The 141428-nt window shown below is 45.4% G+C and overlaps 5 protein-coding genes across 8 annotated transcripts; 1 reads left to right on the forward strand and 4 right to left on the reverse strand.

The window, feature by feature from the left end:
* Positions 1–1770: 1770 nt before the first annotated feature.
* SPPL3 (signal peptide peptidase like 3) lies at positions 1771–57877 on the forward strand. 2 transcript variants are annotated; one of them, XM_059863968.1, is made up of 11 exons: positions 1771–2061; positions 34408–34485; positions 40087–40181; positions 42958–43077; positions 46371–46449; positions 47177–47289; positions 52177–52283; positions 53223–53386; positions 54576–54775; positions 55834–55943; positions 56664–57877. In XM_059863968.1, exons 1-11 carry the CDS (start codon positions 2039–2041, stop codon positions 56733–56735), a joined length of 1161 nt encoding a protein of 386 aa, XP_059719951.1. In that variant the 5' UTR covers positions 1771–2038; the 3' UTR covers positions 56736–57877. The 2 variants fall into 2 exon arrangements, with proteins under 2 accessions (XP_059719951.1, XP_059719952.1); XM_059863969.1 differs by having other exon boundaries at positions 1774–2061; positions 40087–40175.
* Positions 57878–61867: 3990 nt separating this feature from the next.
* Positions 61868–69317, reverse strand: ACADS (acyl-CoA dehydrogenase short chain). Of its 2 annotated transcripts, XM_059863966.1 has the most exons (10): positions 69238–69317; positions 68769–68929; positions 67138–67287; positions 66879–66990; positions 66350–66501; positions 65907–66077; positions 64582–64719; positions 64230–64325; positions 63832–63888; positions 61868–63200 (listed from the first exon to the last, which is right to left on the reverse strand). In XM_059863966.1, exons 1-10 carry the CDS (start codon positions 69290–69292, stop codon positions 63048–63050), a joined length of 1245 nt encoding a protein of 414 aa, XP_059719949.1. In that variant the 5' UTR covers positions 69293–69317; the 3' UTR covers positions 61868–63047. The 2 variants fall into 2 exon arrangements, with proteins under 2 accessions (XP_059719949.1, XP_059719950.1); XM_059863967.1 differs by lacking the exons at positions 61868–63200; positions 63832–63888 and adding an exon at positions 63911–63977.
* Positions 69318–69414: 97 nt separating this feature from the next.
* On the reverse strand, positions 69415–76220 carry UNC119B (unc-119 lipid binding chaperone B). Its single transcript, XM_059863208.1, has 5 exons — positions 75978–76220; positions 75371–75484; positions 74745–74856; positions 74368–74540; positions 69415–73511 (listed from the first exon to the last, which is right to left on the reverse strand). Exons 1-5 carry the CDS (start codon positions 76183–76185, stop codon positions 73399–73401), a joined length of 720 nt encoding a protein of 239 aa, XP_059719191.1. The 5' UTR covers positions 76186–76220; the 3' UTR covers positions 69415–73398.
* Positions 76221–77600: 1380 nt separating this feature from the next.
* On the reverse strand, positions 77601–90159 carry MLEC (malectin). The gene is made up of 5 exons (XM_059863858.1): positions 89946–90159; positions 86477–86655; positions 84964–85140; positions 84747–84804; positions 77601–83573 (listed from the first exon to the last, which is right to left on the reverse strand). The coding sequence occupies exons 1-5, from the start codon at positions 90133–90135 to the stop codon at positions 83344–83346; spliced, it is 834 nt and encodes a 277-aa protein (XP_059719841.1). The 5' UTR covers positions 90136–90159; the 3' UTR covers positions 77601–83343.
* Positions 90160–95004: 4845 nt separating this feature from the next.
* On the reverse strand, positions 95005–121585 carry CABP1 (calcium binding protein 1). Of its 2 annotated transcripts, XM_059863733.1 has the most exons (7): positions 120822–121580; positions 103582–103758; positions 100005–100035; positions 99197–99340; positions 97830–97939; positions 97274–97421; positions 95005–95537 (listed from the first exon to the last, which is right to left on the reverse strand). In XM_059863733.1, exons 1-7 carry the CDS (start codon positions 121422–121424, stop codon positions 95512–95514), a joined length of 1239 nt encoding a protein of 412 aa, XP_059719716.1. In that variant the 5' UTR covers positions 121425–121580; the 3' UTR covers positions 95005–95511. The 2 variants fall into 2 exon arrangements, with proteins under 2 accessions (XP_059719716.1, XP_059719717.1); XM_059863734.1 differs by lacking the exon at positions 103582–103758 and having other exon boundaries at positions 120822–121585.
* Positions 121586–141428: the final 19843 nt, after the last annotated feature.

The following is a 141428-nucleotide window of genomic DNA, read 5'->3' on the forward strand; positions in this document are numbered from 1 at the left end:
GGATCTGGATGCTGAAGTGACACAACCTGCATCACTTGTTTTGAAAGCATAAAGATACAGGGGGAGAAACCCTCAGAGTCCAGCACCATCTTAATAAAAGCCTTGTTTAACTGGAGCACATGAGCCCCAGGCCCCCCTCCATCAAAACCAAGTAAACCTGTGTTGCAGGTGCATCATCTTCCTGCTGCAGCTCCCCAAAACTTCAGGTGGCTGCAACACTTTGCAGTTTCCTCTGTATTGACTGATGAGCCGAGCTAGCAGGGATGAAGCTATCTGCCTGGGATTACACAGCAACTGGTGACACAACAAAGATGAACAGAGACACTCCTTACTTTTAATCCTCTGTCATGACCACACACCAGCCAAAGGTTTTCCCATTTGAGAGAATAAATGAGATGGACAACATGAAAATATTTCATTCAATCTACCAACAGAAACAAACTAAAGTGAGCTCCAAATTCCAGAGGCATCTGGCATCCCTGTAGATGCAGTGAAAATGTCCCAGTGTCCCATTATTTTTTGGAAGATTTTAACAAAATTCTATCGAGGCATAGAATTTCTTCATGCTTGTTTTTAAAACAAATACCTATTTTTACCAGTCCCTGGCATTTGTTCTTCTATTTATATTTGATGCAGTTACGTCACCTCTAGCTGTATGTTCAAACTGGCTGTTGTCCCTCCCACACTGAAAGGGACAATGAGCAGGAATACACAGCCGGACTGGAACAATTGATCCAAGCTCTGCAAAGCTCCACTTGCACAAAATTACCGCAAGTGAACTCCCAGGAGGTAAGGATTTCTCACGTGAGCAAACCCAGCAAAAAGCACTGGTCCTGCATTTGGCAGGAGCACAATGAAGGGCTGAGGGTTTGGCAGCAGACACCAGACCGATATCAACGCAGCAGTTGCTCTGCCTGAGACTCGCACAGGTTTAATATCAGGCTGGTGATAAAATGAAGCACATGATTTTTATCTGGTCAAAGTATCTGGAATGTTATTTTCCTTCCCTAAAAAAAAGAACCCAACATTTTGAGCATTTGATCCTATGGATATTACTTGGTTTCAAAGACTCACAAATACAGCAATCTCTAGGAACACCTGTGCATGTGATGAATTAACACGGCAGTTAGGAATTATTTCACCCGAGCGGTGCATTTAGCGCCCAGCCCGCGCCACAGCGCTCTCCCGGGCAGGCAGGGGCTGCCGCGGTCTGGGGACAGCAGCGCCGAGCCGGGGCAGGGGGAGCGGCCCGGGGTCGCTCTCTGGCCGCGCTCGCCCTGCCCGGCACCCCGCGAGCCGGGGGAGCTGCCCCGCTGCGGGAAAGGAAGCACCGGCTCGGGATTCACCTCGGGAACCGCGGCTCCTCGCCGGAAGCCCCCAGCCCCAAAACCCGCCCGCAGCTCCCGCAGCTTTTCTGCCGGAGGAAGCTCCATCCACCCCGCTCTTCTCCCGGCCCCCCGAGCGGCGAGGCTCCGGCGGGGTGTCCGCGGCGAACCCGCCCGCCCGCGCGGGGGCCGACCCCGAGCAGCGGCACCGCCCGCCGCCTCCCCGCGCCCCACAGCGCCTGCGCGCGGCCGGCGGCACGTGAAGGTGTTGTGGGCACGTGACCCCTCGCGCCGCTCGGGCCCCGCCCCTCCGCGCGGCTCCGCCCCCGCCGTGCGCGAGCGCGGGCACGCGGCGCGGCCTGGCCCGGCCGCCCGGTGCCGCCGCCTCCCGCCCCCGCCCCGCCCCGCGCTGCCGTCGCCGCCGCCGCCGCCGCCCCGCCGGCCATGAGGCCCCGCCGGCGCCCTAGCGCGGCCCCGCGTCGCGGCTGCTGAGCCTCCGCCCGCCCCGCCACCACCATCGCCCTTCCCGCCCGCGCGGGGACCCCCCCTCGGCTCCCCTCCCTCCTCACAGCCGCCGCCATGTTGGGCCGGGAGCCGCAGCGGGGCCGCCACTGAGCCCCGGAGCCTGCGAGGAGGAGGCGGAGGAGGAGGCGGAGGAGGAGCCCGGGCCCGGCCGCTCCGCAGAGCCCAGCGCCGGCCGCCCAGCCGCAGCCATGGCGGAGCAGACCTACTCCTGGTGAGCCGTGGGGCCGAGGCCGCGGGGGGCTCCGACCCGGCCGGGCCGCGTCGAGCGCAGCCCCAGGCGGGGCCGGTGTCCCGGGCGGGGGGGGACCGGCGGGGGGGGCTGCGGCGGGGGCCGGGGCGTGAAGGAGCACGCTGGTGGAGGGGCTGCGGGCTGAGGGTTCGGCGCGGCTGAGGAGGAGGGATTAGGGGGAAAGGAGGAGGGACGGGGCGGCCGGGCTGTGCGGATCCCCCCCGCCAGCAGCCGGGCAGCAGGAGAGGATCGCCGGGAGCATTGGCGCGGCTGTCACCCCCTGTCCCGGAGGGCTCCCTGGGAGCTGATCTCTGCACGGCCGGCGCTGCGATCCGCCGGGCCTGGAGAGGGACGGGAGCTCGTTCACGGCTGCTAGGCTGCAGGTCACCTCTGCCTAAAGGGAGATTTATGCCAGCGGAGGCTGGTAAGTCGGTGGCATGTGTGTGTGTTTTCACCAGGCGACAATAGGCTTGGTCCGTGTACAGGAAATAAACCGACGAGGAAGAGACCAGTTCCTGTGGAAAGACATGAAGTATAGTAAATGAGAGGGCATTTTTTTCTGTGTCCTGACACTGTCTCGGGCCTAGCTGGCAGTGGATAAAGGAGACGAGGTGCAGTTTCTTCCTATAAATTTGGGTGTTTTGTTCTGTTGTGGATCCTCAGATAATTTGCCTGTGCATCATCTCTGTTGACCTGACCACTGCAGCAATTTATTGTGATAGTCTCACTGCATTTTAAATCCAGTGATGTCATCCAGAGTTGTTTCTTAGATTTTTTTGAAAGAAGTTACTTGTTTTGAAATAAGTCCCTTATTATAAAAAGAATTAAATCTTAGTTTTTGACCTTGGTGTGTGCTGAATCTGGAGAAGGGCTTGAGCATGAAACAGACATCCCTGTTTTGAATGGTCCCATTACTTTTCAAAACTTGGAACCCAGTGGGGATTTCTGTTCTGACACATGTTGAGACTTTGGCAGCCCCTTCTTCCCTCTCGTGTCTCTTCTCTGTCAAGAACCAGCATTTGTATCGGTCTTCTGCTTTTTAGATGTTCTTACTTTGTTTCACAAGCTCAGTTCAGGCAGTGGTCTGGTCTGCTTTAAAATAGCTGTGAAAAGACAGCTCTTTTGACTTAAAAGATCGTTTACATATTGACACAGTAAATGAGTATTGGTACAGATTTAGGCAGTTTAATGTAGTTCAGTTAAATGTGTCTTAGTGTGTTTTAATTTCAGAATGAAATGATAAATTCATAAACTCTTGGATTTGTCAGCTTTCTGGAAAGAAGTAAATGAAACAAAATGTCAGTTATACATTATTTTAATCTTAGCTCATTTGCAGTTTTGAATGAGTGTTTTTGCCATAGTAATAGTCTAAAGGGAGGATTTTTAACAGAGGCTGAGAGAAGGATTTGCTCTTCTGTAGGTTGTGTATTTTAGGGGAATGAAATTGTCATTTAAGGTCTTCACTGTGCTAGGTGGATCTGAAGAATGGAAGTTCTTTCTTACAGTACTGAGGTTGTAGCAGAATGAGGACATGATGTGTCTTAAAACCCTATAATTTTAGGTCTTTGTTCTCTGTGGTGTCCTCATGGATCTGAGGTTTCTGTCACTTTGCATTTTTACCTGTACTCAGCCTTGCCTGGGAGCTATGGGAGCAGTGGACAGAGCAAAAATCCAATTTCAGTCATGCTCTCTGTGGGCATCTCATTACTTACACTTCTAACAACAACTTCTCATGGTTTATTTACAGTTGTAGTGATGCAGCTCAGAACTGGCCAGTGCTTGAGCACTTTGAGGAGAAATGTGCATTTGTCACCTGGGGAGGCTGGTGCTCGTGTGCAGCAGAGCTGTGCCCAGGGGCTGCTGCAGGAGCTCTCTTTGGAAGTTGGCTGATCCCGTCCTGTCCATTTGCCAGACTCTGTGTTGCAAAGGCAGCTTTCCAAGAACAGGTTGTTGTGTGGTGCAGTGTCCAGCTCTTGTACACATACCTTATTTCACATCTGAAAATGCCTCATCTGGCATTCAGAACAATCCTTTCATGCCCTGTCTCTGCAGGGATGTGAACTGGTTCCCAGCTGCAGTGGCACTTCCCTTTTGTCCAGGTGCACGAGTCTTGGCTCCATCTTTTTGTCCCTACCTGTCTGCATGCATTGTTGAGCCACTGTAGCTTCATAAGGTATGATAAAAGCTTATTGTGGGTTTGATTTTTTGAAAAAAAAAGTCTCAGTTGGGTTAAAAATACTTGGAAAAAAGGTACTTGCCAGCAGTGACTAGTGGACATGAGCATTGGCAAACATGGAAAACAGGGCTGATTTCAGTGACTGACAGTCTTGGTAATGATGATGTTTTCAAGAGATGAGAACTAATTCTCATATCGCTTTATTTATTGGTTTGTGAATATCATTCTGAGATTTAAGGTAGGTTTATATATTTCTTTTAAATTCCATGTGAACTGCATGCAATTACTTTCTTTTATTAAGATACTGTAAGAAGGAGAGACTTATGCTTTTCCCCCATCTCTTTTATAGTTTTTAATACACCAGTTATCTTTTGACACTGTTCCTGTAAGGTATTTCTTCTGACAGCTTCTTTATTTCTTCAGTAGTGCCCACACCTATAACCATCTGTACTTCTATTTAACTTTTTTAGTATCTTAAGTCATCTTGCTGAGCCAGTATTTCAGATAGAGGTGTCTTATCCTGAAAGAAGGCTCTGCTGAGAATTTTGCTGGTGAAGAAGAATACTGTCATCCTGGAAAAACTAATTTTAATGTGAAATGTGGGATATGTCCCAGATGGAAATACTCTTTCAAAGAATATAGACTTTTTAAAAAGAAAGGGTGTTCAAATCAAATGCTTGTCAGCAGTGAGTAGAGAAACTTTATTTGTCAAATTCCTGCAATAATAAAAGGAAAGGAGAGCTGTGTACAGGACTGCTGCCTGGCAAGGTTGCTCATGATTTTGTAGATTAAATAAGAGCTAAAATTAGTTTTCTGCAAGTGGAATAGAATGGGAGAGGAAAGAGGTTGTTGAATACCCATTTTCCCCTTGCTTCCTGTCTGTGCTCCAGCAAGGAAATGGAACAGGGTAGTGACAAAAGTTTCTGCTACAGCAGAGGAGGGAATAAGCATGGCCAGAGCAGTGTATATATATATGTGTGTGTGTGTGTGTGCATGTGTGTGTGTAAGAGATTAGTAAATACCAAGAAATTTATCTTCAGGCACCAAACTGTTGGAAGTGTGACAGCAGATGAGTATGGAAGCAGCAGGACCTAGATCATTGCTTTGTGAAATACTTGGGCTATCTTTAATTATTAGCATTTTGTGGTGATTTTTTTGTGCTGGAGCCTATTGAGAAGGCACAGCACCATTCCTATCTTGTTTATCTTCAGTTAGTAGGTGTTTAGTGTTTTTCAAGGCCTGATGTAACACCCCCTCCCTTTTTACTGCTGCCCAGTCTGGCAATAGAGATTGCTTTGTTCTTTTTTGTTTTGCCCTTTGAATGCACAAAAGATATTCACAGCTTCCTTCATTAGTGAAGAGCAAAGAAGGGGATTTCTACACCAAAATTGAATGTGTTTTTAATATTTCCTTTCCAAGATTGTTGTCTAAGGGTAATTTGGATTGCCATGCGTGCGTGCCCTCTCAGGGTGGTGACTAGGAGACAGACTGGGAGGGCAAGCTAAGAACAAAAAAAGAAGGCACTGTATTGAGTCACTAATCTTAAGAACAACTGAACTCCCTCTTAAATGTTATAATCAGTGGGATGATTCTTGTATTAGCCATCAAATGTTTCATGAGTGAAATGGTGATATATTTAGAAGCTTCTCTTCATAATGCAAAGGGTGTGGAAATTAAATCTAATGATGTGTCAGAGTAATCAATAAAACTACTGGCTTTTGGAATAAGTGTAAATGTACAGTGCTGTCTTTGCTCCTGGGAGAATTCAAATTGGTTGATGTTAGAAGTCTTTCTGGATTCAGAGGTCTGAGAATTTGCTTTGATTGCAGTTAAGCATTTAGCATGCTGCTGCCATGAATTAAAATGCAGTTTCTTCCAGAAGTCTCAGGTGGTGCTTTCAAGTCTCAGTTGGCTGGATTAGGTGTGTATGTGGGAGGGCAGAGAGTAAGAGGAGCTGCAGCTTGTTGACAGAATTTGTCAAATACTAGTAAAACAATTTTTTGCATTCAAGGTTTTTTTCCTTGTTTGCTCAGTTTAGGTTGGGAGACCTTAACTAATTAAGGTGTTTTGAGGACGGGAGGCAGTTTACAACAGAAACCAAATAATTTACCTGAATTTTTCAAATACTACACTTGATAGGCAGCAGATTGCAAAGCACATAGATGAAATTCTGTTGTGCTGCTGTCAAAAATCTGTCATGAAATCCTGGCATGCAAATGTGGAGTTTGGCCCTTAATCTTGCATTTTTCAGGAACTGAAATTACCAGCCACATTCCATGTTGGGGATTGTTAGGAGCCTCCTGAGAACAAGGATGTCATTGTATGAATGTGCATGAGAAAAGTGACTTAAACCTCAGTAAATTTGAGAATATCAGGTTTAGAGTTCATATGTTTGTCTTTCAGGACTAGTCTGACTTCACTTGTTTGTTACCCTCCCTGGAGCTTTTGCTATCTCGGGCTGTGTATCATGTAGACAGGGCACTGTCTGCAGCACTGGGCTGGAAGACAAATAAAGCAAGGAGCATGGGATAAGTAGAAGTTTACAGTAACTTGAATGTACATGTGTATAGTGACTGATAAGCACAAGGAAAAAATCCTCCTGTCAGTGTTTGCTAATTGTAAGGCTGTATTTACTAATATTTTAGTAATTCTTGAAGAAAAAAATTAAAGTGAAGAACAGAAATCAATATTCTCTTGGTGCTGGTGTGCAGTACCTCTTTTAATTAAGATTTCTGTCACCTATTTTAATTAAGATTTCTATCAGTTCTGCATTTAACCTTTTCAGGGTACTGTGGTAATAAAAGTTAATGGTTCCTTTAGTTTTACCCTGTGGCTGGAGATCTGGGCTAGGATGCAGGAGATCAGTTCAATCCCCCAGGGTTTCTGGCCTTGCATCTCTCACCTTCTAGGGGAGTGTTCTCATCACCAAACTATGTGTTATTCAGAGGTTGAGCTTTGTGTGTCCACTTAAATCTCTTTCACTTCATATAAAATACTGTAAATATTTGCTGGGCCAAGAGGCAGGCATGCCTTTCTGTCTGGGATTGGCAGAGACCTGGATTCCCTGTCTGGATAAAAACCTGCTTTGGAAGACTGAAGGGTCTGTAGTTTGTGGAGTAGTTCAGGCTGCTTTTCTAGGGATGAAAGGTAGAATTTCCATGGACAGAAGATGACCTGAATATGACTTCTTGTCACAGGTGAATGAGTGCTTAGGTGTGTGGATCCACCAGTATCAATACTTGTTGTGGTTTGTGTGAGGTTTGATGGACCTGAGAACATCTCTCTCTTCTGCTGAAATGTAGGATCCAATAAATTGCTTATTTTGTGCACTTTGAGATTTTGGTATGAGTTAAGCAGCCTGATGCTGTTGGAATTTGAGGAATTTTATGGTGACCACCAGGCAAATTAATTGAGGATATTGAGTTAAGTTGTGTTTTGGTGAATACCACCATTTTAATACTAGATTCAGTTGCTGACAACTCAGTCATTTGTCACTGAAACACAGTGCCAAAAAATGGGTATTTAGGAAAACTTCCTACAAAAAGTACTTTGAAAAATGTGTCATGCTTTTTAAAATACAGTCATTTTTATTTCCTGAAATTTGAAAGAAGAGCAGAGCAGACTCTGGTCTTTTTCAATATCTTAGCTATTTTATGTCATTATTTTGATAATGGGATGTGTCAACATCTGTAGCATGGGTGCCATTGTCTTTATTGTCCTTTGACATTTTATGATGACTCTAAGCATTGTAATATATCTAAAAGCAAACAATTGGCACAAATTGTTTAGTCAAAACAGTCTAATTTGATTCTGATGGCATATGAGGGAAGTTTCCACGAGGAACCAAGGGTGACATTTGTGGCACAAGCAGTGCACGTTTTCTTTGTGCTGCTCCGTGGCTGCAGTGGCAGTGATGAGGACTGAGGGGTGCAGGAGTGGAGCAGGAGCTGCTGCACGGCTGGACGGGATCCAGGCAGTCAGACCCACTCTGCAAGGTGATGATTTAATAAGATTAATGGAGCATATGTGTCATTGCAACACTTGCTGATTCCCTTTCTCTTCAATTCTTCCAAGGGTGCTTGTGCCGATGATCTCTTCTTTGCAATCTTTTGGTGTCTGTGCCTGAGATACTCTGATCTGCCAGGCACAGCTCTCCCTCCCCGTGTGCCTCTCGAGAGCAGCTCAGCTCTCACGATACATTAAGTGTCTCCCTGTCTGCTAGAACCACCAGGATGACATTATCCCAGAGCTCATTAATTGTGTAGCTGTGTTGCTGTCATCTTCATTATTAGATGCTGTTGAGTATTTCTTTTTAGGGCCAGACCCGTGCCTCAGGTCTCAGATTCCCTTGGATAGCCTCCATATCTGCGTGTCACATTAAGGGGCACGGTGTAGACAGGGCGAAAGGTCTGCTGGCTCTTTGGAGGGATACTTTGTAACTGATAACCAACCAAGTAAACATTGTTAATATCCTACAACAACTAGGACTCAAAATAATGTATGAAATAAGGCTGAAGTGACTTTTTTTTCCCAGAATGTCAGAATGGAGGTACTTTAAACCATCACAGCCAGTGTCATAAAGTAGGGAGAATGCACTAAGGAGATGATTCTCTACTGTACAGTGTTATGTTTAAGGTTCCATTACTGAAGTTGACAATGTGAAAGTTGGAGAGATAAAATCATCTCTCAGAGTTTGTGTATGGTAGCATTTTCCCTGACCAGTGGAATTAAAAGGAAAATTACACTGTTTGACTCTCAATTTTTCCTACTGTGACTCCAGGTTTGGATGTTCTTCCTTTACTTCCTGTAGCTCGTTCATAGACTTTTGACCCAAAAAGTTATTTTCCCATGCAGGTGGGTATGTATCAAAGACTGGGAAAGGAGTCTCTTCCATTTTTATGCCATAGCCTTGTTCCTGCAGGCACTTCCACAGCGAAGGTTGTGTGGGAGAAGCAGGAGGAGACCCAGGGGGTTTCACCCTCTGTTTATACACAGTCTTTAACTTTAGCCAGGAGTTGGCAAGCTTACCTTACTTATTCAAGAAATAAGCTTGATTTCAGTTCATCTAAAAGGAAAAAATAGTTCAGTGTAAACTACTGACTGTTAAAGGTAAGCATCCTGCAGTCCTCTCAGTTGTACTCAGTGCTTCTCTGCTTGCTTACTTTGGAAGTCCAAATTTCCTTCTTCATTCCTATGTACTCTGCTGTTTTTTTGGACAGAAGTATCTTTAAAGAAAGTCCTTTTGTTCATCTGATAACTAACCAGCAGGTGACTTCTAGTAAATTTGCAATGATACATAATTTTAAGAATATTTCAAACTATTTCAGAAGTTTAGAGATCAACAGAAATGTTAAGAATTTATAATGTTTGACTGAAACACAGAAGTCTGGGAGCTCTGCTTCCACCATTTTCTCATGTCAGTAGTACTGCAAATAGCAGCTTCATGTTAGAATAGCAAAAACTTGTACATGTGGATTCATGGTGCAGTGTGGTTTCAGGTGGTTCAAAAAATCAAATTATCTCAGCATGTAAATTTGGTGCATGTTTCTCTACAGTCCAGACGGTTTTGCAGAGGGGTTCTCTGCATGGGTTAAGCTAGCAGCAAGTGTATATCCTCAGGATTTATTATAATTTTAGTCATTACTGGAATAATAAGCCCAGCTGACTCCAGTTGAGATAGCCCAGCTTGGACAAGAAGCAGCATTACAAAATGTTTGAGCTCTGCAGTAGCACAATTAACAGGACAGAGGTGAACGCAGCAGCTGAATTATGGCTCCACTCACTTCTGGTGGCTGTGGCTCCTGGCCATCTGACATCCCTTCTGGTCAGCTAGACAGCCCAGGCTTAAAACTTGATTTAGATTTATCTGGAAACTTTAGTAGTGGCTAGATATTCAACAGTGCATTCTGAGTAATGATTGTAGTTAGTATCAGCTGGCTGTTGATACAGATCTATTGGCTGTGTAAGACCAAAGCTCAATGGTGAGTTGTTACACAGTGATTTTACTCGAGCCACTTTCAGGTTACAGTTGTGATTTATCTCACCTTCATCTCTGTCAGACCCATTTGGCAAGATAAAACAGGTGTAGTGTGACTTAGACTTATTTAGTCAATGGGAAGTCCCTTCTCTAGGTCACTGTTAGCTAAAGGTGAGGTAGGTGAAGTAGCAGGAGGCAGAGGAGCAAACAGAGCTGGCTTATGTGGTTTTCTGTAGCCTGTGTTGCAGACGGGTGAGGTGAGGTGTGTCTGTCTTGCTTTCTAGGTTTGATGGTGCAAGGTCGTGCTGGTCCTTTTTAGAAGTTCAGATTGATGGCTGTGTGCTGGAGGAGAGATGATCTGCTCCCTGAACTCTCCTTGAGGTGGCTGATCCTGCACCTTCACTGGAATAGCTGCTTGAATAGCAACAGTTACCACAAAGGGCTAAAAGCTCCCATGGGGAACATTATGAGCTCTGCAGGGTTTTGAAGATGAAGAGTAGAATCTAATTAAGCTTTATGGTGAAAATAGTTTAAAGAGTGCTTTTTTCCTCAAGAAAAAGGAAACTTTAAAGCTAAATAGTGAAGAGCTGAACTTTTTTTTTCTTTAATTTTCTGCTAAGTTGACTACTTCTAAAGCAGATGCAGCTGTAAGCAGTTACAGATGGTACAGAGCAGAAAGATAGTCTTTATCATACTTAAGTGCCTTAGAAGAACCCCAGTGTTAGTATTCCAACTAGTTATCTTTCTCTTTATTTTTATATTTTTGCAGATTAAAAAGGTATGCTACCTTAAAGCTGAATCAAAAGATGAAAAGAGTCTGCCATAAACCAAAAATATTTCTCTGCAGGGTGCTGTACTGGAAAAAGTTTCATAAGATTTCCAAAACACCTCTTTAATGAATGTTCCTACTTTTTGTTGTCACAAGAAAAGCTTCTTAGCTATTTGGGCAAGAGTTTGTTGAAAAGACTCTCTCTGTTCTGCTACCTGTTTTTTGCACCTGGAACTGACTCAGCTGCCATAACCCTGGCCCTTGGGTGTGTGAATGTTCTGTGCTTCTGCACACACTTTGTGAGGCAGCAATCAGGCCTCAGCCAGTTCAGCTCAGGGAAACTCAAGACCTTTTTTTTTTTTTTTTTTTTTTTTTTTGAGTTTGCCTCTCAGTAGGAGGTGGCAAAAGCAGGGTGTCTGTTTTGATGGTCAGTATTTTGTATTTTCATGCCAGCTGAATCCCCTTGTGACTTGGTGCAGTTGTGAATAGTCAAGTTCATTTTGGAATCTCACCAGCCATCATCTGACAACATGAATTTGTCTTAATACAGGGCCAGCATGATTAAAGCTGCTTGAATCTGGCTAGACAGACTGGTTACTCTACAGCTTTGACACAGGAGTGTACTTTTACCACTGTCACTGAAGAGTCATAGTTGGGTGCTGATGGTGTTGACTCATTCTTTTATGGAATGCTGATAAAATAATGTTTCATTCTACCCAGGCAGTGATAAAGTATGTAATCCTGTACTGTGTGAGTAAAGGAACTCGTCAGTAGCATTCAGAGCTGCTCTTTCTGACAAGGTCATATTGGTCAATTTGACTTTGGCTTGTTGATTGTAAGGCATGACTGGTAAATGCTTTGATTGAACTATTAGTTGTTAGATTTAATTTTTTATCTGACTTCTGAATACATTGCTAAAAAGAGTTTGGATTTCTAAGCACGTAATCAATAAATACCAGTCTCAGTGTCAGAGCTGTGAGGTGTGGTTTTGGATTGGCTTTTAAAGTCAACAGTCCAGTCAGTATAGGTGAGAAAACATCCTGTTTTCTGATTTCTGTGATAAAAACAACCAACCTCTTTCATACTATAAAGCCCGGTATGTCTTGATAACTTAAAAAAAAAATATTAGTATCATGGTATTCTGCATATTTTTAAATTAAGTACAAGAATTGCTGTGGAAATGAAACCTCCAAATAAGACTTTTGTATATATATTGGGATAGAAGGATGGGTTTTGTCTAGGAAGAAGTGTAGTGTTCAGATCAATATCCTCCATACCTGAGGGGACTCTGTAATGTCTTTGTACACTAAGTTTTGGGTGAATGTTCTTCCATCAGTTAGGCCTGCTGCTTTTTTTAACCTGTGTAATCTACCAAGTGATGATTCCTAGTTTAGGGAAGAGGTAGAGACCCTGGAGTCTTTGCTGTGGTATCTTCTGTTCTAGGTGTTAACCCAGTAGTGCCTGCATGTATGTATGTGTTAACCTTTTGTCACATTCATTGCCAAAACCACCTGTATCTCACAGATAAACCAGCTGTGTGGTTCTGGTACAAGTATTCCTGCTCTTTCTTGCTCTGAACCACTGTTTTTCTTCAGTTGTTGCATTTGCTTTATGAGGAGGCAGTGACTTAGCCAGGAGATAGGATTTGCAGCACATTCTGCTGTCAGAGTTCTGCTCTGCATGACCAACTCTGTCACTTACAAAAGAAATGTTATGAATGTGAATAAACCCTTCTATTAGTCCTTCACTGCAGTGAGTATTATACTCCAGATGGTTAGAGCAAAGTTAGATGAAAGAATTTCTCTACTGCTGGTATGTTGAGAGTGACCAAGTCCAGAACTGGGCACGGGCTTTGTGGTGGTCTGGGACAGGTTGATCTCCTGGAGTGCAGCTTTGATTAGAACCCTGGGATGCCTGTGCAAGATGAAGAGCAGGGCTGCAGTAAAGAGCCTGGGGATAAAGGATGGAGCTGGTAAAGGTAAAGAAGTTAAGCAGGAATTTGCACAGAGTGTCTTTAGGTAATACTTTGAGAGCAAGTTAGGCCACTCAAGTATCATCTGTTTGGCTTGACTGAAACTGTACACATCAGAGAGGATCAGCTTCATCTTCTGGTTTTGGCTTCTGGATAAGTGCAAGTGATCAATTATGGCATCAAGTAGGAGTGTTCCTCTGTGTGCTTGTTAGGAAACCTGCTGTACTTTTTGTGTGTGTTCTTTCTGTGTTGCTTCAGATGGAGATACATCCTTTGTTGTGAACTTTATTGGTTTAGTCTCTTACCCACCTCTCTGCATGCCATAAGAAGTCAGATTACAGATTTAGTAAATTTTTTGTCATAAATATTGAAGTAGTCCTTTTGCACAGTGTGTTGTTCCCTGTCCAAGCAAAGCTGCCAAAACTATTACACATTTGTCTTACAGAGCATTGCAAAAAGATGTTCAAGGTGAAGTTGTTCATGAGGTCCTCAGAGGCGACACAGCCTGTCCTGTCTGTGCTGGGCTATTTGTGCTGTTCAGCTGGGGCAGTGGCAGCTCTTGGATGGAGCAGTGAGCTCTGCTCCCACCTTGGCAGGTGTCAGACGGGCTGAGCGTGCAGAGTCTGTGCTGCTCTGCCTGGGCTCAGGGACAGTCTGAGCACAGCATTGCTGTGGGGCTCTTGGCAGAGCAGTGCAGGCCAACAAGAATTGCCCTGTATATCCCGAGAGTCCTCCCTTTCTGCCACATAATAATCTGTTTTCTTTTGTCCTTTTTTGACGCTTGCTGGCACCGTGACAACCATAACATTCTGTGTATGATGGAACATTGTCAATAAATATGCCCAGGATGATGTGCCTGCCTCAGCTGCACTTTAGATGAACTTAGCCCTGGATCTGCAGCACGTTCTGACTCTTGGGTATTGTGGCTGTTAGAGGGCCAAGGGAAGGGTGGAGTTGGGCAATTAATTGTGTAGAGTTTTTAGGTTGAACAACCTTATTCAGAAAAATGGCACTTCTGGACTTGGATGGCTGACAGTGTCTGGGATGAGGCTGAATTGCATTGATAGAAGACAGGCTGTGTTTTCTTGTGTTAAAGACTCAATTGTCTGGAACCTGGTTCAAATAACTTACTGCTCCAGTTCTGGAAGACACTAATACAGTTCCTTTCATTAGGGTAAAGTGTGAAAATTTGTTATCCCTTGTTGCTAATAGAAGCCCTTATTTTGCTTCTTGTGGTTCTGCTATTGGAAGTTTCTGTAATGGAATTTTTCAGTGCTGTTAGACACCTGGCTGCTGAATGTCCTGTATCTTGGTACTGCCTAGGAAATGGACAGCTCTGGAGGAACAGGATTCTAGAACTCCATGACAATCTATTTATTGTGTCTATATGACTAATTTGGAAAGGCTGCAGTGCTATAGTCTTTCCAAATTTGTTGAAGTGTGATCACAGAACCTCCTGACCCCTCTGGACCCTGAATAATGCCCCAAATCGTCCAAAGAGATCCAACTTCTCCTTCATTTCTGTGGCTGCTAATTCTTTTGATGACAGTTTGTAAAGAGAGAGGAAGAAAGGAAATAATTTAAAAATAGTTGTAAGAATGATGTGAATTCATGGATCTCAGCTAGTGTGGCACCTTATCAGGGGAGTGATGCCCTTTATTTTTTCTGTGCAAGCACTGTAAAAATGAAACAAGTATTTAGATTTTCTTGTAGTTGCAGACACCTGAGGACAGTAACTCTGCAAAATGTCCAACTGATAGAAATTCATAGTGCTCTTGTTTTGGAAACAAAAGTTGCTTTGAGTAGTAGATGTTTTGTAACTAAAAGTGTCTTGGGTACACACACACACACACACACACACACACACACACACACACACACACGTTGAGATATTTTTAGTAATCAATGCTGAGTGGATGTTTTCTTGACGGTGGGGAATTTTTAGCGTGTTGTAACTAGGCCTCTTTTTTTCTTTTATAAAAAATCTTACTAAACTTAAGGATATGCCACCCACCCATTTGTGATACAAGGCAAGTGGGCTAAGACCAAATGGTGATAAAAATCCTGCACCACTCTAATGCCATTTGAAATTTTCCTCACAAAAGTAGTCTTCTTTCTAGTTGCTTTGTAAGATTTAAATGTATCAGAAATTGTTTTTGATTTTGTAACTAAGGAATTTACCAAACTGAAGTGGGTTCCATTCTTTCCAAGAGGAGAGATCCCATGAATGGGAAGGTGTGCTGGGTAAGGCTGAAGGAAGGTGGTGTGTTTTGGTTGCTGTGTGGTTGTGGTGTGGTTCTGAGTTCCTCCTGAAGGTTTGCTCTGGTTGAGATCAGTGACAGACCCTCCTTGCTGCCAGCCAAACTGTGCCTTCCCTGCTAGAAAGGCAGGAAAACTCTCTGAAGCAGAAAATATGAAGAGAATGGCTGAGAAGCCCTTTTTGTCTCTGTGTTGGCTGGATTTAAGGTCTGTGTTGTTTTCATGACAGTAAGAGAGAATTGGAAGGGCATGCTATCAGCAGAGTTTAGTGACTGGGTAATCAGTGACCTGCTTTGGTTATTAGCAAGGGGTGGGTTCTGTACCGGGTGTAATTTCCACACCAGGGCACATTCCATGCAGTCCCACTGGAGATGAGGAGCCGGTGTTTGTTTGGTGCAATGGTTTCTGTGCTTTGGGGCATTTCCTTGGGCTGGGGGCTTTTTGTCATGTTTCCTTCTTTATTTTAGGGATTGATAATTGTTTAAGCCCTTAAAAGAAAATAATTGCTCCTGAATGGCTTATGCTATGATATCAGAAGCCTGTCATCAACTGCTACAGACACTGCTGTTTTGCCACAATTTGCCTGTGACAATTTTCTGAACATTGTTAGAAACTTACTCGGTTGTGCTTGGACTTTTCCAGGCATAGTTATATTTCTCATAGCTCGCCATGAGAAGCATCACAGCATTCATGTACCTGTATTGTGTTTTGAAAAGAAATTTTTCACTTGTGCAATAGTCTGGCTTTGGATGTGGTAGAGAAGCTTATATTTTTATTTGTCTTTTCCTAATAATGTCTCAGGAGGTGCATCTCCAGCCAGTGTCTTGCTTGAACTTTCAGGGAAATTATCATTCAGTGCTTTGAATATCTCCCTATTACCATGGCAAATAATTCATGCTGCTAATTAAGACACTGCTGGAATTGCACACAAAGATGGGCAGGGAATACAGCTTACTTATTCTCACAATTTATCTGTCTTATAAATTTATAGGACAGCTGCTGCCAAGGTGGCTCACGGTTTACCAATGAAATAAATCACCTGCTTCATGGTATTTCTCCTGAAGGGAGGGTGGAAGAGCCAGACTTGTTTTGTCTGGTGCACATGGAGGCACGGGGCTAGGAGCAGCACGGTGCTCCTGCCAAATTTGTGTTCCACAAGAGAGAAGCACATTGAGAGAGACCCTTCTGCTCAGAACTGAGAGCTTGAAACTGGGAAGGCCATGAGTTCCCTGTAGAACTGAGGACTGGCAGTTTCATGCTGAGCAGAGTTTCTTACACAGGTCTTGCAAACCCCAAGGAGACTCTTTTGTAACTGTGAAATGAATGGGAAGCCATTGCACAATCTGGCAAATGAGGAATAAATCCAGCAGACTGTTTTTCTGGTGGTTGGAGTTAGAAAGAGAAAGAGAAATTAGACCTGATTCAGGTATGTGTTAAACACCAGGGAAGTGTCAGCACTGAAGAAAGCTGGTGCCAGTGTCTTTGTTGTCCATGTGTAATAGTGGAGACTCTAAAAGGAACAATTCTGTGCTATGTTGTGACTGTGTATCATAAGCCAGAGACTATTTTTGCTTTTTTTCCTTTTCCTGTTGTTGTAAGATGAGTTAAATTCCATCTTGTCTGAAATTTGGTGGGTAATTTGTATACTTTCTTCTCTTTTTGGAAACAGTTATTACTAAATCTCATTTGATAGAAAAATGTGAAAATCATCAGCTTTACCAGTGGCATTGTGGTAGTTCATACTGCACCTTGTCTGGAACTGAGTTGTACTGCCATTGCACACTTACTGCAGAAAATCAAATGCCTGATATTGAAAAAGAATGTTTTTCTAGTCTTCTCAATAAAAGATAATGTTTTCCTTTGTAAGGGCCTATGTGATTAGATGTTTATCCTCTGTTCCCAGGAGAGCAGACATTGTGGTTCATATTTTCTGTTTTGTGAAACAAGATTTCATATAGCTGACTACATCTCTGGAATCTATGTCATTCTCCCCCTAAAATGAACTGAAAGCAAATTGGCTTTCTAAAACATGAAAGGAGCCTAGAGCAAACTCTTTGTCATCACATTCCTGGTCAAATCCAGCATTTGCCTTCCACTGAGTTTCTAATATTTAGTAATGTCTGTGGTTTCCCATGGGGTTGCTTAGGTGAATGTAATAAGTGAGAGGTGTTGAAAGAGAGAAGAGTGAAGACTTCATCATGAGCTGAATTGAGCAAAAACTCTTGGGGGTTGCATGCATGTTTTGCATGTAGTTCTTTAAAATCATGCTATTTTTAATCCAGTGTTTCTGTCCTTCACAATTATTAATCAGAGACAGAAAATACCACCTATTGTACAAAACCTGTGTAAACTAATTGAAGTCTTGCTGGTATATACCAGAAACATACCAGAAATTATGGGGTGATTATTCACATGGACTAAATGTTAAACTTCAGCTCCAGGACTGCATAAATACCTGAAGGGAATGGGGAGAGCAGAGGACACTTGTCAGCCCTGGGCAGAAATGTGTCCTTCTCCACTGGCTGTGTGGGGAGCTGGTCTTGGAAGTGAAGGGTTTCAGGTGCCCCCAGAAGAGGGACTTGGATAACCTGTGTCCATTTGTCTGAACATGACAAATTTATGGGTAGCATGGCAGTTCCAGAAAAAGGGAACTGTTCCCATCTACCTGCTGAGGTGCCAGCAAATGCTGGCTGCTGGCTGAGAACTTGGCTCTGACTTGCAGAAGTGCAATCTCAACATGTCCTGCAGCATTGCTAATAAATGTGAGCCCTTGCCTTAAGAGGTGCATGGTTCTGTATGTGTTTGGTGGTTTTGGGGTTGAAAATGTGTTTTCCAAGAGTTATACTGTTATATTTAAAAGAAATTTTGGGAGATATTAGACAAAAATCTGGACAAACTAGTGTTCAGTCTTGAGTAAAAAAAGTTCACAGTGAAGTAAAATTCTCTTCATTTTTTCATCTACAAATCGTATCTGTCACCTTTTTGTCACATTTTTCTCTCTTTCTCATCTTAAAATGTTGCCCAACTTTGTTAATTTTGCATAATTATTTGCCTTCCCTTGCATTCTAAATACTTTTATTTAGAACTGTCTTAACAAATAGACAACAAAACAAGCAGGGAAAATGTCTGAACCTTTGAGCTGTTGTGATTTTTGTTGTTCTGTACAACAGAAGTTGCAGTTGCCTGTGCATAAAATCTTAAAAAGTCTCCCCAGTGCCAAACAGTGATGAGAGAGTATTTTAAAAACAACTTAAAAATTGTGTTAGCTACATCCTTGTGGTGCTTTACTTCTTAGCAAAAGCAGATTTCAAATAAAACATAAAGGATGATTAAGGGATATTTTAAAATTTTTCATTTTACTTTGTTCACTCTGTACAGTCAAATCTGAATAATGTTATGAAAGTGAAATAGCATTTTAATATTATTTTGGTCTCAAAATACCATATTGTTTTTAGGTGCAGGAATCAACAGGTGGCAAACTCACCGTGAATTGTGTCTAAATTTAGTAGGTGTCTTCAACAATCAACCAAAAATCCTAATGTTCAAGTCAGCTTTGTCATCTTGCTGCTACATTTTCCTGAGTTTAACTTTTGTTGGAGTGAGTCTGTGTTCTAGTTCTGATGTGAGTGCTTTTGCCTAAAGGGTGCTCTGGAATTATGACTGTTCCAAGGGTGAACTTGGTTATTTTTAGGAAGGTTAAACATCTGGATGTTCACTACAGAATCTTTTCCAAAAAAGCATTTTGTTTCTGAGCAAGAAATATCAGCAGAAATATAGCTACAGCACAAGAGAGTGTAATCTCTGCCTTCCCAGGGCACTTGGGTATTTTCAGACTGGTCTGTTGCCTAAAGTACCCCTGGGATTAGGAGGATATTGGGAGGATTTAGCTCGGTAGTATTTTTGTGGGTGGCTTTGAGACATTGGAATCCAGAGCTGGGATGAAACCAAGGGGAGGTGCCTAATTAGGAGTGGTTATGGGGGACACAAGGATTATATTTGAAATGTTGCTAAGACTCCAGGTGTTTGCATTCTGGCTGGAAAAAAAAAAAAAAGGTTGAGATCAGTTGATTGGAGAAAATTGTTCTCTATCAGTATTAAACAGTTTTCTGAATTCAGAAATTTAAAAAATGGTACAGGCACCATATAGGATTTGGAGTAGAAAATTTAAGTAGTATGTCATGATTTTAAGTCTTTCCCATATATGTTGTATGTGTATGGGAAAAAACCCTTGAGGTAAATTGTGCAAGTTAAATGAATTAAAACTGAAATGACTTCAAAAAGAGGCTGACTTCTCTTTTATGAGCTGTCTTACAGCCTTGATTATACACAATACTGCTTTTAAAATGGATCCTGCCTGCCTAGTTTGAATGGCTAGATCAAAAGTCTTATGAAAATATGCTAATGTGTTATGAAAATATTGATTGCTGAAACATTGCATTTCCAGCTCAGGGTTATTTTTCTCCCATGGCAGTTTCCAGGTGCTGCTTAAGAGACCTGTGGCAACCCCTTTTCTGTTTTCTCAGTACATTTTGAATGTCCTTAGCTCTGTACTCTTTCCTTAAGCAGGAAAACTTCAGATTTTCAAATGTAAGTTACTGTTCTAGTTTTCTAATACTGTTGACAAAATGGTAAAGCTGCTTCTGGTGGGAGGCAATTTTTAAAAGTAATGATACATAGATGTTTTATGTACCCCTTGAGAATATCACAACTCTTGTGTGTACATGCTGAAAGGTTTCTGTCTCTCCAGCTGTGTATTTATTGGTGTGATAAGAGACTGCTCCTCCCCACAAATACAGTTTGATTTCACTTGTTTGAATGTTGATAGTGGAAGACTGTTGCCAAGTTGAAAAGATTGTTTTGTTTACTTGAAGTGTTAAAATCTGGTCACTCACTTTGATTTGTGTTTTGTTATTGGCTCCATACATTACATGAAAATGTGAATTGAAACAGATGGTGAAGGATCAGCATTTAGGCTTCCAGCATGTAAAATTTCCTGGAAAGCTGAGTCTTCTACTAAGGCATCAGCAGCCTGTGTTCAAAACCACATCATGTTTGTTTTATAGCTCCTGGATGCCAGGCATATATTAAGTTGTTCTGAGGCTGCTGCTGCAAGGACATCCCCATTGAGCCCAGCAGTTCTGTGTTTTTCCTAAAAGAATTGAGCTGTTAATTCCCTAATCCTTGGGGAAATGATTTTAAGTTAATGTCAAAATTGGAGGCCATTGCTTTTGTGGGTTCAGAATTTATACTAAAGTGTCTGTTCACTCTTTTCAAAGCAATCCTGTTAAAGATGGAAAGAATAGAAGGTAACCTGGCTTGCATTTATGTGTTTTCCTTTCTTTCCATGTGGTTGGAAGTGTCGTGATTTTTACCAACTCCTGAAAAATCTGATCTGGCTGCTCCTGTCAGGGCTGGACTGGCGTTTTGTCTGGGTTCAGTTTATGCTGGTAAAGATGTAATCTGACTCTGCTGTGACATTTAATGAATACTGAGGGAAAAACTTCTTTTTAGAAGTGGATCTCCGCTCTGCTGTGTTGCAGTTTCTCTAGCCTAAAACACCCATTAAAGGAGTACAGTTTGAATTAATGAAATGTGTATTTAGAATCACTGCTGCAAATTAGTGGACGACCTGAAACAGGAGAGAACTTACTTTTCTGTGTAATGTTATCTCAGTGCCTTTACCTAGAAATTTGCTTTTTGAAAGGCAAACATTTTGTCCAGTAAAAATAGTATTTTGGTTTTGTTTGGGATTTCTAGTAATTTTCTAGCATGGCTATCCCTGGGTTTGCAGAATATTACAGACTCAGCCTGTGTGTTGTCTGATGCTGCATCTGGGGTGCACAGTTCAGTTCTTTGTTTGTAGAAGGAGAATGATACATGATGAAATGACAAAATCTCTCTGATGAAACTAGTTCAGTTTTCAAGTGGCTGTAATTTGATGCTGGTCAAACAGAGATTTCATTTGGTCCTGTACATGAAGACTCCTGTACTTCAGTTTGTCCAAAAGGTTTTTGTGGTGCAATATTGAAGACATGGCAGCTGCTGTTGAGAAAATGTGCTGTTAATAAGCATTTCAGCATTTGGAAGCCCAGCTCAGCATGTGAGATGCCTCTAATAATCTCTGAACATTATCATTTAATTAAACCTCTACTGTTAGAATAAGCGAGTACAAAAGAGCAGTAGGACATGTTCTCCTTCTTTTTCTTGTTTCTCAAGACTGAAAAGAACATACTGGGTAATACATTTGGAACTGGTCCACTTGGTTTTTGTGTTCCTTGGGTTTTGGTGTCCCCTCCCCAAAAAAAAGCACAGTGGGTGAAACTTGGAAGAACTGCCACTTCTTGTGTTGTCACTAGTGTTCTGTGACTATGGAGATGTTAATTGGAAAAAGAAATTGGATTTGAGGGGGAAATTGGATCAGTTTACAGTTTGGTGGTGGGAAAGAGTATAGGTTCCCCTGTTGTGAGTAACACTATTTTAAGTCATTTTAATCTCATAGTTCTTCCACTTAGTGTTTCCTTTTGCCTGTGGGTTTCTCCCCTTACTGTGTATTTTTCTAGACTAAATAAACTCAGTTCCTATCTCTCCTAGTCATCTTAGAAACTCTTCTCTGCACTCATCCCAGTGACAGGCTAATAATTCTGCTCACACTGAAGCTAAATTCGTACCCCAGCCTGCCTTCCCCCTCAGCAGTCCTCTCTCCCTTCTGTGCTGGATGGATTGTGTGCTCTTACACCACATGACTCAAAAAAATGAAAATTGAGAGAACACCTCTGGAAAAAAAAAGCGTCTGTCCAAAATACTGGCATTAATAGGTTCACTAGTGTGGGGAAATCATAATGCTCATAATGTAAAACCCTAACTGACTTCTGTAGTAAATCATGTGCAGTTTTGTCAGGGTGATTGCATTAGGGTCTGTTTATGTGTGTTTAGGGCAGTGCTAACAATGGAAGCTGAAGTTCTGTTTCCTGCTTCATGGTACCCTGAGTCAGCCAGCCCTTGGCACAGATACCTGCCTTGCTTGGCTGTATTTGTGTGTAGTCTCATCTTGGTGCTTTATGCTCGGAAATTTTCTTCCTCAAATAAACACACATCTGCTTGTTTGGGTTGTCCTGTGCTAAGTAAAATAGTAATTTCTGCCCATTGATTAAGAGACTTTGTGGAGTGTGTCCTGTGCTTGAAAGTGTGAGTTGCATCAGAACAGGAGGAAATTCCCAGTTTTAAACTTAATTTCCCCCTTTGTACTGCCTCAGTTATAACTGAACTAAGCATGGGAATTGTGGTGGGTTCAAACAGGCCTTTGTGCATTCTCTCTGGGTGGGATCCTTCAGTAGTGAAAAGCTGCTCTTTGACATATTGGTGGTGTAGGCCCTAATTTATTTCCTGTTTAAAGGAGTTTAGTATTTGTAAAGAAGTTGCCTTGCATTTGCTATTCAAAAAGCAAATTATGTTGCTTTTTTATTTCAGAGTTTTATTTCTAATTTTGTGAATAGCAGTGCATTATTCTTAAGAAATGAAGTACTGGAATTATGAAATATTATCATTACAGTATTACAGGTGTGAGATTTTACTTCAGTCTTTTCGTTCTAGCTCCATGGAAGTTTTGGTTTTTGCTTTTGTTGTTGTTTTGTTGGTTTTTCTTTTTAAGTCCTTGGCTTTTCACTTAAATAGCAAAGTAGTAGGTGTGTTTCAGTCAGTGCTTCTGCTTCAGGGAGGAAAGGAAACATACCTTGCATCTTCTGGATTCATTGCTGGTAGTTCCTTCACCCACTTGAAGCTCACCAGCACTTTTTTTTTTTTTTTTGTTTTTGCCCCACCAGCACTTTTTTATCATGTTTGTATGTTTGGAAGATGGACTTGTTCAACTTAGTTTGACTTCTGTGCCTGTGTCTGCCAAAGGAACCTGATACTCTTACAGAGCTTTGGGTCTATTACAGGCCCAAGGAACTTCTTGGAGTTCTTGACATGAGCAAGTGTAGAGCTGAAGTCTTCCTATCCCTCTTCTCTAAATCCCTCTTCTCTAAATTTAGAAAAAGTTAAAAGTCCAAGTGTCATGGTTTGAAAATACTCAAAAGTAAGGCTACGTCCAATTTTATGAGCTTGTTTTGATGTTCTCTGACTATTTGAGAGAGGTTGGATTTGGTTCTGTTTATTTTTCAAGTGAAAATATAATTTATTGTGCCTGTAGACTGTTACAGAACACACTGTCAGAGGTGGTACATTAATTGTTTGGCAATAACTTGCAAAGTAAATATGAATCTCCTAATTGTGAGGCACATAGGAGATGGAATAGCAGTGAGGACTGGGACAAATATTTAACTCCAAATTACAGAAACTCCCATGTTTTATCAGCTTACAGCACAGGGTCCTCTGAGATCTGTTGGCTGAGTGTAGAATTGTGCTGTGGCAGCTGTGTTAACAGCACTGAGTCATGGGAGAAATTGCTTGTCAGTGTTGGGCTTCTGCAGGAGCAGCAGCCCTGAGCCCAGCTGGGAGAGCTGTGCCCAAGCTGGGGCTGGCAGCAGCATCTCCTGGGGCACTTCAGGGCATTCCTGTGTGGGAGAGGCTGGGACTCCCTCTCCTGGGGCACTTCAGGGCATTCCTGTGTGGGAGAGGCTGGGACTCCCTCTGCAAGGGAAATGTATTTTATTGTCAACTGGATGTAGGGAGCATCCTCCTGTTTTATGTCATTATAGTCATTCTAATGCACTTTTCTGTTAAGTATAAAAATCACAGAGATCAAAACATAGATGGGAGCCTAGGGTGATGATTCTAGGGAAGTTTTTATTTTTTTCCTGAAATTAGAAGTGCCATAAAATGAAACCCAGCACTGAGCAACGTTCTGTGTAATGCAGAGCTTCACCATCAAGTGATTGAAAACTCCAGGTTGCATATATGACTGGGATATAAATTGATACCTTTATAATCCAAAGAGGTCTTAGCCATCAGAATTGCAGAAAACTTTCCTGTGCCAAGGATAACCTTTGATGTTTCCAGATGGCCCTTTCTGAAGCACGATGTTATTTGGATCACGATTAGGCTGTCGAGCATAAAGCTGTAGACAGCGTGCACAGTGGTACTTTGTAGACTTTAATTACAGTAACCACACCCTTGATTTGCCTTTTTTCCTGATGCAAAAAAGGCTGGTTTTTGAAAATTCCTACAGTTGAAGGTGGTAATTTAGATAAAAGAGCTGTTTCAGCAAGTCTTTGGAGTAGGCTAAATATTGGACTGACCTTTGCAGAGTTCACTGGTCTGTTGGAATCTGAAAATTTACATAAAGAAATATACTTGTGGCTCTGGAAAGAGAGGATTGTGTGTAACAGATCTTGATTTGACCTCCTCTCTTCTCCCTCCTTCAGTCCTTCTCTTGATTATTTGTGGAGGGGGAAACAGTTTTCTCCCTGAGGAAAGTCTCCTCCCTGTGTGGTCAGTTCTTTCTTGCAGCTAAGCTGCAATTCCCTTGCTTTGTCAGCTGCCTCATACATGTATTTATGTGCATCCTCATAGTTAGAGATTTACATCTTGTTCTGATATTTGCTGCTTTTAATTCTTCCTCAAAAACATTGTATTTGTATTTCTGTTTGGCAATTTTTATGGTACTGCAGCACAATTTGAATCTAACCTCTGCAGTAAACTGAAGTCTTTTGGAAAGTGGTAGACAGTTAAGGACAATACAGGTCTTTAATTAGTTTAGCAATTTGGTTCTTCATTTTTTTCTCATCCTCAAACATCTTTTTAAAAAGCTGATAGTTTGGCCCTTGCAAATGCAGTATGGCTTCTTTGTGCACCTCACTGAATGCTCTGTTTGTTGTTGATGCTGGGTTTACTGTTAGTGAATGGCCAGTGCCTCGAGGTGTTGTACCGTGGTGTAGCTCTGCTGCTGGAGCAAAGTTGTCTGCAGTTTATTGGTGAAAGCCAAATGTGAAAGGACTGAAATAGCACACAATATTATAAAATGTTATATATTGCAGCAACTACAGTACTTATGGTCTGTTTTGAAAATTAACTTAATTAAAGCAGTGCTTACTTCTGCATGGAAGGTTGGTTACAGGAAGGTAGGAAGGTTAGTTTTGTTTCATTTATGTCAGCTCCAGCAAAGCTTGGATTACAGGTGTGTGTATTACAATGTGCTTAGTGAGATCTAACTGTAAGCTGTTCCCAGAAGGATTTTAGTCCCACCTTGTTCATGGCCACATCCTGACTCCTTTTCTCTTTGTGTCACACCTGCTGCTTGTGCAGCTGCTGGCCTGAATCAAAACTTGCTTCACAAAACCAGGGCTGTGATGGTTTTTTCTGCTTCTTTATTCTTCTCCTGTCCGTGAATAAGTTTTAGTACCAAAACCCAAGCTAATTGCAGTGGCAAGTGTTTGAAAAAGCAGGTTTTGTTTGCAAAACTCTTAATGCCACTGAATCAGAGGTGAGCAAACTGAAGTTGATACAATTTGCAGTGGAGCCTGTTGGGCTTTCCTTGCCTCAAGCTTTCGATTTTCAAACCAACATAGGCAAATCCTGTCAGAAACTGGGGTCCTTCAGGTTTAATTGTCAAGAAGGTATAAAAGTAACAATAGTTTTAGGAAACAGAACCAGGGCTGTGCCTTGGCTCAGCAGTTTGCTGAGGCTGGTCTGCAGCAGGATGCCAGTGTTGTAGAAGAAGTTGCCTGATCTGGTACAGCTCAATTAAAACAAACGTGGCACAATTAAAATATAAAATCAGGTAAAACATTTGCTACTAGCAAGCTCTGTATCTTGATATCAAATGTGGTTTTTCACATATTCTTGTTCAGTTTAACTCGTTGAAATGATACTCCTCCTTCAGTGGAGGTCCCCTATTGCAGACATCATTGTATAGATGTACTTTTCACATTTGCAAACTCCTGGTGATACAATTTCAAAATCTTGCTCCTGGAGAGGATTCCTTGGCTGGTGGTCACATATATTTGGCAGCAAAAGCATGCTCTGCTTTTTATGACTGCTTGGTTTTTCTTTCTTTGAGAAAAAAAGGAGGGAAGGTTCCCAGATCTTTTTTCATTTGACAAGTTTAGAGCAAAACTCTTGACCCAGTCTAAATCAACCAACCAACCCTCCTCCATAACATAAGGAATGTCAAAAAAGTATTTTGAGTGTGTATTTAGGTAAGAGATAAAAATTAGGTATCCAGGCTCCCATTCCAGTGTGGAATAAAAAGGGCAGTGTTTTCTGTGACAACAATGTCAAAGACAATCCATATGATTGTTGGATTTTTGGATATATATTTTAGTTCAGGCTACTTCATACTCAGATATCTGTGTCCAGTACAACTTATTTGAAGCTGTACTGGTTAATTTTTCTCCATTAACCACTGATTGCAAATTTTGCTCCCAAATATCCTGTTGACTCTGGTTCCACTGGAGCTCTGGGGACATCAGGAGCTGAAAGTATTTCTGAGGTAGGTGGGCACTATCCTGTGTTGGTTTGGAATAATGCTCCTTTGGACTGAAGTGTTGTTGTGCTTCCATGCAGGGACTGGAAGTTGTGCTCCCATTCCTGCAAGGAAATGAGTGCTCCAAGCTGAATGTGAAATCTGGAAATCTTCCAGTGGCTGTAATTCCAAAAAACTGTGAAACATGTTATTCTTTGTTCTGTTGGCAAACAGTGGGGTGAGCCAAAGGAGTAGCTCAGAGAATGTTTTTAACAGAAACTATTTTTTTTTTCAAGACTCTGTCTCCTGATGCCTTATTGAATACTTCAGTTTCCTCTCAAAGTGAGCTCAGAGGAGTGTTTGCTCTTAGCAATTTAGTTGGGAGCTTAGAATTTGGTCTTGCAGAGATAATTTAGGAAAACAGCTTTCTGGAAAGAATAGAAGAGGTGCTTGGGATTTAAAATTGTATGGGTAGAAAAAGAATATATGTATGGTATTTAATAGTGTGAAAATGTTGTTCTGGGACATCTGCCTGGTAAACAGCAGAATTGTTCTCTGGTTACAGTTTGAAATGCCTGCCTGAGCCCTAACAGAGTCTGTGTAGGAAAGTCTGGTTTTAGTGGGACATTTCCTATTACTCTTTTCTCTTTGTTTTGTTTTGTTTCGCTTTGGACTTGTTTTATTTTCTGACATAACCCATGTTTCCATGATTTACTCACACTTAGGGTGACAATCAGATCTGCATGTGACAACGAGATGAAATTGTAAACTTACTTTGGAAAACAAGCTATTCCTTTAACAGGAGTGAAGCCATAGCAATTTGTTTGCTTTTCCTGTGAATCACACTAAAGAATGGAAGAGTGTTGAGATATGTTTACAGCTGTGGGTGCCATGACTTCACACTTCAAATTATACCTTTAACTTTACACTCAGATTTAACTTTGGTTTGGCAGCAAGCCTAATGGAGGCTCTTAAATATGTATATATCTTACACACATAAGGCAGCTGAAAGAGGCTTTTTAGTCATACCCTTGACCTGGAATCCAGGAAAGGAAAGAAGCAGTGTTGCTTTTACCTGTGGAGTGAGTCCACCCCCAGCCAAAATGAGTATTTGTGCAATTAACTGTAATTGATCTTCATGTCCATGGCAGTGCTCTTCTTTCATGTGCTCTGGAGTCCTTGAGTTTGATTTGTGCTCTTAATAAATAATTCTACAGTGGCAGCTCACAACTGCCAGGTACATGAGCACCAGAAATGAATTGCTCTTTGCAATAAATTGCCCTAATCACTGAGTAACCACACACTCTTTTTAAGGAATAAAATAGTAGAATGTTTTGAAAGCTTACAAAGCAGGTAGATTCAGGAAAATCTTTTCCTCCTGAGTGGCACATTCTTGCATGATCCAAAAAAGCCACAGTCACTGGGTCAGTGCAGCAGTGTGAGGGTCAGTGTTGTTTTCTATGTGGAGTAAATAGCTGTACAAACCTGCTGTGGGGCAGAGGAAGTGCAGAAATACTTTTCAACTTGCTTCAAGTTTACCAACTGCTATTTCTTGGCTTTCTGTGTTTCTGTTGCTAAGACAATCACTGATGGAATAAACACACTAAAAATGCTTTGAAATACATGAAACCCTTGGGGGCAGGGGAATGGAAATTTTCTCCATCCTCGATTTTGACATTGAACACCAGATTTCCAGCAGAAGTTGGTTGTTCTGATTTGGTTTAGGTTGGTTTTTTTTTTTTTTTTTTTTGGTGTTATATTGGGGATTTTTCTATTTCCCTTTGGAAGAGTTGCCCATCAGCTGAGATGGGACCCTCACACTGAATGTGTGCCCTCAGCAAGTTCTGGGAATGAATGAGGAGTATAGAGCAGGGAGGGAGAGGCAGAGGGAGGTGCCCTGTCATCACTCTTCCAGTGCTGGTACCTACCTTTGAGGAATTTTCTTTTGAAGAGTTGGGATGGATGTTGTGTTGGGTGTGGATTAGTGTCACTTACCTTGTGAGGAGACAGCTGACATTTGGTTTTAAGGGTGGTATTTGAAATGCAAATGAAGAGTACCATATTGATTGGGTAAATAGTCATGGATTTAATGTGGGCTGAGAAATATTTGCAGTTTTGTGTGGTCACTTCTCAAGCAGCCACATCCTTCAGAAACTGAAATATGCAAGTGGAAATATCCCTTCATGTTTGGATCCACTTCGCCCCAGATGTGGCCAGTGTGAAAAGCTCTCCATGAGTTTTGAAAAGGACTTTTCAAAGGAGAAAAGTTGTGGACAAAAATTCTAGTCAGAAGGACTTACATGTCAAGAAAGTCCCTTAATTTTTCACCAATTAGTTTTTTAGCAACAGATGAGGTAAGCACCTATCATGACTGATTGTCTCTCCCCAGAGTAAGATCAGTGAATTAAATTATCTCCTTGCATTCCCCGTGTGAATTTGTGATTCTGTGATGTCTGCAAGTTGTAGATTTGGTCCCATTAAACACAGCAAAAACTTTTCTATTTTAATCCATTTGTACTCAAGCCTATCTAGCATGCTCACCATCCTTTTATAGTCTTGTTTTCCTCAATCTTGTGAACTCTTGGATGTTTTGATCACTGATTAAAAAGCCAGCATGATGAAATGCAATCTCTCTTCATGTGAGCTTTAGTGAACTTAGTTCATCTGCTGCACTTCCCAAGTCATTGTGATTCATTTGTTGCTCTATTATTTGCATTCTTGTATAGGTGCAGTAAGTATGCAGGGAAGGTTTGTCTTGCTGCTGTTACAGCAGCTTTTGTGTGAGAATGATTCATGTCCAAGGCCTTTAGTGTGCATTGCTATGGCAACCTCAGGGCACAGGCCTCTCATTGCCCCCTTGGCAGAATTCTTCACAATAATTTCTCTTGTACCTGGAAGTCAGGAGTGATATTTACACATTGATGGGCTGAATTTTTATGATTATACATTTAGCAGGCATCTTGTGCAAACAGGGGTTTTTATTCCAAATACATAAAATTTCCCTAATATCTTGAGCAATAATTTTGGGGTACTTAAGCTAATGCTGCCACTGACAAGTCTTTTCTCTTTGATTTTATGTCCAGAGATGGGCCAGATCAGGAGTCTGAATCACTTGAGAAACTTTTCCATTTGTTCATTATTATTCAGGGAGACACGTCCCTCAGTCTGGTTTTGTGTGTGATTTTGCAGATGGTTATGCAGAGATGAGATGAAGAACAGGTGATTGGAAAAGGTGAGAAGTTGCTTTTGTGATGGCTGTGTTGGCTTGTGGTAATTTCAGATTGCCCATGACAAGTGGGTTGTGTAGAGGGGAATGCTCTACACTGTCATCTGGAGACACCTTTGGTTCCTAGTTTGGGTCTTCATTGAACAAAACGAGTTGCACATTCTTACTGCTCAACACAGAGGGCAAAAAGAATCACCAGACTGTGCCTGAAGTTTCCTTCTGGAGGTTTGGAAGGACTGTTATCCAGAAACTGCTTGTCTTTTGATGATAAGGAAGAGCTGAAACCTGAAAACCAGTGCTTGTATTGACTGGGTGATTTTCTTGAGTGGAAATACAAAAGAAAAAAACCCCAAAAGGTACATAAGAGGAAAACAGTAGGCAGATGGCAGAGACTTTGTAGGGTAAATGTCCTCAAAGACAGGTGAGCTTGGACCTAGAGGGACAGGGGCAAAGAGCTTGACCTGCAGCTGCTGCTTCAGGGGGAAGAGCTTCCAAGTGTCTTCAGTGGGGTGCCATTACTGTTGTTGTGACAACGTGGATTAGCTGGTTACCATCTTCCCTGGCTGGGAATGAAGTGGGTCTCTGTTCCCTTGGGAATACAGAAGTTATTCATTTTTTCCCAGAAGAGGGGAGAGTGCTGCTTGGAACACCAGCTCTCAGTGCTGTGGTATTTTGCATGGTTACTGCTTGGGAGTGCTGGTGTGTCCCAGTGGCTGGGCATCCCTGGAATTGTTCTGTAGGTAAAGGTCTATGGAGCACTCTGTGCCAGGCTGGACAGCTCTGCTGGCATTGTTGTCTGGACAATGCTCTCACTGTGAGGCTCTGGGGCAGACACACAGAATATGTTATGGAACAGTGCTTGCTGTGTCTCTGGCTTGGCATGCCTTAGCAGGCTCTGTGTTGGGAGCACTTGCCCATCAAGCTGCCAGAAATAGATGCCTGATGGCAGAGAATTCATGAAAATTGATCTCAGCCATGTAAAGATGCATGTTCAGAGTGAGAGCTCAGGTTATAGAGGAAGCAATGGGGAAGTCACCTCTCAGTAGCTGGCTGAGAAAACGGTCTTAAGGCACTTGAGTGCTTGGTTTTATTAAGTACTAGGGTGTAATAATTAGTTACTTGTTACTTAACTAAGCAAGAATCTGATAGCTTTATTAATAGTAAGTCTTAAAGCAGCTTCCTTACCTGGGTGTTGAATTTCAGGTGTGGTAGTGCATGAATCCTGAAAAATGTATTTCCTTGGGAAAACCCATGTTGTCTTTGTATTTTGAGCAGTGCTCTGCACATATGCCAGAGTTTGGGAATGAGCTGGGAGTTGTTCTTGTAACAGGAGACACAGGTGAACTGCACTGAAGTCAGTCTTCAAAAGAGCCTTTAACATGGCCTTATCCAGTATTAATTTTCAGATTGAGGATGAAGAATATTTTCTTTGTAGATTGTCATGTTGTAAGTACTGAGAATTGCACCTAAAGTCAGTACTTAAGTCAAAGCATAACTGTGCACAAGCTTGTTACAGACATTTTCTGTGCATAAGTTTCCATTACTTGTTCCAAGATTGAAGAGTATTACAGAAATACCTGGTTAGAAGGAAGCTGGTTTCATTTTTATATGTGCAGTGGAAGGCTGCTTCAGTGTGACTGCAGCTCCTGAAAACTGCCATTGGTGTGGGCTCTGGCTTTGGCTGATGCCTCTTGAGAGGAGCGTGGTACTGATGCCCTTTGGCTGTGAGAGCACATCAACGTGCATACTTGAAATATGCCTATGGGAGAATTCTGTTCTGTGCATGGGGAATCTGTTGGGCTTGTAGAAGGGTATTTAAATTTCAGTTAAAATTACAAATTGGTTTGCAAGACACTGGCATTTTGAATAGTATTAAAAACTTGGAAGTAATCTTACTTTTTGATTCTTTCTTGTGATAGTCATTTGTTTATTACGTCTAACCTAGATCAATGTGTTAGGAAGTATTTATTTGGGATCAAGGATTTTTAGTCTCTTAACAAACTGTCCATCCAGTCATTGGTTAGGATTTTAGGAAGCAGTTCTGGTTTCAGGTCTTGTGCAATACTTTAAATAATGTAGGGAAATTTAATGTTTAAAAGATGTGTGGTTTTATTACAATGAGATTCACTTTGGCATTGTCAAATTATCCTTCAAGTTTGCTTGTGGGTTACTTGTGTTGGAAACTTTGGATGGAATCTGGACGTGCCTGAGCTGCTCTCTTGGTTCAGCCTGTAACACTCAGTGTGTTTTGCCTTGTTTTTTTCCAGCTGCCCGAGGAGGAAGGAAAGTGTGACTGTATCTCCCTGGCCCTGTTTGCTGGAGTATCAGTGAATATGAATTTCCCCAGACCATTATCCTGGTAGCCACACTGAGCTTTTAGGTTGTCCTGTTACAGGATCTCTGTGGGGGGTGGTCAGGAAACATCTGATTACTCTGTTGCACTTCACTTGTGCAGCATGGAAGGACTTTAATTCTCATTTCTGCCTTGCCCAGAATCAGCAGGTTGCAGTCCTGAGCACCGGTGCAGCCTGTCAGCAGGGTTGGGATGTGTTGGATCATTGTTTACCACGGGTTTGCATTTCTTCAGTTTCTTCATCAAACCAGAGGGCTCTCAGTTTCAATACAAAACTGATGGATTATGCACAGGGCTGATCCATGGTCCATGTATCATCTCTATTTTATCTGCTTTATGAATCGTTTTAGCATTTACAGTGCTGTTGTGACTAACAGTTAAAATTATGACAAAATGGCATTTTAATTATCATAGCCTCCAGTGTTGTCACTGAATGAAGAATTGTGTAGAAAACATTGTTCATCTCAAAAGTATTTGCTGATTTGTGAAGATAAAATTTTATGAACATAAGTTAATAAAATTCAGTTTAATCCATTCTGAAATTCCATTCATTTTGTTTTTCTCATAAATGTGGAGTTCCTGAGTATTCTTTTAATAGACTAGTTCCACTATTTATTCTCAAATCCAAGCAATGCAAAGCTTTCCTTTCCCTTTGTGCAAGGCTGGGTGAGGGAATGCTTCCCTCTGAAGTCAGAGCTAGAAACAGGACATAAACCCAGTGTGATTGTCCTCAGGCTGTCTCCTTTGATGTGAGTTTAGCTGTGCCCATGGCATGAAAATAATGTGCTGTGAACTGTATTATGTATAACCTGAACATTTATATGTGCACTGGTTGTAAGTGCTGAGTTGTTATGTTGCATGTATTTGCAATTCACTGTATTGATCTTCATGGATGCTTTTTAGGGCTCTGTTCCACAGCCTGGTAACTAAAGGTCATGCATACAAAGAAAATACAATACTTAAAGCTTAAGATTGTCTTTATGTGTTGGCCAACATTATGAGCAAATAAGATACCTGATTTTCACTTTTAATGTGGAGATATGTGGAAGTTATTAATGGTAATTAAGCAAAGCAGTTTCTAATTTCTTAAAAGCTTATTGCACTAGTATATAATTCCATCTAGAAGAGGCAGTCTGTTTGTCAGTGATGTTTAATATTGAGTTTCTGTAGTAGCAGATTCATATTTGTGTTTATATATTAAACAAAAGTATTTTAAATTGTGTTTCTAGTGGTTTGGTAATTATCCCTAAATTGCTTTTGAATTGGGAATGGGATGAGTGTTTCTTTAACTGTCTCGTATCTTCAGTTTTTATTTGCTCAGTGGTACTTAATTTAGAACAATCATGTAATTCAATTATCTTTGTTCCATATCCATGGCCTTGCTGAAATTAGGCTTTTTGGTTGGTTTCAGAAATATTCAGTTATGTCTTTTGTAGGATAAGGCTGATGCAATTAATGTAGAGTATTATTCTTGTTGTTTTCCATTACTTTAGTACAAGTTATGGAAAAGCTGTTGGGAGTTGCAGAGTGACTCCCAGAGCCTCTCCTTGCCTGCTGTGCTCCTGCCAGCACAGTGGCCTCTGCTGCACTCATGTTCATATTTCCATGCTTTAAACCCAGTGTGCTGCATTAGGAAGTCAGTCAGATAAAGCTGGGTTTGAAATGTCCATCAGTAATGCTGCATTGAGTGATCTGCTCGGTGGAATAGGGAGGTGATTGTGTGTGGTTTCATAAAGGCTTGTTGCTGCTTGTTGTGAGGTTTGGGGGGGTTTCTTTTATTTGTCTGGGGGTTTTGCCCCCAGCTAAGTGAGCCTTAACTGCCATATCCACTCTGAAGATGTGAGAAGTGTTATGGAAAACAGGTTCCTGTTATTGATGTGCAGGTTTTGCAGTATCTGCAATTGAAGTAATTTCAATGAGTTTGAGGAAAAACCCCTGAATCTGGTGAGTTCAGAATAAATTACCACAAGGCTTTTTGAGTTGTCCTTTGGTGGCTGTGCAGGTTTTTCATGCTGCAGCCTTGAATATAATGAGTTAATTCACAAGCTACAGGATTTGTGTTCTAGATGAGACAAGAACTTCAGAGGGAGCTGCCATGATTTGTCATCCAGTTCTGTATTTGTATTAAAATAAGAAAAAGAATTAGCAAATGGACACTCACAATGACAAACCTGCCTTCTTTTTCCTAATTCCAGGGCATATTCCCTTGTGGATTCCAGTCAAGTGTCTACCTTCCTGATTTCTATTCTCCTCATAGTCTACGGCAGTTTCAGGTAAGATTTTCTTTTTAAGGTTCTGCAGAGTTTTTATTTTTCAAGTAAAAATATTGCAAGTGACTGAATACAGTTTATGCCTTTTTGTTTCATTTTATCTTTGTCAGACCTAGCCAACATAAAAATTATTTGCTTCTGAGAAGGAAATGGAAAAGGAAGAAATAATAGCGAGCTGGGGTTTCTGAAAGATGTGATTGTCATGGTACAAGCACATATAAGATAACATGAAAGTCAGTCGTTGAGGACAGCTCTGTAAAATCATATTTCAGAGAGTAGAAAAGGATTGTTGAGACAGATAGAAGGTAGTGTTCTGGCTAGCAGTGTTCTATCCATTAGCCAGTGGTGGTAGCTTGTGAATGCTCTCCTGTGATTTCAAACCTGTCCCGTGGAACAGCAGTCCCTGGGTCCCAGTGCTGTTTGTTTGAGTGTCAGTAACAGCTTCATGGAGAAGTGGGAAACACTGCCAGTGTTGAATTCCAGCAAAGCATCTGAGAACTGCTGCAGGATGAGTTTGAGTCTTCAAAAATCAAATTTGCCTCATTTTAGGAGACTTGAGTATAGTTTAGAGAAAACTCAATTATCCTCTTAGACTTGCCTGCTGTATTATACAGTCGGTTTTACTGTGATGGCACCTAAGGAGTGAGGCTCATACTGACATATTGAAACAATATAATCACAATATGAAAGTTTGGGTTTTATTTTAACTTAAATACAGCATGGCTTTCTTTCTGCTTCTTGAAGAACATTGCTTCATTTCACAGCTCTGTGATAAAAGGCCTTGTACTCACTACAGAGTCTCTGAACTGCTATGAGTATTCCTGAAATAGATGATAGCTGTGCTCATCCATATGATGTAAGCTGCAGCTGTTTTAGGATAAGAGGTTTTATATCACTACTGTAAGTTAATAAAGTCATATAATGAAAGAGCCAATTTTTTTGCAAGAGCTGTCTGTTGTTAGCAAGTGTTAGGTAACAGCACTGCTGGTGAAATTAAAATAGAAGACTTTAGGGAAACAAAATCCAGAGATGATCAGAATAAAAAAGTAATCAAAGGTTGGATTTGTTTAGTTTTTTCTTCAAGTTTTGAGTCAGATTAGCATATAGTTGAGGAACTAATTAAATTTTTAACTATTTGAATTTATGCTATTGTATAAAAAGGAACTATGCATCTGGCTGCAAGAAGCAATAGCATTTATTAAAATTCAATTATGAAAACATGGTGCAATATAAAACAGCAGGAGTGGGTGAACTTCAATTGCTTGTCTTTCTTGGAGCTCCTTGCCCTTCAAAATTTTCCCCTGCTGTTTGCCATCCTCTTCCTGTTGGTACCTACACATGCTCTTAGCATTTTGTCCTATATTTTTCATTTAAAACCACTCACTTAGCAAGGACTGTGAACTCCAGAGCAGTCTGACTCACAGGATGGGCTAGTGGGATGGTGATGGATACAGACCACTGAGGAAATGTCCTGTTTTGGTCTTTTGCCTTTGTGTGTATCCTGAAGACACCATGATGTGAGTTAGAGACCAAAATAGGGTCCCAGAGTTTTAAAATTACTTTCCTAATTCATCTCCTGTATGTGGTTTCTTTAGCAGGCGTCTGAGCTGAAACCCACAGTTACACTGGGGACTTGGACAAACTCTGATTCACTTGGATCAGTGAGTGAGGTCAAAGTAGTTTTTTACAGAAAATTGTGCAGTGTTGTTAACAAACAGGTCTGAAATACAATCAAGTTATTTAAGAAATTGAAGTGTGGTAGTAAGTTACAAAATTATATTCATCTGGAAATTCTTAAAGTAGTAAAGTGAAAACTTCTGGCAAAGTGGATGAATTTTCTTAGAAAATTGATGTGCTGGAAAGATAAAAGTTACAGCTTAGGGTGCTCATTCTCATCTGTCAGCAGTGGTGTGTTCATCTGGATTTGAGTGCTCGTCTCCTGCAGAGCTGTTGTAAGACAAAAAGAAAACAGCACTCCTCAGTTAACCTTTGTGTTGCAGAAGGTGGGTTTGCTTTCTGATTTTCAACTGAAAAGAAGCAGGTAGAGTTGTTGTAATATTCCTGGCAAGAGGCTGAAACAGCAGTGCAGTAATAGGATCAGAAAGAATTGGGTGGGTGAGTCATTAGGATAAAATCCACGTGTGTGGTGGATCTAATCTAAGGCAGGCAGCGTCAGGGGAACAAAGGAAAGCCTTGGTCTACTGTCCTTATTAATAGAAGCATTTGTCCAAAACAAATGAATAAATCCCAAACCCCCAGTATAGTCAGAAGAATGTCTAATAAATTGTGGGTAAAGCCCAGAGCCAGAGCAAAGTGCAGCGAGAGAGCCAAGTTCCCCTTCTCTGCCTGTGCATGAAGGAGCATTTCCTGCCTACGTTTGTGCTGGGTCAGGAGTTTTCGCTTCCAGCCCTTCTGAACGTCCCTCTCATGTACACTCTGACTGCTCTCAGTCCTTGAACTTGACATGCTTTTATTGCTGGCTGCCAAAGGGGCAAGCCTAATCCTTTAAACCATTACAAGCTGTAAACTGGAGCATGCAAGTAGATGTGTTAGTTGTGGATTTTTAAAGAGGTGAGCTCAGCTTGAAACAGGTTGTCTCTGAGGACAAGACAGCCACCTTCTTGTCCGAATGCTTCTCTGTGACTTTAATATTGGAGTTACTTTGCAGGTAGCAGCTAAATCTTTTTCTATCCTATCACATCCCCAGACAGGGGCTCTCAGCTTATGTAAAGCCAGATTTAACCCAGAATCTTCCTGTTCAAATAGCTGCTTTTGAGCCAACCTGAGAAGTGTGGGATGACTCTGGGGCCTTCTGGCTGTAGGCTTTGAGTATCCAAAGTGTGGGTGTGAGTAGAAAGTAGCTCACATGGTGAACCCAGAGTGTCATGTGAACATGGTGTGCTGAGGGTTGGCTTTCCAAGGGGCTTTCCCATGCTCCCAGAGCTCTCAGGTGGGTGGCTGTCCTCACTGCTAAATCAAGAAGGGGCTTCTCAATAAGTTGCATCTGCAGGTGCCCCTGTAGATAAATCCTTGCATTCCTATTTTCTCCATTGCTTGATAAGAACATCTCCTGCAGGGTTTCCCTGAGGCATTTCTGCAGTGGAGTGATCCATGGTTGAATGTGAACTTTGCAGGCAGTGCTGTGCCAGCAGCTTACTCATTCCTCTGGCCTCAGTGTAACCCTCCCAAGGGGCTCCCTGTGAGAGGGTGACTGCTTGCTTTGAAACCCTGCACTGGAAATGCAACCAGCTGGAGCTCTGAGGACCCACAGAAGAAACAAAGGAGCAGCTCAGTGCCCCAGGGAAGATGCTGACTCAGCATTCCCTTGGGAGCCCAGGAGAAACTTGAACAAAACAGGGAATGTTTCCCAGCTTGCCATTTCTCTACAGCCCAGTAGTTCTGAGTTTATCTAGTTTTACAGTATGATTTTTAACTTTCTTGGAAGGTGTTTTAGTGATTGCTTCTTATGTTTTTTTATTGTGTTAGTGATAATTCATAGCAGAGGGAAGAGCCAAATCATAAAACAGTTGGAGATTATTCAGAGGTTGGCTTGGAAGAGCAGCTGTGTTGTTAAGTGAAAGTAATTTCCTAATTTATGCTTACTTTGGAGGCACGGATATTTATAGGTAGTAATAATTGCTGACACTATGGCAATGGAAAGAGAGGGGCTGAGGTTTTTTATGAGCAGTAGATCTGATGGGTTTTATTTCCAGTTTTCTCTGCTGATAGAAATCCCTTAAGTTCCGAGTTGCCCGATGCCACTGGGAGAATGATGGTGTGAGGTTCTTGCTAAACTGTGCTGATTCAGAGGGGAAGAAAACACTGCACTGAGAAAAGAATTATCTTGTTTGTCTGAATCTTGGACCAAGTCCTGGAGGGCTGTCAGCCTCCTCCCAGATTTTTATAGCTTGAGAGGAAAACTATAAAGCTACAATGCATAATGGGGAAAAGGAGTGCAAGTGAATGATGGAGGCACTCCAAACAAAGGGCAGAGCAAAGAGATCTTTAAAAGAACAAGCTAAGAACAACAGATTAATTTGTTAGAATTTTAGTGTTCTCTATTGCCTCTTTGTATTTTCCATAACTCTAGCTGATGATCCATGATCTGTGTAGAAGCACTCTGGGTCTGAGGTGGGAGCTTCCTCGTGTTTTGCCTGAGACCAAAAGCTGCTTTAATCTCATAACCCTGTTGGGGAGCATTTGCTTAATAGAAGCAAAGGAAACAAACCAGTTCTGTGCTAGAAGAGCCTTTTTCTTGGTTTTGTTTTATGGAGTGAAGCTGCTCAACCCCTCTGTCTTTAATACACCACATGTGTCTTGATCCTGTAGACCTGGTTGTGCCTAATTCCAGATTCTGGGACTGCAGCACAGGCTTGCTCACCTGTGCATTGCAGCACAGGATCAATGCACTGCAATAAAATATCTGACACCTCTGGAATTGTTTAGAAGACCATGGTGTATTTGTTACTGGTCTGATAAATGAATGGAATTTGTTTACTTTGTGTAACTCAGTTAAGCTAAACTGGAAAAGCAGTTTAATTCCTGTTGACCTGGAAGTTCTGTTGAAATACTTGGATGCTGCTGTAAGCTTAAGACAGGAGCTGTACAGTGGGAGATGGACAGTGCTTCTGGTGGTTCTCTGTATCTTGTTGGAATAAATCAATATGCAGCTAAATTTTGGATACCGCACATGCATCAATGAGAAACTGTCATGGTAAACTTGATTGCTGGTAGATTTTTGTTAAAAAGCACATCAAATTTAACAATAGAAATTATTGCTGGTCAAAACAGAGTTTGAGTGAAATTCCCCCTTTTCAGAATGTTATGCCAAATGTGTTAGAATATAACTTGGAAGTTGTATCAAAGTGAAGGACTGTGGCAAAAGGGGTAGAATACTGTCCTAAATTGAAACTTTTAAAAAGTATTTATACCAACATGAAAAGATGAATCAATGACAGCTGAGCTGGCTACTCAGGAGAGCATTGTCAGCTCCTATGGATTAATAAAAGTGTATTAATTTGTACTATTTATTCAGAGCTTCCTCTAGTCATCTGTTCTGTCTGCATGTAAAATATATATCTGATTATTTTCTAGGCTTTGCTGAAATTTTTTCAGTGAAGTAAAACTGTACATTAAGCAGACACTTATAAGCTAGTTTGGGTCACTCATGAGAACATTTCAAGGAAGGAAGTATTATTGTCTTAAAAATGAAACCTGATAGTCAAATTTGAAAGAAAAGGAACAAAAATAAGAACTTGGAAAGAGTTCAAATTCACAAGAGCATTGAAATGTTTATTGTGCTTCCATCATGTTCTACACTTCCCAGAAATCAGGTAACAACAAACAGCAGCACAGATTTTCAGCACTCCCCAGTGTAGACACTGGTGACTGATCTCACTGTCAGAATCTGGGATGTGGGGCCTCATTTGGAACGAAGCACTTCAGTTATTTTAATTTCCCACTGTGCCTGGTGGTGTTTCTAATAACCAGCATTACAGGGCTTTTCCAGGGGCAGGGTGCTGTGGCAGTGGGAATGAGACTGCAGCTGATGAGCCTGAGCAGGAGTTTGGAACTCATCTGTCACATTTGCTTTGTTCCCTGCAGGTCTCTGAACATGGACTTTGAGAACCAAGACAAAGAGAAGGACAACAGCAGCGCCGCTGGGTCTTTTAATGGCAACAGCACCAATAACAGTAAGGGTCAGCTGTACTCCTTACCCTCAGTGCTGCACCTCAGTGCTGCACCTCCTGCTTGCCCTGAGGGTGGGTCTGAGCTGCTGCATTGCAGGTTCACCAGGTCCCAGGCGGTGTCTGGGCACTCCCCACCTCGCTCTGCTCTGACACCGCTGTCCACAGCTGGGAGCTGAGTTTAAAACATCAACATAATCCATAATGCATAAAAACTGCATGTGGCACAGTTTGTCAGGTTTGACTGGAAATGGAAACAGCTTTACTTTGAAAAAAGCCACCCCACAGTCAGGAGAAGGGAGTGTAATTCCTTTTTGGCTGGAGCTCATTGCTGTGGCATGTTGGCCAGTCTGTAAGCAGGGAGGGATTGCAGGGTGCACTGACAAATCCCTAAGGAGGATTCACCTTATCAGTAGAGAAACTGAGTAGAGAGTTCACATGGCTCTGGGCAACTCATTTATAATGGACAACAAAGTATGTGTCTGCACACTGTCTGTTCTGAGTGGGATTAACATGTCAGCTCCTGCATGGTGACTGTCCCTTCTGTGATCTATAAATAGATTGCAGGCAGCTTGGCCATCTGACATGCACAGTTTTGCAGGTAAAAATATGGAGCTGACCAGTTAGAGTGGAGCACAGTGTGCACAGTGTGTTGTAAATTCATACTTGAGTTTAACTGAAGGCAATTTATATTGCCATATTTTGAGAAAAGGCAATATTCACTCTACAGTCAAGTAGTTTCCCAGAGCATAGAGGGCAGGAGTGAGAAGCCCTGTGCATGAAACTCTGAATGCTAAGCTTGTTTTGTTTAAAGCAAGAAGCATAGCTTTAAAATGATTAATGAAATAACATATGTTGTATGTGTCTCTTGCTGGTTTTGTCTTTTCTAATGTAGACTCTTGGAATTTAAATAGATGTCACAGCACTGCTTCTCTTGGCAGCACAGAGAGAAGCAAGCAACTTGGTTGCTGTGCTTGGTGATAGAGCAATGAGCAGTTGAGGCTTTTGGCATCTGGGAAGGGAGAGAAGACAGTCTGGGGCTAAGGAATAAGCACATTAAGGGGATTAGCTGTCAAAATGATCAGAAATTAAATGAAGAACTCTGACATTTAATGCTGCAGGCACTAATTCCCAGATGCCAAGGTGGTGTGTAGTGTGTCATTTCTGGTTTTTTGTTTTGTTTGTTTTTTTCCCTTGGGAAGTGGAAGGACATGGGACTAAATGTGCTTTCTCAGAGCAGGAGGAATCAGATCTAAGTCACAGATTAGAATTTTTGTGTCTTCACACTGTCATCACTGGACTGTCTACATTGCACTTTACCTTAATGTGCCAGACCTCAGCAATGTAGAAATCCCAAGTACTGAGTTCTTCTGCTTTTTATTTTTAAAATTTATTGTGCTACTTATGTTTAAGAGTAATAAATGGTGACATGAACTAATAAATGACATGACCATGTGCAACTGTCATGACTTCCCTGCTTTTTGTTCAGCTTTTCTTTTATGAAAATGGTTGAATATTTATAACAGATCCTAAGTTGTAGTGAATGTATTTCATGTGTGCTTGAGGTTTTTCCATGTATTCAGATACACTGCTAACTGAGTTGTACAGGTAACCTGTCATTTATATGACTTGCCACTCTTGACAGGAAAAAATAAAGATACATTCTTACACAGAAACACAGACATACAATCTGTGTATATATTTACTTGACTGTGTATGTCTCACAACCCTAAAGGCTCACCTAGGATTGCTAAAACCCCCTTCATACAGCAGTGTTTAATTATTTTAGATAACACAGTTGATGTCAAGCTGGTTTTACATCTCTTCTAGGTCTTAGTCTTGTATTATTTTCTGTTGGTCACTTACCAAGTGACTACTTCAGATGCTCCCTATTGTTACTTTAGTGCTCGACAAGTAGAAGTGTATTTTGTATTTTTAATTGGGTTGCTGCTTATGGCTTCTTCCCCCCCTGCCCCAGGGATCAAATGTAAAAATAGCTACCGAGACTGGTTAAGTCTTGGAATTTGTGGGGTTAGGTGGACTTCTCAATTTTGCTGGTAATTCTGAAAACTCAGAAATACAGTAAAAGTTGTCCTGTCCCATGATTAACATCCCTGGTAGTCACACTGCCTGGGTGAGGTGAGGGAAATACTAAGAAGAAAATAATTCAGTATCTCTGCCCTGTTTAAAATTACTGCCAGCTATGAAATGTGAGCCTGAATTTGTGTTGGTTTTTAGCAAAAAGGCAATTACAGTGCACTTCACTGACCTGGTGGTTTCATAGCCAGGTAAATGACTTGGATGTTTTTTGAAAACTGCCCTTTATTGTTAGGCTTGATATTATCTCATGGTTGCACCTGTGATGGAATTTAAGAGCTTGGTGGCCTTCACCCAAGTGGACTTTGAAGCTGTGGCACCCTTTGCATGAGCTGGGTCAGCCTAACACTGCTCAGGCTTTTCACCTTGTGCTCAGAGATTAAGGAAACCTTACATATGCTCTGTTCAACACATTTCTGTGTCTCAGTGTAAAGTGATTCTAATCCCTAAATAATGTTAATTCTCATGGCTTGTCATTCATTCTGTCTGTGGCATGAGATCAGGCTGAGCTCTCAGTTCTGGGGCTGTGGCAGTGCACGCTCAGCTGGAGCCTCCTGCACAGGCAGCTGTGCTGGGCTCAGAGAGCACCAAGTCAGTGCCTGGTGCACCAGCACTGAGAGGGAAGGTGCTGGCAGAGCTCTGTGTCCCTGTGTGGCACCAAACACGAGCTCAGTGTCCCTCTCTCCTGCAGGTATTCAAACCATCGACTCCACCCAGGCGCTGTTCCTGCCCATCGGAGCCTCCGTGTCTCTCCTGGTCATGTTCTTCTTCTTCGACTCAGTTCAAGTTGTCTTCACAATATGCACAGCAGGTGACTAAGTTTTCTTCTCTTAATAAGACTTGGAATAGAACAGAAAGTATTGATACAATTAAATATTGTTGGTAAGAATTATAATACACGTCACACTACATTAAAAAAAAAAGAATCATCAGGTTTCACAGTTGTATTTGCATGTCTGTGTAGCTATAAATAGGCAAGTATTATTTGAGAAGTATTTTCCACTTAGAGATGTGCTAAACCTACTGAACTATAAATTGCCAGAGGTCTAAACATGCCCAGATGTGTTATTTTGCATGAAGTTCACTTGTTTGTAAATCGGTGCTCAGAACTGTACTTGGTACTTCATAATTCAAGTACTTCATGGGAAATAACTTTGAGGATCCTGTCCAGAGACTTCTTTCCTACTTTAATTTGGTTTTGCTTTAATGCAATTTTTCTCTTTCTGGTCTCACTAACATTTGAATATTAGTCTTTTGCACCGCTTGAATTTAGAACAAAATTGAAATTTATCTGCAAATAAGTTGCAGATCCTCCAGTCCTGTTCAGCATTTACATTTTGTGTTTTAAATAAATGCCAGGGCATTGCTTTTTGGAAAATTTTGGCCTATTGATCTTTTTGCAATTCTTCAAGAGACCAGCTGCTGTTGAGAGTAGCAAGATTCTTCCTGATGCTCCAGATACACAGCAGCTTCTAAAAATTGTACCCAGTCCACCTACTGAGTCTGTGAAGAGTTTTAAACTCCTAAATACCTCTCATCCTCTCCTGCTTCACTGCAGGCTTTGCCCTTATGGTTTAACTCCTGAGCTGTGCCAGCCTCTTAAACAGGGCTGATGTGGGTGGGTGAAATTTAAATCTCTAGTCTTGGGACTCCTGTCTAATTCTGCCTCCCATAGAGGCCTGTTGAATTCTGCTTTTATCACTTTGACCTATGACACACATCTTCTTTCCTACTAAAATAATACTTCAGGTAGATTCTGCTGTATGCTAGATATGAGGGAAATATATACAAACAAATATATAAGATGTTACAAGGAAAGATTTATAACAAAAGAGGGATTTTAATTTGTTGGGGTTATTGGTCGATTTATTTTTAAAATGACCTTGGGATTTGTAACTGTGTAACACTTCTGTGTGTAAGTAGAGGATCCTGTGTCCCTTGGGGCTTGTTGTAGGTCTCAGGGGACTGGGGGTCAGTGCTCTTGGGTATCTTTATTCTCAAACCTGCTTTTATGGGCTTGCATCAGAGGCTGTCATGAGGACCAGAACCTCTGAAATGCAAAGCTTCCCCAGAGGCTCTACTGCAGGATGGGAGGGACCCTGCTGGAGGTGCGGACCTGGGGCTGTGGAACTTGGGCCCTCTGTCCCTTGAGAGGGGACAGACCAAGCTCAGGTCTTGCTATTTTACATCCTCTGTAGCTCGTAGGGGCTGGTGTGGGGAACTGCTACATTACAGCTGATGTCTGCTTTCTTAAAGATTCTCTCCAATCTTCCTCTCACAGAGATTTGCCTTCAGGGAAGAGTCAGGAGCGAGCGCAGGTGCAGCAAGCGGCCAAGGCCAGGAGCCAGTGCTGGCAGAGGGCAGAGCCCAGGCTGGCATTGCCTGCAGGCAGGAGCTAAGCCAAGGGACTCCAACTGAATGGCAGGGCTGAGGCTGGAGGGGACGGGAGCCTTGGGGCTGGAAGTGGAAGCCTGGGCAGGGCTGGAAGTGGAAGCCTGGGCAGGGCTGGAAGTGGAAGCCTGGGCAGGGCTGGAGGTGGAAGCCTGGGCAGGGCTGGAGGTGGAAGCCTGGGCAGGGCTGGAAGTGGAAGCCTGGGCAGGGCTGGAAGTGGAAGCCTGGGCAGTCAGAGTGGCGCTGGGAGTGCCTCCTCCTCCAGCTCCCACTCTGAAGGAGCCCAGCCTGGGGACACCAAGCAGGAGGTGCAGGGTTCCCTGCTGGGCAGAGCTGGAGGAGAGGAAAGGGGAGGAGAGATTCCAAGGGCAGAGGGGGTTGAGCCTGTGCTGGGGAAGGCAGGGCAGGGAGCAGGGAGGTCAGGGCAGGACTCAGGGCAGCAGGGGCACCGGGTTCCTGGGCAGTGTTCTCTGCCAGGCACCTCCAGAGAGGTTCTTAGTTCAGTTTGTGCGGGGATGCCACGCTGTTCGTTCTTTCCCTACTGCTTCTGGTTTTCTTCCCCCCTCTGAAATACTGAGAGAACTGTGAGTTTTCATGGTGCTGTTTGTATGCAGACACTTTTGAAATTATCTTTTTAGATTATTCGAGTTCTCCTTTTTTTTGTTTTGTTTTGTTTCAAATCTTCCTCCCACCAGAAGGGAAAAATGTGGTTTGACCAAGTTGACCGAATGAATTTTTCTCTGGTTGGCTTAAACTGTGTAGAGAATGGCTTAAGCTGTAAGACAATGTTTGATTCTTTCCCATCATCTTCATTTTAGAAGAGAACAAAAATCCCTTTTAAAAACCAGGAAGAAAAACTTTTAAAGGAATAAATAGAGGACAGCACAAAGATCTGAATTGCAGCATGCAAAAAGTTCCAAGACTGTGATTTTCATGGCAGTCTGTTCTTGCTGCACAGTTCTGGATGTGTGCTGCTGACATGTCTGTGTCTCCACACCCTCATGCTCCATCCTTTTAAACAGTCCTTAAAAAAAAACTGGAAGGAAAAATGATTATAAATACCAGCAGTTACTAAATGTTTTTACAAATGTGTGGGTGGGATAAGTATGCTGCTTGAAAAAGAAAATGTTTATGGAAATGGTCTGTTTGGATATTTATGTTTATTTATCATTCTCTTTTCAAAAACCCAAAGTACCTTGTTTTTTAAAAAAGTGAGGTTGCCAGCTACTGGCTAGAAGTTATTTGAAGCTGTAGTGTGTTTTAGTGATGAATAAAGAGTTTTGAGTGAGATGGGGGAAAGAATTACTGTCCGAGTTAAAAAGTGGAAAAAACCCTTCTATTCTGCTGAGTCTGTGTCATATGTTGAAAAATTGTAAGGAAATCTCACAACCAGTTTGTAGTAGATTTTTTTTTTTTACTCAGAATATGTGAAAACTGTTTTTCTTGCTGACATGATAATGAATAGATTTAAGACTTTTTTTGGGGTTTGGGGATGGGGCATTGCATTCCTTTGAGAGCTTTTGTTTTATTTCAGTCTGAAGGCTCACTGTTGTGCAGAAAACCTCAGAGCTCTGAGCTGCTCATGCTGGAATAACACTGAGCATATGATAATAGGACATTGTTGCAAGAGCTTTTTCAAATTGGAGAAGCATGTTTGTGTACTGTAGAAATTAGGTCTGAATGTCCTAATATTACCTCTTCTTCTTTCCATAGTGCTTGCAACAATAGCTTTTGCTTTCCTTCTGCTCCCGATGTGCCAGTACTTAACACGGCCTTGCTCACCTCAAAACAAGTAAGGACTTGAGCAATCCTTTGCTCCTCTTCTTGTGTGTTGTACTTCTGTCTTTTAATGAGAATTCTTCAATAAGCATTAGCCTCAGGGCTGATGTTTGTGCCTGTTTTTTTGGGCCAACATCATGTTTCCACTGTGAAAGTAGGAAGCACAATTTCTGCAAGTCACTCACACTTGCCAGCCTGGGAAATGCAATACCAGTACAGGGGAGTAGATTTCCCAACAGTGATTTTTTTTTTTTAATAAGTTTGGCTTCTTTTGGCTGAAATTTTAGAGTTTGGGATTTGGCACTGGATTTTAACGTTTGTTAACATTGAACTCTGGATTTTAATGCTGGCTCTTTTGAAGACTGTAGTTAAACCAGTGGAAATTACAGTTGTTAATGCCATGTTTGGAAACTAATTTTATTTTTTAGCCTTGTGATTGGAGTTCATGTTGCTAAAGCACTATCTTAGGTGGTGCTAGGAATGTTGGTGATTTCAAGAGGGGTGCCAAGATTTACAGGATTTTTTCCATCTCTGCAGTTTGTGCTTTACACGTAGTATTTGAATGTGGGGAAAGCTTTTATTTTGTTGCTGTTTTGGTACCTATTTGTGGCAAAGGAACTTCCCTTCAGTTGTTCTTGGCATCTTTCATCAGCAGTTGAGCCATGTTCCAACAGTGTCCATTTTCTGTTCTTTAAATGGAAACATAAAGTCTTCCAGCTGATGTTTGTGTGTTGTTCTAGGATTTCCTTTGGCTGCTGTGGGCGTTTCACTGCTGCTGAGTTGCTCTCGTTTTCTCTGTCTGTGATGCTTGTCCTTATCTGGGTCCTAACTGGCCACTGGCTCCTAATGGATGGTGAGTATGTGAATTAAGGGGTTTTACTCCTGGTTTGTGCCTCTTCTGACACAGCATTTGCCTGGTGGTGATGGGTGAAATTTGCTAATATTAATGGCTCGGCTGCCGAGCTGTGTGGCAGACTCCCTGAAGAGCCACTGCCAGGAACATGGCAGGGGAGTGCTTGGAACACCTGTTTTTCTGGTTTGTAAAAGCTTCCAGGGAAGTGCCAGAACACTCATGAAAGATTTTCTGCACCTGTGTGGTGTAGGGTGAATGGCCAGATTGAGTTAAAGATGTGTGGAGACAGCGGTTGTTTGTGATTCATAGCTTGATTCTAAATGTCTGGTTAATTTTTGGTGTGCATCTTGTTGTTTATTGGTTCTGATGCTGAAATAATTTGTTGTGAGGCAGCTCACAGTAGCTGGTTGGCTTTGATCTCTGCAATGCCTGCCTTGTGTGGTGAGATGGGTGAAACCAGCAGTTAGCCAGCTGGCTTGAGGGGGTGATTTACTGGGTTTTTTTCATGGTGGTTGACCTGAATTCAAAGCTTACTGTTCCAAAAAGGAGCCTTCATCCTTCCCTCCTGCCTTCCAGATCTCTTGTGCTAGCTCTGGCACTTAGTTAATCACATGGTAAACTGATCCAGCTCACTAGAATGGCAGCATACTTGGGTTTTACCAGCCTATTTTGCTGCTGCTGCTGCAGTGAGATGAATTGAATTATTGTGTAGTCAGGTATGTGCTAAATTTGGCAGAAGGTAAGTGGCAGCATGATGGGATCTGAGGGGCTGGAGTGGATATAATAGCAAAGGCATGAAGGAGTAGCCAGGAGCAGGACCTCTGCTTCTCAGCAGTGTCAGGCAGCTAAATTGGCTTAGGACATGGTGTAATGGCAAGCTGAGGTCGTGCTTGCTTGAGGAAAAATTGCTGCAACAACATTACCTGCCCTTGAAATTGTTTGTTAGGATAGAAAACATTCATCCCATCAGCTTCCAGCTCCTCCTAAATGAGGTAGCAGCAGCATGTCCTTAGCACTGAAACCTCTCATGGCACCATCCTTCTTTCTTTTATATGTGGGCACTGTGCTTCATTCATGGTTTGAACTGCTTTAAAAGTCCCACCTGCTGTATGAAAGGGAAATACCTTTTAAAATACCAGATGGTAAATGAAAAAATGCAGACAAAGTCTGTTTTGTGATAAGCAGAGTAGCCCACCATGAAATCAAGGGTGACACTTGATCTGCAGTAGCTGCAAAGCTAAAAGGAATGTCAAGTGTGGATTTTGGCAGAATCTGAAGAGTTGTCTACACCGAGATATCAACAGAAGCATTTAGTTAAAAATAGTTATTTTTGTGAGTGCTTCAGTCTGACATGGTGGACTTTGCAGTAATTCATCTACAGAGCTCTGAGCTGCTGGTGCAGAGTGGCTTCTGGCTTCTGTTTCTCTTGGAGGCTTTTTATGATTTACTGAGTTGTGTTGCTGCTGTCTCACTTTGGATTATTTTATGTAGTTTATTAAGGGAACATGAGCTGTATAGGTGATCCTCCTGTCATTTGTTCAAATCCAGTTAAATCAGTGTTTGCCAGTGACACTAAACAGGGAATAGCTTTTATTGGCCTTTGTCAGGGAAACAAACTGGAGCTTTAGACCTCGTGCTGTGCTGCTGCACGTGGGATCCCATCATCTCTGCCTTCTCTGGGACTGAGCCCTGCAGCCGCCGGGGGCTCCTGTCCCTAAGGCAGCGCTGGCAGCTGCAGGCTGTGCCCGGCCCGGCAGGATCCCCTGTTTGGCCGTCGGCAGAAAATGGCCCAGGTGTTGGGAACTGCTGCTCGTGGTCCGGGCGGGGCAGGAGGAGGAGCGGGAGGAACGGGGCGGGCGCTCCTTCTGGGCAGCAGCACGTGGAGAGCCCCGGCTGTGCGCTTCGCTCTGTCAGTGTGAAAGAGCTCTGCAGCTCCAGAGCGGAGGAGAACACGGGAAATAGTCCTTGGTAATCGCCAGTCCTTACGAAATCGAGGTGTGGCAGTTCTTTCTGGAGCCCAGATCCTTCAGTGCCCAAATCCTACCCTGTCCCTGCCCTCACAGCCCTTGCCTGAAGTGGTTCTAAAGGCAGGGACGTGTTACAGGCAGAGGGTTGTTCTGGCATGTGATGGTGCACCTTTATAGGTGTTGAACTGCTCATTTCTCAGAGCAGATTGTCGGATGACAGAATCACCAAGGATGGTCACTGTTCCCTGGTAAAGCCTGGTTAAAATGAAAGCTTTCCTAAATAGTGGACAGAGCTGGAGATGTAGAACTGGGATGCTGTGGATGTGTGGAATATCTGTAGCTACAGAGTGAACGCCATGGTCACAGATACCCCAGGAGCTGCTGCAGCAATTGGGCCTTATTCCCATCTTTCAAAATACACTTTCATCAGATCAGACCTTCACCTGGTGGCCTGTGGGGGAAGTTAAAGCCTCCCCAGCTTACACAGTGCTTTGTAAACCAGACTGCACAGCAGCATCTTGGAGCTTTCACTTGCTCTGGATGCAGGAGAGCTGCAAAGCTGCCAGAGAGTCTAATCACATATGCAGGAATATTCTTAATCTTCAGAATATCCCTGTTCCATAAGGAGTGTGTTTGCAGGGACTCTGGAGTTAATTTGTTCTGTTAATTGATAGTTAACTCCTCCAGTGCTTTCTTATTCAGCCTTGTTAACCCATTGCCCAGCACTTCCAAACGAGAGCTGCTGGTTGTGTGGCTGCTCTATCTCTTTTTCTGTCTTTCTCTCATCTTTGGCTATTTTTTTTAATGATTTGAAGTGTATTTCAGGGAGGATCTGCCTTATATCATTTGTCAACACTGTGCATGAGCTTGGATAGGGCAGCTGGCTTCCATTCAGAGAAGTCCATTGACTGCACTTTGGCCCATATTACTTGTACTTGCTCTCGGGCATTCCTGCTTGTTTTTTAAATTTACCAGTGTTTCTTAAAGCATTTACAAAACTCTGTAATCATTAGCCTGTGTGTTTCACTGCCAGCTGAAGGAATTTTTTCATCTTCTTTTCTATCCAGTATTTGCTTAGTTTGATGCCTTTTGCATGTGGCTGTGTTCATTTCAGAGAGAGAGAAATGCAATGTGTGAAGAATAGATGATAAAACTCATACTGGTTACAGTATTTCCATTTCTCATTAATTATAACCTGGAAATCCTCTCCTAAATATAGGCTTGCTTGAGCTATTATTAGCACTGGCTTTAGAGAAACCTCTTTGATTTAAAACAATCTGTTCCCTTGTATTTGCTCTTCTGCTGAGGAAGTCTGTAACTCAGGGCTATACTGAATTACTGAATGCAATTCTTTTTCCTGCTACTTTGCTGTGTCAAATTCTTTACACCTCAATAATTTGCTCACATTTTGTAGCTAGTTGCAGTTGTGCAGCGTGACTCAGAGCACATTTTATGTCAGTGACCCAACTGCTTTGTCAGAACTTGCTGCTGTGACACTTGGGGTTGTGCTGAGGTTGCCAGCTCTCAGGAGATAAGGTGGGCTTGGCAGAATTGCTGGGTGCAGCCCCTGGGCACTGCAGGCAGCCAGGCTGGCAGGAGGCCCAGGGCGTGTTCATCCCTCGAATGTGCATGGATGTGTTTCCCTAGTGAGTGGATGGAGGATCTCCCCAACTTTCAGGTGAAATACAAGTGGTAGGTGGCTTCACAGCCCCATAATTACAGCCTGAGGATCCAGAGGTTATTTGTCCTTTTTGGTGAGTCCAGCTGTCACACTGGTGGGCACGTGCACAATGAACTGGCTTCCCCTGCAGTTCCAGTGGGCAAAGATGGGATTGTAACTTCTTAAAAATTCCGTGTCATGTTAGACAAAGACATTTTGTTGACAGATGTCTGTGATTGACTGTAATCTGATCTCAGCAGGGCTCCATTATTCCTTGCAGATAGACTGATATCATAGATTAAAGCTGATTTGCTTTTTAAGATTTTTTTAGAATTTGTTTTATTGTAAGTATTTCTTAGGGGATTTACTTGTAACCAGTGGAAATACATTCAGTTGTCAGTTGAGTATCCTTGGTAGATGAGGCTGGGCTCAAAGAAGCAGGCAATGACACAACTGTGAAGACTGGGTTTTTGTTTAAAATCTTCCCTTCCTTCCTACCCTGACAAAATTCCCCTTGGTACAGAGTAAAAATCTGAGCTGTGTCTTGTTGAGCTCGTTGATCTGGCTGAAAACTCACTCTTAGGAGGGACTAGGAAAAAACTTACCCATATTTTTTCCCCTAAGCTTTCACACACATTTTGGTTATTGGGAAATCCTGGATGTCTAAATGAAGATGTTTCATGGTATTCAGGCAGTCTTGCACAGTCTTGCCCAAGCAGAGGTTTGGTTTGAGTGGGTTTTTGTCAGACCAAGTTCTAACAAGTCACATAACCGTGCCCTTTCTGAATTAAGAATCAAGGATCTTATTTATTTTATGCATTTCTTAAAAAAAAACAATAGAGGAAAAGTAGAGTGTGTTTGGAGCACAGAGAATTCAAAGTTGTTTTGTTGCCTCTGTTTTAAAGTGGGTAGTCAGGGTTGTACGGGGGAGATGGAGTCTCTAGGACAGAGGACATGGAAACATTTCTTTGTGGTGGGTGGTGGAAGTTGAGTGGAACAGGCAGTTGTGCCTGCAGAGGGATCTCTGCTTCCAAGGGATGTGTGTGCAGTTGGCTACTGAATGTATTTGACTTTGCTTAACCCTGGTAAGAACAGTGTCACTGTCTGGAAATGGCAGACAGTCATCTAGTGCATGCAGAGCTGCACAGGTGCAAACAGAGGCTTCTCTGGGGTCCTGGAGGGGAGATACTGCTTTGGGATTGGTGTTTTTCTGTTTGTTCAGCTATGTCTCATGAACTAATGATGTCTTGCATTTTGTAGCTCTGGCTATGGGCCTGTGTGTTGCAATGATAGCCTTTGTCCGGCTGCCGAGCCTGAAGGTTTCCTGCTTGCTGCTCTCTGGGTTATTAATTTATGATGTCTTTTGGGTAAGTGTTTGGTTTGGTTTTGCTAAAACTGTTCTTATGCTTTGGATTTGTAATCGGCCTTGGGCCTGTTTTACATGAAATCTACTGGTATGACGTTGAGGAAGTTTGGCTCCACCACTCCATTCTGAGATGCTGAATTCTACAACAGGATACAGAATTATTTCTTTGCTAATTATTTGAAATAAAGCATAAATAAGATTAGAATATTTTAACTTCTGCATATTATTAAAAAAAACAGAATTTGGACCTCAGATTTTGAAAGCTGGCTGAAGATGAGAACAAGCACTTCCCCCACACACAGAGCTGTGTCCACACTGGCACAGGGCACACATGCTCACTTCTGATTAGCAGTGAAATCTGCAGAACAGGAATGCCAGTGCACTTACAGCCAGACAGGTTGGCATAAAATCTTAGTGCACTTCTACAAGAAACCTGACAGAATGTGTTCTGTAATAGCAAGAGGGGTTTGTTTTACCTTTGCATGACACCAAGCACTGATCCAGGGCGGCACCCACTGACTGCTCTGGCAAACAGAGATCCCAGTGGGATGGGCTGTAGCATAAAAAGCCTGTTGGAGACAAGGGCTGCCTCATTCCATTTATGAGTGAGCACCATGCTCAGTTCTTCTCTGTTCTGCAGATTCCTTCCATTTTCATGGTGCTGTTATCTGCATTTGTCATCCCACACTATCCACTTGTTGTCCAGACACATTCATTGCCAAAGCATCTCAATACATTAACAATATCTTGATATCAAAAAGTATATTCCAGTTATTCTTGAGGATTAATAGTGTAAAAGCTCTATCTGAATTTTTGAAATAGATCTTGCCTTTTATCATCATAAGGAAAATAGCCTTTCTTTTCTTGAGTAGCAAAGCAAAAATACATTCAGCTTGCCATGGAATTGCAGTTTGTAACTTCTGATTACCTCGCTCTGTAGGTCTTTTTTTCTGCCTACATCTTTAACAGCAATGTTATGGTGAAAGTGGCCACACAACCAGCTGACAACCCCCTGGATGTGTTATCCCGGAAACTTCACCTGGGACCAAATGTGGGCAGAGATGTTCCCCGTCTGTCGCTGCCTGGCAAACTTGTATTCCCAAGGTAAAAGCTTCTGTTCCTGTAGTACATGAGCAATGTTTTCCCTCCATAGACTTAGTAGGACTAATTCTGTTGGAAAATCCCTGTTTAGTCATTCCCTCTTCATGCTAAAGAGGAATATGCTGAGCAGTGAAGACTGGACACTTGGCTGATTCATGGAGAAAGGACCCTGACTGGGGTAAAAGGTGCCCTGTTCAGAGCAGGATGCACTTCTCAACACCCGAGAGAGTTCTGCTGCCTGATGATTGCTAGTGTGACCTCACACTTAAAAGCAAAAGAGATGAGGTTTATTAAAACATCAGAGCAGTCTGAATGACTGTGTAATTGCAGATGATTGGGAAGGGGTTGGAAACTGATCTAAGCAAGGGTGGCTTACCAAGCAAGCACAGTGCAGAAGGGAGATTATTCCACATGTCCCTGCTCCAGGGGTTCCCTGGTGGCTCACATCTGTAAGCAGACATGCCCAGGGCCTGGTGGGGCAGTAAGCTCAGTGCAGCAGCAGGCAGGCAGTAAGTTTTGTTGGGGTATTACTCTGTTCTAGTTTTTTTTAGATGCTGGGATGCTGAAATTACAGAGATTAGAAGTTGATTGTCTGCAGCAATAAAACCAAAATTGTTCACTTTGTCAGCTTTGTATATGAAATCACAGTTGACAAATCACAGTGAACAATTTTTCATAAAAATATCTTAGATTTAAGATAATGGCTGATTTTAGTTCTTCATCTTTTTCACAATTGGCTCTTTTCTAGGAATCTGGCAAGACTAGATTTCTGTTTTGTCTCAATATCCAGAGTGGGTGTACTGCCTTGTTTTAGAGCTGCATGCACAGGGATGAAGATGCACTGGTAATCAACAGTCAGGTCAAAGGGCCAGCTGGTCCCTCCCAGCAGCACTGAGGAGGGAGAGGACTGAAATACTGGGTCAATGGATCTGTTTCATTGAGTGATTTAAGGGCAAAAGCAGCTTAAGCACTGCTGGGAGAAGGAAACTGGTTTGGAGCAATGTCATCTCTGCCCAAATGGGTTTGTGTAAAGCTGAGGTGGTGAAGAAATCACTGAGGAACTCCTCATTAGCCAGCACTGGGGTCTGCAAGAGGGGCTGTGCCAAATGAAGGTCACAACCACAGTGGAGGAGTCTAGAGCTTGTTTCTCACCTTTTGTTTGGCCATGAACCCAATTCCACTTCCTCTTTAGTTCCACAGGCAGCCACTTCTCCATGCTGGGGATTGGAGATATTGTGATGCCAGGGCTTCTGCTCTGCTTCGTCCTGCGTTACGATAACTACAAAAAACAAGCCAACAGCGATTCCTGCGGCGCCCCAGGACCAGGGAACATCTCCGGGCGGATGCAGAAGGTCTCCTACTTTCACTGCACACTTATTGGCTATTTTGTAGGTGAGTAATTAGTCCAGTATTAAGAGCTGCCAAAGTGAGCAGATGTGGGATTATTGTAGTAGGTTTAAAAGATGATGAAAGCAAGTGTAAAGAGGCTTTGAGAGGATGCTTGGTTATGTTCTTTTTAATCCTCCTCTCTTGGTGTTTATTGGCATGCTCTAGGGAGAAAAGCCCTTCTATAGTCTTTTTTTTTTTTTTTTTTTTTTTTTTTTGTAGTTTTTGTATTTTCTTTAGAGGATGAAAGAGAATATCAGTGTGCTTTTGTTAGCACTTGCACTTAGCTTCACTGGCATAAAAAACCTTATAACTAATACCTGAGTGATGGGAAAAACATGGAAGTTTCCAGATGAATTATGCTGTGCATAGTCCATAGCAAATATAAGCAATTCACCTAGACAATTCCTTTAATTTTTTATTCTGATCCTGACATAGTAGTACATAGAGAAAATCATCAATAATTGCAACCTGAAAGCTGTTTATAATTTGCTGTAGCCAGCTCTTTCTTGTCTAATATAAAATAGGCTTTTCCCTCCAGTCAGGGCATGCATGTGCATATCCTGACCTCCCATGGCCCTTCTGAGGCTGAAAAGGAAAGATCATTTCCTACCAAGAGCCTTCCTTCCCTCACACGTCGATTTTTACCCCCACATTCCCTTCTGGCAAGTGTTCAGGAAAGTCATTGCTGATGTGTACAGCCCTTCCTCTGAGCCCTGACTGCTCGGGCCAGGGGCCACAGACCAACAGTCTCAAGAGCAGCATTTCAGTGCAATACAATCAGCTTCCCCCTTTCATCTCCTGTTGTATTTTGTCTGAATAATTCTTGACTTACTCTGAGATTCAAAACTGGACCAAGTGGCTCAACACAGCCTAATACTAAAATAGAATAATTTTTCACTCTTTTGTTTGTTTCAACTGCATTCAGGGAAAGCAAAGCACAGAGAAGTAACTTTTCCTCACCTGTCTCTCAGAATGGGGGTGAAGGAAGCTTCAGTGGATGAAATGCTGAGAACATCCACCTGCAACCTGAAGATAATTAGAGTGACTTTTTTCTCTTACAGGTTTATTAACTGCAACAGTAGCTTCTCGTATTCACCGGGCAGCCCAGCCTGCCCTGCTCTATTTGGTACCATTCACTTTATTGCCACTCCTCACCATGGCCTATTTAAAGGTAAGAGGGGAGGACACGTGGGCAGCTCTGGGCCAGCTGGCAGCAGGGTCAGTGTCCTTGCACTGGGCAGCAGCTCTCAGGGGGATGATGTGTGTCCCTGGCAGTCCTGGCCCAGCACAGAGTAACCACTGCTGTCGGCTCAGTCTTCATTTCAGAGGGCTGAGCAACTAAGAGATGAGTTCCTGAAATAGAAGATCATTAATGCACATAAAGTACCAGTAGTTCTAATCTAAATAAATTGTGAAATATTAAATTTTCTTTTAATTGAATCCGTGAATTTGTCCTTGTCCTGTTGGTCATGAAATACCACATGCACAAAGTTTGAACGGTGATTGGAGAGGCAGAACCTTGCTTGCCTCATCCCAGTCACCTGTTCTGAACAGAAATTGTAAAATTTACCTTTCCTGTTCAGGGGTGTTGTTGAAGCACACATCTAGCTCTCTGCAGAGCAGAACATAAGAAAGGGCAGGATCTTCAACCTAAGTAATTATTTCCTTCCTATCAGAAACCTACTTTGGGTATATCTGCTCTAAAAGTAAGACATTCTGGCCTGACAGGGAAAGGATTTATTTTTACTGTCTTTATTGTAATTTGTAAAACAGGTGAAGAATAGATTTGCTCTAAGATGTGTTTGCAATTCTGTGTGCATTTTAAAAAGTGAATTCTAAGCAGAGTTGAGCATTTCTGAGGGCATGCTCCTTGTGCTGTTTCCCTGCCTAGGGCGATCTACGTCGCATGTGGTCTGAGCCTTTCCACTCCAAGTCCAGCAGCTCCCGTTTCCTGGAAGTATGATGGAACGGACAGGAAGTGGCCTGAACTTCTGCCTTGGTCCTTTTCACTTTAACTTGTGGCTTTGTTGTCTCCTAAGCTGGACTGGCTGGTACTTGGGAAGGTACCAGCGATGGGACACATGGAAGGACTTTGTATTAAAGGAGGGAAAGAAACAAAAGCTGAAATCCCAGAGCTCCGTGTGACTCCATATCTCCCTGCAGATGTGGAACTGGGGACCCTTTGTGCAACTGCAGCCACTTTCCTCTTTTCCTCACTCGGATGGATTAGTACCAGACTGTTACCTTTGTGAGAGAGGAAGAGACAGACTTGAAACTAAAAACGGCTTGAAGTCGTTCAAAAACTTGTGAACACTAAACGCAAAAACAGTTAAGCAAAGCAAACTGAGGCTTCTTCAGAGAACTCCTCGTGGACATTGGGACCAGTTTCCTGTGGGACTTCGGTTTTGAAAAGAACTGAGACAGAAGATCTTCTGTCACAATATTGGGGTTTTTTTGATTTATTAAATATTTCCTGTGGTGTGAGGTTACTTATTAAATCCACAGACATTGAGTGACTTCTTGCAGTATACATATAAAATTTGTTGTAACAAGTTACATTTCCACCCAGATGTCATATTGCAGTGAAAAAGGGCACGATTTTTATACATATATATATACACACATATAGATATATATATGAATAAATAAAAAGGAAAACCTGCTAAGATCATGCTGTGTAGCAGACAGGGGCTTGCTGTAATTTTTAGCATGTAGCACAGTTACTCTGGCTTTATGTATATGGATCTACAATGAGCTGCTGTTTTCCCCCCTCCTACAACTGAACCTGCAGTTTAAAACCAAGTGTAGTATTTGTACTGGTTGTACCATGGACTTTAGGGGATATTTGATTTGATCAATGTAGCAAACTAGGGAAGAAAAAAGTTGAAACCCAGCCCTGTGTGTCTGAGGGGGGAGGAGGTGGGGGTGTCTTTTTTATTTTTTTTCTCCTTTTTTTGATATTGGGTTTTTTTTTTTTTCAAACAGCTCCCTTGCAGGTTTTTAGTAGTTCCTTCTTGACCAGTGCATGTATTATAGCAGCAATTGTCTTTGTGCTTTCTGATCATAGTAATGTATCACTTGTAAATACATTTTTTCTATTTTCTATTTTTTTGTATTTTTTGCATTTTGTTTCATTAGTGTGCTGTATTTTTCCATGCCCCTGCCCCTCAAAGAAAAAAAAAAGAAAAAACTGTCCTTTACTGTTGTGACTGGTTGGAATTTGTGTGTTGACTGCTTTCTACCTGTAGCCTGTTAAAATGTGGATTTTATTATTTCTTTTTTAAAACCAGCAGTTCCAGTTGTTATTTTATTGACTGAAAGGTTTCCCTGAGGTAACTAAACTTTCTTCCTTTCAAGTACTGTGCCAAGCAGGGTTTGGGGAGCTCTCCTGAGAGCTCACAGCTCTTGTTAGGAGATGCTGGGAAGTGTCAGTGGCATGGGAGAAGGAGGAATGTTGGAGACTGACTCTGAGCACTGAGGTGGCTTTGGGACTGGTTTTGTTCCAGTTAAGGGGGGGTTGGTCAAACACCTGAAGCTCTCAGTACTGTCAGGTGGTACAAGAAGAGCATATTGGACATGGCAAGAAATTCTGTCCAGCCACATTTGTGCTGTGTCAATAATGTCATTAATGAACCCCTTCCTCTGTTCTCAGGCAGGTCTGGCACAGGTGGCAGAGGGCCTGATGCCTCTGAGCTGGCTGGGATGCACCTCCAAGACAGCTGGAATGTCCCAGGATAAACAGTAAGACACAGCTCAGCCTTTGCTGGGGGGGCAGGGGCGCTGAGATACAGCAAACGTGGGTGGGTGTGGCAGGGGGAACGTTGGGACTTTCTCTCACACACCCCCTGAGTTCTTTGCTTTCCCTTAGCTGAAAGCATTTCCTCTACCATTGCCTGCAGTGCTCATCCTCAGGTAACTGTCACTCTTTAATGAAATTAAGAGTTCTTCACTGAGAATCATCTTTTTCTGTTCATGCCAGGTGTTAGGTCCCAGAATTGCTTGGGACAGTAGAAAGGCACCACTTTTGAGCTATTCGTCAAACATGAGGTGTATAAAATATTTAGGTGGGTATTCAAATAAAAAAGGCTTTTTTGGTGGCTTTTGTTTTGCTGAGAGGTTCCAAGCAGTGGAATAACAAATTCAGATCCACTTCTCTGCAGCTTTATCTGCCCAGCCTTTGCACCTACCTGACAATTGTGCACAGCTCAGGTGCCATCAGCTTCACAGCAGTTCCCTCCTTTGGGTTATTTCTTTGGAATTCCTCTGGAATTAAAATACAAGGTCTTTCTCTGTTTTGCAGCAGCATTTTTTGGCCGTAACTGCTAAGTGTCAGTTTCTACCCTTAAGAGAAGCATTCTGGAGAAAGTTCTAGAAGTGCTAATTGATAAATACTTAATAAGAATTAATTTAGCTTTCCCAAAAGAGCCTGGTTTTCCTTGTTAAGCTGTCTTGCCTCCCTGCACTCTGTGCCCTTCTCCTGTACCAGCAGTGAGCCCTTACTGAGCCCTCTGTCTCTGCCCCTTCAGACAGCAGGAAAAGGATTTTGGTACTTGCCAGAGGTTCACTGAAGTTTAACTGTACTAAGAAAAAGTGCTTACCCTGAGCTTTAAGTTAAAGCTGAAAAGCTTTGTCCCTCTGCTCTCACTCCTCAAACCATTCAGGGGGATTAGAAATGGATCCTACCTGGCTGCTCAGCTGTGGGCCCTCCCTGCACAGGTGGACCTCTGGTCCTTCTCTTTCCAGGCTGATGTGTCTCCTCTGCTTGAGGATCAAGCTGTACAGAGTGCTTTGGGTCCTCTGGATTGGGAGAGACTGTGCAGGACCTGGGTTCCTGTCCCCATTGGGGCTGGTACAGTTGCTGATGTCTTCTTTGCTGAACTCCTTAATAAACTGGACACAAAGTCCTGCAGTGAGATTGCCCAACTGCCTGCCCCTTCATCTGGAGAGCTGTCAAAAATAACTGTTTTAATAATTGACTAATATAAACCTGCTTGCAAGAGGTAAAATGCTGGCAAAAAAGTGGTAGAGCAGGGCGTGCTTCCAGCACAGTTGTGAGGACATGGACCAGAAGTGTAGTGTACAAATCTGCGGACAGGTCTGGTTCTCTGCTGCATCTTTGAGAACAGTCAGCTCAGAAATGGTACTGTTTGTATGCTGATATTTCCCTAAGGTCAGACTTCACCTTACAAACATGATGAATTCCAAAATGTGAATTTGAAATTACTTTTTTCATTCGAGTTACAGCACTGTCACATTTTCTTATCACTATTCCATGTCTTCCTTCTATTATTCTTCCAGGCACTTTGCTTTTTTACTTCAGGATGTCTTTCAAATATACTATTTTCCATCTTTTTCCAAACTCCAACATAACCTGAATGTGTTGCTGTTACCAAGTCTGTGTTGATAGGGAGGGCTCTCAACTTAGGTGAAACAAAGATCTAAAATCAGAATAAATTTGTCCTTTTTTCAGAACAGCTCATCTCCCCTTTAGTCTCTAGGGAGCTCACGAGGAAGAGTGTGAGCTACATGATAAAAAAGCTATCAGGTCTAGGGTGCGGCAGGAAGTAACTCCTAGTTACTGTAACTATGTTTTCTAAGAAAGGATTTTAGTTCAGGCTCCACCTGCTTCATGCCTCGTAACCAGTTTCATGTACTCTTAGTGCATTCTGGGGCAAAACAACAAAGTCCTTGAGAGGTGTAGCTTTTGTTGAAAAGTGACTTATCTCCTTCCCCACTTGTTTCTAATTTATGTATAACCTGATTTTCCCATCTCTGTGCCCCAGCTTTACAGTGTTGGCTGAGTTTGTCAGTTGAGAGAAAGTTGTGGCTTCATGTGTGAACAGACCCTTTTCTCCAAGGAGAGCCTGGCCCTGCCTGCACCTGGTTTGTCTGAGGGTGGTTTGCTAAGAGCTGCTGATTTAATGCTGCCAAACTCGTTTGTGTTTTGCCCTTTCAGCAGTTCCTCTGCAACAGCCCTGAGGAGCAGACACACTCATCACACAAAGTTCTCTCAGCCAGCAGCAGTGAGGAGTAAGCTCGAAGTGTCCTGCTCTGAGCAAAGCCATTGCTTTGCTGTGGGAGCTCTGGGCCTTTGTGTGTAACCGTGCTGTTGTACCCCCAGAGCAGGGCAGTGTCACAGGGCACTGAGCTCTCGCTGAACCTGTGGCAGCAGGGAAAAGGGGAAAACATTTAGAAAGCTTTTATTTGAAAGCTTTTGCACACTGGTTTTTGGTGGTTTTGTTTTGTTTTGTTTTTTGTGGGGTTTTTAGTTTGTTTGGTTTTTTTGGTGGGGTTTTTTGGTTTTGTTTGTTTGGTTGGTTGGTTTTTTGCTACCTCAAGGTTGTAGGTTCTCTCTCCTCTGTCAGCTGAGGGTCACAGCCAGCATGGTGGGTAACAGGGATGGTTTCCTTCTGCTCTGAAGAGAAGCTGCAGCAAATTAGAGCTGGTACCGAGGGAGGCTGAAGGTGAAGAGGGGCAGTCAGCAAGCACTGACAGCACAGCAGATCTAAGGGAAGCACCTGGACAGGAGGGGAAATGGGCTGGCAGAAGTGTGACTGACTGTGCTGGCTCACTGGGGATTCAGCTGGAGCACAGCATAACAGGAACTCTGCCTTGCTGAAGTCCTCACATCCCTGCAGCTCCTGTTCTACCAGAGTGGCTGCAAGGAGAAGTTAGTGTAAAATAGTATCCCACATCTTCTGGTACCATCATTGAAGTGAGCCTGCAGCAATCAAAGAGGTGATACAGGCTGAAATCAAGCTTCATCCAGAGAAGCCCTCCATAATTTACAGCACATTCAAGATCACTGGAATGATTTTCCAGTAGGAATGCTCCTGTTGAATGCACCACCTGGCAAGTTCTGTCAATCCTTATGCATAGCAGAACAAGGAGAAACTGAGCACTTGAGGCCCTTGCCCCAACACGCTGTTGCCCTCCAGCACCCTGCACAGGGATGACTGACATCACTGAGAACTGGTATCACTGGTGCATGCAGGCCCTACTGGTTTCTGCTCCTGCATCTCGGGACTGGAAGAAATTATTCTAAATTAATTCACATCTGTATTAAAAAAAAATAAAAAAGGTGAGGGAGTGGTGGTCCTTTAAAATCAGGTTTTATTTGTCTTCTTTGCTCTCTCGGGTAACAGAATCCTGCTCTTCTTCTCTGCACACAAGTCTAAATAAATGGCACCACAGGAAAATAACCATTTCCCTCTAGTGTACTTGTTTGGACAAGGAGGCGGACTGGACCATACAGGCTCTCGTCTTAATCCTCTCCCTCTTCTCCTGCGTTTAGAGCTTTTCCTTTGGCTGTTGATGCTCCTAAAGTTAATGTCTTACCAATGATCACCGACTGAAGATGTGCAACTGCTAAAGCTTCCTGGTGAGCTTTGCGTGTCATCTCTTCATGTCCTCGTTGCCCAAAACATGTCAAGATTAAAAGCTGTTACTGCCCTATCAGGCACTTCCTTTCCTGCTGATATCGCAGAAGCAGATTTGGGAGCAGAAGGGGCTTTTTGTTTGTGTTGGTTTTTTTACAAAGTAGTCCTAGGCACTGCAGCTTTGTTGTCCTTTGCTTCTATCCCTACATCCCAGAGCAGATGAGTGAGCAGGTGCTGGGCCCTGCTGGCCCAGATCGAGGAATTGTGTTTTCAGATCTATGCAGACAGCAACTACACTCTCTGCTGAGATTCCTCTGTGTGTGGGTTGTCCCTGCATGTCCTCCTGTCTGGCTCCTCTCCTGCTGGATGTGAGAGGGGCCCTGCTGCAGGGATTACCTCAGCCTGGGCTGTCCCATTAGGAGCTCACACACAGCTGCATCCCACACCTGAATTCCACTGAAGCATGTCTGCAGAGGCACGTGACCAGCAGCCTGAAGCAGGGCACAGGGGTCACAGCTCTCAGCACCTCTAACTTTGGCACTGGTTATCCAGTGCCATGTAGTGACAAGTTTATCATAACAGGCAGTGGCTGGCAGCTGCTGTCATTTTGCCACTACCAAGCCATTCCAACAGTCCCATACAGCAAAAGCCCCAGGCTGCCCTATGAGCACAGGTTGCCTCCTCCCTCCTGCACTCACAGCCGTCACTTACAAACCTCAGTCCAGCCTCAGTGCACCATACTTTGTCCAAAGAAGAATCAGCACATTTTAACTAGAGGGTCAGTTACTCATTGGTGAGGAAAACCTCCATCAATAGCCTCATTCAAGAGGGTCAAACTCCATCACTGTGCACCATCACGATGCACTTGGGGCAGTGTGCTGCTCCAGGCAGCTTCCTCAGCCTCGGTAGGCCTTCAGCAGCTGGCCTGCGATCACCAGTCTCTGGATCTCACTGGTCCCCTCGTAGATCTCAGTGATCCGAGCGTCGCGGTAGTGCCGTTCCGCTGGCATCTCTGTCACATAGCCCATCCCACCCAGGATCTGGATAGCCTGAAACAAAGGCAGCAGCTTAGAAAGAAAGTGGGGTCAAGAAATCTTTTCTACAGAATGGACACACACACACAAACAGCCATTTTGAGAGGAATTGTGCCCACTGCAAGCATAATGGGAAGGGTGGGACACATGGGGATGATTGCAGTTCATTTGTGATCGTAGGAATACACAGGATTGATCTGGGTTAAGAAAAATAAGGATAGTTCAGATGGGCAGTTCATTGCTTCAGAGGTATCTGTTAGAATATGGATCACTAAGATGCTTTTATGAAAGACAGGGGACACTAAACCAAGGAACAGAGGATCTCATCCAGGTGCAGTAGTGATGACTAGTGGCCCCATGCTCTCTCCCACACTGCTGCTCCTTAAAACTGCCACTGCCCTGGACAGCAGCAGGCAGAGGCCACTTTAATAATACAGCTGCCACAGGCCAGTATAAACCCCTGCTTTCCCACAACCTGTGAAGATGGTTGTGCTAAACAGCTTCAGCCATAGGGCTGGTTGCTTGCTTTGGCTGGTGTGTTTCCAATATAAATCAGTGAATTCCATCCCACCTTCCCAAAGCACCTGTGAGACACCCAAAGTCCCTTCCCATACGACGTATGTCAGAATTGTCAACTGACAGTTACCTGATGAGCAATGGACGTTGCAGCTTCTGATGCAGCCAGTTTGGCCATTGCCGCTTCCTTTGGGGAAGGAAAACATCACTGAGAGTGCAGCTGTCACAAAAAGGAACTCCTCACCTGCACAAGGAGCTTGAACACTCACAGAGCAGCTGTGCAGAGAGACAGGCCTGATGATGGTTCCAGCTGAGATCAGCCACCCCTCTCCCGTTGGTTACAGCCAGTGCACAGCTCAGGGGGCTGCCCACAGGTGGGCAGCAGGCCCAGGACCTGCTGGGGGTTACACCCCAGCGGTGCTGGCCAGCCAGGGGCTGAGCACAGCAATGCTCTATGGACTGGGGCTCCCTGGCTTTGAGCCTGTGTCCTGTGCTGTGGCTGCTGGACAAAAGCAGGGCTGGAAATACCTTAGTGAAGGGCTTTCCATTGTCCTTCAGCATAGCAGCTCTCCAGGTCAGCAGGCGTGCACCCTCCAAGGCCACAGCCATGTCTGCCAGCTTGAACTGCAACAACAAACAGTGCCTTTGGTCCAGGGCCTCTGCCTGCACAAGGGGACAGCTGAACTCTTCCACCCTTGGGGCTATCTAAGGAAAAGGAGCCTCTGTCCCAACAATTAGTTGTAATAGCATTTGAAAACGGAATTATCACCCTGTTTACCTCAGAGAGTACAAAGTGCACTGTGTGCCTGATACCACACCCACACAGACTTTCCACCAGCCCCAGCAGCCTGTGGAACTGCCCCCTGTGCCCTGCTCATACCTGCACTGCCTGAAGCTTTGTGATGGGTGACCCAAAGGCCATTCTCTTCTCAGCATAATCCACAGCACAGTCCAGAGCTGCCTGTGCTATTCCAAGTGCCTGTGAGGCAATACCAATCCTTCCTCCATCCAGAGTTTGCTGGGAAAGACATGAAATACATGTAAGTCATACTTGAGCAAGAATAGTACACACATGTTTCTGATGTTGCTGGAAAGCTGCTGCAGCCTTAAAAATCCTCTGGTCAGAGACCTCCTTGATTCAGTGTTCCCAGTTATGCAGGAATAGAGAGCTGTAACAAGCACTTCCACTGCAGAGAGAAGGCAGGAGTTCAACAGTAGAAGGAGAAAGGAGAGGGATTGCTTATTAGCTGGGAGAAAAACAGAGGGAGCAAAATAAGGGAAGCAGCACAACAAGGATCTGCTCTGGAAGGGGCTGGCAAGAACTCCTCAGGCAGACCCAACACACTCTGCAGCTGATTTTACTTTGGAAATCTGGTCAGTTTTCCTTTTTGACCCTCATCCTTTGGACACACATGGGAAAGAATTTTTCAAACTCGTTAGTGAACCCAAGTCAATTACCTGACTTCGCTCAAACATCTACTCTGCCCCTCTGTGCACAGAAAGAAATTGCAGCACAAGGAGAAAAGGCTTCTCAACCCTAGGCTGAAGGTCTTTAAAAGAACCTGTCAGTCACCAGCCACTTTTAGTTATGGATATAATGGAATGGGCTCTGCTCCAGGGAGCTCGACCCAAAATGTCAGGCCAACAAAGGGTGTTTTGCCCCTCCAGAGAGAGCAATGACCACTCTCAAAGGACAGTGCTTCACTGCAGGAAACAAAGCTGTTCCCAGATGCCTTGCTCCTCCTCAGAACTCACATGCATACCATAACTCAGCTGTCATTCACCTTTAGACACCCTGCAGAAGTTGTCACAGGCCTCCAGGACAACCTTCCTCTGCCACAGTACTCACATGGGGAAATGCCATGTTTTCCCTTTATCTATGGGTACAACTGGAGGAATAGAGGATTGGGAAAGAAGAAAAATTAAAATATACTGCCCCTATTGACACAGCACCTCAGTGGTATCAGCATTGCTCCAGCTGAGAACTGCCACAATAAAAGTGCTGTCAAAGATCTGTGTAAATTAAACATCCATCAAGCTCTGGGAATGGTTCCTCCCATGTTGTCAAGAAGGGTCAACAGCTTAACATGACACAGAACAGCGTATGCAAGCAGTCCTCACTGAAGTGACTGCCTCTGGAAATGGTTTACAAAATGGTAAGCTTGGGGGCATCTGTACACCCCCTGCACAGCTGCACCCTCTTACCATGGCGATTTTGAAGCCCATTCCTGGCTGCCCCAGGAGGTTTGCCTTGGGTATCCGGCAGTCCTCAAATATCAGGTTAGCAGTGGAAGAGGCTCGGATTCCCAGTTTGTCTTCTTTCTTCCCCAGTGACAGCCCAGCTGTTGGCATGGGAACCAGGAATGCACTAATGCCCTGCAACGAGACCCAAACTCTTAGCAATGGTGTCTTCTTACCTTCCCACTTCCTTGGCTGTCCACAGGCTCCCTCCATTTTACGTAAAAGCCACATGTCCAGGTAACCAGGAGGAGGGAGAGGAGAGCTGAGACAGAACAAAACCAGCATGCATCAGCCCCTCCTCTGGTCAATGCATGCACGGCTCTAAAAACAGTCCCAGCAGTGGCAAGTGCTTCTCCACAACTCCTTCACTCCCACCCCTTTTTCCTGACTGATACAAACTATCTCACCTTGTGCTTCAGGGATTTATCCGTAGTAGCGAACACCACGGTGGCCGAAGCGTCCCAGGCGTTGGTGATCCAGGCCTTGGTACCGTTCAGAACCCACTCGTCCCCGTCCAGGCGCGCCATTGTGGAGGCTGCACCTGCGTCGCTGCCGTTTCCTGAGCAAAGCAGCAGCAAACAAACCTCAGGTGAGCAGTGACACACTGGGGGCAAACCCACCCCCACCTGCACCCCATCTGATCAAGGCACCTCTTGAACTGTGACAGTGTCACCACTGACCCTCACACAGAACAGGGAAAGGCCCACGTGTGTGAGATGTGTTCAGAGCTCTGCTCACACAGAATGAGTATTTTCAGCAGGGACCATAGGATGGCACTTCATGCCTTGGGTACTGAGACTCCACTCACACAGAACTGCTATAAACCACCCTTCTATACCGTTCCAGTTTCAAAGATTTAAAGCCCATCCTAGACCTGACCAAGGAAAGAAGCTACACCACATCCTTTGCAACAGGGATTGGTAACAGTCACATCACCTGGTTCACTGAGGGCAAAACATCCAATTTTCTCTCCACTGGTGAAGGGAGCAATCCACTGCTGCTTCTGCTCTTCAGAACCAAACTTGAGTATTGGCCCTAAATACAGGGACTTTAAGAATTTAGTGCTGTTAGTGCCTCTTGAAGGTACAACCAATCAAGTAGCTATCTAATGTGCTCTCCAACACACCAGAGAAGCCAGCACAGAACAGACGCACTTCTCCCAAAGAGCCCTGTGCCACGCCAGCCTCACACTCACGTTATTGACGCTGACGATGACGCCCGTGGACGCGCAGCCCCTGCTGATCTCCTCCACAGCGATGGAATAGGCCAGGTAGTCGAGGCCTGCTCCTTTGTACTTCTCTGGCACGTCCATAGCCAGCAGCCCCAAGGCACCCATCTTCTTCACCTGCACACGGGAAATGGACAGGTCCCATCCTCTGCAGCACCAGTGTGCCAGCAAATACACACACGTGGAGAGCAAGACACGTCATGAGAGGGCTACACCCCGGGGAAAAGATGCACACAACTCCTGGTGAAATGGAAACCTCAAGAAACTGGTAAGTGTCCCCAGATCCCAGTGACTTTAGCAGGAGCTGTACAGAGTCACTGCTGTTTAGGCTCTTGCTTGTTTAAAGAGCTTTCTTCAGTACTAGGAAGGGGGGAGCTTTCTGAAGGTGAAATATGGAGACAGAACTCCACCAGCATTTCCTCAGCCTCCCACCAAAGCTCTACCCTTGTATGTCTCCTGTCAGTAGAAATGGGAAGCCTACTGATAAAAATCATCAGAACTTTACCTTTGAGTCTGCTGAGCTTCAGCCTAGGACTGCACAAAGGAAGAATTTTACAGAATGAATGACTGCAGTGGTGCAAGGTGATTTTTTCATTCCCAATAAAGCCAGATCTTGCTTCCCAGAAATTTTTTTTGTTAGTTACATTGCAATCAATCCACCCCAAGTTCCCCAGCTAGACCCCTTGCTTTGCAACCATAAACCTCTGCTTGCTTTTAAAGGAACTAGAGAGAATTTTTAGATCCATAATTCCACTCCTATGTGGGCACCCAAAACACCAATCCTCTGCATTAAATGCAGAAGATGAACAAGACAGCCACTGGTTCTATGTATGTCGCTTCATCTTATTAAACACTTGTTTGCATCTTGAATTTTCCCCTACACATTCAAGTCAACAGACTCAGAATCAAATGTAAAATTCTCAGATGAGAACAGTAAGGAGTAAAATTTTCTTCCTTAGGGTAAGTGTGACTTTCCTGGCTACCATCCTTATACCTTAACAGAAAAAGGAATGTGACAGAACTCTCATGCTTTTGACAGTGTTTGCCTGGAGTCTCTTGGCAATGTTAGTCTCTTGGCTAACAGGATCTATTTTGCTGGAGTTTTGTATTTCATTGCTTAACATGCACACTGGTGTGTCTTTCCACATGAAAAATCATTAGTTTGGCGAAATTTCGATTTATTCACAGCCCCAGGGGATGAGCAGCATGTACCTCCTGATCACTTTTTTCCACCATCTGAAATGCATTCATGCCATCTATGATTCCTCACCATAAACCAATATATGCAGCCTGCAAAAGTATTTGATTAATTTTATAAATCAGTTTTATAATTTTTATTACAGCCCACAGATAAGTCAGTAAGAGAACTAAAAACTCAGTGGTACTAAAGGCAGATACAGAGAAACACAAATAAAAGTGAAGAGCTCAAAATGCCCTGAGGAAATTACAACGTCCACATTCACAGCAACGAGTTGGTCTAAACTTCAATTTTCTGCTAAACCGGAGCTGGATGTACGTTCTGCCTCAGCCCCAGTGCTCCTGCCCCAGGGCACTAGGAAAGGGATCTCTGGCTGTGCCTTCCCTACCCTGGCACCCACCTGCTCGGCCGGGAAGCGGTGCTCCTTGTCCAGCTGCGCTGCAAGCGGCATCAGCTCCTTCTCTGCGAAGTCCCGGACCGTCTGCCGCAGCATCTGGTGCGTCTCGGGCAACTCCGCGCTCTGGTACACGGTGTGCAGCCGGCAGCGCCGCAGGGCCAGCGCTGGAAGCGGGGAGGGGACTCAGCGCGGCCGCTGCCCCTCACACCGGACCAGGGGTGGGAGCCGGCCCGTGAGGGGCTCTGAGGATCCCCCCAGCCCGGGCCACTTTCCCGCGGCCCCGCGGCCCCAGCTGCGGCCCGGCTGAAGGGCGGCGCCACTCCCGCGCCTGAGGGGACTCGCCTCAGGCAGGCCCTGAAGGGCACCGGGACACCGCCACCCACGCAGGCCGCGGCCCCTTCCCGCCCCTCCCGGGTGCCCCGCAGTCCCCCCGAGCAGCCGCAGTAAAGGGAAGCCGCTCCGCCGCCCTCACCCCGGGGGGCTCCGCCGCAGCGGGACACGACCGCCGCCATCGCCGCCGCCGCCATGGCCCCGCCTGAGGGAGCGCGCGGCCGGGCGCGCACGCGCCGCCCCCTCGCGGAGCGGCCGCTGCCGCCCCGCCCCCGCCGGGCCGCGCGCGCCACCAGGAGAGGGAAGGGAGGGAAGGGAGGGAGGGAAGGAAGGTCCTTTATTCCGACTGCTGGTGACAAAACCACGAGTGTACAAATACAGCGGCACCGCGGGGACACCACGGCCACCAGGACAGCCCCGCGGCGCTGCCAGGGCCACGGGAGCAGGGTCCGAAGGGGACAGCACAGAGGAGTCCACGTGCCAGCAGCCCCAAGGCCACACTGTGAGAGATATAAATACTTGTCCTGTAACAGCACTGGGATCCAGGCAGGCGGAGAGGGCGTTTGCTGGTGTTCATTGTCCTGCTGCTGCTGAAGAGGAAGAGGTGCTGACTCCACCCCCAAGGCTGCCATCACTCAGCCTTGCCCTCGGCAAGGACAGGAGACGGCAGTGTTTGTGTCCCAGGGTCACACCTGACAGCGAGCCAGGCTCGGGGGTAGCACGAAGTAGCTCCATGTCACAGGACAGCAGGGCAGAAGACTGGGAAACAGCTGAAGGTGATGTGATGAAACACAGAGCTGAGAAGCAGAGTTGCTACATTTGGACCTTACTGCTTCACGACCACGTTCCTCCTTCATTTCTGACTATTAAACACTTGTTTTATTCTTCCTGAACCCTCAGATAATGGAATAAGCATCCCCAAGCACCAGAGAAGAGGCTGCCGCTCCTCTGCAAAAGAGACATGGAAAATCCTCAAGTACACACACAAGACATTTCCTACCAAAAACAGAGGACAAGAACAGAAGTACCCAGTCCATACAACAAGAGATGACCTTCCTTCACAAGGTGCAGTATGTATTCCACACTCAAGGCATGAAAATAGCTCTCCAGGAAGTTTGCTGGCATGGATCCAAAGCCCTTGCCTCAAAAATATTAAAAAGAGGTCCTGGTAATAGGAGGAAAAATACTGGAAAAAACATACTATGAGTCTGTGGGTTTGGTCCCTTTCTTTTTGAAGTTTTGAGCCAAACTCAGTATGATCACAACTTTTTTTCTTTTTCCAACTCAGCACAAAACCTGAGAGAAGTAGTCTTTGATACCTTTTTCCTTGCTCAAACTCCAACTGACAGTGAAAGCATCTCCTTTGCCTGCAGCACCAGGTTACAACTGACCATTCACCTGTCAAGGATGTGATCCCAGTGGAATTTCTTCCAAGCTCACTGGCATGAGTAGCTTTGACCCATCATTAAAACACCAGAACACACCCAGAAGGAAGCTGGTCTGCTAAACCATGTTTACCAAAGAAATCATCCCTGCCACAAAGAAAAGAGGCTTTATAGAGAAAGAACCTAAGAGAAAAGGAATCCTAGGAAAGCTACTAAAGTGGGGACAGGAGTTTGGAAATCCCTGACTTTTTGGATTACAATCAACTTCTTTCGTGCTGGGTTGCCCTCTTGTAGGGACTTTCTTTTTCCTGCAGCATGCTTTTAGGGCAAAGACCTTCTGATCTGGCAAAGCAAACAAACTCAGCTAAAAGCTGCGGGGTGCTACTGCTGCCTGCGAGTCTCCCGGTTTTCCTCCACTTCTCCCCTTTATTGCTGAATAGCCAACACATTCACCAGTGTGAAAGCAACCGCCTCCGTGCCGTTCCCTCCTCTCTGCGCTGGCCAAGGACAGGAATTCCCTTTTCCTACCGGGACCCAACACCGGCGGCGCGCTCCCGCCGTCAGCAGATGGCGCGCGCGCGCCGTCCGCGCCCCCATCGCCCCGTGCGCGCCCCCGCCGGTGCCCGCCCGCCCTGGGGACGAGCCCATCGCCTTTGAGGGACCTTCACAGTGACAAGAGAAACAGATGGGAATCGTCACACTCCTAAGAAAAGCGAGAGGTTGCTTCGTGTAGAAAGTGTGATAAAAGAAACGTTTAAAGGCACCTGGATTTATACTACATACAAAATTCAGTTCAATATACTAAACTTGTGGGGGAATAACGAGTAGGCTCTTCAGACACTATTTCTGAACACTTCAGGATGAAAAGCACACTTCCAGGCAGTTCTGCTTTGTTGTGAGTAACTTAGAGCAAAGCAAATGCTTCCCACCTCAGAGGCACAGCATGAGGGCTGTGGAAGTTGTTCACTGGAAGAGGCAGCTCGAGGTCCACCTCAACAGCAGCTTTAACTAATCCTGAAGATCCTAAACAAGATTGCATTAGTGCCTGTGGAAATGCTGGAGGGGATCGATGGTGGCAGAACAGTTCATCTTTCCATCAGGCAGACCCTGCCCCTCCACATTCCCAAGACATTTGTTGTGGTTGCTTATGATTAATGCTCCACCCAGAACAGGTCATTTGTTGTGGTTAATCATAATTAAGTATCTTCCTAAGAGCTGGAGATTCATTCATGGCTGCTACCCCACACACTCTCACTGCTTACTCTGATGCCAGCTGATGTTCCACGCCAAAGTTACTTTCACTAATCTGGAAGTAAAGGCAGTGGTTTCCTATTGCTGTCTGCATTAAAAGGCTCTAGGCTCTGATGTCTGACCCTGCTAAAACACAAACTACACTGAATCCCTCCTAACACAACAGGTAACCATTGAAGAGTTAGGTTTTAACTGTCTCAAGAACAAATGGAACTAGTATTAGGAAAGGTCTCCAGTCTAGACACAACCTAACTCCCCTAAGAGACTCAACTGACCAGCCCAGCATGGGGACAGGAAAGTACCAGTCTTGAAAGCCAGCAAAACTGGAAAAAAAGGGTTTGATAGCTGAGATTTTGCACAGTTGGGAGCTTGCCCCAGCACAGCTACTGGCAAGACACAGGTCCTCCTCCTCTTCCCACTGCATGATGCTATCTCCCATTGCCAGATCCCACACACAGCTGTGGTATCAACCTTGGCAGCATGACTTCCTAAACCATAAATAAGCAGCTGAGCAGGCAGAGCAGTGATGGGAACAATGAAAAAGAGAACCACGTACATTCTCACTTTCCTAGAATCCCACTCCATAACACTGAGTGATCTGACCTGGGAAGCTTTTAGCTACTAATATCTCCACTGCAACAAAGAAAATGAGCTGGTGCTGCTCACAGCAACTCTGACAGACCAGTCAGGGTTACAAGTACAGACTGAAGCCTAGGAAGCTCTGCTTCCTACTCATTTTTCAAGTGATTTTCCACATTCTCCCTTTTTCCTCTAAGCCCCACTAGAGTGACACCTTCACCCCAGCCAGGCTGACAATGTGCTGTCCACCTAAAAAGCAATACATTCTGTACCAAGGGCCAAAAATTCCTACAAAGGGAAGAAGGAGAAATGGTAATATAGTGAGATTAACTTCAGCTCTAAGGTTGACCCCTGAGCTCCAAAATTCAATAGTTTGCTCACAAAAGGTCAAACAGAAACGCTATCAGAGGGACAGCCCCCTTTTTCCCCTATCTCGTATCTCTAGTGAAATATATGGCAAAACAGAGCTTAACTGTTCTTAGGGGCAGCTCAGGCCCCCAGAGGCAGATGGAATATTCCTGCACTGCTTAGAAGCTGAATTAGTCTCTTTCCCACTGGAGAATATTGGGATGCACCCTAAAAAACAATGTCAGCAATGCCACAAACAAAACCACTGCCACTGAAGAGATGATCTATCCAACTGAACAAAAGATCTGCTCTTCAAGCATCGCTGGCTACTTGAAGGGGTTAAGATTTTCCTGCTAAGGAATAGCTTAACACAAACAATCTGACCTGTTGAAAAACGATATTCACCCAAAAGGTGAAACATCAGAAGCACTAAAGGTGCAAACTAACTAGAAAGACTAAGAGCAAGAATTGTCTAAGAGTCCCTCTGATCACCGACCTAACCAAGGTTATCAGAAGATAGCCAGGAACAGAGAAGGAGAGACAGGAAACGCTGAGTCCCAGAGAGAGAGGTGTTGCAGGGAGATTTCCTTTCAGGAGCCGTCGTCTTTGCTTCATGTTCTCAGCCTCACGCACAGAGAAAAAGTTTGGCAAGAAGCCTTGTTGCACGAGACAGCAACTCCAGTCCACTCCTGCACATCTGGAATGGTTAAGGGCATCACAGCATCCAGCAGACAGAATGATTATTGTCCTCCATTGTAAGCATAGTCGGCCTTGTTGTGCATAATCAACTTGTTGTCCACAAAGTAAAAGCTGTCCGAGCGCGTCTCGTACGGGTTCTCCACCATCAGACGGACTGTGAAAGAGAGAGCTCCGTTACCTCCCACAGCCAGCCACAGCCAGGATAAAAAGCCCTCTGCCACTCCACTGGATTTATTAGGCTGATGCTCTGCCCTACCCAAGGAAGAGAAGCAAACTGCTCTTCTGAGCTTACTTCAAAGGCTGCAGCCTGCCCATTCCCTTCTTCCCATTCACAGGACAAGTGCTGTCAAAAGCAAACAGAGGGGGAATGAAGTAACCTCACTCAAAACAAGCTTAGAAACTGCCAGAGCCATGAATGGAGCCAAGCAACCATCACATCCGTAAGCAGAAGGAGCTCGTTTGTGGCACTCCCCACACGTACACAGGGAGAATGAAAACCCCAAAGCTTCCCCACAGCCAGGCAGCCCCAGAAGGGCCCCTGTGCCTCTGCTCCATCTACCCCCTGAGGTCAAACATACCCTGTGCAATCTGTATTTGCAGAGATCTTAGCAGGCTTAAAAACAGACCTCAGGGAAGAACCAGTTCTGTTCCAAAGCAGGAGGCTCTAGCCCTAACAAGCAAGTGCCAAAAACAGATGGGCGGCTATAAAAAGAACCCTTTCTTTGGTGTTTTGTTTTCTTCTGGGCTACACGACAAGGCATCAGGCATGTCAGCCCTGTGACTCTCATCAGTTCTTACAGCTTGTGACTTAGCACAGGTTGTCTTAGGCTTTCATTTTCAAAGGAGGAGACTTTGCAGCACAAATCTCTAATTCAGAGAAGATTACACATTGCTAAACTGGGAACCTGTATCTGTTTGTTCCTGTCCCAGTCACAACTTCTTTCACAAGTAGAGGGAGAGAATGCACATACAAACAAAACACCACTCAGTGTGGCAAAGGAGGTACTTACTAAGGTCTTCTGAGAGCTGAGGGAATTCATAAATGTGTTCACATGTGTTCCTGCTACTGGGGATGCAGAAGCCAAAATCAAAGTCAAAGTTCTTCAGCAAGCGATCTCGGAAGTAATGCCTCTCAATCATTCGGAAGTTTGACACTGGCTTTTCTCCCACTGTGAATTCCACTCTACATGGAAGAATCAGGAAAAAAACATCTATTAGGAAGAACAGAGCCTTGGGCATGAGGCTACACAAGAGTTCTCTACAGAGAGTTTGCTATTTGTAGTCTAAGATGGGCTCTCTGGAGTCTTCGACCCAGTTTTGTTATAAACTGTCAAGTAACACTTAGTAAACATCCAATTCTCCCTTCTTTCCATGAACTCATACTCACGTTGCACCAACAGTCCGAAGACGGAGAAACGCTGGGGTGAACTGGTACCGAACAAAGCGACCTGCACTCGCGTCCAGCTCACTGCTGTCATCCTCACCCTCCTCAGCGTGCTCTAGAAAACACCAGCCTGGAGTTACTCTGCTCAAAGTGTACACCGAGGTGACACTGGCTAGTGGGTGCATCAGGACAAGCTGCCTACTGCTTAGGTACTGAATGTAAACACATTTAATAATTGGTCTGAGACTTATACTGGCAAGAAGTAAAAGAGAAAAGACTTGCCATGACAGTTGGCCCAGCCGTGGTGGCTCCAGAACTGGAGCCACCCCTCCCCTCAATCTCACAGGATATCACCCCTCACAACTGCCAATGCACATGAACTAATCTCTTTTATAACCAGCCCAAAAAAGGAAGATTGCCAGTTGATAGCTCTCTCCCATCCAACAATAATCACATTTTTATCACAAGTTTCTCAGCATAGATAAACTCAGTCCTATGCTCAAAGGAGAGGAATTTAGTCATCAGGACATATACCAAAGGACCCTTCTGCTCGGTTTGCAGGGGTTTGCAATGCAACCTCTCAGCTCTCTGAATCTCTCTATCCTCCCTGCAACGTTTGCATGCTGTACCTGAAGCAGAAGGCTTGGCGATTTCAAAAAGTACTGTTCCAGTTTCAAGGTCCCGGATCTTAAACCTGGTGAAGTCAATGTTGTAAATGTTGTCCTCAGGTTTGCATAAATAATCTAGAAGAGAGAGAAAAAATATAGTAATGTTTCAAAACACCTGTGACCACTTACCAAATGAATTTCCCTTTTTGTCTGCCCCAGCCCGATAAGACATGTACTGCTCGTTGTTTTGCAGAAGCTTCATGAAAGCAGGACAAAATTAAGGATGTGAGAAACAAAGACATGATAAGTGCCAGGTAGCAGAGTAAGAATGAGATGCGATCGGGACAGAAAACCAGAGATCAGCAGCCCAGAGGAAAACAAAAACCCAAAAAGCCTCAAACAAATCAAAAGCCACAAATAACACAAAAGCCCCCAAACTTTCTGGAAGTTATACGGGAGCTGCCGGCGGGCGCACCCCGATCCGCCGCGGCCAGCGCGCCCGAGCCGCCGCGTCCCCCGCCGGCAGCGCCGGGCCGGGCCTCGCCGCTCCCCACGCCGAAGGCCCGGCCCGGCCCCGGCGGCCCGGCCGGCAGAGCCCCCGCCGCTCCGGGGACCGGCCCGCACTCACTCTCCGTCACCCGGCACAGCCCCAGGACGTGCTCGGGCCGGACGGTCTCCAGCGCCAGCAACTCGGACTCGGTCCAGGGCTGCCGTGGCGGAGCATCGGCCGATCCGCGTCGGCCCCGCAGGCGGCTGAGCGGCCCCGCGGACCCCGGCGGCAGCTTCTTCTCCGGCCCCGGCGCCGCCGCAGCCGCCCGCGCCCTGGAGCCGCTCATGGCCGCTGCCAAGATGGCCGCCGCCCGCCTCGGTAGCTATGGGAGCGCGGGGCGGGGCGGGGGCCGTTGCCAGGCAACGCCGCGCCCGAAGCTCAGCAGGGCCCGCCGCGGTCGCGCCCGGATGGGTGACCCGAGAGCCAGGCACGGGCACCGCCGGCGCGGCAGCCGCTCCGTCCGGGGACGCAGCGCGACAGGCCGGGCCGGAAAGCTGGGTTACATGAGGGAAAACAGGACAAAGAACAAACAAAACCGGCCACACTCCCGCTGCTCCCGGCCGGCTGCCAGCCCGCGTCCCGCTCCCGCCGCACCGCCCGGGGTCACCGCTCGCTGGGCACCTGGGCTCCCGGCTCTGAAGGCACGGCCTGAGCCCGCAGCGCAGCCGGTGACACGGAGGGCCGGTGTCCCCCGAGAGCCCCGCTCTGTTCAGGGGACGGTGACGAGCACTTTTCGGGAAGGGGCAGCGTCAGCAGGAGGATGCCATGGAGGGAACACCACGCTCCTGCCCGGGGACACCCCAGCTGCTGTCCCTGGGGAGCGGGACAGCGACAGGGCCATGTGCCCTCGGGTCAGTCAGTTTCACGGGCACACACCGAGGTGGCAGGGGCAGATATCGGACGAGTCTCCCCAGCCCGGTGGGAAAAACCGGGGAGCACGTACGTGGAGGGACTTAAAGTATCCACACAAGGAGGAAAGGATGTGTTTCTTCCCAAAGAGGGGCAGCCCACCAGCCCACAGTAGGCACGCAAGAGCTGCCAAGAGTCACCTCCAGCCCTCTGGGGAACTGGGGCAAGAACGACAAACATCTGCATCCTCTTTTCAGACTTCAGCCAACACTGAACATGCTCATGACGACTGGAATCAGATTTTGAGCAGTGATTTGTGACACTTCCTGTGGCTTGTGAGTAGCACACTCCTGCTACTGCCAGCCAAATGCTGTTTCACAAAAAACTGCCTGCACCAGTGCTCCTAAATCCTCCCTGCTGCATGGGCTTGGTGCCTCTATCCCTAAGGAAGGACAGACCCAGTCCTTCCAGAAAAGAACCTTCTCTGCATGGGACCAGGAGCACAAAGCTGCTGCTTTCTCTCTGCTCCAGCTCCAGCCCCAGCTGCCTCTGACACGGTTTCAAGCTGAAAGGGGGGCAGCTTGCAAAGCCCAGAAAGCAGATTACATCTCTCTGGTGCTCCGGCTCTGAGCAGGAAGCAACAACCACATCAGCACTTTTCAGAGGATGTTGTACCATTCGATTTGCACTTCATCGCTCAAAACAACGGGCAAGAGATCACCAGGGCTGTACTGGAGGCAGCAGCACGGTGCTACCCAGCAGTCAGCCAGGCTCGACCTCCCTCACGTGGGTGTAAACCAGAGGGGGCTCCTCTGCCCCCATCACCAGAAAAGAGGAACCATCTCATCCAAGTGACAATATAATTTTGTTTATTTTCCTTTAGCACACTGCTGGTTAAACTGCCAGACAGTAGATTTCAGAACATTCCCTCAGCCAAACATCCTGGGAAAAATAAAAAATAAAACTGCTACCGTGTACCAAAAATAAAATCACCCACCCCCAAGTCCATCTCCCCCAAACTAGTCCCTGCAAAGCTGATGCAATCAGAAATAGGTATCTGTGCTTTTCACCTAGGGCCCAAGCTTGCTGCAAAACAAACTAAAAAATGTCACTGCAAGTTGTTACAACACAAAACAATGGGCAGTAAAATAAAAAATCCTCCTCAAAAACCCTTTGTACTGGTGACATGTACAGATGGAGATTTCTCCTCACACTGCTTCAGCCTCTACAGACAACGTAGACCTGCAGTTTTTAGTAGTTTGTGATGTGTCCTTAATGCCAGTGGCACAGGTCACTTCCACACATCCGCAGCCAGGCACAATGGAGCAGTGGGACCATGTGCCAACTGCTGCTACCCCAACAGGACCCAAAGAGCACCACCACATCTCACAGTCCTGGCTGCTGCCTCCTGGCATGGAGCACAGGTCCTGCCTCTGCTCTCACAGGCTCCAGGGCTCCTTTACCAACCCAGCTGTTCCTCAAGTGGGAAAGCCCTGAATGCACAAAGCCCCCGAGGAAACCACAAAAAATTCAAGCCCTCCACTTGCCAGCCAGTTTCCAGCCACTGCTTTGCTCCAGAACACCAGCTCAGGAACAGCCACAGTGTGACAGAACAGCCATGGTAGCACAGGAGAGCACATCCCCATTAAGTGTGACAGGGGACAACTCCAGGGCAGAGATCCTGCATTTCCTGGATTCACACTCTTCCCAGCTAAACTGGTTCAAGCTGTTCTTTGCCCCTTGCCTTCGAATCTCCATCACACAAACTCTTCAGCAGAAACCTCTGATGTTTGCAAAAGATTATTCACATTTTCTAATCAGCCAGCACAGTTTCTAGGAGGGTGGAAAGCACTTGTTCTGTTGACTTTTTCTTTTTTAAATAAAGCACTTTTTGGGGAAAAAAAAAATCAAAACCTATCAATAACCTGTAGTAGCATCCCACCAATCAGACTGGGGACAGCATCGTCACATCCCTCCCCACCCTCATCTTCCCCTCAATCTCCAAAAATAGTATTTAATATACAGCAATAAACTCTGAGCAAGCCAGAGTCCCGGAAGACATGGACCTGCTTTCACCTCTCCCACCCATCCCAGCACCTTTCAATGCTACAATACTCCTGGGTCAAATCCATTTGGATCCAAGGTGAATGCATGTGCCCCAGACCTGCTGGGCAGCACGAAGCAGGGGTGCAGCACAGGAGGCCCCTCCGTGGGATCACGTTTCTGAGCCTTCCCAGCTCCAGCCTGGCGTGTTTGTGCCGCTGAGAATACTTCTGTGAGCCCCTCTGGGACCAGCCTGTGGAGACAGACTGGTGGAACCAGGCCGACGTTAAAATAGCATCCTTGAATTGTATTAGGCTTTGGCATTTGTTGTGGAGATGCAGAAGTGCCAGTAGGTAAATCAGCTCAGTGCTGGCCCAGTTCCCATTTCCCTTGGATTCTCAGCAAGGATATTCCCCCCCCCATCATACGTGCAAGAAGCAGACGGATCTCTCCCACATTTGAGCACCAAACAGAGCCTGAAACACTTGGTACTTCGCAGCTGCTCAGAATCTGTCTCATATCAAGGGCTGAAGCCCTCTAATGGCTCTCTCCCTCCTGCTGTTTTCTATCAGCAACAGGCTTGTTCAGCCCAGAGTTCCTGTACCAAAACACTTCCCTGGCTGTTGCAATCCCATTTCAACTTAAAGGCCAAAGGACTAGGCACAGGTCCCTGCTCTGTTCAGATCTAAGCAGCACGGGGCAAGCCCTCAGTGAGTAAATTAGGGGTGCAGGACCCCCCAAGCCCCACTCTGCACCTAGAAGCTGTAAGTGCCAAACAGCTACCAGGACCCAGCGTGACTCACTCAGCTCTGAACTGCACAGACACCCAGGCACCAGACTGTCTGGAAGTTCTCCATCCTGCCTTCAGGCGATTTCTGGGGCAGACCAGACCTGAAGGAGCTCTTCCAGTTCTTCTATCCTCTGCTAGACTTTTCTTCCATTGACTTTAAGGGCTGAAAATAAAGATACTTGTTCACAGTTCTCTACTTCAGCTGTGACCTCCAGAGCTGGCATGTGGGGACAGGGAGACAGTCCCCATCTGATCTCAAGGGCAGGGAATGCCTGTCCCTTGAAGAAAAAGAAAAAACTCAGAAGCTCCTTAAAAAAAAAGAAGCTCCATCAAATAGACTTTTATTCAAAGCCTGAGACAAAGGCACCAAAAAGAGAAGGGAATTCATTTGGCTTTCTGCTCACTGCCACCTGGGACACTCAAAAGGGTCAGAGATGTTTAGTCAGACACACAGAAGACTTCAATAGCCTGGCTTAAAGGAGGGGCTGATGGGACAATTAAAATAAGCCTTGAAACCATTATGCTGAGGCTGGATCCAGGCCTGAAACATCACAGACAGTGATTTTCCCTTTATTAAGTGGAAGCCTTACTAAAATTGCCATATCTGCCCCTTTCTACACAACATGAATCAAGCCAGGGTTGGTTCTGACCCAGCTCCCCACACTGCTGCACTCCATCTGCCTGCTGCTGGCAGAGGAATCAGCACAAACAGGCTTGTCTCTGACCTGTCTCAGTTCAACAACATCTTGGATATTCCCTCAAACACCCATTCTGGAAAGCTACAGCCAGCCCAAACACTTTCTTTCCCCGGTCAGGATCAGGTACCTCATTACAACCCTGAGTCTGGCTTGCAAATACTAGACAGAGATGGCCAGGGGAGCTGGAGTACTCCATTCCCAGAGGGGTGCTGACTGGCCAGCCCCCACCATCCTTGGTGCTCCCACATGCTTTGTTTGAAGGCTCCTTCCAAAGCAAACCTGTCAGGAGGGGATGGACCAGGAAGGAAACTGCTCATAGGACCTTGACAGGGTCAGGAACCCCCCAGAAACCAGCTTTGTAGTGAGAAAGATGCACAAAACCAGAGTCAAAACAACTAAATTGAAGCCATGAAGGATGAACTGTTTCTCCTCCCTATTCTTATTCAAATAAGACAAATTCATTTGAACTGAGCAACTAGAACAAACTAGATCATACCCTGTACAGCTCTGCCTTGGGGCAGCTGATGGCACCAAATGGGTGCCCTGGCTGCTAGGAGAGGCCAGGATATACTGTCCTAAAAGACTTGTCTCCAACTTCTGCACATCTAAACACACACCCTTTCTCCCATGGCAGGCAAGGTGCTGAGATTACTGGGTGAGCCACAAGAAGCAGAGTGATTCCTTGCTTCAAGGATGCTCCAAGAAAATGCACCCTAAAAGGCCTGGAGGAGAGCAGCTCCTGAGAGAGACGCCTGCTTTCAACCCCAGGTTCTTTGCTTAACAAATCAGCACAGTTCATGATTCTCAAAACTGATAAAGATCTAAATGTCTCTTCAATCCAGTTAGAGCAAACCCAAAAATTCTGGAGAATTTCTGCAGGCACTGTCACTGAACAAATCAGAGCTCATATTTTATAATAGTTTTTTAAGTATTAGGATTTTAACAGTAGCTATAAGATGAAGCAGACAACTTCAAACTTACCACCTTTCATCCTAAGGTTTGTTCTTCAAGATCTGCTCTATCTAAAGCCTGAATTCTCCTTTAACTGGGGCGGAGACTCTCTTCCTTCTGTCCCAAACTACCCCTTGTGCAGTTAGAGAGAAGATAATTAAGGTCCTGCTTGTTTTTCAGCTCATAGATACAGAATTAGAGTCAGGCCTGTAGCAGTGATGTGATCAGAAAGGCAAGGTTCAGCAGCACTGATGCAGAGAGCAGCATTTTATCACCTCCCTCAGCTTCCACTCTGGAGACCCTGAGCTGACAGGTCCCAGGGATCACAGCTTGAGGGATAAGAGGAAGCGAAGGCTTCAGCTGCCTGGGCCCAGCAGAACAGAGCGGCTGCTCCTCCAGTTCCCTGGCCAGAAACTTGGTAATCCTGCTGACCCTGCTCAGCTCAAAGAAAGGCTGAGCCACTGCAGGGGACCAAACCCAAAAACAACTGCTAGGAAAACGCAGGCCCAGAGAGGCAGAGCAGCAGAGGTCACTGCTCAGTGCCACTGCTCCAGGGAAAGACAGAACACTTCTGAGGACAACAGGGAGAGCATGAGGTAAAGTGCTCCATGAGCCCAGAGCTCAGCAGCAACAAAGCTGACCTACAAAAACCCAACCCTGCCTGGGACAGATCCTGCTCCAGCACAGAACATCTGCCTCCTGGTCAGCCAGAAATGCTCAACATGTTGGAGGCCAAGATTGTGGGAAGGCAGTTCCTAAGGGCCCGCAGCTCTGGACCAGAAGGCACAGCAGTGGCTTTCACTCTGTTCAGCCTCTGCCAGGCAGGCACAGGCTCTGCATGTGGGAAGAGAAGCTTCTTGCAGAAATATCCCTGGGGGAAGCAGGTGACCTTGTCTCCAGTGCATTGCTCACTTCCAGATCTCCAGATAGCAACAAATCACCTTGCTCTGCAGGACTGAAAAGTTGGACATCTGCCCCTTCACTACAGGGCCTGGATATGCAAAAGGCCAAACTCACTCCCTGCAAACACTGACCAGTTCCACTTCTCAGTGAAACAGGCAGGGCAGGTCCCTACAGAGGGAATGAGAGACCACAGGGAGCATCCACCAGGTTGCTCTGCTCTCTGTCCTACAGCACAGGTTGTTTAGAGTCACAGACAAGGAAGCTCACCATTAGGAAGGGTAAGGAACAAATCCTGAACCTCCTCTCTAATTCACCTGATTCTCAGCTTCTTCCATAGAGGTCACTTGCTAGGAAAAGCAAAACAAGGAACTGGGCTTAAAACAAAAACTTTGAAAAGAAAAGGATATTAAAGGAAACAAAAGCCATAATCAATACAGAAAACAAGTGCATCTGATCAGACGCTGACAACGTCAGCCTCTCGCAGGCTACAGCAGAATCCCTCTGCGATGCAACAAACATTGCAATTGCCAGACTAGGAAAGTCTCTCCCAACTGGTGCAGCAAATCAGGCCAGACAAATCCCTCTGCTCCTGGCACAGCTTGCAGTCTTAGGAGGGAACCGTCTCCACGGAGGCTGGTCTGGAGCCTTGGTATCTTTATGCAGGTGAGTACCATACATTGTGTTGCACGTGTTCAGGAAGATGCTGAGCCAGGCTCTGTCCTCTGCAGTCGCTTGACACCCAACAGCACCACAACACTTCCACACTCCTGGACAAAATGTGTACCCCAGCCTTGTTTTGAGGGAATTGCTTTCCTGCTTAAGGAACCGTATTCCACCCAGTAAAGGCAGAGATCCTACAGCACATGGCTTTCTCTCAGTGTGGGACATGGCCCAGGACTGGTAGCCTCAGCTTTCATGGCCCAATACACATCCAGCCAGGACTCAGTTCACTCTTGGATGCCCCAGGGAGAATCAGAGGCTGCACATGGTGCGAAGGGGAAGGCCAGGGCCTTGCTGCTTGCTGGCAGGGGGAAGGTAAGCTCCCTCTTACCTGGACCTGCTATTCATTGCTATTCATTCCAAATGAATCATCTCTTTTTTTTTTTTTTTTCCCTTAAATTATGAACAATATGGAGAAATTGAAAGCAACCATATTTGGTCCAACTCCTTCCCTCCCAGCCCCTGGGCTGATGCTCTGTGGGGCTTGCTCTCACAATCGGCAGAGGCAGAAGAGGGTAGGAATGAAGACACCAAAGGCCACCAGTATAGGAAACATGAGGCTGCTGTTGTCCGAGGCATAGGGGTTTGGTGTGCGTGGGCCTGACTGAACCCGGTTCTTATTTGCCTGTTTTTTGACACTGGAGCCATCATCATAGTCATCTTCATCATCATCTTCTTCTTTTTTCTCCAGGCCTGGGTGTGGCTGCAGCTTTGGAACATCTGTTGAACAAAACAAAAGGTTGCAAGCAGGCAGGATGTAAATTGGGAGTTCCCTTGAGACACTTCCTTCCCCTCTCCCCAATCCAACATGAACATCAGCCAGAGGACACCTGAGACCTCACCAAAACTACAACCAGAACACTTCAGAAGACAGGAGTATCTTCTACCACAGAGGATCACACCACTATTTCTTTTCTTTGCAAGACAAGAGCACCCAAGGATCCAGCTGCAGAAAAACTTCCTCCTTCCACACCATCCATGTGTCACATGGACAAGGTAATTCACAAAAGCACACTTAGAGCACACATTCAGATACTGCAGCTGCTCAGAAAGATCTAGTCAAGAACAAGCACCTGCTGCCTGCAGGACCAGCAGATACAGGTGCAAACAGGAACAGCCTTTTCCATAAACAGTCCTACTCCACATCACTGCACCCCCTCAAAGCTAGAGCTGTGAGAGCAGCTTGGCCAAGCCCCACCCAAATCCAGCCTTCTGAGCCTTGGGCCTGAGCTGCAGGTGCCACCTGGCCACAAGGCTCTTACCAAATCTTCAGCAGCACTTGACCATCCCTGACCATCCCATAGTAAAGCAAATTGATGTTTTGGACAGAGAGGGAACCTAAACCTTCCTAGTACAGGAGCTAGAGGGGCTCCAATTCCAGCTCACTTATAAAGAGGGTGATAGAAGAACAAGGACCTTTCCAGCTCTCCCCGGAGCTATCCAGAGGAACTGGTATCTGGGGAAAAAACACTGCCTTGTCCTAAAGCTGAAAAGGCAAAACAAAGCTCCAGGTAAGAAATATTTAAGCACTAGCTAAAATAGCTGCAAATTATTTGTCTGCAGGGCTGCTGCTGACATCCAAGGCCAGAGGGTATTTATCTGTAGCTATAAGCTGAGACTGACCAGACATGTTCCCTTCTCCTCTACCCCATATACAGGAAATTCCAAAACAATTTGATTTTTCTCACTCCAAAATGACACAAGCTTTGTGACTTAGAGGAGAATGAGGACAGTACACACCTACTTTACTCTGCAACTGCACTCTGTGGGAACTCAGTGAAAGAGAAACAATTTTGGCAGATGTGGGTCAGAAAAGCTATGATCTCATAGTCTGAGAAGCAACAGGCTGCTCTCCAAGGGGGAAGAGCCTTCTGGCTCAGAAACTGTGCTTACCTTCCACTGTTCCTTGCAGGATGTATAGGGCACAGATTTTTGGATTGTCATAGTAGCCCTAGAAAAAGCAAAAGCAGCAGTCAGTGCTGCAGCTCTGAGAAAAGGAATGGTCTCCCCACCTACCAACACCTCTCCTCCTCCAGCACACAGCTGCACCACATGCCTGGGTAAGAAGGGGAAAGGGAAGATCAAAGCTCTGCCCTGAAAAGCTTATTACCTTTACAAACTCAATGTGGAGCTTTCCTGTGAATGTTGAAACCTCTCCCTGGACACTCAGTTTTCCCTTTTTGATACTCATGGGAATGATCTCATCGTGAGCTGTGCTGTGTCCAACTCTGTCAAAAATGTCCAAGTCTTTCACCACCACGTGGCCGTTCAAGCGAACATCAAATACCTTCAGGGTGGAAGAAATGACAGAGAGTCAGAGCAGATTCAGGCACGTGACAGTTGAAATGGGAACAGAAGAGGAAAGGTCTCTGCTTTTTATGCACCCAGAGCCAGAAAGAATTGTAACATGTCCTGACCCACTCCTTCGGGAAGGATTCAAAGCCCAAATTCAGCCACGTAAAGACACTAAAGCATTAACAATGTTTCCAAATACCCTGAAATCTGCCTCCTCCTTTTAAAACAGCCCCTACATCTGCTGTTCAGACCTAAGGACAGCACATTTTTATTCTAGTTTATTGATGCTTCTCTTTCACAACTTTTCTCCTGCTTGAAGACCTGCTCCTACCACCCTGGCGTGGCTGTGACACACCACACCCTAGGGAATGAAGCCATTTCTTACCAACAGCCTGCAGCAGAACAGAAAAGAGGAAACAAGCTGGTGAAGAACACAGGGTTTGAAGGAGGTAAAATGTTTAACTGCTAACCACATCTGTGAACTCAGAGTGAAAGTCCTCCTCAGGGCTGTAATGACTCAAACTTCACGCAGCACCTGGGGAATCCCAGCAGAACCACATGAAGGAAGAGGAACCAAAGATACCTCAGCCCTTCAGTTTAATCTGAGGCTGCTTTTTGCATCCGTTCTGTAAGCTAGCCCCACCAGTTCTGCTCCCTGAAATACTTCTCTGGCAGGAAAGCAGCACAGTGCTTAAGAAGATCAGCCCTAAAGAAGCTGATGGAATCAGAGGAAAGCCAGACTAAAACCCAAACCAGTCCTACCCCAATTTATCACAGGGCTTTGAGTTTTGCTTGCTTCTGTTTCCACTTCTGTACATGAGGGATTTCAAAAGTGGACAAGGATTATTCTTCTCTAAAAAGCAAAAAGCAGATGAATTTAACTCTGCTTTCACAATCAGACTGAACCAGTATCAAGTCTTACTACATTTGTAAAAATTGTTTTGAGTAGGCTATTTAACCCAGACCACCTCCCTGCTTTAATCTATGCAATACTTCCTCCAGCAGAACTATGCTGTCAAGTGAGAAGCAAGTGTTCAAGAAAAAGAAAAAAAACTTCTCAGAGCCAGTACAGCATAATTAGGTTGTAAAACTCTATTGCTAGTTATGTTCAGTTGCACATGTTTGTTTGAATACTCTGAAATTAAGTTTTCCAGTCCAACTGTACGGCTAGAATGTGGAAAGAGCTCTGAGGCTTCAGAGCCTGGCAGAGGTTGTGACCTCAGTTAACTTACTCCTTCCTCCAGCATGCAAAGCAGCAGAGGTAACCTGAGCACACACAGTCCTAGCCAGGAACTCGCATCAGAGACACACAAGGAGCTGTTGCTTACCTTCTGTTGGGACTGGGCAAAATAGACCTCTGCAAACTTCAACACCAGCACATAGTCACCCTCCTCTTTGATGGGAACTTCGTAGCCAAAGGTTTCCTCATTGTAGCGCTCCGTCTGGTACAGAATCTGGTCTTCTGCGTTGGAGCGCAGGATTGGCAGCTTCATACCATAGTCAGAGGCTGGGTTTTGAGCAGAAAGGAAGGAGAGGAAGGGTTACAGTTACCTTCTGAAGAAGAAACACTTTATATATTCTTGAAGCGCTTAACTCCAGAAGTGGCACTTAAAACTCTTCAGACCCATCTCCTCTGCTTGCTCTGACCAGGTGGCAGCACTACCAGAGCAGAAGCACAAGAAGCCAAAGCCCCAAAATCCAAGAAATGTAAGAAAACAGGTCTGGAGACCTGCTGCAGTCCAAGACACAGTAAGCTCACTCTCACCATTTCAGAAAGAAAAGCCTGTTTAGAAAAAATATTACATGAAGCCAAAGGACTTGGCCATTGGCTCTTGCTTTAAAGAGTGAAAACACCTAGAATATTTTTACAATATTTTCAAATTTCAGACTCCAAGTACAAAACTAAAATAGCTGGCATAGTACTGACTCGACTCATTGATGCAACAGATTTGATGTTAGCAGTTGACAGCACTGGGTTTTAGAGACTCATCCCCCTCAACAAAGAACTGGGGAATGGCAGAAGGGTGAAAAGCATTAAGCATCTTACAAAGCCATTTCTTCTCACCACAGGCCCACAATACCTGTCAGCATGAAGACGGGATGAAGGAAGCAAAAATGATACACAAGCATTTCAAGAGCACCAGCAGCTCCATCAGCTGATGTTCTCAGAGCCACCCAGCTGAAAAGGGTGCTGTCTGCAGGCATGCAAAGAGCCCCTGAGAAGGGCCCAAACACCATGCTAAAACGGGATAACAACTGACAAAATAAGAGAAATCACAAAATTTGCCTCACTTCAGTGTTTCACCACCTCTACAGCAGCCCCCAACAACTTTAACCCCACTTGGCTTGCTACTGTATCAGGGTTCCTGTATAAATGCAAACTGATGCAATGCCTCCAGGGCTGCACATCAAACAGTTCCCCAGCAAAGCAGGGGCAGGAGGGACGACTGTGGACACCATCCATCCACTGGCACTTCAGGCAGAAGTTGATCCAGAGGAAGTTCTCTGCTGACACTTACCTCTCCCAGCCCCATCTCCATGGGAACAGACACTGCATTGGCCAAGACAAAGCAAGAGCTACTAACAGAGCACACGTTGCCAAAGACAGAGCCAATGCAAACGAGTGAGAGGAAATTAATGCCAGTTCTTAGTCTCCTGTTTCACACAGAGCTGCTCAGGCAATCTTCCACTTCTCTTTACCACTCGAACTTGGGCATAAAGACTGAGGACTCTAACCACCAGAAATACGGAGGGTGAAAAGTTTAACCTGTCCTCCCACACAGATATTTCTGGCCAGCTACAGATTACAGTGATAGCAAACTAAGGACTCCACAGAAGGCAGCTCTATTAAAGGAAAGCATTCACAGGAAGAAGGCCCTTTAATAGCCAAGAAGGTAACTGGAGAGGAAGACCTGTCACCTGCATGTCAGAGTTCTGTTGACAGAGCTGTGGAAGCAAGATGGATTTTAGAGCACGCTGGCTGCTCACAGGGAGCAAGCAGTACACACCAAGCTTTAACTCAACTATGTTTGGCACCTGCCTATTCTGTAATTGCCATCAGCTCAGTCAGTCCTTTAGGGCACAGCAGCTGAATGGAGGCTTGAAAAAAAAGGTTTTAAATTGCCCAGAGGCAGTACAGCCCTGAATTATTATCCCTCGGTCATTTCCTCCCAGTCAGCCATACATTTCTGCTATAGCCCTTACATGTCTATCAACACAGAGAGGAGCCCAGAGTAAACGAACAATGGTGCAATAAAAAGCCATTGAGGGAAAGGCAGCTGAGAGCTCAAAGGGGTAAAGTCTCCACTGTGCCTGGCACCACTGGCTGATGCGGGATTACTGTAACAGCCTGCTGCTCAGAGGAAACACCACGGGCTTTCCACAAAGGAAGTGCATGTCACAATGTACTTGAAAAAGACCCTTTTTTCTCTTCAACTCAGAAATAAATAGTTCAAGTCCACAAGGACATTCAAGTCACACATGTGAGAGGTCTATGAAGGGAAGCTGACCTACAGTGATCAGGGCACCCTGTGTGACTGGAGCAGCAGCTTCCATGGGTGTGAAAAACAGTATTAGAATTAAAATGTGACCTCCACTCTATCCAGTGTGCTCAAAAGGCTCTCCATTTGGGATGGCACTCATGCAGGACAAGCAATAACAGTTCCAGCTGTTTAGCACAGGAAAATCCTCATCATCCTACATGAAAACAGCAAAGGTTAGACTCAAAAATGAACAGACAGCTCGTCTCCACATTCCACCACTCACCTGTAACTGACAGCAGAGAAGCTCAGCACTGCTAGCTTTTCAATATATAAGTGAATCGACTAAGTTTTGGTACATCAATTATCAGAAACATGCACAATTCAAACCGTGGTGGTCTTGGGGGAAGTAGGAAAAGGTAATCCAAGTGCAATTAGTTTTCCATCCTGTCCTAAATAGTAGGCTGAAGATTTTACTGACTTGGTAGTTAGAGCAGCCGACGTTTTCCCATCTGCCTCTACTGCTCGTGTCCCTGCCCTTGAACACCCAGCCGCAGACTGGGGCATGGAGCAGACCACCCGGCTGTACCTTCCCCCTGCGGGGCCCAGCACCGGGGCTCCAGCGAGCAGCCTGTGCTCTTCGCTGTCGGGTCCAGAATGCTGCAAGCATCAGCCCACATCGTGCGCGACCCAGATCCGGCTGCAGAGGGCTGGAAAAGCTTGTTCCCACTGCACCGAGCGCGCTGCGCACTGGGCTGTGAACCGGCGGATCCTGCTGTAGAACACGGGCTCTTCAGTGGAAAACGGGAGAGGAAAAGAGACCGGCGGGCGCACGCGGCAGGGTTGGCAGCTTGACTGCTCCCGCCGCCTTTGCAGCCGAAATCCCACTCCAACCCTCGCGGAGCCACTTCCCCTCCGGCATTACACAAGCCCGCAGGCCGAGGGCAGAACACCATCCCGCAGGGTTCATCCCGCCGCCTCTGGGGCCCCGGGCCCGCACCGCCACGGGGACGAGGGATGTCAGCCCTGGGCCCGGCGGGAGAACAGGGGTGGCCGTGGTCCTGCTGGTGACAAGTGCCGGCGCTGCCTTCGGACCACGACCGTCCCCCGGCGGCTGGGGGAGAGGAGCCCCCGCCGTCCTGCGGGGACACCCACAGAGCCGCCGGCACTGCAGCGGGCAGGACGGCGCCGGGGGCGCGCGGGTCCCGGACGCCGCCAGCACAGCGGGACCCCGCAGCCTCGGCGGAGCGGAGGCGAGCGGGACCCCGCGGGCTGTCCCGCCGAAACCCCCCGGCCGCGGCGTGTCCCCCGCCCTCACCTCGGCCCACGCGGCCCTCGAGCGGGTCCTTGCGGAAGTGGATGCCGTTCACGTCCACATGGGCATCGCCGCCCGCGTTGACGGCCCAGACGACGCTGTCGGCGATGCCGCCCGCCGCGCCTCGCAGCAGCAGCGGCAGCAGCAGCACGGGCGGCAGCAGCGGCGCCCCGCGCGTACGAGCGCCCACCATGTCGCGCTCCCGGCGCCGCGCCCGCCCCTTCCTGCCGCCGACAGGGGGCGGCTTACCCCGCTGCCGGGGCGGGACGAGCACCGGCGAATCCGCGCGCCGAAACGAGAATATTAATTACCTGCCCGCCTGTCATTAGACGACCGCGGACCTGTATCTGCATATTCATAAGGCGGCGGGCCAATGAGCGGCGGCGATGGGCGGGTTGGGCTGAGCGGCGCGGGGACAGCGGCAGGAGCGGCGCGGGGAGCCGGGTCCCTGCGGGCTGGGGTGCCCGGGGCCGGTACCGCCCGCGCAGGGAGCGGAGTGGGTGTGGAACCGGCTCCCCTTGGAAGGCGCGGCGGGGACGGCCGATGCTCCCCAGCGCCTTGTCCGCAGCAGGGACAGCCCGGCGAGCTGGCCTGAGCGCCGGCGGCTGGTGGGCAAAGCCCGCCCCTCCGCGCCGCCAATCGCGGTGCTCCAGCGCGGCGGAACGCGGAGCACGGTGGGGCGGCGGCGGGAAGCGCAGACGGAGGGTTGCCGCGGCAACGGGCGGCGCTGCGGCAGCGCGGACCGGAGCGCACCCGGTGCGCTCGGGGAAGGGGCTGGAAGTGGACCCAGGGCAGCGGGAGCTCCACCGCCGTCGGAGGCGGCTCCTCGGCACGTCCCGATAGCTCCGTGCCCGCTGTGCTCTGAACAGTGGCTGCCAAGCCCCGCTCGCTGCCTTGGCAGAACACGCTGGTTCTCCTGTTCGCCCCTGCCATGGAGTAAGGGAATAGGTAGCTGCCGTCCGCCCCACCGGCAGGTAAGGAGCGAAGCGGCCGGTGGCGTGCAAGCACCTTGCACCGCAATAATCGGCCTGTGAAGCAAAGCGGCCAATGAAGGGGTAGGCAGGGAGGTGACCGTGACACTGCCAGTGGGCTGATCCCTGGCTTGGACTTTATAGGAGAATGTAAATTCCTGGGTTTGTTTTCTGGAGGACCTTGGCAAGGTCTTGGGTGGCTGGAGAGAGATATCCCAGGGGGAGGTCGAATGAAACTCACTCCCTACACAAAGGGGGAGCAAATAACTTAATGTTTGCCCTTCTGTCTGATCACGGTGTTCCTTGAGGCATCAGATACCGGCCAAGCCTCAGGGCTGTGCTCCTGCCACCGGCTGCATTAGCAGTGGCTGCTTCAAGTGCCAGTGATATTTTATTAATTCAAGTCCTTCACAAAGCATTTGCTTCTATAAATAAAGACTTGGTGCTGCAGACTGAGAATTAAATGCATTTTTTGCTTTTGTAATGCACCAGTGGGCCTCTTAACCAGACACAGTCTTAGAGAAGTGAACTGTTTGGCAGAATGTAACCACCCACCCCCTGCTCCCCAGTCTGCTCTGCCCAGATTGGAGTGGATCCCAAAGCTTGTTCCTGCCACTGTGACATCAGTTCTTGGGCTCATGATATAACTGGGCCAGGACAGACATGGCACTGCTGCACTCCCACACCAGCACTGCTTCAAGGAAGAGTTCCTGAAACTACAGGGTGCCTTAGGAAAGCACATCCAGATCAGTAGCATGAAATGTGTACGCTTAGCACCTCTCCAGATTCAGCCCCCTCACACTGATTCCTGGCAAATCATCTCAGTGTTACAGACCCCAGCCCTGACAGCATCTGATCAAATCCAGGCTAATCTCCTATGTCTCTGCTATGTTTGTGACCTGTTGGGTGTCCCCCAGATCCTGTTACCAAAGGAATGCAAGCAGCCATGGCCAGGACAATGCTGTCCAGTTGGTGAGGCTGAGGGAGGCCTCATTAGAGCTCATTTGTGCTGATTACAAATGATCTTCCCTAATCTTACACTTTCAACTGTGATGTGTGGGTCAGGAACACAACTTTGAAGCACATAAACACTTTCAAGTGTTACCAAGTGTTCCCAGGGTGAGCATTTTCTAAAAACTAGCTGGGATAATCATTTCCCAAGAATCAGTAGTGCATCACAAAGCACGAGGGATTAACTGAGCAGCAGTGAGGAGGGACAGTGGCTGTGCTCATCTGGGGCAAGAGGAACCCCTCACCCTGGCTCACAGGCTGGTGACAGCTCCTGGCAGAGGATGGCAGACGCTGTTTGCCCTGTGTCCGTGGTGTCCTACACTGCTGTCCCAAATCAATAGTTGCTGTCACACCAGCAACTTGATGCCAGTTTGTGCCCCAGATGTCAAAGGCTCCATCCTGTTACTAATCCACTGAGCCATCAGTCAGTCCCTTGATGCAGGCTGGATTTACACCAGTAACCTACAAGTGAAAGGTTCAGGGTCATTTCTTCAATCCTTTGACCTCTCCCTGTCCCCTGGCAGCTGTGCCAAAATGACTGAATCAGTCCTGCCTGGTCTGCCTAGCACCCTGATTTTCACGAGCAACGAGGGGCACATGGTTAGGGTATTAGCCATTCACTGCTGGAAAATGGGATCAGCATTTGGGATGTCCAAAAAGAGTAGTAAAAAGATGTGGGTCAGAAGCAGGCCTCATGGCTAACAAGGTATCTAAGAAATCAGTGTGAGCCAGCCCCACTGCCCCATAGCCCTCCCAAATGGCACAGGGCTACAAGGCTCAGGTGCCCACAAGGGAACAGCTGTGCCCTGCCATGTAGAGCTCCTTGGAAGCAGCTCCCTGGTACGAAATTGGAGATAAGAGCAAAAGGATTATCTCTGGAATTTGATTATTTAGATTGGATCTTTAATCTCTGCCCCCCGTCTACACAAGGAAATAGTAAAACTCCCTGAGATTATTTGGGGTTTGTTGAGAAAGTAAAATCAGACTAGCAGCAGGAGCTCAAGAGCTTCTGCTGGGAAAAAAAAAAAAAAAAGGCTTTTGAGACCTGCCCTGTCTGACCTGTTCACTGTATCATGGTGAGACCTGGCAGAACAGAGCTACAGATGATTTGGCAGACTCAGATTTCCTCAGAAGTAGCTGTGGTTACAGGACTGCCTCTGCAATGACAGAAAGGTGTCCTGCAGCCAGCCTTTGCCTAGTACTCCTGGGATGACAGGCACAGCTCTGCCACACCACAAACACAGGGACCTGCTGAAGCGAAAGTGGCCGTGGTTTGCAGGGAGGATGCCCAGCCACTGTGATGCTGCACTGTGGATCAGCCCAGCCTTAGACATGTGCTAACCATTTGCAATAAACACTGTCCTGCCATCTGATGCTGCGGGCAAAAGATGTGACTGCTCAGGGCAGGGTCTGGGCAGGAGCAGGCAGAAGCAGCCAGCACACTTGTGGCCTCTGACTATCCACTGAGCTCCTGCAGGCTGGCTGTGGCACAAGCATACACCCAGCCATCCCCAGTGCCCACAGGCAGGCACAGCACTCTGCAGCACACAGGCAGCAGCACAGCTGTCCTGCTCCACATGCACAAGCAGCTCCTTCCTCAGCAGGCTCCACTGAAAGTGAAGCGCAGTTGTGTACCAGCACTCCCTTTGGCAGACACAAGTCTGCACGAGGCTCCCCCTCCCCAGTATTACCCTAAACACATTTGTAACATACCAGGACTCTGGATTCTCTTCAGTTTATCACCCTCATCTCCAATATCACCCTCAATAATACAGCTACTGAGCCAATAAATGTGGAGATCTGTATATCCATTTTCCAATTTCTTGGCTCACACCCACATTTCCAAGATGGGACCAGCTCCATAGATAAACACACACAGTGGGCATACACCCACTTGCACACAAACTCTTCTATTGCTTCACTCCAGGTTCCTATCTGCATTCCTTGCTTTCATGTGCACACACGCAAACCCTTCCTAGTGCACACACCTGTGCAAACACAAGTAAACGTGCACACACACACACAAATACAAGGAGAAACATAGTTTTTCCATCACTGGAGCATCAGCCATCACTACAGCTATGCTGTTGGCACAGCAACAGGAAAGTAGAAGAGAAAATCCTCCTTTGGGACATGGATTTGTGGACCCTGAGAATGACAGAGAACCCCAGAAGTGAAAGATTTGAGATGGAAGAAGCAGAAGTATATTGGTCCTTGACCTCCCAGTTTGAGTAAGGAGGCAACCAAGAGGAAACAGCTCCCAATCACACCAAGAAACAGTGATGATGGTTTTGAAGCCATTTGAAGCCAAACAGAAATTAGTCCTGGGAACTTGTGACTGAGCCTTTGCATAGAGAAGGGAAACAACTGTAGGTCTGGTAGAGTAGGGGAAGGGAGCGGTAGGCTGGGGAAAGGAGGGTAAGATCTGATGTGTCTGGAAGCAGCTGGGAGGGCCTGGAGGCTGCTGTTGTTACTGCTGCAGACATGTGCAGCATTTCTGAGTGTGAAGAGGTTGGAGAGCAGGGCACTGCCACACAAGGAGGCTTCCAGCCAATCCCCAACACCAGTGGAGTTACAGCTCAGCTCCCACAGCATGGCCCCACCATAAATGTGCTCACAGCTGTGCTTAAAATGAATTGAAAGGGGTGAGGTTGGCTATTGCTGCGTATCCCCTTCCCCCCCAGCTCCCCTCTGGGCCCTTTCTCCCATTGCTCCTTCCCACGATACTGCAGGGGCTCTCACCTGTGCCCATGCCAGTGGATGGGGACCCTTTGCACTGCCCTCGTTGTGAGGCACCTCCATGCCCCTTGGCCATGGGGACAGCAGGAGGGAGGGCAGAGCCCTAACACAGACTTAGTGGCCAGCACTGACTCCCCTTTCTGCAACAAGGACTTGCCTCTGGATCCTGGTGCAGACACAGGGGTGTGCATCTGCCCAAGCCCTTGTCCCCCAGCCCAGTCACCACCTCTCACAGGGACATCCAGGCTCCACATCATTTCAACGTGCATATTTATCACTTTCCCCCCACAAGACATATATTTGAATTTACTCTTGGTAAACATAACCACAGGAGATGCAAATAAGTGTTGGGGAAGCATAAATAACTCCACACAGATGGACACACACTGAGACAGCAAACACAGACACGGTTCACCAAGGGAAACCAAGAAGTGCAGAGCACGCCCTGAGGCTGCCACCAGTCCCAATGGCTTCGCTCTCATCCACCAAGCCAAGAGGATTTCTCCTGCTTTTTCTTTGCAGCAGCTGGTGGGAGAATAAAGCTGGGGAGGAGGAGTCTAAAGTTGCAAATATCCCATGAAAGCATCATGGCAAGTCCTGGCTCTGCAGTTTCCTGCAATCTTCTTCAAGGAATGGTTCCAGTTGTAGGAAGTTGCAAGTCTTTCACAGTGTGAAAGGGTGGAGGGGCATGGGGACCACCGTGAGGGAGGAGCAGCAGGTCATCTTGCAATGTCCTAATTGCAGCCAGCCGATAAACCTTCCTGTAGGAACACCGGGGCTAGATGCTCCATCTAGGTCCTCTTCTGCCCTCTCTAAGGTGCTGATTCTTCTTTAGCTGAGAATTATCTTCAACGGGACATCATGCGAACAAACTCTGCAATCAACAACACAAGACAGCCCTGAACCAGAAGGCATCCATGGTCCCCAACCCAGCTCTCATTCACTGGAGAGAGAAGCCAGGGTGAGACTGGGAGTCCCCAGGCTGCCAGCAAAGCCTGTGCACTCTGAGACTGGCCCTGAGAGCTCACACAACGTGGGCTTTAATCCTTGCATTAGATATGGTGATAAGATCCCTCTAGCAGGTCAATTCATTGCCTTGGACTCCTTCCCAGCCACCTACGGTCTTGTTTGCACAAGGAACTCTTTGTGCAGCACTACAGCCAGCATTGTCTCCCTTCACTGTAACTTCAGGGAACCTTGATTTACAGTTTTGGGAACACGGTATGATTTCTTAGTAAACTTGCCACTTCACAGAGATACCAGCGTGGGAAAGCATGAGAGTTGTGCTAGTAGCTATACTGGCATTCTTGCAGAGAAAAGTTTACTTTAAGGGACTTCTTGTTTTTAAAGATACATGTTAACTATAAGGATACCCTGGATCTATTTCTTAACTACCCTGCAGTTTGTGAAGTCAACTGCAGTTGTTCGAGTGTAAATGCCATCAAATATAAATGTGTTTTCATTCTGTACTTGAATTGCTGAGGAACTAATGACTCTGCAAAGAACAGGGCAGTGGAAATTACCCCCTTGACTTCTCCATTTCCATTGATAGAGGTGTCTTTTGACAACTAAAGTGGTAACTCACAGAGAAATTGATACTGGGATAGCATTTCATGTATTTTAGCTGTCTAACATAATTTAGCTGTGGGAAACAAGGAGAGCTACTGTCATGTGATCAGCCAGTGCATTAGAACAACTGCAGCTACCAGATACTTTCTAGGAAGATACTGGTGGTATTCTAATATTTTCAAAGCCCTCAGAGGCTTCAGTAATCCTGACGACTGAGATGCCTTGTCATGTAGGAGACCCAGGAATACTGCTGAGCCAAAAAAATTATGCCAATTTTACTTTAATTTCATAGTTCAAGTACTTCACCCTTACTGCAAAGGGACATCTGGATTTCTACCAGGGGAAAAAAGCAGCCTGCCACACTCTCACACCCTTCCAGCTCTTATAGCTTCTTAGCTGTCTGATATCAACTGCTTCCTTGCCAGAAAGCCTGGCCTCTATTAATATTGCTCCTGCCACACCTAATGGCTAGGATAGTAGCCTAACCACTCTAATTTTTCAAAGTCCTTCTGGCATGACAAGTGTGAGAAGAAATTAATTATCTCTAGGATTTAACATGACACCTAGGGATCAGATATCTGCAGTATAAGTGAGCACAGCTGGCACGTGACCATCTTCTGGCACAAGGGTACAGAAACAAATTCTCTATAAAGGCATATAACAAAGGTGAGCCAGAGGAAATGAAAGGTGTAATGCATTCTCCAAAGCAATTCAGATACCTCACAGCTCTTGGAATAGATTTAAAGAAAGGAAAATGCCCCATAAAACAATGGCAGGCACAGCTTGTGTGCATCAGGATCTGTTTCTGTATGACAGGTTCTATCTCTTACCATGCTAGAATTATGGAGGCCCAATGGAAACTGATGCAGCAAGAAATGATACACAAATGAACAGTTCATCTGACTGAAAAAATGAAGTTATTTTTTTCTCCATAATTCCGAACCATGGGCCCTGAGCATGCAAGTCTTCCACTTCAGCTTCTGATCTGAAACTCTGACTCACAGCAGGGGAGATGGACAGCGAGCATTGATCCCTTCTCACCTTCAAAATCCACACGCCCATCTCCATTCAGATCCACGTCCCGGATGATCTCTTCAATATCCCGGTGACCCACCTGCTGCCCGAGAAGTTTCTTCATGGCTTCTCGCAGCTCACTGGTGCTGATCTCCCCATCTCCATTGGTGTCAAACTGCAAGTACATGAAAAATACCAGCAGGGGAAATACAGTTAAGGGAAACAGATCTTGATCTGGATTGGTTTTTGTATTGTCTTGCTCCTAAGCGCTCTGTATTTTCTCCATTCCTTCCATGTCCCTCCTTTTCCTCCTCTGAGTGTTCTTTGGATCCAGTCTGTCTTTTCTCCTCAGAAAACCCTTGCGAATGCTGTGTCTGCACCAGCTTTTCTTTTCCTTGCCTCAAGAGTTCCCTTATCTTAGCAATGTTCTCTGCTCTTCCCTTATTCCATGCCTGACTGGGTTCTTTCTAGATCTTCCACTGTGCTGCTCTCTCTTGCTCCTCTTCTCTTCTCCAGTGGGGCTTCTCTCTATCCTGTCTTGTGTTGCTCACCTCTCTGGGGGCACGCGGAAGGGATCACTCACCTCTCTGAAGGCATCACGGAGTTCTTTTACACCAATCATGTCTGCAGTCTCTGCTAGAAGTTTTGGTCCCATCAGCTCAACAAAATCTTCAAAATCCACATGGCCACCCACTTGGGACAAGATGAAAGATTGTGTGTAAGAACTCCATAAGTTAGCCAGCACTCACTTTGCATTTCTGTGTGCCCCAGAGAGCGCTTGGCCCTCCAGGAAGCAAAGCACAGAAGGTGTGGGACAGTGGAAAGAAAAGGAGAGGTAGTTTTACCCTGTATTTTCTGGATTATGGGCTGGGCAGAATGAGCCCCAGTTATTGCATCCTAGGCTGCCAGGGACTGTCCCACCCTTATTGCATCACATAGTATGTATCAGAGGCTTGATCGTTCTAGTGCTTATAGCAACACTCTGCTGCGCCTGTGCCAAAGGGCACGGCAAGGGCACAGCATGATGTTCCTGCAAAGCCTGGGCAGTGCCCTGCAGCACTGGTGCAGCCCTGCTCTATTACAGCAGCTAATGTATGTCCAACTGTTTATTCCTTGTATTAGTTCTTTTACTTGTTAGTGCCCTGAGAGCTGTCAGCAACACTCTCAAATTCCCAAGCACTTGTGTGCCAGGGTTACCACCTGCTTTTGTGTGTGACTGGTTGCATATGTCACAGCTGTTCTCCTTCCCCTGACCAAGTAATTTGTCCTTTTAACATAATCCTGTGTCAGAAATAACATGCACTAAATATGCCTCTCCCCACCTGGCTGAGGGTGATACCCTGCACTGCCACAGATGAGGGCTGACAAAAACGATGGTGAAAGACAAGGGTCACAAACACAGTTACAGTGAATCAGATGCATTTGTCACATCTTTCCATGACTGCAGCAGATGCTCCCATCTGACGCTGCCAGCACAGCTTGCTCACAGCCCATCCCCAGGCACACAGCAGATACACAGAAAGCCACCATAGACCAACAGCCCATCCATCACCCATCCAAATGAAGCATCCCCATCTTCCCAGGGTCGCCCTTCAGTCTGACACCATCTGACAACAGCTTCGATGTGACAACACACAGAACCTGTGCACCGGTGCCTGACTGCACACATTAAGGGCAGTTTTATACCTGACAAGCATGAAGGACAACCCTTCCACTTGTTCCCATATACAGCACAGTCCACACAGTCCCTTTGATAAGCAAAAACAAAGGCATTGACTTCTAGGGACCACAAACAAACAGGAGAGATGACAAGAAGTGAAAATCAGAACCAAACAAGAGAGGGGGGGAAAAATCCAAAGGAAAAGAGGCAGCCAGAGACCAAGAGAGCCTGAGGCAATGATGCAGGGCACAGCAGCAACAGGCAGGTACAGCTGGGTGTGTATTACTCACAGTTCATGTTGATCTGCTGGGATAGCTCTATTAGCTCCATCTCGGTAGGCATGTAGCCCATGGTCCGCATGCAGTTCCCCAGGTCCCTGCAGTTAATAAACCCATCCTTGTCTTTATCAAACTCCTTAAAGGCTTCTCTTAATTCTGCAGGAAAGGAAGAACAATATTGTCAGTGACAGCTTGAAATACCTTTTCCAAGAAAACTCCCCAGAATAAACAGCACTTTATGAAGCCAGACTCTCTAAGATACTCAGTATTTTCCCAGCAGATCTCCCTACATGAGGCAATGACTGGAGCAAAGTTAAGCTCTTCTGTCAGCAGTGCTGCTGGCCCATTCCTGGCAGGAAAGCTTGCTCAGACTTCAAGTGTCACAAACACTTCATTGCTAAACTGTGCTCCCTAAAGAAACTGCACTTAGTAAGTTTTTCCAACACTTACCTCTGCAGTCTATTACATATCCCTCACTGTAGGGATTAGCAGGTAAGACAGCTTCCTTGGAGCCATATTATAGTATCATGCTCCACAACAGTTTCTATGGGAGCTGGAGGGACAGCAGTTCCCTAACAAACAATATCCCATAACTTACTTATCCTCTCACCCCGAAGAATATGGAATGGATGCAAATTCCTTCACAGTCAGAACTCTTTCAGTTTTATACATTATTTATTTTACTAGAATTATTCCAGTAATCATCTCCCTTGATTTGCCTCAAATAATTTTAACCCACAGGGGCCACCATGAAAGGGCCAGCCAATAGGTTTTCACTGGGCAGGGAGAAAGAGGACAAAGAAGGAACAACAAATTTTACCTTCAATTTCTTCAGGACGCAGTTCTCTATCCTGCAAAAAGAGAACATATTATGTTAAAGATATTTGTTGGCCATGAAATAGTTTCAAAATAACACTTGTTGGTACAAAGGGTTCTGGAACAAGCCAGAAAGTGAGAGAAGAAACAAGAAGGTGATGACATGTTTAATACCATCTACCTAGGAAGGCTTCTCAGCTTTCCTTCCCAAAGAGAGGGGTGTTAACCTGCACACATTTCTCTGCAAGCCCTCTCCCTCTCATCTGGTGGACAGGGGGGTGACAGGTGGTCCCTGAACAGAATAGACCCGGACCAACACAGCAAGACTTGTGGCCTCCCCACTGATGGTATTATTGGCAACTTCAGAAGCTGCTTCATCATTCCACAGCACCAAGTTCTGGAGCAGAGACTGTCCCTGTAGCAGTTATGATCTCCTCTGGAGCTCTGATTGTATTTCTACTGCCCTTCCTGCTGACACACACAGATCAAAGCAGCTGGAAGCAGTCCTTGTAACCAGCAGGTCTAGACTATCATCTGCTCAGATCACTGCTTGATCTCTGTCCTTCTGGCAGGACAGCAACAGCCATGAGGTCTCTCACAGTCAATGTCTCAGTGACATCTCCTACAATCTGTCCCCACAAAAAGGTAGTAACTTCCCCCTTCCCCCCAGCCTCAACTCCATATACAAGCATTTTGAAACCAGTCATGAAGGCAGACACACAACATATACATTATCAAGGTCATCCACAAATGAAACAGGACAAGGATTCACCATGTTCAGGAAACACTGCAACTTCAAACATCCAATTTGAATTTCTTGGAAGAAGGGGGAGGATATAAGAGTATAGGAAAGTTCCAACACTGCACCAGGAAGAAGAGATGAGCATGGAAATGCACTGCTTTCTGGTTTAAATGCCCTTTCTAATTCCTCTCATGGCTCCCAGGCAAATCCAAAACATCTGAGAATTTGGAAACACAGAAACGCGATCTCTTTTGTCGTCTCACTCTCGGCTTTTCCCCTCAACTGTGGGGAGTTTCTCCTTGCCTTCCAGGTGTCTTCCAGCTTCACCACATGTGCCTGGAGACGGTGCCTTTGATCAGTTTGAGAAGGATGATCCTTTGCTATTTAACCACAGGCTCCTCTGGAAACTCTAATGGCAGCTGCTCAGAGTGCATAGCAAACTAGGACACACACTGGTTCACGTCTGTGCAGAAGTGGGCTGTGCCAGAGAAATGACCAGCTTGCCACTCATAACCTTCCCAGAGGCATCTCTGTGCTGGATGGAACTGTCAGAGCGTGCTGGCTCTGCTGTTTCATCCTTCACAGACCTGGTATTTTCAAACATGTCATCCCATTTGTTCTGCTTTCATCAATACCAAGTAATAAAGCAATTCAATCTCCTCAGACCGGATGCAGGAGGCATAACTGCCCTCCTGCCTTAGATAAAATAACAGAAGAAAACCACCCGTGATCAGTTCCAGCACCTTGTGCACTTTATTCCAGAGACTGCAAACACTGATCCCTGGAGATAGTGGCTGGGTGCACAGCAGCTGCAGGGCTGTGAGTGCCAGCACTGCAGTGCAAAGGGTGCCATGACTCACCCATGGTAGCTGCTGTCTTGTGACAGTGGCCAGGGTAGGACCCGGGCCCTCCTCCAGCACAGTCCTCACAAGACCATCCTCCTCCTCCTCCCTCACTGAAGACCGCACTGTAACTGACATCGGTGACACTTGTCAGAAGTGGGGGCTTCAGCACTGGCTCTAATTTTGCACACCAAAGAATTTGCATTTGCCAGAAACTGCAAATGCAGAAGGAGGGGGAGGGTTTATGTCCCTTCAAAAATCTGACTCGAGTGATAACTAACATCAGGAAGAGGTTTTCTGTTTTAAATTTGAAAGATCCCCTAAAATTATTAGGGAGTAAAACTGCTTGGGACAAAATGGGCTGAATCACTCTACAGCTTTCGGAGAACATATGGGGAGAGGAATAAAACTATTCCAAGAGTTAAGATCCTAGATATGAGCAGAGGTGACCCCCAGAGAGTCCATTATACTTAATGGTCTTACCCTCATTTATTTCTGTTCTATGCACAAGAAATCCTGTCAGCCTAGAAAGTCAGTAAAAGTAAAGCTGTGTATTAGATGCACTTATTCTACATCAGGGTACTTAGAGACATCACTAATCCTATTTTGGAGACCTCTCAGAGTACAGTGAGCTTCCATGGCCTAAGCAGGATGGACACTTGTCCAGCTGTCCACTAGGGAGCTGGACCTATCTCCTGTGACAGGTGGCTCTGTGCAGGTCAGCAAGTGTACCTGTGCAAGAGTGTGTTTCATGTTCTAGTGACCTGGCACAGGAACTGTGTGATCACTTAGTGGCTGAAGGTTAGGTAGAACAAAAGCCTTTTGATCAATAATGACACCTAATTACTCTTTTTTGAGTTGTTGGTTGAAGCACAGGTTTCAGAAATAAAGACCTACATGGCTCCTACAGCTGTAGATGACCATATCAACACAAAAGCAGAGATTTCTTACGGAGGCAATAAACCTCTGGTTCTGAGGCAACTGGGGTCAGCTTTGTTTCACCACAAGAACATGGAAAGCACTGGGTGAATATCTGAAAATGCACATATGCACTTACACATATCCATAAAAGGTGTGTTAATCATATTAGGTTGTTTGTCTTTAAATTCACATTGTTGTAGAAGTATAATGTTTGGGGGCAAAAATATGTTTTAGTTCTTGTAAAGACACAATATTGGGGTGCATACATACAAGCAGATATTTTTATTGCTTGTATATAAATGCATACATTGGATGCACGTGAACACCTAGTTACAATAGGTGTGACTGAAGGAATAGAAGTGGTTTTGCTATTTCTCTCTCTCCATGTGGGAGGGTAGTAACATTTGGTAGCCTGGCACTATTTGCAAATATAAGGACAGCCTGATGCTCCTCGGTTTAACTGGCTGGGATTGCTGCAGTGTCAGGCTGGCTATGCCAGTGCACAAGAGATCGTGTCTGGGTATCTGTGAGGAGGCAGCTGTCTGCTTATATCTGCTGGTACTAGTGTGCTCATTGTGAACTGATAGGAACAGTATCAAATATGGACAGCTTGTTCCCAATACAGATGCCCTGATTTGCATTTAACTGGCTATTTAGGCTTTAAATGCTAATCTGAGCCTGGGAATGAGAGATGGGTGTCTTGCTGGAATAACAGCTTTGAGCACTGGACTCTTCCTGAGTCCATATGATCACAGGCAAGTCCTGAAGTCCTAAAACGTTTTCATGAATTCATATGATTACGGCTACTCGAGTGTAGCCCTGGATCTATTTTCCATAGCTGCAAGTTTAGAATCCTCCTTTCTTGGTGTTTAGGCACAAGGGTATCTGCACATCCTTCAGGTTAGACATTTGCCTGTGACTCTATCTGCACTTGGAGCTGGAGCCGGAATGCTCGAGATCCAGGGCTGGGAGTTACAGAGCTCCACGCAGACGGAGCAGGGGGGCGGCTCCGCATCCCCGACTCGCGTCCACGTGGCTTTGTGCGTGTCTCGCCCCGCTGGGTGTAACTTACGTACAGGCTGCCTGTTTTCTGCGAAGCCCTTCCTCAGGAAGATGCATGCTGGCCCCAGCAGGTTGTGCATGACGGCGCAGTTCTGGGCCAGCACCATGAGCGGACCCTGGTACTCGCCAGCCGACGACCCCTCTTCGCTCGTCTGGACAGCTTTATAGCTCGTCTTCTCGTCATGGCGGATCTTCCCAGCCAACCAGCAGCAAGCAAACAACACAACAGAGGATGTTACCTCCCCATCTCGTTCCTCTGAAGTTTTACTGAACCGCCTCGCAGAGACATAATTGCTAAATTTCTTTCATCTAGCGCACACTGCGTCCCCCCCACCGGCCTATTAGGATTTGTACAGAAGCAGTAAGTCCAGGAGTTCACTTTCAAAAGCTGAAAGTACAACCAACCACGAGAATTTCTCTTTGAAATTACATCAAACTCTCAGCACTGCTCACATCTACCCCGACACAGCCCAAAGTGCCACACTCCCACAATCAGCCCCAGAGTTAACACTGCTTTGAATGAGCTGCAAAGGACAAGCACATCCCAACTTAACAGTACGTGTGCCAGCCCGTGCCCCGGGCAAACGTGCCCGGGCATCCCCCGGAGACCAGGCAGAGCCTGCACGAAGCCACTGCACAGGCTCCACGTTACTTTTCAGCAACACAGCATCACACGCTTTAGCACGTTTTCAGAAGACCATTTACAGCATCAGGTGGCCCTGCCAACTGCAGGCTCACGCTGCCTTGTGCAGCTACTAATTAGTTACATCCTCAGGGTTTGAGGCACTTACTGCCTTGGCCTCTTTTAATCACTGACAGTCCCAAAGTGGAGATCAGACACGGGCACAACATTTTTGAGTGTTTGCATTTGCACATTTTCTAAGTGCACACGTCCTGCTAAGCTAAGGCTCCAGAACAGAATCCAGCACTGGATTTTATAAGGAGGCGCTGCTTTCCTTTTATAGAAATGCATTTCCCTGGCTCTGCAAAAAACCTCTTATCCTGATATTCCCATGCAGCTATAAAAAGCCAACACAACCCACAGGACCCTTGGTTTTACAGAATAAACATTAATCATACATTAGATCCCTCTTCAGGAATGATTCTACTTTTACAGCCAACGTTCCCAGGGGTGATCAGAGAAGCTCTGTCACTTGTCATTGTCTCTATTAACCCTTTCCTGAAAGCCTGAGGTGAATTTTCAGGCTAAAAGACCAGACACAAACACTCCCTATTCACACTCGTCTGAGACTATTGTATCTATTTGCTGTCTGTCATGTGCTATTACATTGCATGCATGGCTTGTAATTTGCCTTTTTGTACACAGTCTTACACCAATCTGCTCATGTATAATGTCATGTGAATATCAAGCATCAAAACAAAAATAACTCAAAAAGCAAGCCAGGGAGAAAGAAAATGATGAAGCAGAAAAGCATTTTCATTGCAGTTGTGGCTGAGAAAGGAATTGGTCTCTGATTAATTCTGACACATAGGACACTTGTCCTTAAAAAACTGAAAGATGAGCATCCATCCACGAATGGCATATTACTAGCTCAGCTAAATGTCAAGACATCTGTGTTGAGCTACACAGCTTTGTGACATCAATGCAATGTATTTTCAAAATTATCAGCTTTATTTCCTGGCACATTTTTCAGTTTAGTATACCAAATAATATGAATCACTTAAATACCCCACATCGGTGTTTAATTCCAGGGAAGCCACATGAAGGATGCAAAGCCCCACAGTCCCAAATGTTTGTCTGCTGACACTTCCAGTCAATAGTTTATTACCAAGCTATACAGCAGTACCTCGTAATAGTCATCCCATTATTTTTCTGTCTCGCTAGTGGTTGCCAGTTTGACAAAACAGTTGCCAAGAGCCACTGAGGACTGTGACCAGACAAACTGCTGCAGTGCCAGAATACCAAGGTGAACAGCTCAGCAAGGCTCCCTGCCCTGCACTGTCACTGCAGGCAGGAATTATGGAATTCAGTGTTCCCTCTGCCAGCAGTCTCACAGGTTCTCCTGCAAATATCCACTCAAGTTCCCTTCACCATGCTCCTTCCACATCGCAGAAGAGAGGGCAAGGGAGCTCTGATATTGGTATGGGGCAAAGAAACATCAGCCACCCATTACAGGGGAACAGCAGTATGCATGGCAAGGAAAATGCAAGAATAGGACTGGGGAGATCAGGCTTTCCCATTCCCTTCTTAGCAAAGGACCACTAACCTTCCTGGCCAAGTCCAGCCCTTGGCTGTGTCAGACCAGCAGATTATGGAGTGGGAAGACACTTGGTTGATCTAGAGAGGCCAAAGTGGTGGAGAGGTGTGGTGAAGTGAGGGACCTGGATGCCAAGGCTTTTAATTTTTGCACAGCAGAAGCACACCAGGATTAACTTCATTTCTGGTCTGAGTGTCAGAGGGACTTTGCAGAACAGCAAGCCAAGAGGGGCCTCGATCCCAAGTGCAAATCTCTTAGAGGGAAAAGCAGCCAGGATGGCTTCCACGATCACCTGGGGGGACACTGTGACAACAAGAAACTGAAGCTTCCAACAACAGACAGGGAGTCACAGCCTGAACAAGCAAGGCACCCTGGTGTCATCCAGACCTAGACCAAGACAGCTGGTGCCTGGGAGTGAATCCCAAATTTTGGGTTGAAATCATGTATTCGAGAGTTCAGACTGTCACCCAAGAGCAGCTTCCACACGTGTTGTCTGCAGTCCCTCCTCTTTCACATTTCAGCAAAAGGAGTTTGCTCAAAGTAAAATCTGAGAAAAATTACTGGGATCATATGACAGCCAAGTGAAGTTGGGCAATGTTAAGACTGATCTGTAAAGTCTCCACTATAATCATGTGTGTTGCGATGAAAAGAATGGCAGAGTATCAGGACCTGTCAGGATGAGTGCCTTGTTTCATAGCTCACTAGAGTGATGCCTGAGAAACGCTCTCATTCAGCTTTGCAACTTTTTCTCTTCAGTCTTGACATCCCAGGCCTTGTAACTAGGCACAAAGTGAGTTATTCAGAGCAGCTTTTAGGAATAAAAGCATAAATTACCTCAAAGACTGACAACACAATTTACAGGTTCTTGAATCTATTTCAATTCAAGCAGCCTGGCTACCTGTCAGACTTTAATTGCAATCGCCTTGTACAGCTGCAGCCAACTCCTTTTATTCCAAGTTGAAGGCGACCTACAAGCAACCAAGCTGGTTTTTCATATGTGCAACATTTGGGTGAACCTCAGCTACTTCTGTACTTCTACATCTCCCTGCAGGTCACCCTGACCCAGGACTGGTCTCAGCACTGCCTAACTGCTCGGTGATGAATTCCCTCATCAAGTATCCCAGCTCCCCCACAGCAGCACTGTGCCATTACTGGCTTTGTTTACAGCAGCCAAGATAACAAGTAAATTGTGTTTCTATACAGAAGAGGCCAAAATGCAGCCAAAAGAAACTCTGTGATGGAGGTCCTCTCTCTCCCAGACAGCTCCCTGGCAGAGAAGCTTTCCCAGGTGGCAAGGTGTCCTGGATAAAGCATCATGATGGCAGTGGCATTTCACTGTTGTCAAGGTCTCCACAGAGGCAGCATCTCATTGCTATACTTTGGATGATCAGCATAACTTTATCATTTATGGAGAATGAACTGCATAGCTTTTTGCTGAGCTATTAGATTTGCAGCAATGCCACGTGAGAACCGTGTGGCTGACAGGTACACAGTGCTGTAAGGTCTTCCTCAGTCAAACAAGAAATGTTTCTGGGGCATGTCATTCCCATTTCAACCCAGCCCATAACAGCAGAATTATTCCTGAATCTAGTTTGTCCCAGGACCACTGCAAAACCTCAGCACAGAGTAGACTGTGGGCTGAAGCCTAACAGATACTTGTGGCAGCTCACAAAGTCCAGCTGGGCCCAAGCATGTAGACACATGGGCCACGCTGACGTGCAACATGATGCACAAACACACAGCCAGGGCCCAGTGTATCCACTCACAAACAGATGTATGGACAAGCAGAACAGAGAAAAATATGCTTTCGTACCCAAAACACATACCAGAACTAATTGTTTCATATGCAAGGATGGATAGACATAAAAACGTGCATGTCTACACACAGACTTCTGTGAGGACATGCACCAGCAGGTGAGCACACACAGCACCATAAAAGCAAGGGCATGTGTGTGATACACAGAAATGCCTTCTGCACTCACAGCAAACCTGCTCAAGCACTCGGGATGCCTGTGCAGAGATGTAAAGAGCTAAGGACACACACGTACTTCAGATGGGCCCATAGGTGTGCATACTCTTACACAGCAATGGCAACATGTACAGACATGTGACCCTTCACCTGTACATGCATATATGTCCCTTCACCCATGACACACATGATTACTCAAGCAGGTAACTCTCAGCTGAAGCACAAGCTCACTCCTGTCCTGACAGGAGGGCTCCAGCACACTGTGCACATCGACAAGCACATGCTTGCACATACCCAGAGGAGAGCTGTACACACACAGTGAGCAGGACACGAGCCTACACCCACATTTATTTATACATATTATGGCTCTCAGCATCCTGGGCTCTACTGGCTGCACTTGCATGAGCAGCTCTTACAGAAAAACTCTGGTGAAGAAGCTGAACCCTTCACACTCATCTCTGTGTTTCTCCCACCTCCCATTCTCGTCTGCCCACAATGTCACCCATCCCAAGAAGCAGGGCTGGATTGATTCAGGGAACATACCTTTTTAGAGAGGTTTCTCAGAGGAGACTTCACACAGTTGCCCATAATATGTTGAGGCTGCCTTTCCGGTGGACTTGGTTATAAAGGAACTGAAGCAATTGATCCCATTAAAGGTATTCCTTGGGAGCAAAGCAAGAAAGGCAGCACCAGGCAAATCCAAACAGCTACTGGCTGCTGGGGCTTTCCCTCTTCAGGGAGCTTTTTCTCTCTCTGCCTCTCTCTCTCCGTATTTTACTTTATGTTCACTTTCTTGAAGAGATGAAGCAGGAAGGAGAGGGAGGGGAGAGAAACAGACAGAAAGAGAGGGAGAGAGAGAGAGTGAGTGAGAAGGGGGGAGAGAGGGAGGCGGATGTATAATCTACATCAGATTAATGCTCAAATCCCTCCCACCCCCCTCAATCTGCAGGCAAGATTGTTTCACTCATAGGAGATGGCTGTTTCAGGGAGAATTAAAACAGAGAGGCAATGCAAGAAGTGATTTCAGTGATGAGTTCCGTGAATCTAGCTAGTTTGGGTCCACACAGCCTCTGAACACTGCATCTCTACCCACCCCCCTTCTAACTCCTCTTGGCTTTTCAATCACCACTGCAGTAGGCTGGCCAGAAGGCAATCCACTTAGGGGCTTGGAGCAGACCACAGCTCCTTTCAGAGCAGAAATGGACCCATTTATCTGGGTGGGACCTGTTTCATCTTATAAATACCAGCTGACCGAGAAGTGTCTGATTTTTTTTTTTTTTTTGTCACAGTAGAAGCAAGCCTGGAGACAGCAGTCCTGGGACCCTACAACACTCTCAGCCCCAGGACAGTAATATTTAACCACAAGGGAGAGACGTTGAGCCAGTCTTGCAGTAAAGTTTTTCCAGCTTTCTGCAAGTAAAAATCAACTGGCAGTTTAACTCCCCCAAGTCTGCCAAAGATGGGCTCACACCCGAATCTTAAATCTAGACAGCCCCAGGTTAGATAATGCGAATCAAAGAATTTTGATGTCAGAGCCATCTATTTCACTTGCAAGAGCCCAAGTCCTGGAATAAATAAGAGGCACCTGAACCTAGGGCTGGCTGTATACTTTGGACTTTATGCCTGTAGCATAGAATAATCTCTGAAAGAAAAGGGATGAGTCCCCAATATATTTTTTTCCTGATCTCAGGCTGAGCATAAGAGCATTCAGTCTGAAAAGAGATTTATATTGAATAAAAAACACATAATCACACTCAGGCAACAGTATCTGAGCAAGATAGTGAATACACCTTTAGCTGTGAAGGCACCACAGCTGCAGCTCCACAGTGATAAGAAGTATGAAGAGCTACTTCCTTCAAACACCTTGGAGACCAGGATGCCACTGATCTTACACCCTGTTATGCAGCAGGCTGGTTGGACACTGGTGTTGAGCTGAAAGATTTCACACCTTTGTTTGCAAGTGTAGTTCCAAACAAAAGCTTCTACAAAGACCTGCTCCACAGGCTGAGTACTTGCACCACGTGCTTTCTGTGAAGGAGCCAAGGACTCGCTCTCCTGGCAGCTCTAGGGCTGTAGGACAAAGGATGAACTGTCAATGTCAAAACAAAGCAGGGATTTCTCCTTCCACCCTGATGGTGCTGTGGCAAATTAAGTATGATTCTAAGGTGACTCAACAGTTGCTTTAGAGATTAGAGGCTTCTTCCACCTAAGAAGATGAGTCTAGGAGTCTAACTATGACAAAAGTCTGCAACTTCTCCAGTTAGTCACAGACAGAAGTGCATGGCCATAGGGAATGGTGCTTCTTGCTCTTCCTTGTACTAACAGCTTCCCAAGACTGAAGGCAGTGGGACAGCCTCCTCTCAGATTCCCTGAATGCCTTCTTCATTTAATGATGTTGGTAGGAGCTGCACAAAGTCCACAGGCTCTCCAAAACAAAAACCAGGACATGCTGGAAGACACTCCTTGTCCTCCCCTTGTACCCAGGGCAGACTGAGAAGGGGACAGAGGGGAAGACCTCCATAGCAGAGCCCACCCATGCTAGGGTGGAAAGCAAAACTCTTCCTGAGCTGGGCCTGTCTCCTGCTGTCACAGGAGATGCTGAGGAAAAATCCAGTCACTCCTTGGAGGCTGTGCCAGCCCTGGGCCTTGCAGTGGGGTCTTCGCAGGAGGATGCTGAAACTCCCAGTTGCTCTCAGGCTTCCATCTTTGGCCCTATTTCTCTTTTCCCTCTTAAGGCAGCTAATGGGAGGCTGATCTACCCTCTGACAAAGTGCCAGTCATTAATAATGTCCTCTGTCAGCTGGAGCCATTCCCCAGGCTCCTTGTTTATTGACGAAGTGCTTGTCTCCCTTGAGCAGAAGCTGCCACACAGCGAGTGAGGCGCCTGGGCTCCTTCCTGAGACAAATGACTTCAATTCCAGAGCAGAGAGGAGAGAGAATTGCCTTTCTGCTGCTAATGAATCTCTCCCTGACAGGAAGCACAGAGGCTAGGAACACCCTGCAACTGAGAAGTGCCCATCTCCCACACTGTCCCAGAGAGGGGGGGGAAAGAAAGGGAGTCAGACATCTCCTGCCAGAAAAATCCATCACAGTTCCCAGACTGCTGTGGGACAGCTTTGGAATACAGCTGTGGAGTGTGTCTTACTGAGCTCTAAAAGCCTCTCAACGAGATGGTGACCCTCTAAATACTGGTTTGTACCAGAGCATTCAGAGCCAGCCACAGCCATCACTGTGTTTGCCTACTCTCCAGCTTTTCTTCCCTGCAGTTACAGGCAGTTATAGGAAACGTGCAGGGCAGAGTGAGAGGGCTGAGACCTGCTAGGCTTGGCAGGGATTTTGCAGTCCAGGAAGGGAAGAGGGAATGGGATCCCATGTGCACCAGGTTTGCAGCACAGACACAATCCTTCCACTCCGTAAGAACTCTAGTGGAGCTGCAAGAGGCCCAAGAGATGCAATCATAAACAATTTTTAAATCTCCTTATTTACTCTGACTCTCTTAAAAGCAACTGGGCAGGACACCACAATCTAGCAGACAGCCCCTGCTGAGCTCTGAGGAGGAAAATCTCTCTACAGCGGGATCTTGTTCCCATCACCACCACAGGTAGCTTAAAGATAGGCAAGAAAAGTGGAGTTGGCAGAAAGGTCATTAGAAGATTAGGTTAGAAGGAACATATTTTCTCCCTTCCTCCAACTGATGCTGCTGTAAGAGAACAGGATGCTGAGAATAAGTGTGTCAGAAACATTTCTGTGTAGGTGCTGATCTGTGGGTATGCCTATATCTGGGGTAGTCGGTATGCATGTGGGAGGGCTGCACATGCATGTATACTGGTTTTCCCACACTGTTCTTTGTGGCAATCACACTGTTCTTTTAAGGTCTGTGTCTCTGTTGTAAACTTTCTAAAAATCTGTAAGAACTTTGTGAAATGCAAGTTCTTGCTGCTGTTCATGCATCCCTCCCTTTCTCCCGAGATGCAAGGAGGAGAGCAGAGACCTCAAGGGATGCAGCTTAGCACAGAGCAAGGTGTCAGCTCATGGGAAAGAAGCATTTGGCATGCTGACTGACCTGAGCACATGGAAGGGAGAAGGCTGGCTGACTTGGCATTTAATATGTCTGGATACTTTAAAAAGCAGCAGTGCTGTGCTTTGGGCTGGCACCTTTGGCAGAAATACTCATTTCACAGGAAAATGTTGGAACTCCTCATAGCTAATCACTTGGCAGGTGCCAGAAGCTTTATCTAGTGGCAGCAAATATCCAACAGACACAACAGAAAAAACAAAATCAATCCAAAACATGTGATTGCTTATCAAAGTGTAGCTTTGCTTGGCAAAAATTTTCAGTGGAAGTATGGATTGTATGGGGACTGTACAGATGCTAGGCCTGTTTCAGTGCAGAGTCCTTCATGTGCTGGAACATTACATTATTGTTCTCAACACAACATACATACTGCTACAGGGCAATGTCAGTAGGTAATGGGTATTGTATAGTAAAGCAGGGAAAACTCTTTCTTAAAATCTTTTCACTGAAGTCCATAGTTCTACCAAGAGCCCATTAAATGCTTCAAACATTTAGTATATTAAAATACATCCCCTTACTTTATTTATCCTAACAGGGCAGGAATTTTTGTTGTACTTTTTCCTACCTCAGAGTGGAGAGTGCATACATGGATTAGTAGCTTTCAAATCTGCTTCCAATAACCCTTTAGCCCTGGTGGCTACAGATCTGTATTTACAGGAAACATTGTTTTACAGAAACTCTTGTCTACTGAACGACCTCAGATGAGCCTAACCATTTGGAGCAGGCAACATCCTCCTGTGGCCTGTTCTGTCAAGGACCTCATTTTGAAGCTCCCAACCACTGGAACATGCATTGGCACTCTGAACTTCTGTGACTGATTTCTGTTTCTTCTTCTGCATCAGCTCCCAAGTGCTTTTGCTGCACATTGAGTTGTGTCTTCTAACCTCAAATGAACCTTGGATGGTTCCATACGCCACTCAGACAAGTTCAGGTCCATCTCAAGGGGAGGCACAAGCAGGTACTGGTGGATGCAGTCCAGATTCTCATCTAAGGAAAGGAATGCTGCAGAGAGTTTGGGAACTTTCTTTGCTGTCAGCTGTTCCAGGAGGAAAGTGTTGCTGACTCATGCTGTGCATAATATTCTCCTCCATTAGAGCAATTGGATCATAATCAATCACAAACAACAGAATGTTTATTAAAAAGACTGAGGATATTTTCTATTCCTCTCAAGGTAACAAAGACTGGACTCCCTGTCAACTTTTGTTTCGAACAGCTCTGTCTGTAAATAGCTGGCTTCATTTTGCATCAGATGAAAATAGATGGGAACGTGCTTTCTCCTGACACCTTCCCTGCAGATCTGATCCAAGCATTTTGCATTAGCCCAACTTGCAAGTTCCTACGCAGGAGATGCGTTGGCCAGACCACAATGTACTGTGGAAACTTGCTGATGATGATCCTAAAGATCATCAATGGGCTACAAAAAGACAAGTACAAACTTGACAGCTCAGAAGCTGCTGTGAGGATTTGTCACGTATATGGAGCACAGTGGTTGTTTAAAAAAAACCTTATGTGGTTCCTTGTCTTTGCTCCAGAATATAGGAGTTTTGTTGCACTCCATCCAACTGTGACTACTGCAAAAGCAGCTAATTCTGCCTGGCTCTCTCACCTCTTTGGAAATAAGAGGGACAGGGGGTCACTGTTTAGCTGGCACACTGAGGTACTACTGAAAACATGGCTGATCATCAGAGGAGCAGAGGCCTGGAAACCAACATCAATGAAAAAGTCCAAACCAACCCTGCAGCATTATGTGAGATGTGCCACCCTAAAACAGAGATCTGCCTCACTTCTAATTTAAGTAAGGATCTGACCGCACCTTTAAAAGGGCCAAACTGTGTATCCCAGGTCTCTGACTATACCTCAACACAACTGGTCCCAAAGTATCCAAACCCTTTGTGTCTTATTTCAGCAGAACACATTGAGGTTGCTGGTGTTTTTCTACTTCCTGCCTTCAGCTGTTGTGACATAATGCTTCCCAATGTTACACCATTGCCTGTTTCCTTCCAAATGCAGAGAATGTATTTTGCCTGAGTGGGATGAAACAGTGCTGTGTATTCCTTCCAAAGATGGTTGCAAGAGGCAAAGTACTCTAGGGGAGGAATGGGTGGAAGAAATATTAGAATATTGCTAATGTCTTCATTCATGGATAGCACAGAGTTCATGGTCTTATGCTAGTGAAGAAAGCTACTGAAAATCTAAATATGACCATAGCTATAACAGTTCTTTCTCTTTATTTTTAAGTGGGGCATTTGACTGAAGGATTACTCAGGTTCATGGACACTGCTGCTGCTCTCTAAGGTCACAGGAATGTCAGAGGATTATTGAAACGGAGCCCAAAGTTAGCTAGACATCTTTTACTGAATGCACACCATATAGCTGCTTGTTATTGGAAATCAATACCACTCATGGATGCATCAGGGAAAAACAGTTACTGAAGCTGGAAAGCTACAAAGAATCACAGCTAATTCAGCTGACAACCTGCAGCCCAGCCACTACATCTAAAGCTAAACTTCCCTGACATTGTGTTGAAACGCAGGATTGCATGAAACAAAAATCAAGGTGGTAAAGCTTAACAAAATGGACAGTAGACTTATATAAATGATGATTAATTTATTACTGAAAGCTTTTTTTCCTCTCCAATGATAAACTGAATCTAACCAGAAGGTTTGTGTATTTCAGTGCATTAGATCATGCTGCTGTATATTTCATGAATAGAATATTTAATGAATGTTCTTTTAGCTTGGTTTTATTTTGATGTCTTTCTATAGCTTTTAAAAACAGATTTGTTTAAAAAGTAAATCACTGACAAAGATTAATGTTCGCTGGCAGACCTGCTGTAGGCAGGAGGCTTATCCATTGCCCCTTAGTGATTCTGTACGTCTGGCTCACATCCCTCAAGCTCTTTACAAGCAATAAATGTGATGAACTTTTCTCCAAGCTGAGCAAAGGGGGAAGTGAGTGGATATGCTCAAGTGCAACAATGTTTCTCTGTGTCTGGGTTAATTTCAGATAAAAACATGAGACGTACCTTGGAAGGTGTGGCGGGTGTCAGCAGGCAGGTGTGCACACAAACGCCGAGCGATGTTTTAAGCACAGGAATGCATAAGCGTGTACAGAGGTGGTTGTGTAGCCACACAGAAGATTTAGCAGAAGCTGCACGAGCAGGCTGTGTGTACATAGACAAGACATGTACATGAAGGCTTTTTATGTCAATCTACATGCATGGACATGGGCTGTGGCAACTCATGCAGGGATGGAAGCACGCAAGCTGTACGGGCCCCACGCAGGTATCCGGACCCCTGTGAACACGCAGTTGGGAGCGGCTCTCGCCTACTTCACGGCAACAGCGGGGCTCTCCGCGGCTCTGACACTCACCGGGCGGCCCAGGGACAGAGCATGCTCCGGGAACCCAGAGCGCGGCGGGTCCGTGTCAAGGCGGCTCCGCCGGGCGGGGAAGGGCCCCGGGCCGAGGTGGCCGGGCCGCGCGGGGGCGCGCCGGGGCCGCCGGAGCCCGGGCCGGGGCCGCCGCAGCCCCGCTGTCCCGGAGCCCCGCGGCGGAGTGCGTGGGGGACAGGCCGCCCGCAGCAACGATCCCGGGAGCCCCGGCGGGACGGGCAGCAGCCGAGAGAATACTGCTGTCCGCGGGATTGTCCCCTGCGGCCACGGGGACTCCCTTCCCTCTCCGCCCGTGCCCTCAGCGACCCTTTTGGGGCCGGTGTAAGCCTTCAGAGGTGCCATAAACACGGAGGAAAAGTTGGTGCAGGATACGGCACTTCTCCGGGATTTTTCTGCCTCCTGATCTGTGCACCCACACTCCATACTCCACGTGAGCCAAGACCGTGCCACGGGACCAGCACCACTTCGGCGGTCAGTCATGCTAAGCCAGAAGTCTGTTCACCCCAAATTACTGTGCCGATTTAACAGTGTTAATGAGCAGTTTAGTTAGAGACTGTCTCAGCTTGTCAGGAGCCCTGACGTGCCACTGCTTCACCTGCCTTACAGGCACAACACAGCACGGGAGCACCTGGAAACCCAGACCTTCCACATTTACCTTGCCACCCCTCAGCGTGACACATGAAAGTTTCCATTGCAGCCTCCCTTGCTAATACACAGGGCCAGCTGAAAACTTCCATTACTAAGCCAGGAGCCACACTACCCAGGCAGGACTGGCCACGGCTTCCTACTTCTCCATAGATGGATCTCCAAGAATGGTACTGATGCAGTGACTGCTCTTAGGCAAAATGCCTGTTAGAATCAGCTGCAGCCAAAGACATTGGAGGGAACAAAGTTATCTGGCAGATGAGAGAGAAGACCAGAATGGTGAGAGGCTGGACAAGGCACCTTTTCCCTACGTGCTCTCGGCTGGTCAGAGGAGAATGTTTTTGATATGCTTTCAACACAGACAGCCTGGGGTCACCTCCTGTCCCAAAACGGGGCCACTTCTGTCATCCCAGTTTGCTACAAGGTCCATTAAAACCTGTTAAGAACTAAAGCTCAAGAATAAAGGTGGATGGAGCAAGAAAATAAAAGGAAAATTTCTCAGGAAATGCAGAAAGATTCGTTCCCTATTTTAATGGTAATGTGGACACTGACATTAAAGCGGGAATGGGAGATGGTGTAAGAGAGGCTTTAAACTCCCTGTACAAATAGAAACACAAAAGCCCCTTTGGCCACAGTGCTAACAGCAGAACCCTGTAAATATTTCATGATTCTCTACGGCAATTGTTTGACCCCTTTGATCCCCATGCTACCAGAGGCAATTGACAGAATACTGTTGGGGAATCACTTCACTGAAAAATTTAACAGTCAGGTAGGGTGTGAAAGCTAAATGGCTCTGAAAACGTTCAGGTCTCACATGGCAGGATCGCTTACAAATTAATATTGCATAGCAAATGCCCGGAAGAAGCTGTTCTTGAAATGCCAGCTAGGCCAGCGCTGAGGCACAGGAGGAGTGAAGCGATGAGAAGCGGTGGCTGTCTGTGCCGCAGTCCCTGTACAGAGCCGTGGTGAGCCAGGTGCCAGGCGGCTGCTGCACCGTGGGCACTGCAGCCACACCACCGCTGCCCCGGGAATGCCACAAAACTTGCACTGCAGTCCTGCTGCCACCGCACTGCTGTCCTGGTCTCTGTGCTGCTGTTGCTACTATTGTCACATTAAGAAACTGTGTCTTGCTGCCAGGCTGCCACCTCCCCGCCATCCCAGCTGCTGAGGGGTCACCACTCCTCTTCTGTTGCTGAACTGTGATCTGTAGCCACACGAGAGACGCTACAGGACTCTCACGCTCTTCTGCTCTGCAGGGGTAATAAGCATGCTCCCTTATGCTTCACAATACACTTTTGCCACTTGGCCACTCCAACACTATCCTATCAGGCCAAAATCACATGAAACATCTTCCTCATGCTCCCTTTTCTTGCCATTTTCCCACTTTGCTGCATTATCATACACACATCTCTTGCCAGCTACACCCGTGAATCACAGCACTGCTCTCACACTGCACTGAGCTTCTGCCACTGCAGGGCCAATTTAAAACACTGCTGTCCCACTGTCCCGCATAAAAGCAGCCCATACTCACACTGCATTGTCACCAGGTAAGTCTGTGGTGTTGTCCTCTTGCTAACTCAGCTGTGCTTCCAAAACTGTGGCATGGTGGTAGTACTTCACTTGCTGCCTTCTGCTACAGCGGGATGGTGCTGTCAGATCAGCGCAGCCCTTTGCAAATATCACAGCAGAAGTGATCACTGCTGTACAGAATGGCTCTTGTCTGGAATATTGTCTTACTACATCAGTAGACTGCTAAACTCTTCGGTCAGGCTACAACACTCCACAATTATCACACCCGTGCACTGCCAAACTCCTACCACATGGCACCAGTATCACATCTCTGCTGTGCCCCAGGACTGCGTTATCGCACCACTGCATTGTCAGTGCCGTGTTCTCCAGACGCTCGGAGCTGCACACACTGCATCCCAGCCCAGCAGAAAGTCCACAGCAGAGTGCTCTTCTGCAACTGCTGCACCGAGCTGGTGTGCAAACATGTCACTAGGCTAAGATGACATCCTGGCTTATACTTAATGCATCATTACACCACCCTACTTTTGTTAATTCATGTACCACTCAATTACAAAATGGTAAAATATCCTAAAAGAGTATTACTGCTTAATGGTATTAGAACATCACTGCACCAATATAGCATAAGCCTAATTAATAAAATATCACTGCATCCTGTATTCTGGCAGTATCTTAGCATTCTCCTGGAGTACACACCCACAGTGCACTATATTGCTGTGCTGGTTATATAAACACGGCGCTTCTTCCTTCACTCTGTCTTTTTTTCTGCACAGCTACAAATCTGTCTCCCTCAGACACAACCCTCTAGTCCTGAACTGCTCCTTTTTGCTGTTACTGCAATAATGACATTCTCCATGGAGTCATCCCTGCAATCTTTTCTGTGTATCTGATTGTACCACTGTAGTGTCTGCATCTGCGACCACATCACTGCACCACCATGGACCAGGGTGATGATGTTCCACATCTGTAGAGCTGGAACGAGATACAGTGGTGCTGCTGGACCACAGTGCTCTGCTGCTGTGATATGCATCACTGTGCTCCTCTCCTATGTATGGCAAAATTACTGTTTTAACTGTTTCACACTGGGCTGTGTGGGCTAGAAAGAACTTTTCATATTAAATGACTTATCTGCTGAGCTGTTGCTGTCTTCTAATCACAAGGTGGAGCAGACTGGTGTTACAGCACCTGCAGCCTCAGACTGCAACCCTGGACATGCCTGCACCTATGACCCTGCCACAGCCCAGGCTGCAGCCTGGGCTCTTGCAGGTCTAAGTCCTTGCCTGTTTCAAACCTTCACACACATTTTTACACAATGCTGGGCATTCATTTCTTCATTCACAGAAACAAAATTTGTATCATTCTGTGCCATGACAGAATTTCCATACATCTTACACCTGGGCCTTTATTCATCCCAGGATTTTGAAATCACTACCAAAGAAAAACAAAAACAAACAAAAAAAAAACTTAATGTATCTCATGTAACTAGCTCTTTGTGTATCCTAAATTATAAAAAATTATAGCTCCCCATCTTGCCCCTGTACAGGGGGATCTACTACAGCCCAGTCCTAAAAGTCAGTCCTAAAATCTCCACTAAATTTTCATTCTGTCACAGTTACTTCAAAGAAAGCAAGTGAGAGATGAATACAGAGAGAAAATTGAATAAAAAACACTACACTCCAAAAGAAAGATGCTGGTGTGTGTGTGTAAGCACTGGTGCAATGTACTCAGTGAAAAAGTGAAAATTAGAATTGTATCTCTCTCATTTCAGTAAAGGGCATTATTGAACACCACAGGTAAATTTTGCTGCATTTACAGCTTTCAGAACTGTCTTTTGACACTGGAATGTGAGCAGCAAAGCAGGTAAAATAAAGGTGTTGTTCAGGTAAGGACTGAGCTCAAAACCAGAGGGGTTTCCATGAGTGGGAGACCTGGCATGAATTTGTTTGTCTTTCTGATGCTTTGGGGACATACAGCTCCATAGACTTAAAATCTTTTCTTGGACACATCTTCACTTCTCTCAGAACTACAGCACAAATCAGAGCCAAGACCAGGCATTTCAAAGCCTGGTGCTGGAATATGGCTTTTTGTAACCTGGTTGAGCATCAATCTGCTGACCAGGCTCTTCCTTATTGTCACAACAAAATTTTAATCTAGACTTCTGATGCACCATTGGCACAGGAAGGGTAATACTTGTTTTAAGTTAAAAACAACTGTAAAATTCCTAAACAGCAGACTGTCAGTGAGGATGGAAAAGTGTTGTCCTTTGGAGAGAACAGATGTGCTTTGATTTTTATCTGGAAAAGTCAAGACAAACAGAAGTAGACAACACTCTAAACATGCGGGTGTATCACCTGTGTATCACCTCCTTCCATCCAATTACAAAAATTTTTCTAATTCTTTCCATAATCTCAGTCTGAATGGGCTCCCTGCAAAGCCTCCCAAAAACGCATTTAAAAAAAAAGGAAAAAAAAAAAAAAAGACAAGAAAGAAAGAAAAGACTCAACAATAACAAACTCCAAAAATCATAACTCTGGTTTAATCGCTCATTTCCAGGGCTGGATGGAACTTAGCCACCCAGGCTACTGGCTTATACCTATAATTGTGCTTCTGGAAGATTGCAGTTACATTAATCTTCCCAGAGATTACATTTTCCAGTAACATCCCTAGATGTCTCTAAAAGAAAATTTCAAGCTAGTCTCCCTCTGCCTTTTCATTTTTAGAGGGTAACTGTGTTGGGTAATTTCACTACCAAAATCAGCTAAAAGCGACAGCTTTGTACCAAAAGAGCTTGCAAACACCAAAGGCATCTGTTCCATTCTAACATAGTGACTGGGAAGGCTTCGGAATTGGGTCAGGATTTTTTTTTTGGTCGTCCTCCCCACTACCTTCTCCTGACAGCTTCTGCCATCAGAAATGATTCATATGCTGATTGTACAGAAATGTACCATAAGGAGATGTAAACAAATACAGCAAAGCAAGGCGGGGAGCCAGAGAGATGGAATCTAATAAGTAAATAGCTTTTAAAAATCCGCTTCTCTGACTCTCACCCTCAGCAGGCAGAGCCACAACTTCCCCCGGTGACAGGGAAAGCACCGGCACTTCCCCCGTCAGCACCACCGAGAGCGCCCTCCGCAGCGCCCGGCGGGGCCGGCGGTCGCCGGGGGTTCTGACCCGCGCCCCGTCCCCGGCGCGGAGCCCTCCTCGGGGCCGACCCCGCAGCGCCCCCGGCCGTGCCGCAGCGCCGGGAGAAGTTCGGCAGGGGCGGCCAGGAAGCAGTGCATTTACAGCTGCGGGCTGTGCCCGGGGGCGCGGGGGACTCCGGAGCGTGGAGCCGAAGGTCCCTGAGCCGCAGGAGGAGGGGGCGCGGAGGGAAAGCGGGTGGGAAGAGAGGGAGGGGTGGGTGGCGAGGGGCGCTTTGCCTCTTACCTGGCCGAAGACCGAGCTGAGCATGGGATGCAGCTGCTGGATGAGAGGATCCGCTTCCACTGACCGATCGCTGCCGCTGGACTTGGTGGAGCACTTGCTGCTGGATTTGGACAGAGGTGAAGCGCCTTCCGAGAGCTTCAGGGACTCTCTGCTGGACCTCTGCCTGTGACTGAAGAAAAAGTCCTCCTCTGCCTCCTCCCCATCCCTGTCTGAGAGCTGATGCTGGTCCTGGGGGTGACCGTGGCTGGCGTGCGGCGGGAGGTGGTGATGCTGCCTGGATGTCCGCACCGGTTCCTTGCCGCTGCCTCTCCTTGGACCTCCTTCCGCCGGCTCGGGCTGACTCTCCCCCCGTCCATGTGACAGCTTCCCCGCGCCCCTCGCTCCGTCCTCCCGGGCGCCTGGGTGGCAGAGCGGCCTGCGGGCACTGGGCTCCCCGGGGAGCTGCTCCTGGCTCAGCTCCCTCCCCATCTGCCCGCCTTGTCCTTTGCCGTCCCGAACGCGGCTGCCGCGGGGCTGGGGCTGGCCGCCCGCCGCCCGCCGGCTCCCCGCCGCCTTCAGCAGCGAAGTGCGGGACTCGCTCTTCGCCATGGAGGAGCCGCTCATCGCGGGGCCGCTAGAGCCGCATCCCCGGCCGGGCGGAGCGCTGCCGCTGCGGGCAGGGCTGCGGCGCGCCGCTCACGGCATGTCCTGCGGAGACCCGCTTAAATCCCGCACCGCGGCCCATGTGACAGCGCAGACAAAGGCCGCGGCAGGGGCGCTCCGGCGGGGGCTGGCGGGCACCGTCACCCCCTCCGGGGCTCTGCCCCCCCCACCCTCCGCGCCGCCGCCTCTCCAGGTGAGCCGGGGCCTCCCCCCGCCGGGGGCCGGCTCGGGCCGGGGCGCGCCGCAGGCGAAGCGGCGCCGCCGAGGGGTGCGGGCGGCGGCGGGCGGCGCTCCCGCAGCGCGGCGGGCGTGCAGGGCCCGGCAGCCCCGGGCACGGCGGTGGGGAGCGCCGGGCCGCAGCCCCCCGGCGCGGCGGCGGGCGGGAGTATCGCCCCCGGCGGCACGGACGGCGAGGTTGGCGGCGTCCCGGGGGCGACGGTGGGGGAGGCCTGACTCCCGAGGCTCCCTCAGCTCCCAGGGAAGGAGCTCAGTGCCTCCGAGGTCAGAGCCGGGAAGGTGAGCACCCCTGCCCCGCGGGGGGACCCACCTGCCCGCACGCGTGGCCCTCGGACAGTTCCTTCGCACCACAACCAGGACCCAGCACGGTTTGGGGGTCGTGGCCCACCTGAGTGCACCACCTGTGTGCTCAGCCTACCGACACGGGAGTGCGGTGGACACTGCCCCATAGGTCGTCACCTATAGGTCTGATCACTATAACAGAGAGGATTCAAAGTCTTGATCCAGATTTCACAAATTCAGGAGAGGAGGCTGGGCTGCTGTGTCCCTGACACAGCTCACAGGAGAAGTTTTAATGCAGCTTTTGAAATGGACATAAAAGCTTTGCTAGGGGACATAATGCAAGGATATAAAAATGAAGGAGTTTGTACCTAAAAAGCCGATTACTTAACATCTTTGTAATCAAACACAGGTAATTAAGTGGCAACAGGTGGTTCAATAACGATGTTCTGTTTAAAAACAGAGAGAGAGATAATGGCATCAAATCAGACATGTTTCCAATGGGGAAAGGTCCCAGTTGCTTCTTGCTCATCCTCAGACAGTGATTGTGCCTCACTGCCAGACTTGGATACCTCAGCAGTTTATCTACCCAGAAAGATGAAGGTGTGATTATCGCATAATAAGCTTACTCATGCTCACTCTGCTCTTGCTGGCACATGCACGGCAGTTACTATGTGATGACAGTCTTCTCTGCAACAATACAAGTGCAACTTCTCTGCAGCTTGGGGTCCCATTGCAGCCTGTGCTGCTGTGCCCCCACCACTACAGATACATGTGCTGGTCAGGGCAAAGCTGCCATGGAAAAAGGAAGATGCTACAGCGCTGGCTCAGCGTTGCTTCATCTCGTCAGCTGTGCTATCAGCACCAGATGCACAGCAGCCATGTGCAATTCCTGCCCAAGGTGCCCTCCATCCAACCCATGGATGGCAGAGAGCAGAAGAGGCTGGCCCCTCTGCCCCTTTCCCGCTTAGGACGATTGGCAGCAGCTGTTGTGGTTGCTAAATGAGCTGTTGAAGGGGTTCATGGCAGGGACGTTTTTCAAGTACCAACTTTCCACTCAAACCTGCAGCGTCATTTCAGCTCCTAATTATAGCCAAGGTAACTTCTGGGGTTTTGTTGTGGGCTGGCTTTTATTTCAGAACAGGCTGCTCCTGTTTGTTGTCAGCTGTACAGAATCACTACCCATGGCTGGATGAATATGATTCCTGGCTTTCCCTACTGCACCTGCATTGCTGGAGCCATGGCTGCTACAGAGGTCCTTCTGCCAGGAATCTCAGAGGTAGCAGGAGGCTGAAAGGAGTATATCTCAATTGTTCCATGTCTTGGGGAGTTAATTGCACCAGGATGTAACCTTGCTTCTAGAGAAGCTGCTGTTTTTGGAGTTACAGCTGGTGCTGATGAGGCATTGTTGTGAGGAAGTCCCACAGATAAGATTCCTCGCTAGTTTGACTAACACTGCCCTCACCCTCCTTGGGGTCTTTTCAGCTATTCCTGAGGACTGCAGCACCATTTCTGTCTACAGGTGGGTTGTAGCTCCTTGCCTCAATCAACTGAGCACTGCAGAATTTGGAGCATATGTCTCATTAGTGAGAAGGGACTCACTAGTGCAGGTGTGATTCATCACTTTGGAGATCACGTCAGGGATCAGGGCATGAAACGGCTTGACTAACAGAGGCAGTAACAATGCAGACAGGGGCCATGTTACAGAATCGAGTAACAAAACAGCAGCAGCAGCTGAAAAAACTGTAATGGGACAGAGTAAGAGCACAAAGCAGAAACCTGGCTGTCCACAACACCTGTATCTGGGTATCAGCTGGGAACAAACCACAGCTGTTGAGAGAATCTGGAGTACATCCTCCCACAAATTCCTTTTGGAGGTTCTTCATGTATCTCTTTTTCTAGACAAATTAATCTTGGGATCCCAGTGGCTGCATAGCATCCACTGCATACTAAAGAGCTAGTTATTCTGGAGCCAAATGCCAGGGAACAACAGTGCCCCGCTGCAGAGAGAAGCACATTAATTCCAGCACAGCTGAGCAGCGAGATGTGCAGGGACATCTCTCCAGAGAGAGCGTGGCTCCTCTTCCATCTGGCAGCACAAAAGAGGACAGGCCTGAATCCTCAAGACATGAAGATTATATTATGTAACATGCACGCTCACTGCTTCCCGAGACAGAGCTCAGTTAAACTACCCATGTGATTCAGTCCAAGGCCAAGCCAGAGAGGAGCTGTGCTTCCCTCCTGAACCTGGGGGATTCTGGAGCAAGTGAGAAGCCTGAGGCTGGCGGGGGAAGGTAGATCCAATTCCAGCGTGCAGCGACAAACAGCACTGCCTGCAAGTGTAAAATCGTGGCTTTCTGTAAGAGTGCTTATCAAAAAGCAAGCCTGTGAGCAAATGCATGAGCATTTTGGGGGGAAGGGTTTGGTCAATTCTTTTTGGCTTCACTTGTGCATAGAGAAAATTTTTGACAAAAATGGGAATACTCTTAAAACAAACAAGGGCTGCATTGCCTGCCCTGAATTCCATTTCAGTTAAAGGCCTAGAAAAGGAGTTTAAGAGTAAAATATGTAAGCACTGTCCATTAAAAAAAAAGTCTCCAGCAAGCTGTTGATGGGAAGGCACAAAATGTCTGTGATGGTTTTTTGGTCTTTATTATTTCTCTCACCTGCATTTTCAAGAATATAATCATCTAGGGTAAGTATGATGTCATACAAGCAATTTGCAAACTAAATTTGCAAACTAAAATCTAAGCTGGCCTGGGCTGAGAATCAGGATACTAATGAGGAATCTGTCCTGTAACAGAAGATGAGCTTCCTAGCCCCCATTTAAGGCCTTTCCCTTTCCCCGCCATTGCTTTCAGAGGATTTTAGAAACACATCATGTTTCAATAGTCATATAGATGCCAAGTGTTGGTCTTCAGGCATATTGTATTTAGACAGGCATGTGTCTCCTCCAGAGGAAGCAAAAGCACTGACAGCTGGAGATTCTGTTTGCTTGAAGAACTGGGTTTTGCTCTTCAAGTTTTTCTCTACAGGAGAGGAATAATCCTGACAGTATTACAAAGGCATTATTGTTCCAGCTGTAATCCCTGTGCTCAAATCCATCCTTCAGGTTACTTGCATCCTGATTGCAAAGAGAGAACTTCCCTTTGTATTTCTCAGGACAGTGGCAGATAGATTGGATGTCACTGTTTTCTGTGGTCAAATAGCATAGAAGGTGGAAAGGCTGCAGTGTGAACCTGTAATAAGCCTACAGGAATGGGATAGGAGGATGAAGGGCAATGGAACAAAAATAACAGTCCACAAGAGAAATGGATGAATGACAGGAAAAACACAATTGTAGAAAAGCCAGATGACAGAGAGATAAGGGGCAGAAGAAGTGTGCAGGAACAAAGGTGAAGCTCCCAATACATTATAATGTAAATATACAGGACTGGCCAGAGGGCCAGGCTGTGCCCACAAAGCTCGCAGTGGGAAAAACAGGTAAGTGCAATCACAAGTGTGGAAGAGGGGAATTGTTTCTAAAGAGAAGCAACAAACCTTTTCACTGTGATTCTTTGTGAGGGCAAAGGTCTGGGCTTGCCTCTACAGCTTCATGTTGCTGGCACATGAGAGGCCAGTCAGAGAAGGAGACCACATTTTACACTGAGATGATGCCCCAACCCTTTCTTAGCCTGTAAAAACAAATAACATGAGAAAAGATGTAACAGAAATTCTGCTTTTCAATGGAACAGATGCAGCTGGGCTCCCTGAGCTATCATGTGTGGCCTAACTCCAGCCAGACTCCTATGAAGGGATCTAACCTTCCCTACTCCAGGAATGTAACAAAAGTAAATAATTTTCCTGGAATTACTCCTCACCCTACCTCCTTCCTACACACCCTTTTTGAGTCTCAGTCTCAGTTCATACAGCTAGGAATGCAATTAATTAAGCTGATATAGCTGCCTCAGCTTTGCAGTTGTAGAGCCCACGGCTGGCAAATGTCACCTCTTTCATATCAGTCATCTCTGTTGCCAAACTACAGTCAACTTCACAGTCACATCTCTGTAGAAAGCACTGCTGTGCAAGTGGAGGTGAACTACAAGGCAGGCAGAAAGCACATTAAAGGTCTGAGTAGAGGCTCTAGGAAAAAAACCCCAAACCTCTGAAAATCACTGATGCAAAACTGATGTGGTTTTAACAGTGGCAGTGGTCTGTCTCTCCATCTGACACTATGTGGAGGCATTAAACAATATTATGACAAATAGTAAATAACAAAGGGATGCTCAACTGGTCAGCTTGTCTTCAGTTTACACTGAGAGCAACACTTAACTTAGGAGGGAGAAAATTAAATCACTTCATAATATTCCACTTTTCAGAAGACCTGAGCAAAGCTCTTTAGTAAGAGCAAAGCTTTTCACAAGCTCATGCAGATGTTTTACAAGCACAATAAACTACATATGTGATGGAGTCATCTCTTTCTGAAATGTGATCTGGACTTCAGGTTTATGGCTGCTTTTCAGAGAGACAGGTGAACTCTTCAGGTGCATTTAAAAGGATTCCTGATTATCAGGTAAAAAGACTGTTTTGGGTTTTTTTTTTTTTTTCCTTTTTTTTCAACTAGGAACATTTAATCTTTGTCAGTTAAAAAAAAAAAAAGAAAAAAGGTTATTTATCAACTGCCTAAAGAATTAGTTCAGGGAATGGAAAGAGAGCAGCACTGAAGGCCAGATACTTGCAATTTGGGTTGGAAGTAGTTTAGGGACAAAGCTGAATAAATTGCTATTGCTTGCTCATTGTCTAGCAGCCAGATCTCAGGTCAGTCTCCTGGCAAAGAAGACCTCTTGTATTTATTTTGGGAGAGATATTTTCCAGTGGGAAGAGTATTAAGGTGTATCAAGATTATCATACATCAGTCCTCATATTTTATTCTGTCACTTTTGATGCACCTGGGAAATCAGAATAAAAGTAGGCACTGCTTTCATCCTTTGACTCTTTCAAGACCAACAGCTAAAATATGAGCTGAACAACTAAATGTGTCATGGAACAACTCCATTATACAATGTAAACTCAGTTATACAACAAACAGGCAAGAGTATGAAATAACTATAGTGAGTTCAAATTCATTTGGGATCAACTGGAGCGAATCACTTATTATCTCCAGGGCAGCTGTTCTCTCTCAAATTTTTTATTTAATGAACATTAATACTGGTACATAACCAGCACAGCTATAAGTAGAATATAGCTCCAGGGAGAGACAGTGTTTGGCACATCTGGTTTATAACCAGAAAGAAAAGCTGTTACAAAGGAAGCAGAGTTACAAAACGTGGTCAGGTTTGTTAGCAGCCAGTAGTGCCTTTCGGATGACAAACAGCCCTAGGATGCCAGTGAGGAAGGACACCTTCTTTGAGCATCAGCTGAAACAGCTCCTGTGCACACATGCCCACCTCCCTGCTGAGCCAGCAGGCTCGTGGAGGGAGAGGGACAAGATGCTGCTACCAGTGTCATTGGCACAGGAAACTAGACAAAGGCACTGAGAATTCCTTATCCTTAAGGATCTAATTTTTTTTTTCAATAATTAAATAGAAGACCTGATGTTCTGAACAAAATTACAGCTTAGGTAGTATCACCCTGCCTAAATTACCTTTCAATTTCAGATAAAGTATTTTGTCAACTGTACAAATAAGTTTGTTGCAAAATGCTTTGTATTCCTCATTTCAGAGGGCTGCTATGTTTCGGTAGTGGATTTAACAACATCTCATTAGTACGATTATCAAGTTATATTGAATAATGTAGGTTTTTAGTAATTTCCAACAATTCCTTTAAACATCTAGAGAAGCATTTCTATAACTCTTAATAATTATTAAAGGATCAATTTAACTCATACAGAATAAGTAGTTTTATCTGTGCAGTGGCAAAAATCAGCTTTGCAGTTTTCTGGCAGTCAGCATACACCAGTGTGTAAGCTGGGAACTGCTGTCACAAGACGAGTTCATGACCACCCTTACTGCCCATAATTTTGCTTGAAGCCCAAATGATAAATTCTGGTACTTCCCCCCAGTGAAGAGTTCCTACAGGGATTTCAGCTTTACTGCACTATAGCTTAGTTCCTTTCCATGTGAAGAACAGGAAGTAACATCTGCTTTCCAAAGGGGTTCTCAGGCTTTTGGATTTAAGATTCTCTGTTCAGATTCAAAGGAGAAAGCGTTGCAGGCTTCTAAAAATCTTTCAACACAGCATGTACAGAAACTGGAGGAAACAGAAATCTGCCTCTGGGTATGACTTCTAAATGCAAACTGTGGACATGTGCTGTTATGTCCTTTGTCTTTTTAGGCGGATTTTAAGGAGATGTTGATATTTGCCGTCTGAAGCCCAAGTTTACATCTCTCTTTTATCTGCTCATTAATAACATCAAACTGTTTTAAAACTGTGTTACCTGCATTCATTTACTAGAAGGGCTCTCACTTTGGGCTATCTTTATACTTTGGGCTTTGTTCAACCTGAACAATATATGTCTGAGCTGAATCAATCCTCTGAGAACCATCTCCTTAAGTAAACACGAAGGGTTCATATTGTAAATATGCCAGTTTTAGTGTGAAGGCTCACTCCTAGTCTTTACTAAAATATATAGACACTGGGAAGAGCTGGCAATTTCCTAAAATAGCTGAATCACTGTAAGAGGAAAGTGAATGATCATTTACAATGAATTAAAATATTAAAAACCGTAATTCAAAAAAGTATTATTGGTTAGCAAAAAGGTCTCTCTTTTATTACTTTTCAGTGACTTTCTGGAATATCCACTGTCAGGAAGGAAGCATTTCCCTGTTTCCAGGTGTTCATGCCTGTTACCCAGCTGAGGAAAACCTAAGGCATAGTAGGATCTTATAATCACTGGCACTTTATGAAATGTCTTAATTACCTCAATTTCCTATAGCTTCTTTCACTTTTCAGATGATTTAGAGCTGCAAACAAGGCTCCCAGAAGACTTCATAAAGACTCTGCTCACGACACCACTTAAATATGTACATGACAGCAAGTCATACTCTTTCTAATAATATCAAATATTTAAAAATATACGTTTTCAGAGCTTAGACAGTTGAAACGTCTTGTTAATGGGTTTGTGCATTAAAGGCATGAGGACTAAGGACAGACGAGGCAGATCAAACAGAGGTTTTTCCTGACATTCCAGCTCTGAAGAACTCAAATGTGGATAAGACTGTTATGTAAGACAGGCTTTTGGATATCACTGAAGTGCTTTACAATTAAGACTGAATATTAATAAAAGATTTAAACTGAAAACCTCCAGCTATTAGAAGGATTAGGACTTTGCAGTGGGCTAGGGGAATACATACAATGTCAAAGCCATTTTCTTGGTTGTGATCAAAGGCAGAAAAGGCTGTGGCAGAAACAACATCTTGGAAGAAGGGGACTAGAGCTGCAGCATCACATAACAATACTGATAATTAACAATAACAATAACAGCAGCAGCAGCTACTCGTGCAGAAGAAAAAAGACAAAACTTAGGAGTGGAGCCTAGAGACTCTTGCTCAGCAATGTGCCCTCTGACAGAAGGTATCTGCACAAGAAGAGAAAAGCGTCCGCTCATTTACACCCCTGTGGCTGTACTGGCTGGGCAGAGCTTGTGAGAACAGAATTCCCACTTGGGACTTTTGTCACTCAGTGGCGATGTCAGCTCCTCACACCAGAGCAGCGGCCAAGAGAAATGAGCATGGATATTTACAGGGCTCAATGCTACATAAACAAACTGAGGCTTATTAGATTTATTTTCTGGAGATTGATAATATTTTCCAAAAACAATATCTCAAGGAAGTGCCCTAAAGGTATTTATTTTGAGAGCCTGGGCTATTTCTCTGTGAATCTCATGGGAACAATTGCTCTGATGGTTTCATTGTGTTCTACTGAAATATCAGGTTGCAATACACTGTAATCAGGCAAATAGTATTGGCTGCATTTTGAATCTATTTCTTACTCACAAGGTGTCCTCCTCATGGAAAAACCTGGAGGCTGACCCCCTCTGCCAGTTTGTTAATCCCACACCATGGCTTCTACTTCAGGGACTGCCTGTAGCATGTTCCCTCCCAAGGCACAGCCTTGGCCCCTGTCACTGTAAATGGCTCAGTTGCCCAGGCTCAGGAGCAGGGACACAGCAAAAGCCTTCATTGGGTTAAGCAGAGACAGCTGGAAATGCGTCACTAATAAGGAATAACTTTGAAAGCAGTTTGGGTGCAGAGGGATTAAGGAATGCCATATGGTATCAGGAATAAAAGAAGGAGCTACAGAGATGTTCAGAAGAGCTGAAAGGCTGGAAATACAGAAGGCAACTGGGAAAACATAAATTGCATGTGTATGTGCTATGAATCCATGTTTATTTAAAAGCCATGTATGCCAGTAAAAAGGAAGACAATCAGCAGCTTTATTTTTCTAAATACTCAGTTCTGATGCATTTGAAATGTTTAAGAGGTTCCAGTCAATTCTGGCAGTGACTCTTTACAAATCCACATACACGATGAGATAGTGCACTTCATGTAAAATGAAATGTTGAGATTTATTTTCTCCAGGCAAATATAAAATAAAAAAAGAAAGTGAAGCTGAAGAAATGCATGTGCCTGGCTGATTCTTACCTTTTCAAAGATTACTAAGGGGTGTCTCTCCCAAGAATTTTTCAGAAAAACCAAATAAAGGTCTGTCTTCTTCACAGGGAATTTATTCACCCTCAAAATTTTCAAAACTGATAGAAGGTCAAAGAACCGCCTCTGGCAGTCATCCAGTCCAGAATTAAGTGCAAGTCAGATCTACACTCCATGAAAACACAAAAACGCCATACCAGACATCTGAGAGATGTAAGCTCAAAGATCAAAAAATGGAGAACCACACATGGTCAATGATTTGGAATGGACTGAGAATATATTTGGCATGCAGAAGAAGGCAGAAATGTCATGGATCAGCTTTGCACACTTTGCCAGCAGCAGAGCTTACACAACACGGACAAGACCTCTGCAGTGCCACCTCCAGCGCAATGTTCATGGGGAAAGCTCAGAGTTGCAGTGGGAAATGAATATGCTACCAGCTTTAAAGGAAATAAAGCATTCATTACATTGGGCAATGGCACAGGAGTACCATGCTAGATGCAGTCTTACATGCAATTAAAAAATAAAACAATAAATACAGCAAGGAATATCCAGGTAAAAATCAGAGATGACACTGATAAGCCTGTCACTATTAAAGGGTTATTGAGACTACATTTATGAGCAAAGAGGAGACTGAAAAACATTTGAGGGTAGTGGCAAGAGTATTGTTTAGTGTGCCAGAGGCACAGCAAGCCCTAGACTTGAGCCAATGGCAGCACAGGTGTGAAAGTTGGTACAACATGGAATGCAAAGAAAAGCTTGATACTGATTTTCCAGCTGAAAGACTCCAGTCATATCTCTCAGACTTTCCAGTGATGGAAAGGTTTATTGGTCTCAGTCACTAACTAAGTAAAAAAGACAAGTGACAGAGAAAACCCAGCATGCTGCTTTCTCAGTGGTATTGACACCATATTCTGTCACTGTGGATAACTTACAGTCTCCATTATCCTCACTTCAACAATGTGGTGGAAATCAGTATTAAAATAAGTTATCATTTATTGGCAAATCCTGTTGACAAAATTGTTGCAGTCAGATGCTAATACATATCTAATATCAGATAATTTGATGTGAGGCAAGTAAATCCAAATTACTCACAAGGAATTCAAATTCTAATTGATCCTTAGGAAACTGTCAATTAGATTTATTTCTTTTTTGCAATCTAAAGATGCACAAAATGAGACTTGCCTGTACCTTTGCTGTAACAATTAGCTGAAGCATTCAGACCAATACTATCTATTGGTTCATAAATTAGTGTGCTCTTCCACATAACAGACTTTGCATCATTTTATTTATGAAGTTCCAAAGTTCATTACCACTTCAATTTATTATGCCTGGCTTGAAATCTTGAGGATTATTGACGAAGTTGAAATAAAAATACAATTACAGGCAAGACTATATTAACTAGATAAATAATTCTTGAAGTACTATTACTATATTTACAACTAAAACTTGAACACATACTCTATGTATAATTTTGAGTATTTATAATGTAAAATAATAGTCTCTGATGCAACATCTTAGAAAACTACACCATAGGGCTTCTCACCTGTAGACAATGTATTTAACAACAAAAAAAAAAAGAGAACACATACTGAAAAAACCTGAAGTTAGAAGAGGAACTGGGGGTTTGAAATAATATAAAGAGATAGATAAAAAGGAACAAACTCACAGGTTAAATCTTGTAGTGCCCAGATCCACCAGCTTTACAAACATGACACAATAGAGATCATCATTTATGGTGATCAGTAACTCTAAACAAATACTTAGAGAAGGCTGTGAACAGAGGAGGCTGTTCTAGAAGATAGGCATATGCTGTAGAGAAACACAAAATACATTTCCAACTCCAGGAACAAGATTTTTGCCTTGACTGACAATGTGACAGCTTGGGAGCAGTTATAATAAGTCGAAACAACTTAATCTAGATATGGTATCACCAAGTGGGCTTAGCACAGCCTAACAACAGTAGTTTTATACATTGGCAGACATCATCAACTTTATGCCACACTCTAAATTCTTCAGAGAATAGTGAGGATATTTAGCTTTTATTAGTTATAAATCCTTATTAGAGCTGTGTATCACAGAGCGATTATTTTGTAAATTTTGACAACAATGATCTGGTTTGAATAGAAGGGTGAGATACTGAGCATTTAAATACAGGAACTCTGTGGAAGAAGCCCAGCAGAAACACATGGTCATTGAGCAACTGAAATTCTGACTGATTACTGAATGTTATGCAAGCAGAGCCCCTGCACAGCTCCCTGCAGTGATTTCTGCTGGCAAGGGAGCCTGGAAATTAATTAAAATTAATAAAAATAATTAAAATTAATATTAATTAAATAAAATGAAGACAATTTAAAAAGTATTAAAAAGCAACACTTGTCCATTACAATGGCAGTAGGGTGAATTGTACACACATTCAAACAAGATGTCAATGCTAAACACTACTGATTACCCAGATAATGCTTCAGTCACTGGCCCCATCCCTCAGCCTGTGGTGTTGTCTCAGTCACAGTGAGAGCTGGGGAGGATGAAAGTTTTCCCACAGTTATTCCTCCCAGTCCAGTGCTACTCCTGGAAGCACAGTATGATCATGTTATCTGAATCCCCACTTGCTGCAGAAACACTGATCTGGAACATTGCATGCTGTACCCCTTGGAACAGCAAATGTTTTACAGGTCCTCCTGTGACCCAAGAGCCAGAAGGACAGCATGGGAGGAACCATCAGCAAGAAAGCCCTTAATGAAGAAATGAAATAGGTCTCCCTTGGAGAGGAGGCTTACTGGAGTGTAACGAAAACAAGCCCCATCCCTCCTCCCCTGTGTGCACATACACACACCCTAGAGGCTTTTGCAAAGCCACAGGAACGGAAATAATTTTGTTTGAATCCATCAAGCATTAAAATCCGTTCGCTGAGGGATTGAAGTGAAAAATGAGCCGGAGACAGGAATTAGAAGCTCACCGCCTGGGCTGTCAAAAGGGATTTTCCCCAGATAGAAAACAAGCAATTGGAAATGCAGGGAAGTAAATCCTTTCAGGCTCTGACATGGATGAACACTCTTGGTTTCCCCTCCCAGCCTTCTTGGTTCTGGGTTCATGAAGTCAAACCTGGACACATCTCCTTGTGCACTCTCTGGTCAAACTGACCATCCTTGGGATCCCCCTCCAGGGGTCTGCTCAAGAGTGTTGCAAGCCTCAGGCCAAGTGGAGTGATGAGACACCCAGGGGAGCCAGCTGCACTTCCATACTCATGGCTACCCAAAGTGCCAAAGGGAAGACAGGGCAGCTGCTAAAAGGATAAACCAATGGCTCTAAGAACCATTTTATCTACTGTGTAAAATCTGTTGAAGACAAAGAGCAAAGTTGACATTCTAATTATAATCACTTATGAGTTATAATCACCCCTCAAAAAAACCCCCCAAAAACACTGCACCTCATGTCACTGAAATATGATCTCTTTTTCTCAAGACTAGTACAAATATCCCGGCACCAGTTACATTTTGTTGATGTTTCAGAGGTTTATTTGCAACCATAAAAGCCAAATGTCTGCTTTTCCCAAAATGAAACAGACATTCCAGAAAATGATTTGGCAGCTAGGAAGAGTTTTGTCCACTGTGCAGAGCAACCTCCAGTCCAGGTCATGAGGTGCATGTCACATTCACATACCTCTGCAGTCTTATAGCTGGACTTTGAGAAATAAATTATCATTGCAGCACTCTTTGGTTTATGCAAGGCAGACTTCCCCTTTCGCTCATTGCCAAAGCTGAAGGCAAGAACTATTTATAGCAAAGCTTCTGTATGAAGATAATCAACACAACCCACTGTAAAAAGGCTACTATAGCATTGGGTCCATAGCACAGGGATGTAGGGCAGCCCCAAGAGAGACCACCAAGGAAACCCATATGGATCTACCAAATGGCCTTAGCACACACTTTACACTGATCAAACTGTACAACAGCTGCACACTGCTGAGCCAACTGTCTACTGAATGAAGAACAGAGAGGAAGAAAGAAGTAAAGAGGGGGGGAAAAGAGAAGATGAAGGGTCAGACATGCAGGATTGAAACTATGGGAAGAATCAACTGACTGGAGACAAAGAGACATCTAACCCCAGCCCAGTTCCAGACACGCAGGCAAATTGGTTTAAGAATAGGACAGAGGCAGAAAAAGAACAAGGTAGGCATTTATACAACAGGACCCCTGGTGCTTTGTGGCTTTGAATTCAAAACCCAGTTAAGAGAACAGAGAACTCAAAGAAGTTTAATTTGACATAAAATTTCTATGTGTGCTAATATGCTTCAAGATAAAGTCCACAGTTACCTAGATACAAAGACATACGTGTTTTTAGCAAATATTTTCTTTAACACATGCTGTCCTCTGCTGTTGTGTAAAATGCTTTCCTATTGTACTGTGACTCTGATAATAACACTACCACTTAGGTGGTGTTTCATCACTATAGATCCCACTGTGCTTAACCCAGGGGGTATCATTATCTCTGTTTCACATGTGGAGTCGTGGAGGCACCTAAAGATGAAGTAAGTCCACAGCAAGATCAAGAAACCAAATGCAGTTGTATAGCATTAGCTTGCATAGAAGGGAAGCCTCAGGAGTTTTAAATGGGATTTGCTGGCAGCATAAAGCCTGTCTGAAAACACCCATGACAAGAGTGCATCTTAATGGTGAGCCAGGGATAAACATGGACAAAGAAAAGATAGAGGTGATAATGCTATGGCCATGAGTCAGAAAGAATCAGCAAGTGTCAGCTTCGAAGCTGCAGTAGAAAGAGTTTGTGTTTTGTTCACACTGATGACATTCACAGCTGTCTCCCTGTTCTTAGAGAAGCTGATGAGTTATCACCAGAATCTTGCAACAGGACCACTAACAGCACCCAGACAGCTAAGCAAAAGACTTGGAAAAGATGCTGGCTGAAGTCAGCTAGTGGCTGTGTGGCTCTAGGAACAATATTGGGGTGAGGGTTGATCTGTATCTGAAAAGTCTTATGTGCCATCCCCATTCTTGTCCCCTTCCTGCTGAAGATGCTGCTGCACTGAACCTGAAAGGTCTGGTTATAAATAACTTTTCCCTGCAGCTCCTCAATGAGCCACTGAGGCGGAATGAGTCATCTCTGCCAGCTCCGTGGCCCCCCCAAAATGTCTGCGTCAGGTTGGGAGCGTGGCTGCCAAACACAGTGGCACACACTGTTCCCTCTCAAAGGGCAGTGGCCTTGGGGGACAGGGACACTAAACAATCCAGATCTACTCATTACTCATAAGCACCCAGAAGCTTTGTGAATAATGTAACATCCATCAAGAGGGCTTAGAAGTGCACACTGGCACTTCAACCCCCTTTGTCCACACCATTATCCACATCACCCTGGTCTTCAACTGGAGCTTCTAAGCCATTAATTGGTTTGTTATGGGAATGATTGAACAGATCTCTGAGTGTAAATCTCCCATGCTGCTTACAAAGAACTTTCTTCTGACCAAGATTTGGTGACATTGTTCAGCAATTGGGCTCAGCAACAAGCAAGTGAGCTGACAAACTCTCACCTCTAGGTGAGGTGTGCTCTTAGGTGCATCTCAGTATTCCCTATGATAAAATAAGATGAGAATTTTAACAAGAAAAGTCAGATTTGCTTATTCCATTGTGAGACAAATTAACCCAGCTGACAAACAGCTGTATCTCTTCTAGTTCTGTTGCAGGAAAACAAGAGTGTGATTGGTGAGATTTCCTGACCTTGCATAGGACACCAGGTGCCCAGAGTAAAGAAATTCTAATGATTTTTTGTCTGTTCACGTTGACTTTATTCAGAGACAGATGGAGCCCTCCTGAAACACGTCCTTTTTCAAACCTAAGACAATAAAGATAGATGTTTCATAAATTTTAGGATAAACACCTATGTAAGTACGTAAGTAAAGCACAAGTCCTAGCCAAAAAAATCACACTAATTTACTGTGCTTATCAGGGACTGAAGGGGTTGGGCATGAATACTTAAGAGTGGGGGAAATAACTTAAACAAATACTGGGTTAAAAGGAAGGAAAAGAATATCAGGAAAAGAACACAAGGAGGGTCCTGAAGCCAGTATTTCTGTTCTTAAAAAAAAAAAAAAAACAAAAAAAAACCACCAAACCAAAACCAGAACCACCAGAAAGCAAGATTTGGAGACAGAACATGAGGAAATCTGCTACATTTCTTTCACGTGGAGAGTTTATGACAGTGTGATCAAAATGATTCCTGTATGCTTTCAATAAACTAAGTTTAATGGCTGTATCCTGTTGCTCACTCAAGCTTCGTGTGAGAAAGCAAGCTCTGGACAACAGCACACACAATCAACATAATTGAACAGTTCAGTTAAAGTCAAACCTTTGCAAGCAGAATCTTGAAAAATAAAATTCACAAACAGCTGTTATTTGAACTGATAACAAGTAAGGGTGATGAAAATCCACACAAACAGAATAAACAGAGCAATGTATTTCAGTTCTCTCCAGTGCTCAGTGGTCCTGTCAAGAGCAATATTCCCCAGCCCTGTGGCCCCTGGCAGTGGTCCCCAGCACTGCACTGGTGGTGCCAGGAGGTAAGTCTGCTTTCAGGTCATGCTGTGATGCAAACAATGACAGAGCTTGGCAGACTTTTTGCTACCAGCTGAGTTATACAGTGTTGTCTGAACAGAGGCAGAGGATGATGCAGGTTTACATGAGCTGCCTCTTCATTTTCCCTTCAGTTTGTAATTCATCATCAAAGCAACAAGGTATATTCTATTAAAAGTTAATGACTTTGTCTGATAAGAGTTTTAAAACAGACCTACTCCGGAATTTTATAGGTTCATCATGTGCAGCTTCATCATTTTTATATTCATGTCAGGGAATATTTTATCTTCCATGATTTTTTTTCCTAAACAGAAGTGATTTACTCTATAGAAGAATCTAAACCTTGAAAAGATTCTAGTTCCGCCTTCTACCACCTTCTTAGCACTTAAAAGTTATTTACTGGTACCTGGCTCTCATAAAAGGACAATTCTCCTTTCTGCTACTACCTTTAACCTGTCTTCCCTTTCCTCATGATTACCTTTTCCCTGTCTCCTAACAAGGATACAGAGAATGATACCTGTTTTCTCTTGCAATGTTCCCATATCAGTGAGCAATAACACAAGAGCCTCACTTTCCTACTTTCAGAAACTTAATGTTTTGGTCCTTTCCTGTATTGGAATCTCAGAGCAAGGTTTTTTATCTATAGCTGTAGTCCTGTTTCTTGCCACTTGGATGCAGAGAAAGCAGCCAGTACAAGATACAGGACATATCTCAATACATTTTGCTCATTTACAAAGTACATTCCAATTACTTCCAGAGGTATGATTAGTATAGCCAGAGGGAGCATCTGTCCTAACAATCCCTGGGAATGCCAATGGCAAAGGCTAGAGTGACAGTTCTATGGCTAAGGGAATGGTAATTCTGATACTAGAGAAGCACAATATATAGTTTTATTAATCAGCAAAAAAACAATTAGTAAAAAGAAAACTAGGAACATGGGAGGCAAGAACCTTGCTAAGGGCCAAGATCCTGATGGAAGAGGGAAATGCTAATGAGATACAGTTTCTTGCTTTAAATATTTGTAAAGGCCAACACATCCCAAAATACCCTGTAGGACATGAAAAAAATCCCAACAAAACAATTTCACCAACACGTGTCCTATCTGCCCCAGGACTCTGAGCCATCCTCTTGTCTCACACAGCAAACTTGGAAATTAAAGGTACTGAAACCAACGGGAATGAAATAGCTACTGCTAGAGAAGGATGAGAATTTTGATAGAGCAGCTGAGCAATCCAGCTGCTGCTGCCTGCAAGGGGCTGCACTTGCAACCATCAGACAAGAAACAGAGTTCCTTCAGTTGAACTGGTGCTTGCAGGATCCTCTCTATATTCTTTCTTACCTGAGACCAGGTACCTCTCTAACCTCCAGCTCTGTTGCATCCTCATAGATGTCATTCTTTGGCTACTCTGAACAAGGGGAATTTCAGCTCCTAAAGACAAAAAGTGAACAAGCAATTAGCTCAAATCTATCAGCAGGTTCTCTGTCTTTTAGACTAGGATTGTTCAAAGTTTTACACTCACTTCCAAGAAAAGCAAGACTTTTTATGTCCTAGAGGCTGTCTGCTAATCTCTCCAGAAATGTATACAGACTTTCCTAAACACCCCATGGGAGGATGTTTTCTGTAATGTCTCAGCTTGTGCAGTTTCCCACAATGAGCAAGGTGAACAGAGATAACCAGGAGTTTTCATAAGCAATGCTCCCTTGCAATAGACAAAAATTCATGCTCATCAAGTTCCAAATTGAACACTACACTTGAAAATTGACTAAGAAAATATTTAAACTGAAAATTTCAAGGAACAGGAGAAGCAGTTAAAAAATTCCAACTCAGGCCACAGCAGGTTCAGGTAACAGTAATGCAGGACCCATAATTCAACTCTAATTTCATTCCTGCATTCTTTCACTTCATAATTTTTTCTCCTTTCTGATCCACTGAATCCACTTTGCTTTCCCCTCTGCCTATTTTACTGCATTGAGCAGAGATGTAGTAATTATGCAACAAGATTTTTCTTAAATTGCAAGGTGGAATGATAAAAATGGGTGTATGAACAGAAGAAAAATGCTCCTGATGGAACCAAAAAGTTAAGCACAGGTAGAAAGGTGCTGATGCCCAATGCACATTCAGTTGCAGGGCCATAGGGTACAGGAAATGCCACAGTTGAAGTGTACTGTCATCCAACTCAGCAATAGCAGGACTTCAAATAATGACCAGGACATAGCATTTATATTTGCTGTCATTGTTGTTTAACAGAAAAGTATATTACTTTTAGCCTGTCTGGACATTTTGGTTTCTCTTAGGATGCCATTTAGAAAAGAAAAAAAAAGCAGAATAAACTGATTATTCTGCTGTGGGTAGGAATATGGAGGAGGTCACCTTATGTGTAGGATAAATATCCTCCTATTGCAAATTTGTATCAGTCAGTCACCATCATCTGCTCCGTGGGATAAAAATGCCTCAGACACTGTGCACTCAAACATCAGAATTGCCCATCTAATTTACAGTGCTTATTGCTGTTCAGAAGGATCACCATGAAGCTTAAGGTGATTTCTTGCTCTTATGCCAATTGCCCTTTCCTTTATTTTTCTTTTTCTTCTTTTTTTTTTTTTTTTTTTTTTCCAATAATTGAATGTTCACCTCCTCCCTATCCCCAATGTTAAAACTCTGAAGAGACACCAACAGAGTCATGGGATTCACAAAGGAACTGATTATGCTTGGGTTAGGAAATCAGATGGCTCTGCAGAATTTTCAGCAGAAGTTCTCCAATACTGCTTTTATGCCCATCTTTCATTGACTTTGTTACACAGTACCAAAAGGGCCCCATCTGAACCTAGTGCCAACGCAGTGAACAAAAAGTCACTCTGTCCCAAGGGAGAAGAGAAGGAATGGGTAAAGAGGAACAATGTGAGAAAGAGAAAGCAGCATAGGGAAGAAAAGAAGACCAATAAATAGCTGGGGGGGGGGGAGGGGGGGGAATCTTTCTTTTTGCTCTGTGTACCTTCTCTTGTTTCCTTCCCACACTCGAGTCCCCCCTGTCCTCTCACCTGGGTAGTGGGTTAATCTGGTCTGCAGTATGATGGCTTTAAACTGAAACCCAGTCCAAACCTGACTTTTCAATTTCTAAAGCTCTGGAAGGGAACAGGCAGGAGGTAAGAGCATCCCAGAGGAAGCAAGGCTTCTCTGGCAGAGCTGCTGCAGCAGCAAAGCTATTAATAAATGTTTGCAATCTTTTAATCGCTCTTCTAAATTGCCATCGTGTTCTTGCAAACCCCATAGTGTGTCAGTGCAGCTGCCTCCTCCCGCCTGCCTCCCCGTGTTCGTGCATGTGAGTGAGGGGGAACATCAGCAACATGCTCAGATCCAAGGGCTGCTGCAGCATTAGAGAAAATGATTTTGACAAGTGCCTATTTAAATCTTCCCTATTCCAAAGGAAGCAGCCCTATTAGTTACATCTATGAACCATATCTGCACCTGGTTTTCCCTCTCCAGCAAGTCCCACCTCCTCGATTAAGACACTAAACTTTTTTTTATTAAAATATCACATCTGATCAGTCAGGCTCGGGACCTGCCACCCAAGATGCCACATCTTGTGATGTGATAGCACTGCAGTCTCAATCACCAAGTAATCACTCTGGCTTAAGCAAAGACATTCTTGGCCACGGAATATTTTTGCACACTTTATGAGAGCCACTATGGAGCCGACAGTCACCAGGGTACAACACAAACATATTGCTCTTCAGGCTTTTCCACAGGGTCAATTAGTCTGAATGTAAGTGGACTGGAAAGCTGGGATCCTATTTGTGGGAAGAGATAACATTTCAGGATGAAAAGGATTAATACTTTTAAATAAATTGTCTATTTGCCCCTTCATGTTTCTAAAGCGTATCCATTATTGTCAAAACTAGGATATAGCAGACAAAGCTACCTTCTAACGTCATGGTGGAGATCAGCTTAATCCTTTCCCTGTTCCCTCCCCCAGCTCAAACTCTCATCTTCATCCTAATTATAATAGCATTTGAAATTATCATGGTTTAAAAAAAGATGCCAGCTTATATAATATTCTTATTGCTTATTAATGATTTCAGAAGGGAGAGCAAGTTGCCTTGCATTCTGGGAATTATGCAAACCAAGGCTCAGCCATACCTTGTTGGACTCCACCAGCTTCTTATTTGGAAGCCTGATGCATGAGGATTACCATGTAATAACAGATGTTAAGGCTTTCAGTGAATGACAGGCCTGCTGC

The sequence above is a fragment of the Haemorhous mexicanus genome, chromosome 19 (assembly GCF_027477595.1).
Source record: "Haemorhous mexicanus isolate bHaeMex1 chromosome 19, bHaeMex1.pri, whole genome shotgun sequence".
Taxonomy (NCBI): Eukaryota; Metazoa; Chordata; class Aves; order Passeriformes; family Fringillidae; genus Haemorhous; species Haemorhous mexicanus.

What these genes read in the sequence shown, in the direction of transcription:
- SPPL3 (XM_059863968.1), top strand. Translation starts at nt 2,039, where the DNA reads ATGGCGGAGCAGACCTACTCCTG. An exon ending in CTTCACAATATGCACAGCAG is followed by an intron (nt 43,078 to 46,370) that starts GTGACTAAGTTT and finishes TTCTTTCCATAG; the next exon opens with TGCTTGCAACAATAGCTTTT. An exon ending in CCACTGGCTCCTAATGGATG is followed by an intron (nt 47,290 to 52,176) that starts GTGAGTATGTGA and finishes TGCATTTTGTAG; the next exon opens with CTCTGGCTATGGGCCTGTGT.
- ACADS (XM_059863966.1), bottom strand. Translation starts at nt 69,292, where the DNA reads ATGGCGGCGGCGGCGATGGCGGCGGTCGTGTCCCGCTGCGGCGGAGCC. An exon ending in TCATCGTCAGCGTCAATAAC is followed by an intron (nt 66,991 to 67,137) that starts GTGAGTGTGAGG and finishes AAATTCTTAAAG; the next exon opens with TCCCTGTATTTAGGGCCAAT. An exon ending in CAACGTCCATTGCTCATCAG is followed by an intron (nt 63,201 to 63,831) that starts GTAACTGTCAGT and finishes CCTTTGTTTCAG; the next exon opens with GCTATCCAGATCCTGGGTGG.
- UNC119B (XM_059863208.1), bottom strand. Translation starts at nt 76,185, where the DNA reads ATGAGCGGCTCCAGGGCGCGGGCGGCTGCGGCGGCGCCGGGGCCGGAG. An exon ending in GCTGTGCCGGGTGACGGAGA is followed by an intron (nt 75,485 to 75,977) that starts GTGAGTGCGGGC and finishes TCTCTCTTCTAG; the next exon opens with ATTATTTATGCAAACCTGAG. An exon ending in CTTCGGACTGTTGGTGCAAC is followed by an intron (nt 74,541 to 74,744) that starts GTGAGTATGAGT and finishes TCTTCCATGTAG; the next exon opens with AGTGGAATTCACAGTGGGAG.
- MLEC (XM_059863858.1), bottom strand. Translation starts at nt 90,135, where the DNA reads ATGGTGGGCGCTCGTACGCGCGGGGCGCCGCTGCTGCCGCCCGTGCTG. An exon ending in TTGCCCAGTCCCAACAGAAG is followed by an intron (nt 85,141 to 86,476) that starts GTAAGCAACAGC and finishes TCCACCCTGAAG; the next exon opens with GTATTTGATGTTCGCTTGAA. An exon ending in TCCACATTGAGTTTGTAAAG is followed by an intron (nt 84,805 to 84,963) that starts GTAATAAGCTTT and finishes TGCTTTTTCTAG; the next exon opens with GGCTACTATGACAATCCAAA.
- CABP1 (XM_059863733.1), bottom strand. Translation starts at nt 121,424, where the DNA reads ATGAGCGGCTCCTCCATGGCGAAGAGCGAGTCCCGCACTTCGCTGCTG. An exon ending in GCGTCCTGAAGAAATTGAAG is followed by an intron (nt 99,341 to 100,004) that starts GTAAAATTTGTT and finishes CCTTTCCTGCAG; the next exon opens with AATTAAGAGAAGCCTTTAAG. An exon ending in CCAGCAGATCAACATGAACT is followed by an intron (nt 97,940 to 99,196) that starts GTGAGTAATACA and finishes TCTTGTCCCAAG; the next exon opens with TGGGTGGCCATGTGGATTTT.